Raw genomic sequence first — 144,179 nt, forward strand, 5'->3', positions numbered from 1 at the left:
GAAATCAGTTGGTACTTTGATTACAAGCTATTTTTTTACCTTTTGCATGTAATCATTTAAGCCCATCTCTGTTTTGGAAGACAGATCGTAATATTAAAGCACCACGCAAAAGAAGTAATAGATTGGTAAATGAGACATCTAAATATAAAGTTCGAATAAGATAACAAGCGACTAATTCGATAAAATTTCGTGCCCTTAAGAACTTTCATGTTAAAATACAGCCACATACTTCCATTTCGTTTCGTTATAAATATAGCCTTTCCACTATCATCCATAGTCAGTATACAGTTGATAAGAGAACTCATACTCCACTATTGGACCTGCTAATTACATTGGTTGTCTAATCTTAGGGACGAAAGTGACTTTCGCATTGCGTGCCACTGCCTGGTAACATACCTCAATGGAACTCTGGACCATAAATAGAAAGAACTGCTACAACTGACAGAAACACGCTATGAAACGAACAGAAATGACTCTTACGTTAAAAGACCATACTCACACTGGAACGTTAATAAAAACACCAAAACGACCATGTTCGACAATGCTGGACGTATCCCCATATGGCGACAGTGGGAACACATAATGCACCCAGGAACACTTTCGAACATGATAGTTTCAGTGGACCAGGTGCTATGATGTGGGGAGGCAATGTTACACGGGCGTACTGACATCCAAATTTTTAAACATGGTACACTGACCGGTGAACGTTATCGTGACACTGTACTCCGTTGCCTTGTGCGTCTTTTCAGCGATGCAATCTGCCCTGACTTCATTTTTATGCATGGCAGTGCCCGACCGCATCGGACAGCGCAGGTGCAGGAGCTCTTGTAATGAGAGGATGTTCGACGAATGGACTGGCAAGCCTATTACCCAGACGTAACTCCCATCAGGCACGGGTGGGATGCAGCGCGGCATTCGGAAGAAGTAGTGCAGCACGTCCTCATGCTCCAACGACTATTTATCAGTTGTCAGTCGCGCTGATGAGAGGATGGAACGCCCTACCACAAGAACTCCTTACGTACACTGGGACCAGCGTAGGAGCAATGCTGGGCACGCACTTCCGTCCGTGGTGATCACACACCCTACTCCACGAACTTGTCCCACCGTTTGTAATGTCCAGGGGACCATAATGAATAGCTGTGATTTTACTGTTGTTATTATCTTTGAGTAAAGTTCTTACACTGAAGAGCCACACCTGGCCAATATCGTGTAGCACGCAGAAATGCCGCAACACGACGTGACATGGACTTGACTAAGGTCTGAAGTAGTGTTGGAGGGAACTGACACCGTGAATGCTAAACGGCTGTCCATAAATCCGTAAGAGTACGAGGATGTAGAGATCTCTTCTGAACAGCACGTTGAAAGGCATTCAAGATATATAATGTCCACGTCTGGGGAGTTTAGTGGCCAGCGGAAATGTTTAAACTTAGAAGAGTGTTCCTCGAGCCACTCTATAGTAGCTTTAGACATGTCGGGTGTCGCATTGTCCTGCTGGAATTGCCCAAGTCCGTCGGAATGCACAATGGACATGAATGGATGCAGGTGATCAGACAGGATGCTTACGTAAATGTCACCTGTCATAGTCGTACCTACACGTATCGAAGTTTTCATATCACTCCAGCTGCACACGCCACACACCATTACAGAGCTTCCGCCAGCTGGAACAATCCCCTGATGATATGCAAGGTCCATAAATTCAAAAAAAGAGGTTGCTCCATACCCGTATACATCCATCCCCGCGATAAAATTTGAAACGAGACTCGCCTTAGCAGACAACATGTTTCCAGTCATCAACAGTCCAATGTCGGTGTTGACTGGCCCAGGCGAGGCGTAAAGCTTTGTGTCGTGCAGTTGTCAAGGGTACACGAATGGGTCTTCGGCTCCGAAAGCCCATATCGATGATGTTTCTTTGAACTGTTCGCACGCTGTCACCTGTTGATGTCCAACAGTGAATTCTGCATCAATTTTCGGAGGGGTTGCACTTCTGTCGCTTTGAAGGATTCTCATCAGTCGTCGTTGGTCCAGTTCTTGCAGGATCTTTTCCCGGCCGCAGCGATGTCGGAGATTTGATGTTTAACCGGATTCAAAATTTTAAACATGGCGGATTCGTGATATTCACGGTACACTCGTGAAATCGGCGAACGGGAAAATCCCCACTTCATCGCTACCTCGGAATGCTGCGTGCCATCGCTCGTGACTATAACACCACGATCAAACTCACATAAATCTTGATAATCAGCCATTGTAGCAACAGTAGCCGATCTAAAAAATGTGCCAGACACTTGTGGTCTTGCCGACCGCAGCGGCATGTTCTGCCTGTTTACATAACTCTGTATTTGAATATGCAAAAACAAAACAAAAAAATGGTTCAAATGGCTCTGAGCACTATGGGACTTAACATCTGTGGTCATCAGTCCCCTCTTAGAATACTTAAACCTAACTAACCTAAGGACATCACACACATCCATGCCCGAGGCAGGATTCGAACTTGCGACCGTAGCAGTCGCGTGGTTCCGGACTGAGCGCCTAGAACCGCGAGACCACCGCGGCCGGCTGAATATGCATTCCTGTACAAGTTTCTTTGGCGCTTCAGTGTATATCTGCTCGTCTCACTGCGTATTCCTTTCAGTTATCGTATGTACTATACAGAAGCAGTGCTTTCTATGTATACTCCAAATTTCATCGAACTGTTTCGTGCTTAAGTTTTGTAACCTAATGTAAACATAAGTCTACACGTCATAATTATCTGTAAATCTTAATAATAATTCCAGTTTTCTAGTGATAGGTACGTAAATTTCTGTCATTCATAATGTATAAATTCAATTTCCGATTACTTGAAACTTACTAGTGTGAGTAAGATTAGTGGACAGTGTTTGACGTGAAACTTTCGTCTAATGAGTACTGCCAGTAAAGGTACAATACGTCCCTCTACTGATAATATCTTGTAGATTGTGGGTAAAGAAAGTACAGGCAAGAATACAGAAGCACCAAATGCTTACAAAAACACAGAGAATCGGAAGAGAGATACATCCGTTTCGTCTGTCCTAAACTTACCATAGTAAGAGGAGCAGTACTCATGAGTGGAAATCATTTCCTCCCCCAATTCAATCTTTCCTAATTTGGGGCTATATTTGATTAGCAATATTCCATCTTCAACCACAACATTATTTTAATTTTTTAATTATTGTACAGCGCGTTTAGAAGCTGCACCTCTATTTTCGAGGTCTGCATAGAAATAATGGGCATTACACCTCCTTCAATTTTTCACCTAACAGTGGCAGATCTGAAGCCGCCGCAACCCTATTATGTCTGTAAAGCCCTTGAAAATGGAGTAGTGGCAAGGTAACGCACTGATGGTAATTAGAAAACAAAATTACTGTGAATGAAGACGAAATATTATTAGTCAGATATATCGCTAACCTAGTAGTTACAGGCACGGACGATAATTATTTTCAAAAATTGTAATTGGATCGCTGATATCTCCAATAACGTTATCAAAAGTAATCAAATGAAATACATCGAAAACTTTAATGCAAGTATTTTTTTAATCATTAAAAAAAGAAGTGACTGTGCAAGTGATGACATGTGATGCCGAGAAATTATGGGCGTTAACTTGAGATGAAAATAAAACTGCCTATGCTTCAGTCTCAAGGATCTAACAACGTTACGTAAAAATGGTAAAATAGATAACAAGAAGAAGCCAAACGAAGAAAAATTAAGACTGGTGTAAGTAATCTGCGATCGCTGTTGGAATAGTTGCCAGAGTTCATCGTAAGCAGGTATTATCATGAGGAAGAAAAGGATCACATACCATTATGTTTTTCAGTCAATTATCCTGACCATCTCCCAACCGAATGGTTAGCAGGCCGAGGTGGCCGAGCGGTTCTAGGCGCTACGGTCTGGAACCGCGCGACTGCTACGGTCGCAGGTTCGAATCCTGCCTCGGCCATGGATGTGTGTGATGTCCTTAGGTTAGTTAGGTTTAAATAGTTCTAAGTTCTAGGGGACTGATGACCTCAGAAGTTAAGTCCCATAGTGCTCAGAGCCATTTTAACCATTTTGGAACCGAATGGTTAGCGTAGCCTCCCGCTGAGAGAAAGGACAAGGGTTCCATTTCTGGTGCCTCCTCCGATTTTTTTCTAAAGTGTGAAACTCTGGAACGGGGTGTACTCAGCCTCGCGTGGCCAAGTGAGGAGCTGTAAATTTCGTGTGACCAGGGCCTCCCGTCGGGTAGATCGTTCGCTGGGTGCAAGTATTTCGATTTGACGCCACTTCAGCTGCTTACGCGTGATTGGCGATGAAATGATTATGATTAGGACAACACAACACCCAGACCCTGAGCCGACAAAATCTCCGACCCTGCCGGGGATCGAACCCGGGCCCTTAGGATTGACGTTCTGTCGAGCTGCTTGAATAAAGAAGCTATGGCATCTTCAGGATTCTTCCACTGGCAATGAAGCCTGTCGGCCAGTCAGTATACGTCTAAGGCCTAATCCTCGAGTGGTATTCAGGCTTTACTGACGAGTTAGATACTTGGTGCTGCTAACTGAAGACGGCTGTGCTGACACGGACCGCCTGGTGGTGTGTTGCAGAGTTCGCGGCCGGGCTCGCGACATGGAGGAGGAGTGCGGGCCGTGCGGGGGCCCGCCGCCCCCGCAGTTCTCGTTGCCACCGCCGCCGCGGCCGCCCTTCCTCGTCGACGGCGACTGCTCTGAGGACGGCCCGCTGCTCGCCTTCGAGGTCTGCGACGCCTTGCCCGTGAGTAGACGACCGGTGCTTGATGCAGTACACCTCGTCAGAGCACACAAGACAGTATACATGTCACTGAAAGGCACATTATAGCGACACCCATCCATTTTCAATACACAATAGAAACATTAAAAGAGAAACAGCACACGATACCTGGGAGTATATTGTAAAACGCAATTTTACCCAACACACATTCACAACCACAAATAAAGCAGAGAAAGCACTCCTCAGACTGGCACATATGAACACATCATAGTACAGTCTACCAATCACATACGTAAGAGAATACCATTGCGCTCTTTAAGAAACTGTGGTGGGCTTCGCAGGAAGGGTACGGGCACACAGAATTGCTGTAATAGCCAACAGGATAGCAGTGTGGCGTGGACGAAAGAGTATACTTTTGAGACTGTCTAGGGCTTTCCACACTATCTCAACAGAGGCACTGTGTGGGTTGGTTTTTTTTTCCTAATGGATATAACGATCAGATACCACTACGTTTGCTAGTGGCTTAAGGGTGAAAGACATAAACAATTCAGGAAAATAACATGGGGAACACATCGAACACAAACGTCACTTAAACATTTGGACACTTGTCTATTTATGTAAATTAAAGAGGGAGAGGAGAGATGTGGACGACTGAGTATACTTTGGAGACTGTCTCAGGCTTTTCCATACTACCCCAACAGAGGCGCTGTGTACGGATTGGTTGTCTTTCTCAAGGACATAACGATCAGATCCTGCTCCCCTTGCTACTGGCATAATAGGAGAAGGCATGATAAGTTCAGGGAAATAGCAGGGGAAGACATCGAATACGAACGTCAGCCAAATACATGGCTGTTTACGTATTTTAAGGGAGTAGAGAAGAGAAATGAGAAAGGAAAGCAATTAATGATATCAGCTGCATCGGGACTTCGTGTCGTATCAGCGGTGTCGACTGAAAATCTGCGCCGGCCCGGGACTTGACCCCGGGATCTCCTACTTACCAGGCAGCTACATTAACCACTGTGCCACCCAGACACAGTGTTTACCTTAAATCCACAGACTGTCTCTGCATGTTCTTGGCCGACTCGTCTGGCACCATCTTTCCACAGTCCCCGTCCGTATCCTCCATGATCGCTAATTTTAGATTTCCGCTAGAGGTCGGACGTAAATGTGCATCCGCACTGAAAATTGTACAATCACTGCCCATCGAGGCGAATCAGTTAGCTATATGAATGTGTTCTGTCGCTCCCGTAAGAGGTTCGAGTCCTACCTCGGTCATGGGTGTGTGTGTGTTGTTCTTGGCATGAGTTAGTTTAAGTAATGTGTAAGTCTAGGGACCACTGACATCAGCAGTGTCTGTTCTTTCGGACACGGAAAACACCAACACGAAGAAGGGGCACAATGACATGACGTATCTTAAGCCATCAGGGAATAAATTCCGTGGTACTAGAGGGAGCTGTACAGGGTACAAACTGTAGAGGAAACCGGAGCTTGGAATGCACCCAGCAAGTAGCTGAGGGCGCAGGTTACAAATGCCACTCTGAGATGAAGATATGAAGATGGCATCTGTTCTTTCGGACATGTCCGAAAGAACAGATGACATCTTCATGTCGTTTAAGGCTAACCGGCTGATGACCTTCTTCAGTGCGGATGCACACGATTTGACTGAACTCTTACGGGACTCGGTGGATTGCCTGCCGCGAGTAATGGATATAATGGCAGGGGCACTACGAATGTAGTGTGTGAACTATAAGTTGAGAATGTGAGTCTCACGCGGACCGTGCCGGTGATAAATCCCTGGAGTCGCACTATCCTCTGTGCCTTCAGTGGCTCAGATGGATAGAGCGTCTGCCATGTTAGCAGGAGACCCTGGGTTCGAGTCTCATTGATGTATGTGAACGAGTGGCTCACCGCATCAAACCAGTACGATGACTAACAAGGGAACCTCCCCATCGCACCCCCCTCAGATTTAGTTGTAAGTTGGCACAGTGGAAAGGCCTTGAAAAACTGAACACAGATCAATCGAGAAAATAGGAAGAAGTTTTGTGGAACTATGAAAAAATTAAGCAGAATATACAAACTGAGTATTCCATGGGCAAGATAGGCACATCAAAGACCGTGTGAGCTCAGGAGCGCCGTGGTCCCGTAGTTAGCGTGAGCAGCTTCGGAACGAGAGGTCCTTGGTTCAAGTCTTCCCTCGAGTGAAATGTTAACTTCCTTTATTTTCGCAAAGTTATGATCTGTCTGTTCGTTCACTGACGTCTCTGTTCACTGTAATAAGTTTGGTGTCTGTGTTTTGCGACCGCACCGCAAAACCGTGCGATTAGTAGACGAAAGGACGTGCCTCTCCAATGGGAACCGAAAACATTTGATCGCAAGGTCATAGGTCAACCGATTCCTCCGCAGGAAAACACGTCTGATATATTGTATACGACACTGGTGACGGCATGTGCGTCACATGACAGGAATATGTTGTCGACCCACCTAACTTGTACACTTGGCGAATGGGTAAAAAGATTCTTCTACCATGCCCGATTTGGGTTTTCTTGTGGATGTGATAATCACTCCCAAAAAAGTGATGAAAGCATAAGAGTTTGTCACATAAACTGTAACAAATGAATGCAACAGTTTCATAGTCGCACAGTTTTCTCTGTGCTGTGTCAAAACACATGTATTTAACATTTTCAGATTTTTCGGTGTGTAGACCGTCAAATCCTACATATGTCCAAGCAAATGTGAACATGTCCTGGAATTTTGGAGAGCGAAGTTGATTATGTGTGAGTGCCTGAACTTTGATAATTGACACACGATCACGTAAACAATACTGTTCTGTGTACCTGCGCAGCTTGGCAAAATAACTGTCTGAAAATAAAAAATTAAACTTTTCACTCGAGGGAAGACTTGAAACAAGGACGTCTCGTTCCGCAGCTGCTCACTCTAACCACGGGACCACGGCGCTGCTGAGCTCACATTATTCTTGATGTTGCCTGTCTTGCACATGGACTACTCAGTTTGTATGTTTTGCTTATTTTTTTCATACTTCCACACAACTTCTTCCTGTTTTCTCGAGTGATCTGTGTTCAATTTTTCGAGGCCTATCCACTGTGCCAACTGATAACTAAATCTGATGGGGGTGTTATGGGGAGGTTCCCTTGTAAGAAGTCCCTAAACTTAGTGTGAAGTTAGTGGTTAGTCTGATTTCCGCTATTCTTCTTTACCGTCGTCCTCCCAATTCATATCCTGTTCTTTCCGTTCTATGGGTCATGAAATGCCACTCGCCATTCACAAAGCTGTAGTATAGATCAGGGTAGCTGATTTATGTATAACTCATGGAGTGGAGTGCAGTGTGGCTGACGCGTGCTTTGTGGTGCCGGTAGGTGCTGGACGCCGAGCTGCACAGTAGCCCCGCCATCCCGTCCACGGCCGTCATAGTGGGCAGCTGCGTGCTGCTGCTCGCCACGCTCCTCATCGTCTCCGTGCTGCTCTTCAAGTGAGTAATGCAGCCAACACGTCTCACCCTGCCACAGTCCTCCTCACCTTCTTCCTGGAACCATCGCCAGCAATATTTAGAACAATTTTTATTTTATCCGTGTTGGATCTTGTGAACTCCACTGCTTTTAATGATAGCTGCTGAATGACGCAACCAGCCACAAATACTTTTTGAATGTTTTATTTTACTGCCATAACCGGTTTCGGGCTACCAAACTCATCTTCAGGTGACTAATATTTTTTCGTTACGTGGATATTTTTGTTAACAGCGTGTCGCCTGCTCCACACTGCACAAGAATATTTGAGCATTTAGTGCCACTTTATCAGTTGTTTCATTAACAAAAAATACGCTAAAGTGTTTGCGTTTTACGAACATATGATTCAAGGTAGTCGTGTTCACTTACATATGTTCCAGTAGACGGTGCTTCGTTTTGTTGTGATTGATTTGGTTTTCTACCTCGATGTATATGTTCTTAAATTTCAACACAACACATGCACTTTAAATGGGTTACTGTGGCACGCTACACAATATTCTTACAATGCTTGTTGAGCATCCCAAATGTGTTATACAGTTCAAGTTTTTCTTTAAAATGCAAAGATTATCATTAAGGAATGGTACAAATATACCATTCATTGAGTAACGACCGAGGATGTAAACAGAGCGAAGATGATGTGTGGGATGTGCAAAACACAACATGCTAATAAAAGAAATATATTTGCACCCTAAGCAAAAAGTTGTTATAAAAAGATAGTAGATTTTTTTATACTGTCAGCGGTAACATAGTAATTACCATTGACAGTATAAAAAATCCTAATAAAAACAATTAATTCTACAGTCTTTTAATAATAAGTTTATGGTTAGGGTGCAAATACTTTTCTGTATTGACATGTTACGTTTTGCACATCCCAAACATCATCTTTGGTCTGTTTACATCCTCGGTCCATATTTAATGAAGGATATATTTGCAGCTTTGCTTAGTGATAATCTTAGCATTGTTAAGAAAAACATTAAGTGTATAAAACATGTACGATGCTCAACAAGCATTGTAAGAATATTGTGAATCGTGCCACAGTAACCCATTTAAAGTACATGTGTTGTGTTGAAATTTAAGAACATATACATAGAGGTAGAAAACCACATGAAAACGAACCACGATCTACTGCAGCATATATAAGTGAACACAACTATTTTGTCTCATAAAACACATATACTTAAGCGTATTTTTGTTAATGAAATAATTGATAAAGTGGCACTAAATATTCAAATATTCTTGTGCAATGTGGAGCAGGCAATATACTGTTAACCAAAGCATCTACGTAACGAGAAAATATTAGCCAACTGAAGATGGGCATGGTAGCTCGAAATCGGCTATGGCAGTAAAACGAAACATTCGAAAAGTATTTGTGGCTGGTTGCGTCATTCAGGAACTTTAATACAATAATCTGCTCGTTTGAGAATGTGCTGTATCTTAGAATATAAATTCATTGTATTCTGATTACGCGCGTTGACAGTCGACACAGAGGGTAAAATTCCACAGCCATTGGTGTTGGTAATAATGATGAGGAAGATGGTACTTCTTGTATGACATTTTTGACACAACCACAGAAGGAGATTTTACTCTTCGCCACCCTCAACTATTTAAAGTGCGCTACGGGAAACACTATGAGAAGAGAACGAGGATGACACTGAAACGCTAATAATGATTAGTAACAAAAGCACACACGTTTACTGACAGATACTAAACTTTGTACAAATCGACTCAGTCCTGAAGTTCAACTACCATTCCAGAAGCTAAGAATGGATAGTAAACAGTTCCTTTAGAATGGTCGATGAAGACAACTAATGTGGAGTCGCTAGAAGCAAACGATGCGGCGCGAAGTACACAAGTAGAAGGCGGTCTTCTCGGTAGTCGAGTTGACTTATACCTGCCCTCTCTGCCGTACCGATGGCGCATTCACATGTCTGCCGGCGCAACCGCTGCAACGTCTTGGTGCGACAATTGCTGGGTTATACGCCGTTTCTGGAGTGGGTTGTCGACCTGTCGACGACTGTGGTGCTACCTGGTGGTGCGTGATTTGCTTCCGACACCACTACATTATCCGTCCATCCTTTTCCTATTACTGAGCATGAGTCCCGTCAACCACTCGGTCCGTTGTACTCTAGGATTTGGCAAATTTACTTTATCTATGGCCAGGTGCCCTCTCAGCTGTTTGCGTATCGTGGTTCATTCCGTAGAAATTAGGGACCACCATAGCAGTTGCTTAAGAGAGCGTGGGAAAAACTTAGATCACACAGAGGCTGGCCGGTGGACTAACATCGATCGTTTATCGATTCAATCCTAGTCTGCTTCATCTTTCCAGCGTGGAAGCTCTCGCGCTGCTCGTTACGCTATACGAGCTGTTGCTGATGATGGTGTGTTGTATGGGAAGGAGTCATCCCTGAATGACTGTAGCAAGATACAAGACGACTTAGAACAAATTTCTAGTGGGTATTACGAATAGCAGCTAGCTCTAAATAGTATAGTAAAAACGCAATTGGATACAGATATTAGCAAAAACAGTCCCTTAATGTTGAAGCATAGGATTAGCAGTATGCTGCTTGCTTGACACAGTCATATCTGGTAAATATCTAGACGTAACGCCGCAAAGCGATGTGAAATGGAACGAGCCCGTAAGGATGGTAGTAGGAGAACCAGTCTACTGAAAGAATTTTGGCAAGGAGTAGCTCATCTATAAAGGAGACGCCGTATAGAACACTAGTGCGACCCATTCTTCAGTACTTCTCGAGTGTTGTGGTCCACAATTGGGCTGATTTAAAGATCACATCGAAGCAATTGAAACATTTGCTGCTAGATTTGTAACTGGTAGGTTCGATCAACACTCAGGTGTTATGGAGATGCTTCGGGAACACACATGGGAATTCTTGAAGGGAAGACGACGTTATTTTCGCGGAATACTGTTCGGGAAATGTAGAGAATCGGCATTTGAAGCTGACTGCAGAACGATTCTACTGCCCCGACGTACATTTCGAGTAAGGATCGCGAGGACAATGCATGCAGACAATGGGTTTTGTCTCTATTTGCGAGTGGGAAAGGAATGGAAAATACTAGTAGTGGTACAAGGCATCCACTGCCATGCACCATATGGTGGTTTGAGGAGTATGTATGTGACGTAAATGTGGATGTACATGCGTTTCGTCCGTAGTACAGGTATGTCGCTGCAGGTTCAGAATTCTCCACTTCTTCCGGTTTGCCTCGACCCTTTTTTGCATATGACACATTTATCTTAATCCTGTCAAAGAGACTATTTTTCGTCCTCTGGTTCTCATCCCAGGCACAATTCTCCTAGTGCATTGTCAGTCAACCTGGTCCTTGCCGCCCACCAGTGAGTATCCGAGCTTTCGTGTTGGACAGTTGGCGATAGGGATTTTAATAACATTTTAATTAGTTATCATAAAATATTGACATAATATATATTATTTTATGGTATATTTTGCTATAACTCTGCTTTATAAATGTGATAAAGTAAAGTTATTTCGCTACCTTACAAATCACCAGAACTGTGGAACAGGGGAGGGGGGGGGGGGCGGTTAGAATACGAGTATTTCGCTGCTAACAGAGATAAAACTGTGGGCGGTAAGTAAAGAAGGTTGACTACCACTGTTTTAGTGGGTCCTCTATTACGCATTCTATGACCATGCAGTGGTACAGACATCTTTTTTCCCACTTTTAATGGTTCCCACTTTTTGTAATTTGTCATTCTCGCTCGATAAGTCTTGAAAATAGACGTTCCACAGCTATTATTTTATCTGTTTATTTTTTAACGTATGGTAAGCTTCAGACACGGAGCTTTTACTGTCTTGATCGCATATAGATAGACTGGATTACTAATTCTGGCATTACTAAGCTGTATCTAGAAGCGATGAAGGTAATAAAAACTTCATATCTGAAACCCTCTTTGCACTGATTTCATTATTGCCGTCCAGCTGACAGTGCCAGCTATATATAATATTTATATTTCGTTCTTGCTACTACTTTTGGGATTCCAGCCCAAATTTCAGGTAATCATTCGTTAAGTTAAGTCTTTAGGCTGGAGTCTGGCATCACCATCTGTCGTAACCAAACTGCTGAAATAGCTGTTCATGTTTCCGTTTCTTGATTACACGTCTTCCAATCTGTGGAAGGGTTGCACTTTGGTCACGTTGAACTAATCTCTTCAGTCGTCGTTCATTCCGTTCTTGCAAGATCTTTTTCGGGCCGCAGCGATGTCGAAGATTTGATATTTTACCGGATTCTTCATTTTTACGGTACTCTCGCGAAATGGAGAAATCCCCACTTTATTCCTAACTCTGAGATGGTGTGTCCCATCCCTAGTGCGCCGCTATAACACCCCGTTCAGACTTACTTAAATTTTGATAACCTGCCATTGTAGCAGTAGCAACCGTTCTAACAACTGCGCCAGACACTTTTTGTCTTGTATAGGCGTTGCCGACCTTAGCGTCGTATTCTGCCTATTTACGTATCTCTCTATTTGAATACGCATGCCTATACCAGTTTATTCAGCGCTTCGGTGTATAATATCAATAAATATACTAGTGCTAATTAACGTTCAAGTTGTATGATGCTGTAAATAGAACCTGGATTCATCCGAGAAAATGACGTTTTGCCATTCGTGCACCCAGTTCCGTCGTTGAGTACACCATCACAGGCGCTCCTGTCTGTGATGCAGCGTCAAGGTTAACCGCAGCCTTGGTCTCCGAGCTGTAGGTCCATGATGCTGCAAACTTCGTCGAACTGTTCGTGCAGATGGTTGTTATTTGCAAACGTCCCCATTTGTTGACTCAGGGATCGAGACGTGGCTGCACGATCCGCTACAGCCATGCGGATAAGATGCGTGTCATCTCGACTGCTAGTGATACGAGGCCGTTGGGATCCTGCACGGCGTTCCGTATTACCCTCCTGAACCCTACGATTCCATATTCTGCTAACAGTCATTGGATCTCGACCAACGCAAGCAGCAATGTCGCGATACGATAAACCGCAATCGCGATAGGCATTTCTCCTCCTTACACGAGGCATCACAACAACGTTTCACCAGGCAACGCCGGTTAACTGCTGTTTGTGTATGAGAAATCAGTTGGAAACTTTCCTCATGTCAGCATGTTGTAGGTGTCGCCACCGGCACCAACCTTGTGTGAATGCTCTGAAAAGCTAATCATTTGCGTATCACAGAATCTTTTCCTGTCGGTTAAATTTCGCGTCTGTAGCACGTCATCTTTGTGGTGTAGCAATTTTAATGGCCAGTAGTGTATTAGCACAGGTATTGTTTTCGGATAAAACTGTGTAAATTTCATTCCAAAGCCTTCCTGTAGTCTTGAGTTCATTCTAGAGAGCTAGCCATTCGGAGTACGCGGTGTGTGCAGCTGGCGCTCGGTTGCAGGTACAAGCGGAAGGCGCCGAACGCGGCGCCGAACAAGGCGGCGTCGGCGCCCGTGCACTGCGACACCGCGTCGTCTGCCGGCCTGGGCGGCGTCGGCGGCGCAGACCCCTCCTACGAGGACTCCGGCAGCGTCCGTCCGCGCACAGCGCCACCTGCTGAGTCGCCCAAACTGCAGGTACTGACACCCAGCCAGCAGAGAGCTACCGACCGAGTCGTTTTATCGTTGAAAGGATGGAACAAAAATGTTTATTGAAAGTGCAATTAGTTTGCTGACAATCATACGGTTGTAAAAGGTAATGTACTCTAAGCACATCGGTCAAAAAGTTAGTCACTTCTACATTTATCAGTTCAAGAGAGAATCCATAAATGTGTCCGCCATCATGTTTTGCAGTGTATCCATAATGTCACCTTCCATCGCAAGTAACTGCGTGATTCACAATGAGCGGTTTTGGGCTTACTGCCATCATCAGATCATTAAAAGTATCAACGTCCAATAACCTCTACATACTGGTACATAAAAGGTGTTACTTTCCTCACCCATTCTGCGCCATTGGTCAGACCACCAGATCTTCAACGTCCTTCTAAAACACTACGTCTCATATTCTACGATTACCTTACTTTACTGTTACTCTGTAGTCTGTGTTTCACTACTCATACAATTCTGTACAACAAAGAAACAATCTCGAAATTTCTTCCTCAAATTATGATTTATGTCTTCTGTACCAGAAGTATTTTTTTTTTTCAGGAATGTTCTCTTTGCCCGTGTTAGCCTGCTGTGGCATCCTGCTTCGTCTGCTGTGTGTTATTTTGCTATAGGCTAACAGAATTCCTTAGCTTCGTTTACTTTGAACATGGACCTTCCCTTTGGTGGGGAGGCTTGCGTTCCTCAGCGATACAGATAGCCGTACCGAAGGTGCACCCAAAACGGAGGGGTATCTGTTGAGAGGCCAGACAAACTTATGGTTCGTGAAGAGGGGCAGCAGCATTTTCAGTAGTTGCAGGAGAAACAGTCTGGATGATTGACTGATCTCACTTTGTAACATTAACGAATCGGCCTTGCTGTGCTGGTGTTGCGAACGGCTGAAAGCGAGGGGAAACTACAGCCGTAATTTTTCACGAGGGCATGCAGCTTTACTTTATGGTTAAATGATGATGCCATCTTCTTGGGTAAAAATTTAAAAGGGGAAAAGGATAGGTTAAAGTTAGATATAGTGGGAATTAGTGAAGTTCGGTGGCAGGAGGAACAAGACTTCTGTTCAGGTGAATATATTGTTATAAATACAAAATCAAATAAAGGTAATGCAGGAGTAGGTTTAAGAATGAATAAAAAATAGGAACGTGGATAAGCTACTACGAACAGCATAGTGAACACATTATTGTAGCCAAGATAGACACAAAGCCCACGCCTACCACAGTAGTACAAATTTATATGCCAACTAGCTCCGCAGATGATGGAGAGATTGAAGAAATGCATGATGCGACAAAAGAAATTATTCAAATAGTTAATGAAGAATAAAATTTAATAGTCATGGGGAACTGGAATTCCAGTGTAGGAAAAGGAACAGAAGGAAAAGCAGTTGATGAACATGGAATGGGGTTAAGGAATGAAAGAGAAAGCTGCCTGGTAGAATTTTGCACAGAGCATAACTTAATGATAGCTAACACCTGCTTTAAGAATCATGAAAGAAGGTTGTATACGTGGAAGACGCCTGGAGACACTGGAAGGTTTCAGACTGCTTATATAATGGTAAGACAGAGTGTTATGGGCCGGTTTTAAATTGTAAGACATTTCCAGGGGCAGATGTGGACTCTGACCACAATTTATTGGTTATGAACTGTAGATTGGAACTGAAGGAAAGGTAAGAAATTAAGGGCATGGGACCTGGATACCCTGAAAGAACCAGAGGTTGTAGAGAGTTTCAGAGAGAGCATTAAGGAGCGGTTGACAAAAACCGGGGAAACAAGTACATCAGAAGAAGAATGGGTAGCTTTGAGAGATGAAATAGTGAAGGCAGTAGAGGACCAAATAGGTAAAATGTAGGGCTAATAGAAATCCTTGGGCAACAGAAAAGAGATTGAATTTAATTGATGAAATGAGAAAATATAAAAATGTAGTAAATGAAGCAGGCGGAAAGGAACATAAACGTCTCAAATATAGGATCGACAGGAAGTGCAAAATGGCTAAGCAGGGATCACTAGAGGACAATATTACTAGGTGTAAGATAGATACTGCCTACGGCAAAACAAAAGAGATTTTTGGAGAAAAGAGAACTACCTGTACGAATATCAAGTGCTCATATGGAACACCATTCCTAAGCAAAGAAGGGAAAGCAGAAAGATGGAAGGAGTATGTTGAGGGTCTATACAAGGGCGATGTACTTGAGGACAATGTTATGAAAATGGAAAAGACATAGATGAAGGTGAAACTAGAGATAGTATACTGCGTGAAGAAACTGACTGAGAAATGAAAGACATAAATCGAAACAAGGCTCCTGGAGTAGACAACATTCCATTAGAACTACTGAAAGACATGGGAAAGCCAGCCATGACAAAACACTTCCATCTGGTGAGCAAGATGTTTGCGGTTGAAAACGGAGTGATCCAGGGTTGTAGCCTATCCCCCATGTTATTCAGTCTTTATATTGGCCAAGCTGTAAAGGAAACAAAAGAAAAATTGGGAGTAGGTACTAAAATCTATGGAGAAGAAATAAAAACTTTGAGGTTTATCAACGACATCGTAATTCTGTCAGAGACATCAAAGGACCTGGAAGAGCAACTCAACGTAATGGACAGTGTCTTGAATGGAGGATATGAGATGAACATCAAAAAAAGCAAAATCAGGATAATGGAATGAAGTCGAATTAAATAAAATGATGCTGAGGGAATTAGATTAGTAGTAAATGAGTTTTGCTACTAGGGGAGCAGAACAACTGATAACGGTCGAAGCAAAGATATGAAATGTAGACTGGCTATGGCAAGCATAGAGTCTCTGAATAAGAGAAATTTGTTAACATCGAGCATAGATTTAAGTGTCAGGAAGTCTTTTCTCAAAGTGTTTGTATGGAGTGTAACCACGTATGGACGTGAAATATCGACGATAAACAGTGTAGACAAGAAAAGAATAGAAGGTTTAGAAATGCAGTACTACAGGAGAATTCTGAAGATTAGACGAGTAGATCACGCAGTTAATGAGGAGGTACTGAATAGAATTGGGGAGAAGAGGAATTTGTGGCACAACTTGACTAGAAGAAAGGATCGTTTGGTAGGGCTTGTTGCGAGGCATCAAGGGATCACCAGTTTAGTACTGGAGGTAAGCGAGGAGGATAAAAATCGTAGAGGGAGACAAAGAGATAAATACACTACGGGCTGTTTCAGATGCATGTAGGTTGCAGCAGTTATTCGGAAATGAGGAGGCTTGCCCAGGATAACGTAGCATGAAGAGCTGCATCAAACCAGTCTCTGGACTGGAAACGACAACAACTAAACAAATTCTGCATTTTTTCTTGAGTTTACTGAGGTTAGCATAGCATAAGGGAATCTTATCATTGAAATTCACTCAGAATTTTAATCCCGTTCTTGAACCTATCTTTTATTTCCATCATACCTTCTTCAGTGTACAGATGGAACAATAGGAGCAAATTACTGCATCCCTACATCACACCCTTCTTAATCGGAGCATTTCATGTTTGGTCTCCCGTTCTTTCCCACTTCATTGTTGTAAATAGTGTATATTATCCGTCTTACCCTATAGCTCACTATTATTTTTCTCATAATTTGGAGCAAATTGCACCGTTCTTACGTCATAAAACCCTTTTCGCAAACCGACAAAAAATTGAAAAGGTGTCTTGATTTTTCGCAATTCCTGATTTGTACCCAGCAGAACTACCAAATTGTTAGGATGTTAATTGCTAGATGCCACCCGCTGTTCAAAATATTCCCAGACATCATCCTGTGTTCAAGATGGGATATGCCAGAGGAACAGTAGGGTCAGATAACATACCTTAGTGTTCGTTAAGCCACCACCGTGTGCGTGCTGTCCTGTGAACTCAACTTTTGTCTTCCAGCCTCACTTGCAGATTGCGCTGTTGTATTTGGCCATGAACGGCAACTGTGCAATGTCCTCAATACGTTGCAGCTGTTAGTCGTGGTCGGAAGAGTGTACTGTGTACTTGTAAGTGCATTATGTCGGCGCTAAGTGAATCAGAATGTAGCAAATTATTGGCGCTCGTATGGTGGATTCTTTCGTAAGTAAGGTACACAAAGTGTTTGATCCAAAAACGATGGAAGTGAGCAATCAGAAGTGACTCAATCTGTACTTTATCGCCGATCTAGATTTCAGCTACAGTATAGCTATCAGCAGTGCATCACATAGACTCAATAGGTTTGTAAGCGCAATTGTTACTATACGACCTTCGTGTAGTAAAATATTTATTATGTATTTTTGTTTTTTTGACGCGTTATACATCCTAGAGGATCCCCTCGTTATAGATCTATTCTAACAGAAAGTACACCTAATCTAACGTAATACAATCTCACAAATGGCAGAAAGGAGGCTTAACTTCCCGTCTAACAAGAAATCAGCCTCAACAGCGTCACATGCTCTTTGTTCCACGAGACGTTTCAGAAAGGTTTTAGATGTAGTCAAGTGAATTGGCACAAAGAGCGGAGAACACGAACTGTACGCCAACATATATCCTCTCCTCGCTGGTGAGACAGTAACGATGAAAGTCTCTTCCACCAACAGCAATCTGACTGGGTACCTCTGAGAGGAGAGCTGCTTAAGATGTTCGCTTCTGCGAACTCGGCTACATAAGCAAGTTTACGTGTCGTATACCTAGAGGTGGATCGCCTGTTTTTCGATGGAGGCGAGCTACGAATAGATTTATGTTTCACGGGCCCACACAGCTCTTCCACTATATTGACTTTGTTGCGAAGACAAAATCCGGGGAACTAGAACGCTGTATAGTATTACCAGTTTGTGTGTGTGTGTGTGTGTGTGTGTGTGTGTGTGTGTGTGTGTGTGTGTGTGTGCGTGTGCGCCCGTATGCCTACGTGCGTGCGTATGACCATCCAATGACTCCTCAGCTTCCGTGGAGTAACATATTTACTATCCAGAGACCAACTTCTTTGGCTAATCAAACGAGAAGATGACCAGTGAGCACCGCTAACTGGCACGTAACATCGGTATGGCTCTGAGCACTATGCGACTTAACTTCTGAGGTCATCAGTCGCCTAGAACTTAGTACTAATTAAACCTAACTAACCTAAGGACATCACACACATCCATACCCGGGGCAGGATTCGATCCTGCGACCGTAGCAGTCGCTCGGTTCCTGACTGTGGCGGCCAGAACCGCACGGCCACTCCGGGTAACATCGGTATCATTTGAGGAATAGGTTTCGCTCTAACTTGAACGACTCGAGAGAGGTCTCTTTCTGAAAAATATGTATTTTGAATTTATATAATTGATACAGAAAATATATCTTTTGTCACAAATATTGACAGTAAGTCATTACTGAGCATTTCATATTATTTATTACTCTTATAAAAGCTGCTGGGAAAAGCAGGTGTCACCATAACAACTCTTCTTGTATAAAGTAACTACGTACTGGAGGAAAGAGACGTTGCTTTAAGACATTGCTAGCAAATAATGAAGAAAAAGAAAGAGTGGTACTTAATTGTACTGTACACGCAAACGAGACACGTGAGCAGTAACAAGGAATTGGATATCTTACTTCAGAGGTCCATTATGTGCGTTTGCTGTGACTGTTACATTGCGGCATACTTCTTATGGAAATTCTCCAGTTCCTGGTTTTGTTCCGTAACACACAGCACGTTCGCGTGTCCAGCAGCGATAATGCTCCGAAAAAAGCGATAAACGTCCGCCACTTGGTGTTTATTTAGCCCCAAGCTGACACGGAGAAACGCAATAAAACACTCCTAATGAGACTGCCATTTGTTTCACCACGTGTGGGGAAATGTCGAAGCTCTCACGAAAGTTCGAAGAAAATACAGGTCGAACGGGACGTAACAGTCGTGTGTTGATAAAATCAGAGAATTATCGTCTTTAACGAATGTTCTACTTATTATCGCTCATGTGGAAAAATTATGATTATTGTGATTTCACGAGAGAGAGATGTGTCCTCTGAAAGCATTACCTTTTACAAAGAAAGTATATTCTTGCTCCTCTTTTCAGATGACTGACCTGAAATCCAACGGAGCTGGCTATCCGAATGGATTTCCTGTTCTGCGTGATCCATCGCTCTACATAGGATCGCATCCTTACATATCAGAAGATCTTTACAACCCAGTCTACGAAGAAATATCACACGGTAAGAAACGATAGTAAATTTGAAAACTAATGTAGACACTTACCTGTCACTAATTTCCTGCCAAAATAAAAAATAAATTCTTGCAAAATATCAGATTTGGATGGTAAGCTGTTACATACGCGAGAAATGGTTCCAGCCTCTAAGGCATGGAAAGTTCTGTCTTCATTGAAATTTGTCCTGTGAAGGGTGATATGTGACAACACACCTTTTAGTTACAATTTGTGAAGGAGCTACAGTTCCGTTTTCTTGACACCTTTTTATGGAAAGATATCAGGAGCGGTGCCGACTATTTCTGTCCGTCACTTAGAGATACGCTCTTAAAGCTGGTTGTGCGTCTTGTTGTTTTCCAAGAACATACTGCCTTTCCCAGAGGAAGCGGCTGAAGACCTCGACTACTCCTGCGTGTAATTTCATGCCATCTGAGTAAATTACAATAACCTTTCATAAAAGTACCCTTAGAAAAATATGCACTACACTAGTGAGACATATGTGGTACATGGAAGAAAGCCACATAGAGCAGAAGTCCTGCTTGGTCTACGGAGAGGTAATCCACTTCAGTCTACAGCTCTCTCTGACATGTTCTCTCTTTTTTCACTTTCGGCCTTATTTAAAACACAGTCGTAATGAATGAGAACTAATGCTTTGCTCAAAATAATTTTTGATTACTTTTTGAGTGAGTGTATTCCTTAAGCACGTAAGGCCTGATACACAGTGCAGTATACGTTACCACTGCTGACTGTTGACGTGGTAAACTGCAAATCGTTTTGATTTTGCTAAAGATAAACAATAATTATCATGCAAATAGCTGACGTGTGGACCAGTAACATATGGTCATCGTCGAAGTGACGTTTAAATGGAAGGTGTAAAGAGAGAAAGTGAAATTTCTTCAGTGTAACAAGATGCAAGATGCATAATAAAGGATATCTTACATTAAATTTGTTTATGTCTTTTATCGACGGAAATATTTTACACAAAAGAGATCACTTAAATGTATACCTAATACAACGTTGTTACATACCATAGTAACATAGGCATTAAAATTATTTCTCAATTAAGATTTCCACACATCTCCAAAATGTACATTTCTGTTCTGATAATTTCAGTTAACAGTAAAAAAAAAGGTATTGTTGTCGAAACAACGTCAAATGGAAGAAAATACCTACATAATTTTTTCTTGAAATTGTTAATTCATATGCAAGATAGTGGTTTATGTGAGACAATCGGAAGTCAGCGATAACGTAAATTTTCTAGAGAAATTCGGAAGCTGTTTCTGATTTATTCACGGAGAATGTGTGAAATACTTAAGTTAAACAATAAGGGAGAAGTCGTAGAAATTCTGCTGCACGTAAGCAACTTGTAGCTTCGTTCATACTCCGTGTTCCACACCTGCAAGCACAGCATCGAACGTTTATCAATTCATTACAGGTGATGCAGTAATAAAAGCGACGAGTCGCTAAATATCGATGATAAATCGCTGCAGCTATTAACTATTCAACTGTCATTTCATCATGGAGTCGTTGGTGAATTCCAATTAATTGCACCACGTGCGATAATAAACAAACGTAATAATTCACCACCAAATCAAATTGCTATCATTGTTACCTATTCTAACCGCGCTTCAGGGATAACTCAAACGTTGTACAGTTTTAATGTGCGGCGCTAACAACACAAGAACTCTAAGGCTACTGCTATACTGATCACTGACACCACGGCCAATTGAATTGAGGATGGTTGCTGCGTTGCGCTCCTGACGTCATGGCGATGTGGGAGCAGTTCGCCCCTTGGAGGTGTCTCCTCTAGTGGTTATAAGCTCCTCCGAGGGTCTCCGCACAGTTAAGTATACAATGTAAAGAGGTGTTTCAGATGGCTAAATAGAGCACCAACTTTGGAGGTAAAGTGAAACAACACAAAAACTTTAAATTAAAACAATGCAGTTATTTACCACTGCAGAGGTCATCTGACATCAATAGCAGGGAGAAATTCTGTAACGTTTGTTAGCGAAATGAGTAAGCATCAAATATTCGTTAATACACTCCTGGAAATGGAAAAAAGAACACATTGACACCGGTGTGTCAGACCCACCATACTTGCTCCGGACACTGCGAGAGGGCTGTACAAGCAATGATCACACGCACGGCACAGCGGACACACCAGGAACCGCGGTGTTGGCCGTCGAATGGCGCTAGCTGCGCAGCATTTGTGCACCGCCGCCGTCAGTGTCAGCCAGTTTGCCGTGGCGTACGGAGCTCCATCGCAGTCCTTAACACTGGTAGCATGCCGCGACAGCGTGGACGTGAACCGTATGTGCAGTTGACGGACTTTGAGCGAGGGCGTATAGTGGGCATGCGGGGGGCCGGGTGGACGTACCGCCGAATTGCTCAACACGTGGGGCGTGAGGTCTCCACAGTACATCGATGTTGTCGCCAGTGGTCGGCGGAAGGTGCACGTGCCCGTCGACCTGGGACCGGACCGCAGCGACGCACGGATGCACGCCAAGACCGTAGGATCCTACGCAGTGCCGTAGGGGACCGCACCGCCACTTCCCAGCAAATTAGGGACACTGTTGCTCCTGGGGTATCGGCGAGGACCATTCGCAACCGTCTCCATGAAGCTGGGCTACGGTCCCGCACACCGTTAGGCCGTCTTCCGCTCATGCCCCAACATCGTGCAGCCCGCCTCCAGTGGTGTCGCGACAGGCGTGAATGGAGGGACGAATGGAGACGTGTCGTCTTCAGCGATGAGAGTCGCTTCTGCCTTGGTGCCAATGATGGTCGTATGCGTGTTTGGCGCCGTGCAGGTGAGCGCCACAATCAGGACTGCATACGACCGAGGCACACAGGGCCAACACCCGGCATCATGGTGTGGGGAGCGATCTCCTACACTGGCCGTACACCACTGGTGATCGTCGAGGGGACACTGAATAGTGCACGGTACATCCAAACCGTCATCGAACCCATCGTTCTACCATTCCTTGACCGGCAAGGGAACTTGCTGTTGCAACAGGACAATGCACGTCCGCATGTATCCCGTGCCACCCAACGTGCTCTAGAAGGTGTAAGTCAACTACCCTGGCCAGCAAGATCTCCGGATCTGTCCCCCATTGAGCATCTTTGGGACTGGATGATGCGTCGTCTCACGCGGTCTGCACGTCCAGCACGAACGCTGGTCCAAATGAGGCGCCAGGTGGAAATGGCATGGCAAGCCGTTCCACAGGACTACATCCAGCATCTCTACGATCGTCTCCATGGGAGAATAGCAGCCTGCATTGCTGCGAAAGGTGGATATGCACTGTACTAGTGCCGACATTGTGCATGCTCTGTTGCCTGTGTCTATGTGCCTGTGGTTCTGTCAGTGTGATCATGTGATGTATCTAACCCCAGGAATGCGTCAATAAAGTTTCCCCTTCCTGGGACAATGAATTCACGGTGTTCTTATTTCAATTTCCAGGAGTGTAGATACAAGGAATCCTACGAACTTAAGATCCCGAACAAAAGCACCATATTATCTCAATTCGTGAAACACCTTGGAGATAATCCAGATTACTATTGAGTATCCAGTGATCATTACGAGGACCCCACGAAATATCTTTTGATGGTACAGTAAACCCTTGTAGTTCTTCCGTCATAGGAATTCTTTGGCTGTACCAGAAACACAACAGCTTGTGTGCTTTAACAACCTCGACTACAAAATGCGAGCGTGCGACGCTAAAATGGTACATGTTGCCATTGAATTAACGTATGTATTTGCTTAGCGTCTACCGTCAACCTGACAACATTAGCTCCTCACAGAATCTTTAATCTTAGTCTAAAAGGATTTTGTTTGTTCTGTAAGATAAGTATCAGACGTTGTTGTTGAAGTCTCTAACTCGAAGAATGGCTTAGTGATGATCTATACGAAAAATTTCCTTCACTTTACGTCTACAGTCACAAATTTTTTGTCAACAGATTACCGATTTCGGTCTATAATGACCACCTTCAGATCTGTTTTATAAAAATAATGTCCTAATATACTGCATTCATAGTGGTATCGTCAAATGTTAAACGTAAAATCAGCTCCAGTATCGTCAAATATATTTAAATAACAGCATATGAAGAGTCATCTTGTCAGCAGCACTACTGTTCAAAACATTCCGTAAGCTGTTGCTGTTGTGGTCTTCAGACCAGAGACTGGTTTGATGCAGCTCTCCATGCTACTCTATCCTGTGCAAGCTTCTTCATCTCCAAGTACATACTGCAACCTACTGTACTCATCTTTCGGTGTCTATCTACATGTTTTTGCCCCCACGCTTCCCTCCAACACTAAAGTGGTGATCCCTTAATGCCTCAAACCGTGTCCTACCAACTAATCCTTTCTTCTAGTCAAGTTGTGACACAAATTCCTCTTCTCCCCAGTTCTGTTCAACGCCTCATTAGTTACATGATCTACATATCTAATCTTCAGCATTCTTCTGTAGCGCCACAGTTCGAAAGCTTCTATTCTCTTCTTGTGTAAACGATTTATCGTCCATGTTTCACTTCCATACATGGCTACACTCCATACAAATACTTTCAGAAAAGACTTCCTGACACTTAAATCTATACTCGTTTATAAATTTCTCTTATTCAGAAACGCTTCCCTCGCCATAGCTAGTGTACGTTTTATGACCTCTCTACTTCGACCGTCATCAGTTATTTTGCTCCCCAAATAGCAAATCTCATCTACTGCTTTAAGTGTCTCATTTCCTAATCTAATCCACCCGGTATCGCCTAATTTCACTCAGCGACACTTCATTACCATTCATTTACTTTTATTGATGCTCATCTTACACTCTAATTTCAGGATATTGCCCATACCGTTTAACTGCTCTTCCAAGTCATTCACCGTCTCTCCCTGAGTTACAGTACTATCGGCGAACCACAAACTTTTTATTTATTCTTCCTGACTTTTAATACACTTTCTTCATTTGTCACTGATTTCCTTTGGTGCTTGCTCTGCGTGCCACAAGACTGCCTCACGCTATTCTCATATAGTATCTCTGTTTCGTGTCCTTCAGCCCTAAGAAATGCAGTCTAACTTCTGCGCCAGTGCAGATATCTTTAGGTTTCCTGTATTTTATCTTTTTATCTTTGATAACTTCAGAATTTCAAAGATTGTGTTCCATTCATAAGTGTTAAAAACTTTTTCTGTATCCACAGATAATACAGTTGTGGTTTGTTCTTTCATATATAGCAGAGTCAGTACTGCTTCGCAGGCTCATACTATCACTGGAACCCAACATTTGTTCCCGGAGTTCGGCCTCCGTCAGTCGTTCTATACTTCAGTTAGCAATTTGAAACCTTGAGTGATTAAACTGGCGATTCGGTAATATTAACAGCTGGCAGAACCCTTAAGAAAGGAGTAAAAACTATTACCACAGTCGGAAAGAGTTGCTGTCTCCGTGAGTTCGTCGCTGACATCCTACCTGACTTTGTAATTCCATTATGCTACTTAACAAGTCGACGATTATCTCGGTAGCTGTGGAAGACAGGGGGGCGCGATTCCACATATCATTTCCTTGCTGACAGTGGAAGAGCTGAAGAGTGGTCCTTTGGGAATGCAGTGCGCAGGAAATATAATTCCCCGCCATGACCTATGGCCCTGTTTTTGGAGCAGTGGCTTTAAAGATAGCCGGGTCAGGTGTGTGTGTGTGTGTGTGCCTTGTCGCCGTCACTGCGCTGTCCGCTGGTGCTTGTTCTCGTCAGGACGTTTCAAATGGTCGCCTTCGTTATCAGCGACAGGCACATCCACTGACCGGGCAGGACTGCGCACCTCAGCCGGACCCGTTCACTCAATTACCCGCGACACCATCTCTGCCGGTATTTGTCACAATTACCGGCCGGGCGTGTCACTGTCACTATTCGATAATCGAAAAATCGAGAATAAGTACAGCACTGTGAAGAAGATCAACTTTAAATTAAGCGTCGATAATGAAACAGTTCTACTAGCAAATAAATAATTTCTAGACGCACTTTGCTGCAGGTTGCTATACTTTTCTCTGAGGCCAAATCCACATTTCGCACTTATACATCGCTCTCCTTTTTTTAGACACTTAAGCAGCAAAGTAGTCATATGGGTATACTACAGGTCTCTCTCCCCCGACCAATAAATATTTTTCAAGAGGCTAAAATTCCTAAAACTTTTCCCATTCACTTCTTTTATTCTCGACCACACAGATAGGGTAATTATTTGAAGCACACCGTATTTTTCTCGACAATCAAAGATTTTACAGTTATATATTTTGGCATCTGTGCAGGATTCATACGGCCGTCATTAACTGACTGATGAGCAATGTACTCGTCCGACTGAATGCATTGCATACCATAATAAACATATATTGAGGTGACAGAAGTCATGGGATATCGATATGCACACGCACAGATGACCGGAGAATCGCGTACATAAGGTATAAAAGGGCAGTGCATTGGCATAGCTCTCATTTGTACTCACGTCATTTATGTGAAAAGCTTTCCGACGTGTTTATAGCCGTACGATGGGAATCAACAGACGTCGAATACGGAATCATAGTTGGAGCTAGAAGCATTGGACATACCATTTCGGAAATCGTTAGGAAATTCAATATTACTAGATGCACAGTGTCAAGAGTGTGCCGAGAATACCGAATTTTGGGCATTACCACTCACCACGGACAACGCAGAGGCCGACGGCCTTCATTTAACGACTGAGAGCAGCGGCGTTTACGTGGAGTTGACAGTGCTATCACACAAGTAACACTGAGTGACGTACGACGAACGTATCCGTTGGGACAGGCGACGAAATTTGGCGTCAATAGACTGCGGTAGCAGACGCTAGACGCGAGTGGCTTTGCTAACAGCACAACATCGCCTGCAGCGCCTCTCCTGGGCTCGTGACCATTTCGGTTAGATCCTAGACGACCGGAAAAAAGTGGCCTGCTCTGATGATTCCCGATTTCAGTTGGCAAGAGCTGATGGTAGGGTTCGGGTATCAGCGGGATGGCCATACCCAAGGATGAAAGTTTTCAACAAGCTAGTGGTGGCTCCATAACAATGTGGGCAATGTTTACGTGGAGTGGACTGCATCTTCTGGTCCAAGAGAACCGATTATTGACCGAAAATGATTATGGAGACAGTTTGCAGCCATTCATGGACTTCAGTTCCCAAACAATGATGGAGTTTTTATGGATGAGAAGGTGCCATGACACAGGGCGACTACTGTTCGCAACTGGTTTGGAGCTCATGCTGGACAATTCGTGGGAACTAACTGGTCACCCAGGGAGCCCGACATGTGTCCCCTCGAACACTTACGGGATACAATCGAGAGGTCAGTCCGTGCAAAAAATCTTGCACCAGCGAAACCTTCGCATTTATGGATGGCTATAGACTCGCCCTCATTCTGCCAACGGCCTCGTCAAAGAGAGCAGAGGCGCAGACAGAGAATCAGGGGACTCTCTTGTCCCGTGGTGGGAAACTGCCCATACAGGTGGAAGAATCAACAAAGTTCCACAGCATGAGGAAGTGGAAGGCAATGGAAACCACTGCATTAAAGACAAATAACGTGCACACACAGGACATGTGGACTGTAATTGAAAAGGTGTCATGTTGATCTCTCCGTTGGTAAAAGATTTCGGAATGGTTCCCCACTCGGACCTCCGGTAAGGGACTGGACAAAGGGGAGATGACCATGAGAAAAGGAATAACCAGCGAAAGGATAACGTTCTACGAGTCGTGGCGTAGAATGTCAGAAACATGAACGTGGTAGGGGAGCTAGAAAATCTGAAAAGAGAAATGAAAAGGCTCAGTCTAAGATAAAGTAGTGGTTATGAAGTGAAATGGAAAGAAGACAAGGATTTCTGGTCAGATGAGTACAGGTTAATATCAGCAGCAGCAGAGTATGGTATAACGGGAATAGGATTTGTCATCAATAGCAAGGTAGGGCAGACAGTGTGGTATTGTGAACAATTCAGTGACAGGGATGTTCTTATCAGAATCGATAGCAAACCGACACCAACCACGATAGTTTGGGTACACATTCCGATGTCGCAAGCTGAAGATGAAGAGATAGAGAAAGTACATGAGGATACTGAAAGGGTAATATAGTACGTAAAAGGAGAGGAAAATCTAATAGTCATGGGAGACTGGAATGGAGTTGTAGGGGAATGAGTAGAAGAAAAGGGTACAGTCGAATATGGGTTTGGAACCAGGAATGAGAGAGGGGAAAGACTAATTGAGTTCTGTAATATATTTCAGCTAGTAATAGCAAGTACTCTGTTCACGAATAACAAAAGGAGGAGGTATACGTGTAAAATGCGAGGAGATACGGGAAGATTTCCGTTAGATTACATCATGATCAGACAGGGACTCTGAGGTCAGATACTGGGTTGTAAGACGTACCCAGGAGCAGAAATAGATACAGATCGCAATGTAGTAGTGATGAAGAGTAGGCTGAAGTTTAAGAGATTAGTCAGGAAGAATCAAAAAGCAAAGAAGTGGCATACGGAATTACTGAGGAAGTTCTATAAGGCTACTGATGCAGCAGGAAGGACTAGCTCAGTAGGCAGTACAATGAAAGAGGAATGGACATACCTAAAAAGGGTGATCACAGAAGGTGGGAAGAAAAACATAGGTACAAAGAAAGTACCATGGGTAACAGAGAATTACTTCAGTTACTCGATGAAACAAGGAAGTACAAATATGTTCAGGGACATTTAGGAAGGTGTAAATACAAGTCGCTGAGGAATGAAATAAATAGGAAGTGCAGAGAAGCTAAGACGAAATGGCTGCATGAAGAATGTGAAGAAATCGATTGAAATTGTAGTCGGAAGAACTGACAGCCTACAGGAAAGACAAAGTAACGTTCACTGAAATTAAATGCAAGGGTGGTAACGTTAAGAGAGTAACGGAACTTCCACAGGTAAATGCAGAGGAGAGAGCGGATAGGTGGAAAGAATACATTTAAATCCTCTATGGAGGTGAAGATTTGTTTGATCTGATAGAAGAAGAAACATGAGCCGATTTAGAAAAGATAGGAGATCTAGTATTAGAATCAGAATGTAGGAGAGCTTTGGAAGACTTAAGATCAAATAAGGCAGAATGGGCAGATAACATTCCATCATAATTTCTAATATTATTGTGGGAAGTGGCAATAAAACGACTATTCATGTTGGTGTGTAGAAAGTAAGAGTCTGGCGAATACCATCTGACTTTCGGAAAAATATCGTGCACACAGTGCCGAAGACTGTAAGAGCTGAAAAGTGCGAGAATTATCATACAATCAGCTTCACAGCTCACGCATCCAAGTTGTTGACGAGAATAATATACAGGAGAAGGTAAAAAATTGAGGATGTGTTAGATGACGATCAGTTTGGCTTTAGGAAAGGTAAAGACACCAGAGAGTCAATTCTGACGTTGTGGTTGATAATGGCAGCAAGACTAAAGAAAAATCAAGACAAGTTTATAGGATTTGTCGACCTGGAGAAAGTGTTTGACAATGTAAAATGCTGCAAAATGTTCGAAATTCCGAGAAAAATAGGGGTAAGCTGTAGGGAGAGACGGGTATTATACAATATGTACAAGAAACAAGAGGGAGTAACAAGTGTGGACAACCAAGAACGACGTACTCGGATTAAAAAGGGTGTAAGACAGGGATGTAATATTTTGCCCTACTTTTCAATCTGTGTATCGAAGAAGCGATGATGGAAATAAAAGAAAATTCAAGAATGGAATTATAATTGGAGGTGAAAAAATATCAATGACAGGATTCGCTGATGAAACTGCTATCCTGCATGAATGTGAAGAAGAATTTCATGAGAAGCTGAAGGGAATGAACAATACAATAAGTACAGAATATGGATTGGAAGAAAATCGAATAAAGACTAAAGTAATGAGAAGTAGCCGCAATGAGAACAACGAGGAACTTAATATCAGGATTGATGGTCACGAAGTAGTTGAAGTTAAGAAATTCTACTACCTACGTAACAAAATAATCAACGACGTACGGAGCAAGGAGGACATCAAAAGCAGACCAGCACTGGCAAAAAGTCTATTCCCACCCGAGAGATGTCTACTATTGTGGCTTGTAGCATTGTATCTGTTCGTGCAGCCGAAAAGCTGACCTCCTTCGCTATATTACACTGTGAGGGTGCGACTAGACCAGTACGATGCATACTTATATGAATATGATGTCTGTTCTTTCGGACATGTCCAAAAGAATAGACACCATATCCATAAAAATATATAGTCTGGCAATACCGGCCATGACCTTCCTCTTCTGTGCGGATGCACACTATTACCTGAACTCTTACGGGACTTGGTAAGAATGTCTTCCACGAGTAATGAGTGTGTTGGGTAGGGAGACTACGGATGTACTGTGTGGACATTTAAGGTGAGAATGTGGGTCTGGTGGGAGGCGTGCGCGAGATAGTCCCTGCAGTCACACTGTCGTCTGTGCCCTCGATGTCTCCGATGGATAGAGCGTCTGCCATGTAAGCAGGAGATCCCGGGTTCGAGTCGCGGTCGGGGCATACATTTTCACCTGTCCCCGTTGATATATGTCGACGCCCGTCAGTAGCTGAAGGTATTAATATGTAATTCTCATTACAGTACGATACAGGCGATTCCTGTGACAGCCGTGGTTGAATATGAGGCGCCTTATAGTTTTCGCGAGTCATCCGAGGCATTGATTTTTCGCCTGCCAAAAGTTACGAATCAGTACCAGGTTCAATTTGGCATGCTCTTTACCTCTGTATCTGGATGTCTCTTGCTATTCTGTGTTCCACTTCTCTTTAGTTGGTGATTTAATAACGTTTAAGAGACACTTAGTGGGTAATTTCATGTGTTCCTCGTTGCGTCATAGACGACTGCTTTTGGCTAGCTAGTCTGCTGTTCCATTGCTAGATATGCCACAGTGTGCATTTACTTCGTACGTTGTTACTTCCTGAGACTTATATGCAATTTCTAATATCAGCTTCATGACATCAAATGCTGCTGAATGTATGGATCTTCCACTGCGCAGATGTCTTCATAGTTCTAGCGATGATTCGGAATCAGTAAGGATAACGAAACCAAAAGCGTCTCGTCATACTGAAGGATTTTAGAATAGCGAAGAGCTCGGCTGTCGCAGTTGTGAGTTCCTCAAGGTGCTTGAATTTCACTCTATTATGACGCCTGCTATCCCAGTAAGCAAACCTCATCAAACTTCATTCTTCGAAGATTCGATGTAGATGAATCTCGAGTTGTTCGTTTGGAGAGGTAGTGCGTCAAAATCACTTATTTGAATAACCACAGTGAAAGTCTATATGAAATACAACTTGTGATTCCAGCAGATTTCCACAGTAGTCTGCTTAAAAGTAGAGTAATCGCTGTGCAAACATGATTTATTTGAGAAATGGACAATTGCCCTTGTATGCACAAAGGAGACGAGTAATACTTTTAGTGAGTCAGTGTATAGACGTAGAGCACAACTTCGTTAAGGTATAGATTTCTTCTAATACTTGACGTTCTGCGAACTGCAAATAAAAAATTCGCTCTCAGGTATTCGCAACGTAAGTGTAGGGAAGGCTCATTTGCTTCAGATGAAAGAGCGTTACTCGGTGGAAACTGCATTGCCTCATACTCCAAGTGCTTTGTATTAACATTTGTCTAATCGTCTTAGACATACTTCGGAGTTGCCCCAAAACAAAGACAACAATAACCCATATATGGACGTACCAAAGCACGAAACAGTCTCAGTCAAATGTCTCATTTTTAACTTAGAGGTTAAATGTTGAAGTAACATTAGTAAAACGTAACCGAAGTTGATAAAACACCGCTTTTGAAACAGTGAGTCACAGCAACATTTTCATCGATGACCGCAACTCCGATAACAGAACAAAAGCCACACAGTGGACAAAATGAAATTCATATTATTTTCCCCGCGTAGGTGGCAATTACTTCAGCGAACAAATGGGCAGTATTAGTTGTAATGGCAGCACCAAATGCAGTCGTTAACAGTTATTGGTACTGATAGTAATTACCTGCTTAGGTTAAGAGTTAAATTTAAACTCTGCTTGTATGGTGTACCTCTTCAGCTTTCGGTATCCGATACGCATCTTAATTAAATAAAATACGTAAGACAATTTGTGTTATTGGTAGCTGTTAAGAGATTTAAAACGTTTCTTATGATATTCTCCCTCATTGCGGTTTCATATCTGATCCGAATACTGCAACGTACTGTGACGTCCATGTTCGTAGCCGGACTTACTGAGAATGGCTAATTCGTTTTGTCCATAAATGCCATTCTAGATGAGCACACGGGGCAAATTTCTTGCTATTCGCAAAGCTCGTTATTAGCACGCCATTTATCATATTGCTTTGATGGTGTTTGTGTGGAGCATAGCACACTGTAAGAAGGCGCTCGGAATCAGAAATAATTCACGCAAATAATCTTTAATAGCTCACATTCGATATACTTATAGGCTAACAGTCACTGCAATTATAAGGATTCAAGTCCCAGTGAGACGTAATGCTCTCGGGAAAAAAACCGAATAAGTGATAGTGCAAATGTACTGAAACGTTTTTGCCAATAAAAAAGTAATAGACGGACGTTGCATGATCTGTTGCAGTACGTGTCCGCTCATACCGTCGTTTGTCATGGATATTGCCTGTTGCCTTCACCCGCTCCAGTAAAAGACCAATAGTTGAATGATCGGTGTGGGGGGGGGGAGGCGGGGGGAGGAAGGGGGGAGAAGTGGGCGTGGTTGATCCGGATGCCGTCTGTGATACTCCTCCGCCGCTTCCCGTGGACTTATACCTGCAGCTTGGATGAGAACCGTTGCCACCGTTTCCTGCATCGTGTACTGGGTCATAGTTGTTGACTACTAGAAAAATTCTACATTAAGATCATGATTTAAAATGTAATTTTCAACAGTATTGTAGTTGATTACTGAAAAAATTCAACATGAAGGTCCTCATTTCAAAACTATGTCCTACAGTTTTGCACTCTGGTGGTGTTTCGGTTTCTGCACAAATAACACAGCTGTTCTATGTCGTGCGACTTTTGAACCACACTGGATATCCTTATGGTGGGATAAGCCACAGGCTTTCATTAATTCATTTTTCTTCATTGCTAGTACTCACATGGTGCTTGTGCAGAACCTCAGGCTGTAGTGTGTGGAAATCATAGAAGAGCATTAAAATTTTAGTCAGGCGCCGAGACATGCTCAGATAGTCCAATAGCTTAAGTCGCCGTTGGGGACGTATTTTTATTAGACATGATGTATTCATACCAAGTAGCTATAATTAAAATGCAAGTACTGACAGAGATCTGGTGCGGCTGTAATTATCGTATAGCAGCAGATATTCTAATACGTTAATACGGAACCGATTTATGCGCGAAAAAATTAGTTCCAACTTCGGCCACCAGGTGAAAATCTGATGGTATGAATGCAAGAAAGAAGTAAAGAATTTTTTCCGTGCGTAATGGATTGCGAATAGGACCGGAACAGAAAAGGTCAAATAAGTGAGGAAGGCATACTGTTCATTTTTATTCTAAACTGACACCTATGCAGTTTATTCAGTATGAGCACTGGAGACGTCGACAAGATGCTGTTCAGCACCAGATTTGCCCCTGTTGGCCAAAATTGGAACTAATTTTTTTCCAGGGTAAATCCGTTCCCCAGTAATTTATTAGCATATCTATCAAGTTCCCTTGTGATACGATGATTACCATTCCGTCTACAGGCCACAAGTGGCCCATCGGGACCATCCGACCGCCGTGTCTTCCTCTGGGGAGGATGCGGATAGAAGGGGCGTGAGGTCAGCCCACCACTCTCCCGGTCGTAATGATGGTATCTTTCACCGAAGCCGCTACTATTCGGTCAAGTAGCTCTTCAGTTGCCATCACGAGGCTGAGTGCACCCCGAAAAATGGCAACAGCGAATGGCGGCCTGGATGGTCACCCATCCAAGTGCCGACCACGCCCGACAGTGCTTAACTTCAGTGAACTCACGGCAATCCACTGCGGCAAGGCCGTTGCCTGATACGATGATTACAGTCTTTTAATTTATTTTTTAAATAAAATAATTTTTTTCGAATAAAATGAAAAAGTTACGCCTGGACGTCTGTGAATAGCCCTGGTACGCGGTATTTCCTGTGTTTCAATGCGGCCCCGTTCGTTTACAGGGTCCGGCGAGCGCGGCGAGACAGACAGCGAGCTGCCCGCGTCGGAAGATGAGTTCGCGGAGGACGAGCTCAGCCTGGCCGAAGCGCCTCGCCCGCAGCGGTCGCCACCCCCGCCGCTGCTGCACTCGCTGGCGGCCTCCGCCGGCTCGCTGGACGGCCGCAGCGGCCGCACGCGCCCTCCGCCTCCGGGCCTGGGGGCGGCCGTCTCCAGCGCCGCCTCCGAGTCGCCGTTCTACGAGCCGACGTCGCCGGACCTGCGGTACAGCAGGTGCACCGTGGCGCACCTGCCCAGCCCGCCGCCCCCGGCACCCGCCTCCGGAGGCCCCGGCGGCAGCGTGAGGCGGTCCCGCGGCCACCGCAGCAACGACAGCGAGTTCCACGAGGGGATGCTGTTGGACGCTCTGCTGCACCAGCTCTACTACCAGCAGCAGCAGCAGCAGCAGCACTCGCTGCCCTTCGCCAGCCCCCACGTCCCCGAGCTGTACGGCCCGCACCGGGCGTCGCCGCAGCTGCCCCACAGGACTCTTCCGCACTTCTACCACCACCCCGGCGCCGAGGTGTTCACCACCCTGCGGCACCACCACGCCGGTCCCGCCGCTTCGCCGGTGCAGCACCGACACCACCACCAACAACAGGCGCAGAGGCGAAGGCCGCCTGTCGCCCACTCCGGATCGGCGCTCGGCCTGTCGTAGTACCGCCTGCTGCTGCTGCCCTAGCGCAGTGGCGGCAGCCGAGGAGTGTGCGCGGCAAGGATCCGCTCATTTTGATACTGCCCAGTGAGTTGTTACTGTACACAACCGTCTAGTTGTCTGCACGTGGATGAAAAAGAAAAAAAAAGCAATAGGCATTCCAGTATTTTGACAGCAAAGCGCTTTCCAGACTTTCACCCTCACCAGAAACCTGCAAAGAGAAGCACATGAGCTAACAGTATGCTGTGTGTACGTTCAGTAACAGATGCTGGTCATTGCTGTTGTACAGGGTGTCCCAAAATTATCTTTACCACTTTACTTGATAATAACGACTACTTTTCAGCATGTTACAAGTTTTCTTTCCTTACTCATAAACGTCAATGTGTTGTCCACCTCAACTATATATTCTGCTTCCATCCACGTACACTCCAGTAAATTTATGGTGACAGGTCCAGATACATTGCAAATGCATGTGCTGTAGGTATGTATTCGTAGTTCAGTAAACCTGATTCTTTACAAAACTTCATAGGAAGACTAGTGGTCGAAAGTCGTGTCTGTGTGTAAAGAAACGTAGACTGCCCTCTTGGGTATTGGCGAATAAGCTGCGAGACTTTGAAGATATGCACTATGTAAATACTTTCTAATAGATCTGACCGAGAAATAAATAGGGAATAGTCATCCAGCACACACTTTCATAAATTCAGTAACAAAGAGATGTAAGGGCCTGCATATGTAATATGTGTGAGGACACATAGATGAATAGGTTTGGAAATACAGTAATTTCCTTTGAACGTGTGTTAGCTACCTGATTGCAGCGTCAGCTGTGCAACAAGGCTATCTTCCCTTTTCCTTTACATCTATATTTACATAGATACTCCGCAAGCCACCATATGATGCGCGGCAGAGGGTATCCTGTACCACTACTAATAATTTCCTTTGTGTATATAAGTTACGAAAGCACAACAAGTTTGGTTGTCAGAGTTATTAACGGCTAAGTTAATTCACTTCATACATAACATCATGTTAGCAGGTAACAAGATGTCTTATAGCAGCAGCCAGTAGCCGAGCACCCTATGACCTGCCTACTGCCAGCACCTAAGACACCATTAGTATGTAAGGAAATTCTACTTACCTGTTACATACACGAAGTGGAATGTGCATCTGTATGTGTGTGTGTCCAGGGTCTCTTCACAAATTCCTATATTGATTTCAACCAAATTTCGCACAGAAGAAGCAGGACACTTGAGCATTAGTACTGTGGGATCTTTAATGCCCTAGCTCAGAAGGAGAGGGGATAGGGGCAATAACCCTTTTTTCCAGTCTCTGGCGTGTAGGTTACCCTGTTGACAGACATTATAGGTTAACAATATCAATCTGCCAAACCAAACTGCTTCGCAAGGCAGCCTGTATGTCAGCAGTAAGAAACAATTTTCTTAGCTCCAACTTGTATGCTGCCCTGCATGACAGATATGTTGTGTTGGAGTAGTAGTTTCCTGCTTTATCGAACTGCCTTTGCATGGAGGTTTGTAAGTCAGGGGCAAATAAATGATTATGAAGCCCCTAATGTGTGGCCTATCTGCATGGTAGACACGTGGGAGTAGTATTGGCCTCCTTTATTCAACTGTATAGGGTGGAGAGCATAGAGAGGTAGTGGGCAGGTGGAGAAGGAACAGAGGAGACAGAGATCGACAGAGAAAGGGGAAGAGAATATATCAGAGGGAGTGGGAGGAGGATAAGCTCAAAGAGACAGGTGGAGAGAATGGGCAAAAACAAGAAGAGGAGGAGATGAAGAGAGAGAGAGAGAGGTTGGAAAGGAGGAGACAGACAGGTAGATGTGGGATGAGGAGAGGATAAAGAGGAAGAGTGGGACACAGAGAGGGGGATGTGGAAGTTGTAAAATCTTAGCGCTGAGGTTTCTCTGTGGGCTTCGATGTCTGAAACAGCTGCACCTTAAAGGTAAAAAGACATAAACTCTCATGCAAGACTTTATCCACTGTTGATCTGGACACCTGCAACTATCTGGTCACTGTACACACTGATTTGTCAGAGTCCCTGCAAACTCCTGTCAACCCTCGTCCATGTAGACGACTTAGATGGCCGACCCACTGTCTGTGAGGAACACTACCTGTTTTCCTAAATGACGTATGTCAAGTCCAAATAGTTGGTACGAACGGTGGTTCTCTACCACAGTATGTCCGAATAATTCGCTGCAATTGGCTGACGATCTTCGTCCCTATGAACCATTTTTCGTCAAATTGGCAGAGGCAGAACCTGGAAAATGAAAAACTTTTGTTTTCTTTGTTACATGTAGAAAACCAGTTGTTATTACCTGGCATAGTTTTGGTGTAAAGATTAACTATACATACCCTGTAGTACACCAGAATGCGTCACAGAAACAGTCGAGTCACTACGGACAAATTTACAGTGTTTCTGATCCGTCCAGGACGACACCGATATTGAAATATTTCACTCCTCTTTGTGGCCTTAAGAACGAGTTTTTGTAATCATGAAATGTTGTATTTCCTGTATTGTTCACGATTTTCTGAATCACACAGTTGACAGATATCGTTTGTGCATATAAAACTATCTGGTATATAAGAATTTGAGTAGTCATGTATCTTGCATAAGTATCAAACCTGCACTTTGCTGTTAAAACAAATTAAAAGTGGTTTTTACCAAGTGTTGTTAATATGTCACTTGGGAACATACTCATGAAATTTTTTACGTTCAACTTAAATGCGTAAGCTTTTATCACTGATTGAATCATAAGAAATGAACGAAATTGGAAAACTAAAGTAACCTCCCATATTAAATTAGCATTCCCGTTTTACAACTTGGTATTTTCCTTTTCCATTCCATTATGTAATTACCATATTGAATTAAATTTTCGTATCCAGCTGTACCAATCATTGAAGAACGGTGATATTTTCAAAAAATTAAAAAAATTCTTATTCAATATTAATAAGATCAGCTGGCAATTATGGATTGTTTTCAAGTTATGATGAACCAGTGATATCTTGCACACACATTCATATCTATTACTACTCTGAGATGCTATACATGTCACCTTTCTGATTCACTGTTTAAGTTCCTAATCGCTGATACAAATTTGTTGGTTTGGGTATGACGGACTTTTTTAAACATAAGTAAGGGTGAAAAAATTCAAGCAATGATGCAAGAGTTTATTTTTCTTTTTTAAACAAATTGTTGGTAGAATTCAGAAGTATTTAGTGCAAGGAGCATAAACGAGGTATCTCTGCTTTCATATCCATGATATTTGGAGGAAAAATCAGTGTACCTTAAAGTCATAACCTTTAAGAAAAATATCTACTTGCGATTTTCCAGAATACTGAATTCTTGTAACACTGCAGTGGCTCGTCCTGTTTCATCATTAGGTGAAATGAGTAATAAGCATGAGATTTTGAAGGTTAGTGAATTTTGGAAGTACATGAATTATTAAAGATAACTGAAAAATTGTCCATCTTTGTAAGACTAGATTTTTTACTTGTTATAGTCGCACAGTAAAATATACATTAAGAGATTGTAGTCAGTTAATAACTATGTAGTCCAGCCTATGGAAAAAGTTTACAATGTAGACTCCTTGAATTACAAAATTACGAAATAAATGGCACATTCTTAGAGCCACATATTCTCACAGGGAAAATGTAATATTTCCAAACCGAGTCTTTAACCATTGTTTTCACAGCCTTATAAAATTATTGTTTATGAAGTAACAATTTTGTTTCTCATTAAGTCATTTGAATATATAGCTGCATATGATGTAATACGCTTAGAGACATAAAACAGGACACTTTGATAATGAATTTTATGCCTGAGTTGTAAAAATGTAATTATGATGCACTGATTTTTATTATATGTTTATATCTATGAAATGAGTGAAGAGTATTTCACATAAAGAACTATTGTTCTCGAATTTTACAAAATCCTCGCAATACAGTTGCAACTTTGAGAGTGTATAGTGTTGAATCTAGTCACTAAATATTTCTTTCTACTGTTAGAGGGACGAAGAGGGAGACCTAAGTTGTACATTTGTAAAACGAACCTACATCTAATTGTAATTATAGTATTAGGGAAGATGATTGTGGTAACACAATGTTGTTTTCTAAATATTCCAAATGTTAACCCTCAACAAATTTTTAAGAGAAAAAATAAAAAGTTATTTGCTTGGACATTAGAAGAAGAAACTTTTTCTAAGTTCATAAAGGTTTACCGAAAGACTTCATAACCACAAGCAGCACCGAGAAAAGCTTAGAACTGTCAACATTTAACAGTGGTAGACAGATGTGTAAATACATGCATCTGATACAGTGCAGAGTGACTTATTTTTGTTTTACTGGACTGAATTGCGTGTTGTAATATATTACAATATTTTGTCTGACTGATTTTGTATATTCAATAAAACTTGAAATACACTATGTACAGAAACAAGAAGATGCAGTTTTCTCTCTTTAATATCTTGCACTTTTTTTTAATCTCATTTAAGTGGTAGACTTACTTCCTCGCACTTTTTCATCGAAACGAATCCACAGACTACTGCATACTGTCTACTTCCATAAATACTAGTGTTACGTTATAAGTTTTAGGATATGCATAGCAACTGATCAGCAGTAAGAGAGAACAAGTTTCTTACTAAAATTATTTCTTGTCCCATGTGTTTCGTAGCAAAGATAGATCCGTCATCCAAAATATTAAGTCCGTCACACTATGCTAAGGTAGAAGTGTAAAAGCTAACATAAAATTTACTGCAAGGTGCTTACAGTGTACACATAATGCTCCAATGTCCACGTCATTATGTTTCTAACTTTATATGTGTATCTTTATAGATAAGAAGAGAATTATGTACATCTAAGTATGTGAAGCGGTAAAATTTACGCAGTGACCTACATTCAAACATGCAGTACGACATAACAGTTTATAACAGTTGTAGCAATGAGGCTAGTAGAAATCAGCTAAGAGAGTACACTTTTGGAATCCTTAACTGTCCTGTACAAAATGGCTCTCGTGCTCGGCTTCGCCGCCATTGGAATAGAGACTCATAATGGTGAATGAGCTCAGTCACGTCCTTTTCAAAGGAAAGAATACATTTATCTTTCTGTTTCAAAAGGAGAAACCTACGATCAGAAACCGGAAACGCAATTGATCTTTTGTTCTCCTGAATGCGAGATCAGTATCTTGCCTACATCGCACCATCGCTCGACAGGAAACACTATTGCAGGCATGGAGGTTATGTTAGAATTAAAACATGTCTGAAAGGTACAAACTAAATGTTTCTGATATATGAATCAATATCTTTTCCAGTCATCAAAAAATTAAGTTTTTTACTCCCTTACCCACAACAATGATGCTGTCGAGTCGTTTTTCAGTACAGTCGTAACACACGTTTTCAACCGTCTTTTGAGTATTCCATTCTTTATTTTCATTTCATATATGTTATTTACGTTGGGCACATACGTATTACAATTAAAGTCTGTTGTCGGGGAAATTAAAAAGACCACGCAGTTCACACTTACATGCGTAACGAGAAGTGTGTATTATAATTCTTGCTATTTAACTAGTTGCAGTCACTACCAAAAAAAAAAAAATCTAACAGTCCTAGAGAGATGTCATCACTATAAGACATGTACACAGTCTCTGGCAGCAAAAGGTAATGATCAAGTATGCCGAACAATCGCAACCGTCAAAACCCACTAGACGATTAAGACAAATAAGCGGTTGCTGACAACGCAGGATTTTCTGGGAAGCAGATTTGATAAGACAAGTAAAGCTAGACTTTTTGTACGAGAACTAGTGTAGCTATACTGCTTTTGTGACCAGATCTGCTACACGTCTCCGTCGGTTCATTCATTGGGGTCATCCTTTCCTTGAAAAATTAAATTCTTCTTATACTGGAACCACTTTAAATATTCCCCATGAACAGCTATTATCTGCTGGATTTCTTTGCTCTTGTGCATCACGCCAGCAGCGTTACCATTGTCACAATCAACTGACTGTAATTTTTAGAATCCACAACCTTTTAATCACTAACACCGACGCAATGCAAAGTCTTGAAGACATTTCCTACCACTGGACATTGATGGGCCTCTGTTGTCTTCCGTCCTGTGTACTGTGGCTGTAGTAACGCTTTAAGATGTGCAGATTTACTCGTTCGGCAATGCTGATTTTGGATCCAAGGTCCATTATGCATAGAGCATTATCTAATACATCTTCGAGACTAAGGTAAGAAAGGATGCTTCTCCAGAGAATCGGAGATGAAAGAAATATGTGAAAAACACTGACATCAAATAAGGGCCCAGAGGAGAGGAAATGTGTTAACACATCAGGGAATAACCCTCATGGTACTAAAGGGAGTTGTAGAGGATAAAAAATGCATTAGCAGAGAAAGACTGAAACGTATCCACCAGAGCACTGAGGACTTGAGCCTAAGTACTACCTTGAGATAAAGAGATTTACAGAGGACTGAAATTTGTAGCCGGTCACATTCAACCATTCAGAAGACCGATGACAAAATAAATAAATAGGTCTGTCAACGCAGCTGAGCTATGATGCACGATATAAAACTGATGCCCAAAGGGAATTGCACGCCTCTGATTCACAACCGGACACAACTGTTACAATCCCTAGCGGATATTTTTTTTGTTTTTTTTTGTCTTTTTTTTGCACGGTTGGTGAGGGTTGCTCCCTTTCCTACTGTCCGTTTAGTCATTCAGTGACTACAGCAAGAGCGGACAGCAGTCTCACTCGAAACTTGGAAAAGTGAGCATCGAGTAAGACTGTGATTGTAGCAATTAATAATTTCCTCTTACAGAGGTAGTGTCTACGACCTCTACACACAAAGCCATCAGGTTGGTTGCAGCGAATTAAGATCACAGCAGAATTGCAACTGTTTATGGCGACTGTGTTGGCAAATCAGAGAGCATCGAACATTCAACAGCAGGTACAATCAAGGCATAATAAACTATCATCAACGGCGGAAGCAACATTATTCCTACCATTTGTACGAACAAGTTCATTTGCCAAAGCAACAGAAGGTATCAAATAAACGGCCTATTGCTAAATGTAAAGATACTGGACGTCACGTCGTGTGTCTGAAGAAGTTCTTAGACATACAACAGCAAGAAATTCCACAGGTCACAGTGTTTTAAATGGTATGGCAAAAACAACACGAGAGCTCGTCTGTAGTCAGTAAATGGCTAACATCGGAAGAATCCACCAAATATCATTAGGCAATAATTTGAGGGTAGAAACAAACCTGAAGATAAAAATTATTTAGAAAGTTTCTAGAGCAGTCGGTAACAACGTAGAACAGAAGGTACAAACAAGGGCAAAAGTAAACCAGTTAGTAAGAAGTAATATCTTCGCTACTAGTGACACTCTGAAGGAGAACTGGATATTATGTTGACGCAAAACAACAGAAGGTGAAATTTCATTTCCATTCAAGAAGAAAGATGAAAAAAATGTAAAATAACGACTATAATACAACTAACAGGCTTCAACTACAGCTACATCTACATCTACGTGACTACTCTACCATTCAAAATAAAGTGCTTGGCATAGGGTTCAGTGAACCACCTTCAAGCTGTCTCTCTGCCTATCCATTCTCCAATGCCGCGCGGGAGAAACGAGCACTGAAATTTTTTCTGTGCGAGCCCTGGTTTCTCTTATTTTATCATGATGATCCTTTCTCCCTACGTAGGTGGGTGCCAACAGAATGTTTTCTCAATCGGAGGAGAAAATTAGTGATTGAAATTTCATAAGAAGTCCCGTCGCAACGAGAAGCGCCCTTGTTTTAATGATTGCCACTCCCACTCACATATCACATCTGTGGCACTGTCTCCCCTATTTCGCGATAATAGAAAACGAGCTGCGCTTCTTTGAACTTTTTCGATGTAATCAGTCAGTCCCATCGGAAGCGAATCCCACACAGCACAGAAATACTCCAGCGTGGTGGAAGCAGTAGACCTGGTGCACTTTCTAAGTGTTAAGTCAATGAATAGCAGTCTTTTGTTTGCTCTGCACACAACATTATCGATGTGATCGTTCTTACCGTAATCCATAAGTATTTTGTTGAATATACAACCTTCAAACTTGTGTGACCTATCGCGTAATTGAAATTTAGCGGATATCTTTTAATAGTCATGAGAATAACTTCACACTTTTCTTTGCTCACGATCAATTGTCAGTTTTCGCACCATACGGATATCATATCCAAATCATTTTGCAATTCGTTTTGATCATCTGATGACTTTACAAGACGGTAAATGACAGCATCATCTGCAAACAATCAAAAAGGGCTACTCAGATTGTCTCCTATGTCGTTAACATAGATCAGGAACAAATGAGAGCCTATAAAACTTCCTTGCGGAACGCAGGATACTACTTCTGTTTTATTCGATGACTTTGCGTCTGTTATTACGAACTGTGACCTTTCTGATAGAAAATCCCGAATCCAGTCGCCCAGCTGAGGCGATATTCCATAGACACGCAATTTGGTCGAAGACGCTTGTGAGGAACGGTGTCGAAGGCCTTCTGGAAATCTAAAAATATGGAATCAATTTGACATCCCCTGTCGATAGCACTCCTTACTTCATGAGTATAAAGAGCTGGTTGTGTATCAGAAGAACGATGTTTTCTGAATCCGTGCCGATTATGTGTCAATAAATCGTTTCCTTCGAGGTAATTCACAATGTTCGAACTCTGTATACGTTCCAAAACATTACTGGAAATCGACGTTACTGATATGGGCCTGTAATTCAGCGTATTACTTCTCTTTCCCTTTCTGGGTATTGGTGTGACTTGAGCTACTTTCCAGTCTTTAGGTACGGATCTTCTAAGAACGAGAGGTTGCATATAATTGCTAGATATGGAGTATTGTTTCAGCATACTCTGAATGGAACCTGACTGGTATACAATCTGGACCGGAGGGCTTGCCTTTCTTAAGTGATTTAAGCTGCTTTGCTACATTGAGGATATTTATTTCTATGTTTCCCAACTGGCAGTTGTTCTTGATTGAAATTCATGAATATTTACTTCGTCTTCTTTGGTGAAAGAGTTTCGAGAAACCGTGTTTAATAACACTTCTTTAGTGGCACTGTCATCAGTAACTTCGCCGTTTTTATTACGCAGCGAAGGAATTGACTGCGCCTTGCCACTTGTGTGGTTTATGTATGACCAGAATCTCTCTGAGTTTTCTGCCAGATTGCGAGACAGACTCTCGTTGTGGAATTTATTAAAAACATTTAGCATTGAAGTACGCACTAAATTTCGATCTTCTTCAAAACTTTGCCAATGTTGGGGATTTTATGTTCTTTTAAATTTAGCATGTTTTTTTCGGTGCTTCTGCAACAGCGATCTGACCCGTTTTGTGTACCATGGGGGATCAGTACCATCACTTATTAATTTATATCTCTAGCTAGGTCACCCCTGTATAAGGACTTCTAAATACCATGGAGAAGTACAGCGAGCCTGAAATGAAATGACGAATATTCCCCCCTTTACCTCTCAACAAATGCTGCTTCCTTTACTGTTGTATATTAATGTAACACTGCCATCGTTAATTCTTTACATTCTTTTTTCCTAGAAATATCTGATGATTATCAATTTAAACTAAACCTGGTAAAAAATAAAAGAAAGAAATACTGCCAACCGGTACTAAACATTGGATACCTGTGTCATTCAGTGCGATTGTGTCACATTTAAAACAAGGGGTGAAGTAAAACATCTTGTCAACCACAAACCAACTACAGAAGAAGACTTAATTGATAGGTTCATTCTGATTTTTTTAACTCGCACTGCTGTTTTTTCATCAGTCTTCTGACATGTTTGATGCGATCTAACACGAATGTGACTAACTCTTCGTCTCACGGTAGCACTTGAACTTCAATAATTTTTAAATGTGTTCCAGTCTCTATCTTACCTTACAGTTTTTACCCTCTGCAGCTCCCTCGAACACCATGGAAGTTATTTCCTCGTCTCTTAGCACCTCTGCTATAATCCTGTCCCTTCTTCTTGTCATTGGTTTCCATACGCCCCGTCATTTCGCCTATTCTATGGAGGATAACCTTCTCATCCTTTTGCCACTGTAATTCCTTGCTTCGTTCGTCATGGATTATTTTCCTTCCAAGGTAACAGAATTCCTTAACTTCGTCTGCTTCGTGATCACTAACTTTACTTAACCAAACTAAGCAATAAATTGCAGAGAACCGTCAACGTTGAAATATAATATCCTTAATTACTTGATGACTAATTTCTAGCCTAAGCTGATTGCCAAATCATCCAGTAAGCTCTGTGATAGCGTACATTACGGCAGCCCCATGAGTTTTCAATATAGTTAAACGCATCATTAGTATAAAGCAGTAGAAGGCTGAACTTAATGTGCAGCATGAAGTGATGTGTATCACAACAATGAAGGCTTTCGTGGCCGGTCTCACTGAAGTTAAAATCGTCTGGGTTCTGTTCTAGCAGTAGTGGACACCAAACGATCCTGACGAAGATCCCAGCAGAGGGGTCGAAATGTCGAACATTTTAGAAGAAACATGACGGGGCCTAATAACGCAGAAGATTTTAACTTCAATGAATATTCATGTGTCTGTCTTAATGTACGGTACTGCATAACTAATTCGATGATTTTTAATTAACTTAGACTGGAAACTAGTCACAAAGGAAAGTAAAATTGCAACGTTTATTGGACTCTGCAGTTGAAAGAAAGTAATATTGCCACGTTGATGGTACTCTACAATTTCCTGCATAATTCGGTTAACCAGAATAGTTGCTGTAGCCAAGCCTTCCAGAATTCTGGGAATTGGTAAATACCAAGTTTGATGTTAAACTAACTTCTATTAGTTCTCATAACTTCCGCCTTTCCTTGATTTATTCTCAGTCCATAGTCTGCACTTACTAGACTGTTCATTCATTGCAGCAGATCAAATACTTCTTTTTCACTTTCATCAAGGATATTAATGTCACCAAGGAATGCTATACTAATATCCTTGCGCATTGAATTTTAACCCCACTCTTGAATCTTTCTTCTATCTCCGTCATTACTTGTTCAATATACACAAAGCATCCCCGGATCACTGGTCGGTATTCAGGGTAATGATAAGAACGATCATTCAAAGCAGAAAAGTCTAATAAACGTGAACTCTGAATTGCATACCTTAGGACATACACGCTCTCATTCACTAGAAGAGATGAATTTCACAGTAACTAAGATGAACAAGTGGTCATAGCTCTTAGGGTAATCTCTTTGTAGATTGCAAGAAAAGAGTTTGCAGTAGATTTTTTTCTCAGTATCGAAGATGAAAAAGTGCTGACAGCTCTTAAGCTATGCATTTTAGAAGCCATGTGTGCTAGACATTTTTTATTCAAAAATTTGTTTGTGCCATAGCCCTGAATACTGGTCGTTCCTCCTGGGAAACCCTGTAAATTTAACAGTAGGGGCGAAAGTCTACAGCCGGCCGCTGTGACAGAGCGGTTCTAGGCGCTTCAGTCTGGAACCGCGCGACCGCTACGATCGCAGGTTCGAATCCTGCCTCGGGCATGGACTTGTGTAATGTCCTTAGGTTAGTTAGGTTTAAGTATGATGACCTCAGATGTTAAGTCCCATAGTGCTCAGAGCTGTTTGAACCATTTGAAAGACTACATTCCCGTCTTACACCATTCGTGGTCTCGCATTCTGATTATCAGCTTCTAATTCTTGTACGTTTTATATACTGATCCAGTGGATTGATAAGAGATTGTGTAGTAGTTCGCATTAAAGGATAAACTTTAAAATATAAGAGGTAAAAAAACTGTATTGAAAACACATTCTAATTGTTTACAATACGTCTTAAAGTATAAGAAGTAAAAAAAATATTGGAAACATATTCTAACTACTTACAATAATAAACAAAATTTTTCATTTTGTTATCCGGAGTATGTATGTGCAAATTTTCCCAGTTTGCTTCTTGAGAGCACACTACTTATAGTTGACCGGGAGAGAAGCAGCAGTCTTTAAGGTTGATGCCACGATATTATAAAAGTTTGTAGTTGCACTTTGTTAATTGTAAAGCTGTAGGCTAATTTGATTGGGAGTTGCAGTCTTTTAAATTGGAATTGCAGTTCAGTAACGATCAGTGGTATTCTGGAGATAAACAGTGTGTGTCCGTTGAACTTTCCAGCCATAAGTTCTGCTTCGATGATGTTATTCGACAGCTGTTTGATGATCATCCTCGTTCCATTACATAGTTTTGGTGAGTTGAGATTTCTGATTAGTATGATCGGAGATCCAATTTTAAGTTGAAGGCATTGTAACGGCATTCCTGGTACCTACTAAGAGTTTAGAAATTCTGTGGGGAAGTTCACAGTTTCTTCAACATTTGTCATCTTGTCGATCGATCTGAATATTCTCTCTTCATCTGGAATTTCCGTTTGAATACTAAAGTTGATATCGCCGACAATATTATTTTTAATTGTCATAATTGCTCATTCAAATAGACAGTCCGGATTGGTGTGGTTGTGAACAATGTGTAGATAAATTTGGTCGTTGAGTTCGTTTTCATCAGTGACTATGTTGCAAAAACCACTGTTGAGTTTAATGAGGCCAGTCGTCTGGACTGCCCGTTATAAAAATTGTTGAGCAAAATGAGCTGTTGTTTCGCCTTGCGATAGTTCAACTCTCATATTTTTTGTTAGTCGCAGTATTTGTATGTGTGGTCAGAGATATGATATTTAAAAAGCAGGCATTGATTTCCACTGCTTATGTTGACTTGGGGATAAGTGGAAGTGTTTGTGGAAAATATCAGTTGAGATCCTCCGGTAACTTCAGAGTTTCCACGCAAGTCTTGTAATGTTCTGTCCATGACTTCGAGAGATTTTTTATGTGCCATTGTGCATTCCTCCCAGAAGATAATTTTAGCTTGCTTTAGAAGTTCACCCCGTCCAGATGCGCTTGAGATTTTACATACCGGGAATTGTTCTTGGGCTGCATTCAACGGTAGTTTTAGGACGGAATGGGCAGTTTGTCCTCCTTCCATAAGTGTGTCTGTAATGCCGGATAACGTCAGCACAAGTGCGATGTGTTGCTTAGAACGTATTTCCGCCAGCAATAGATTTATTAGAAACATTTTCTCGGTGCCGCCTGGTGTTTCCAAGTAAATAATTTCACCAGTGTCGTTGTCGATCTGGTCCATGATACCGTTGTCAATTTCGTTTTGGTTTTTATTGAGAAGTGGTTTATTGTGATCAGTGTCTTGATGTAGTTCGTTGATGCTGTAGCTTTTTTCCTTTGTAATTTCGAAGTTTAGCACACTCATAGCACCTTTTCGTGGTGCTTGCATTCTAAGTTTTACTAACGTCTGGTTGTTTATTTCTCAACATTTATCATCTAGACGAGTGAAATTTTCATTGAAGATGTCGTCGTTGAATTCAATGATCAGTTGAGGATGAGCTTGTCGGATCTGGTATAATATACCATCAGTCATACTCTTTTTGAAGAGTCTCGTAGCTGTTTTGGGTTCGATGGGTTATATGTTGTTAGAATTATGGCGAATAAGTCTCTGATTTGTTCAGCTGAGGCTGTCAGTGAGTCTTCTCGTAGTGTTATCTCCCAGTGGTTGTCGTCTTCCAGTAGTCTTAAGCGGTGGCATGCTTCTCTGTACGTGTGGCATAGGTAACCGTCAACAGTCTTGAAATCTGTGAAACTTGTTGGTCCCCGTATTCCGAGTAGCAACATCCGGAGATAGAAACATTCAGTGTATACTCGGACTAGTGTAACAGGTTTCATGATTCCTGGATGATCTTCTACTGGAATTCCTTTTTTCAGTCCGTGAAGATTTTTCTTGGTGTGTTCCTCGTGTAATACGTAGGGACGTCGAAATATACTAATGTTTTCGCGAATGGATCCATTTGGCACAGTCGATAAAAAGCTGTTAATGTTGTGTTCTGTGGTGGTTCGCTTGTAATTCTTCTGGTGGCGTCTTTTGTGACGAAAACCCTCTGTCCATTCTCCAAATATACTGCCAGATGTTCCACACATGATTTGTGTTCATGCATGGGAAAACCGACAATCCGCCACGCTGCTTCAATACTGTTGATGCAATTTCCCATCTGGGACATGAGGATCTCGTTGTTTCTGTTTGTTGTTCGCTGTCTTTGCTGTTTAAAATACTGCCATGTCACTGTCTTTGTTCACAACTTACATACATATTTGACACATTTGATGGATTCCACTGAATTTCAGTATTCTCCGTTTATGTGTACTTGGAATATTTTTTGGAAGTAATGTGTCATATGGTACTACCCATTGATTATCTGTTTCCAGTTCGTCACTTCCGCTCATTCGTATTTTTGCCGTGAAGTTTCAGTTTTCGGGGTAGCCATCAACTCCTGTCTGTCTGTCATCCAAGTACGGGTTTGGGTATTCTTTTGTACATTTTCCATCACTCATATATGGCGAATTGGCTTTTAATGTTCCGCATAGTGCGTGAATCATATTTTTCACTAATATGTCGTACAGTTCCGGATCTTCTTGTGGATTGCGAAATTCAGCTGAATGATTTTTGTCGTTATCCGAGGATCGAATTCTGTTGAGAAACCATATAAGATTCTTTGAGTGATGCAATCCTCATTTTTTCCATTCGATTGGATGCATCCAGAATCTAACGGTTCTTTTTGTAGGGCTATTATGTCGTGTCGATGCTTGGGGGCTTGTCCGTATCTAAGTTCTTTGATTTCTGGCCATGAAAAATTGCTTGTGAATGTTATGAAGAGAATCGTCCATATTTTCATATGTAGGTCTTGGCATCTTCAGTGTGTTCGTGCATGTGCCTCGGACTTCCTGTGTATGATGATGGCAAGACTACCTTTGTTCCAACGTCGTCAATGTTTCCGTCATTTATGATTGCGTCTCAAATATGAATGTATTCTTCCGTGCGTAGCGTCTGATTCAGTCTTATGTAAAGCAAACATTCCGCTCCTAATTTTGCATACATGTCTACCAGGAATTGTTGGAACAAACGGCGAGTGTTTAGAATGTGACTATGCTTCATTGCCTCTGATCATTAAGCGGTAAGCATAGAATTCATTGGAAATGACTTTTTTGTTTGTTTTTACGCCAGTTTCAGGTGATATTTGTTTCACATTAAAATTATATCCGTACTTTCTGTGCAGAAATGTTAATTGATATTGGAGGGCGCCATATGAACGGTGTGTCTCTGAATGTGTTGTAGTGCTTCTCTTCTTCGTTACACAATTGTGTCACGGCTTGTGTTTTCATTTTCTACAATTACGATGGCGACCTCGCCTATCTGAGCTGCATTGAATCGACGTTCTGTAGATGGTATTTTGTAGGCTCAAACTTTATAGTCATAAGAATTCATTAGACCTAGTGCTATTTTGAATATGTGAATTCAGTGACTGTATTTGTTTAAGATCCTCTGTACATCCTGGACTACTTCTCGTCTCAATCCACTGATATTTGTGCACCGTTGATCTGTTTCTGTTTATTCACTTCCGATGAAATATACTTGCAGAAATTTGTGGCCGTAATGATAACATGTTGTGATAGATTTGTCACTGGATGGAAAAAACAATCGATTTCATCTCTGTTATTGTTGATCGAAGTGACACCGATAGAGGTCATTTGGAAGCAGGCGTTGCAAGCTTTCGTATTTTCATGTTGCAAAACTGGCAGATGTTATCCATTTTTCCGATTCAGACGTGTTTGTGTCTGTTATATTCTTTCGTCGGGTCGTATCTGAATGATTTGTCAGGTTGTACAGTTTACTTCTCTTCTTACTGGTTTCTGATTGGGTGAAGTTTTCATGGCTTGCTTGAGTTCGTAGTCTTTTATCGAAAGATTGTGTCGCCATCCTTGATTCTTCAGTCCGTTCATTTCGATGTTCTGCAGTTTTGCTGCTTCTCATAGTGTTCATTCTTGTTCGTTGCGAACTTAAACGTGCTTTGTGCTCTTCGTCTGTTCCGTCTTTTCGCTGTTATATTTTCGCCGTTTTCCTTCAGAGCTGGCAAGATCTCATCCTCTTTTGCGTTTCGACATTGTCGAAAATATAATTGAAATCAACTTTTTATTAACGAATATAATAACACATCTTACACACTTTCCACATTGCGTTTCCGATTTATATCCAGTCACTGTGGCACGTTGGGTGCCCACACTTCACTCTTTGTTTTTACCCACTCACTGCCCTACTTTTTTGGTTGGTCCCTTTGTCACTGATAAGGAACTGACGTTCGAACCCATGACGGGTTTTGCTTTATATACCCTCACCAATGGGTAACCCCCCCCCTCCCCCCCCCTCCCCACAGTGGCGAATTCCATAAAATACCAAAAAGGCTTCGAATGGTCCACAATGTTGCAAAACATTTCACAATATTCGAGATTGTTCTGGAACGCCACACAATGATATGGGACGTTCCAGGATGTTCCCGAACTTTCTGGAATCTTCTCGAAAGTTCCAGACTATTCCCGAACATTCCAGAACATCATGGATCATTGTGGAACATTCCGGAACATTCTGGAATGTTGTGGATGCTCTCGAGTCTCTCGAATGTTCTGGAATATTTTCGAATACTCTCCAAGGTTTTGGAATGTTTTAGAAATCTCTAGAGTGCGAAACTTCCCAGCCCTTTTGTCTTCAAAAGCACGCATTTCAGGTAAAATCGGGAACCTTTTTCATGGATGAGGGATAGAGCGGTACCACACCATATAACTCTCTTGATCGTACCGGGATTGTTTCTGAATGTTAGCGGCATGCACGTTGTACACTTAATTTTATAATATGTATTGATTTCCGGTCTTTTCCTACGCCTTACCCGTAATTTTATCAGTATTTCGAACATCTTGCACCATTCTACATTGTCGGACGTTTTCCTAGATCGACAAATCCTATGAACATCTCTTGAATTTACTTAAGTCTTGCTTCTATTATCAAACGCATCGTCACAACTGCATTTGCAGTTACTTTACCTCTCAAAAATAGAAACTGATCTCGTCTAACAGATCCTCGCGGTCCTTTCTCTTTTTTCTGTGTATTATTATAACTATATGCATGATTAAGCTGTTAGGCAGAATGTGGGATATTTCTTACATATATCCACCCTTGCTATTTTCTGGCTTGTGAGGATGAGTGGAACTCGTTCTTCACTTATAATGTTGACACCCTTGCTTTTAATTTCACCGAAAGTTATTTGACGTTTCGATATGCTGAATCGCTTCTTCTGACGAAAAACCTATTTTCTATTAATCACTCTTTCAATATAGCCAATTCATTTTGGTGTCCTTGCACTTATTCTTCATTTCATTCGTAACCGACGTGTATTGCTGTATTCCTGTCTCTTTCTGAATATTTTTGTACTTCCTTCTTTCATCGACCAGTTAAAGTATTTCTTTCGTTACTTAAGGCTCCTTCGCTCTATCTTCCTTAATTCATTTTTTTCCATCCAACTTCTGTGATTGCCTTTTTAAGAGATGTCTACTGGAGTATACGTTGTCGCAGTATCTGCAGCCACCTCTGAGCATTCTTCAGTATCTCATTATTTCATCTTTTTCCACGTTTATTCTTCTGGACGAATTTATTAAATTTCATTACACTGGTCATCATTACTAAATTGTGATATGAGCCCATATCTGCACCTGTGTACGTCTTACAATCTAGTACCTGATTCGCAACTGTAAGTAGGCTGTTTAGGTTTTTATGATGATAACGCCACGTAGCGCTCTGTAAGAAAACCACTGGCTGTGCTGTGTGCAGTCTGTGGTTGGTTGGCATTGTTGTAATATTCGCTATTGAAGCGTTGCGCAGTTGGAGGTGAGCCGCCAGCAGTGGTGGATGTGGGGAGCGAGATGGCGGAGTTTTGAGAGCGGATGATCTGGACGTGTGTCCATCAGAGAGAGTAAATTTGTAAGACTGGATGTCAGGAACTGATATCTATCTATATATATATATATATATATATATATATATATATATATATATATATATATATATATATATATAAATAATGACTTTTGAACACTATCAAGGTAAATGCATTGTTTGTTCTCTATCAACATCTTTCATTTGCTAACTATGCCTATCAGTAGTTAGTGCCTTCAGTAGTTAGAACCTTTTATTTAGCTGGGAGTATTGGGGCTCGCTGTATTGCAGTAGTTCGAGTAACGAAGATTTTTGTGAGTTAAGTGATTCATGAAGGGTATAGGTTACTGTTAGTCAGGGCCATTATTTTGTAGGGATTATTGAAAATCAGATTGCGTTGCGGTAAAAATATTGTGTGTCAGTTTCGTGATGATCAGAATAAGTAAAGAGAGAAATGTCTGAATACGTTCAGTTTTGCTCAGCTGTTTGAAAATCTAATAACGTAAGCGGTTTACCAGCACAGTAATTCATTAAATTTTCTAATGGGACGTGTCACAACCACTGAGAGCGATGTAAACCATATGGTATCTTACGTCTCTCTGCGGCTTTTGCAAGTACACTTCTCTTACTGTGATTTTTGAACAGTATATTCGCTATTACAAACTGAAATATAGTGCAAAAATCCATTACTTTCTGCTCTCTGTTTCCTACTACAAAGCCCACATTCTTCCGTAAATTTTGCTTTTATTTCTTCGCCTACTACAAGTTTCAACCCCTGTCATTGTTAGATTATATACTCCCTCTACATAGAGCTCAACAGCCTCATATACTGTAAGGAAATAAATAAATAAATACACGAACCACGAAGGGATTATCCAAATGGAATGGAAATGGAAAATATATGTATAGACAAAAGAATGATAACAATTTCAGAAAAATTAAGTGGTTTGTTGAAGAGAAAGAGGAAAGAGCTTCACAAACAACATTAATGAAATTGTCTCACAAATGTCTGCTGTTCGGGCATAAAAAAAAGTCAAGGCTTCAAAATAGAATGCAATTCGCATTATGGTAAACCATTCACCCTTGAATTTATACAATTACTTCCATCTTGTACTTGTGCTTTAATCGGTGTACATTTTTCATGTTGTTCGTGCGTATTAGTAAATAAGAGAGAACGGTACACCTGTTCAATGCACATAATTTTATAAAAAGATTACTGTACCATTCATACGCCCGAGTTTAAACAGACATCTGAAAAAGGGGCGTCAATTTATTAGAAGCTTACTCGCAGGGATTGCTATTGTGTTAGCAATTTTATTTGTTTCTCTTTTTTACTTCAAAGACAGAACTAATACATCATGACCTGAAGTAGTAGTCAAGTTTCTCTGTATTATGGATGACAGTTAAAATACACTCCTGGAAATTGAAATAAGAACACCGTGAATTCATTGTCCCAGGAAGGGGAAACTTTATTGACACATTCCTGGGGTCAGATACATCACATGATCACACTGACAGAACCACAGGCACATAGACACAGGCAACAGAGCATGCACAATGTCGGCACTAGTACAGTGTATATCCACCTATCGCAGCAATGCAGGCTGCTATTCTCCCATGGAGACGATCGTAGAGATGCTGGATGTAGTCCTGTGGAACGGCTTGCCATGCCATTTCCACCTGGCGCCTCAGTTGGACCAGCGTTCGTGCTGGACGTGCAGACCGCGTGAGACGACGCTTCATCCAGTCCCAAACATGCTCAATGGGGGACAGATCCGGAGATCTTGCTGGCCAGGGTAGTTGACTTACACCTTCTAGAGCACGTTGGGTGGCACGGGATACATGCGGACGTGCATTGTCCTGTTGGAACAGCAAGTTCCCTTGCCGGTCTAGTAATGGTAGAACGATGGGTTCGATGACGGTTTGGATGTACCGTGCACTATTCAGTGTCCCCTCGACGATCACCAGTGGTGTACGGCCAGTGTAGGAGATCGCTCCCCACACCATGATGCAGGGTGGTGGCCCTGTGTGCCTCGGTCGTATGCAGTCCTGATTGTGGCGCTCACCTGCACGGCGCCAAACACGCATACGACCATCATTGGCACCAAGGCAGAAGCGACTCTCATCGCTGAAGACGACACGTCTCCATTCGTCCCTCCATTCACGCCTGTCGCGACACCACTGGAGGCGGGCTGCACGATGTTGGGGCGTGAGCGGAAGACGGCCTAACGGTGTGCGGGACCGTAGCCCAGCTTCATGGAGACGGTTGCGAATGGTCCTCGCCGATACCCCAGGAGCAACAGTGTCCCTAATTGGCTGGGAAGTGGCGGTGCGGTCCCCTACGGCATTGCGTAGGATCCTATGGTCTTGGCGTGCATCCGTGCGTCACTGCGGTCCGGTCCCAGGTCGACGGGCACGTGCACCTTCCGCCGACCACTGGCGACAACATCGATGTACTGTGGACACCTCACGCCCCACGTGTTGAGCAATTCGGCGGTACGTCCACCCGGCCTCCCGCATGCCCACTATACGCCCTCGCTCAAAGTCCGTCAACTGCACATACGGTTCACGTCCACGCTGTCGCGGCATGCTACCAGTGTTAAAGACTGCGATGGAGCTCCGTATGCCACGGCAAACTGGCTGACACTGACGGCGGCGGTGCACAAATGCTGCGCAGCTAGCGCCGTTCGACGGCCAACACCGCGGTTTCTGGTGTGTCCGCTGTGCCGTGCGTGTGATCATTGCTTGTACAGCCCTCTCGCAGTGTCCGGAGCAAGTATGGTGGGTCTGATACACCGGTGTCAATGTGTTCTTTTTTCCATTTCCAGGAGTGTATAAATATGTCTCTGGACCTATTAAGTTATCTCGGCGCAATTCATGCTTTATCTCAGAATAAATTTTCAGCCATCAGAGGAACACTCGACCAAATGTTGCAGATCACAAACATGATCCATACTGTTCAAGTAACTTACTGGATTGCAGCCGGGTGACTCATTGATACCCGCCGATAATTCGACGGGAGCACACCCTGTAAGCTGGGCAGTGCTTTCTTGTTGCAATTTTGTTCTGAAAAAGGCAAGGCGTGCTTCTGTCGAAATATCAGTGGTTGTCGACGAGTCACCCGGCTGCATTCTCGTTAAGATATTTGATCATTGTATCCGCCGGGAGAAACTCAGGTCTCCTAATGTAGATTATTGGTCAGTAGCTTTACACAGAATGAGTGTAATTGTTGTGATCGCCAAGATGGTTTAGACGTACTATCTAGTATTCAAATGAGACAGTCTGCTTAGTTAATGTGTAACGGTCCCATGTAACTTTAGTACTGCGACGTATTCCAAGTTAAATTTTAAAAATCGGCTGCATTCGTTCTCCTATATATTTCGTTCACCTGTTGTACGCTCTATCCATAATGTAAACGTAATTTCATTTTCTTTACAACCGACCTGCTCTTGAATGACATTGTTCACTTTGATTATCAGATTTTCGTAGTGTCAGTTGCTGCGGAGGCTGCTTCATCACATTGGTATTAAGAAAGCTAAATAACCTCGGCCAACTTCACTGTTATTTTCAGGCAGATTCACGTGAAACACGAGAATTCACGTCACGCGACGCCGTAGACATGTGTCAGATCGGAATACTTAATACCGTGCAAGCAGACAGAGTGCACGTCCCGTGCCGAAGCTGCGGAAAAAGCACAGCGACCAGAACGTGAGCTCCAAAAAAAAAAAAAAAGAAAAAGAGGCTCGAGTGATACACGGAGCAGGAAGCGAGATCGATGGCTGTTGTTGGTGGCTGCTGTCGATGGAAAATGGGGTGGGGGAGGCGTCGGAAGCTAGAGCGACGCCGGCGTCGGCGCCACTGCCGTCAAATTGCCGCGCGTTGCCTTTGTCGCAACAGAGCCGCAATAATGACGCGCGGCGTCGTTACACGGGCGCTGATTAAAAATTTACATGCCGCCAGAAATTAGGCCGTCGCCGTGGGGTTCCACGTTGAACGCTCCCCCCCCCCCCCCCCCCCCTATCCGGCCCTTCCTGTCCCAACCTCTCACCCACCACCTCTCCCAGTGCGCCATCGTATGTCCACTTTTATCATTCCGGAAGCGGCGCAGCCGTCCGCGCCGGTGGAGCAAATTGCAGGTTGACTTCTTTCCGCCATATTTTGTTTTCTGAGAGCAGCTGGCAGTACAGTCCTGTGTACTGCTCGTTTCGTCCTGTTCGCTCTTGGTGTGCAGAAGTAATACTGCACCATGGTGTACAGCGCAGTGCTTTCGTGTTTGGTTGTTCTTCCTGGCATTCTCAGCAACGTAGCATTGTTTGTCCGATATTTTTGTTTCTGTAGCGTATTGTGCTTCAGTGTGAGTCTCATGCGCTTTTGTTGTTGTTGTCTTCAGTTCGAACACGCGTTCGACGAACAACTACTGCAACCTACATCCTCCTGAATCTGCTCGCTGTATTCGCCGCTCGGTTCCCCCCACCCCCTTCTACGATTTTTACTCCCCACACTTCCCTCTAGCATTAATTTGTGACCCCTTACTGTCTTGTGTCCTATCAACTGATGCCTTCTTTTCTCAAATTGTGACAGACATTTCTTGTCTCTCCAAAGTCCGTTCATTACCCACTTATTAGTTACGTGATCGACCCAATCTTGAACATCCTTCTGTAGCACCACATTTCGAAAGCCTCTGTTCTCTTCTTTGTCTAAACTGGTTACCGTCCATGTTTCACTCCCCGGTTACACTCCACACAAAAAACTTTCACAAATGACTTCCAAGCGGTTAAATCTATATGTTATGTTAACATATTTCTGTCTTTGAGAAATTCTTTTCTTGCCATTGCCAGTTTACATTTTTTACTCTCACTGTTTTGACCATCATTACTTATTATCCTGCCTAAATATCAAAACTCATCTATTAGTTTAAGTGTCTCGTTTCCTTACCTAATCTCATTAGCATCACCTGCTTTACTTCGACTACGTTCCATTATCCTTGTTCTGCTTTAGTTGATGTTCATGTTGTATCCTGCTTTCAAGACACTGTTCATATCTTTTAACTGCTCTTCCGTCCTTTGCCGTCTCTGATAGAATTACAATGCCATAGACAAACCTCAAAGGTTTTGTTTCTTCTTCCTCAACTATATTTCCTATTCCAAATTTTTCTTTTGTTTCTTTTACTGCTTGTTCAATGTACAGACTGAATAATGTCGTGGATAGGCTACAAACCTGTCTCGTCCCCTTCTCAACCGCTGCTTCCCTTTCCAGCCCCTCGACTCTTATAATTGCCGTCTGATTTCTGTACAAGTTGTAAATAGCATTTCGCTTCCTTTACTTTACCCCTTCTACGTTGAGGATTTAAAAGGCCGTATTCCAATCAAGAATGAAAAAGCTTCCTCTAATTAACAAATGGTATGAAGATAGGTTTGTCTTTCATTAATCTATCTTCTAATATAAATCGTCAGTATCACCTCGCGTGTTACTACATATCTCCTGAATCCAAACTGATGTTGCCAGAGGTGGGCTTCTACTAGTATCCGTTCTTCTGTAAAGATTTCGTGTTAATCTTTTGCAACAGTGACTTATTAAACATATTATTCGGTAATTTTTGCATCTGTCAGAAGTTGCTTTCATTAGAATTGGAACTGCTAAATTCTACTTGAAGTCATTTCATCTGTCTCATATATCTTGCATACCAGATGGAAGAGTTTTGTTAAGAACAGCTCTCCAAATGCTATCAGTAGATTTGACGGAATATTGTCTACCCCTGGTGTTTTGTTTCGAATTAGATCTTTCAGAGCTCTACCAAACTCTTCTCGTAGTATCACAGCTCTCATTCAGCTTCATCTACGTGCATTTTCCGCCCATTCTCATTCTTTCAACTCATCTATGTCCCATCTCCTTAATTTCACAGTTTTCTCAATTTCTTCAGTTTTAATCTACAGTTCATAACCAATAAATTGTTTTCAAAGCCCATAATATTTCAAATGGCTCTGAGCACTATTGGCCTTAACTGCTGAGGTCATCAGTCCCCTGCCGGCCGGTGTGGCCGAGCGGTTCTAGTCGCTTCTGTCTGGAAACGCGCGACCGCTACGGTCGCAAGTTCGAATCCTGCCTCGCGAATGGTTGTGTGTGATGTCCTGAGGTTAGTTACGTTAAAACAGTTCTAAGTTCTAGGGGACTGATGACCTCAGATCTTAAGTCCCATAGTGCTCAGAGCTATTTGAAGCATTTCATCAGTCCTCTAGAACTTAGAACGCGCGGTTCCATACTGTAGCGCCTAGATCCCCTCGGCCACTCCGGCCGGCTCAGAGCCCATACCTGTCCCGGGAAATGCCTAACAATTTAGAATTTCCGTCTAACCATTATATAATCAGTTTGAAACCTTCCGTGTCTCCGCGTTATTGCCACGTACGCGACCGTCTTTTGTGATTCTTTTACCAAGTGTTAGCGAATGAAAACTGGTAATTGGAGCTAGGCGCATGGGACACTCTGTTTGGGAAATCGTTAGGGAATTCAATTTTCCGAGACCGATAGAGTCAAGAGTGTGCCGTCAATACCAAATTTCGGTAATGCAGTACGTAAAGGGGGACGAAAATCTAATAGTCATGGGCGACTGGAATGCAGTTGTAGGGGAAGGAGTAGAAGAAAAGGTTACAGGAGAATATGGGCTTGGGACAAGGAATGAAAGAGGAGAAAGACTAATTGAGTTTTGTAACAAGTTTCAGCTAGTAATAGCGAATACCTTGTTCAAGAATCACAAGAGGAGGAGGTATACTTGGAAAAGGCCGGGAGATACGGGAAGATTTCAATTAGATTACATCATGGTCACACAGAGATTCCGAAATCAGATACTGGACTGTAAGGCGTACCCAGGAACAGATATAGACTCAGATCACAATATAATAGTGATGAAGAGTAGGCTGAAGTTCAAGACATTAGTCAGGAAGAATCAATACGCAAAGAAATGGGATACGGAAGTACTAAGGAATGACGAGATACGTTTGAAGTTCTCTAACGCTATAGATACAGCAATAAGGAATAGCGCAGTAGGCAGTACAGTTGAAGGGGAACGGACATCTCTAAAAAGGGCCATCACAGAAGTTGAGAAGGAAAACATAGGTACAAAGAAGGTAGCTGTGAAGAAACCATGGGTAACAGAAGAAGTACTTCAGTTGATTGATGAAAGGAGGAAGTACAAACATGTTACGGGACGAAGTTCAAAACCGTCGTACATTATGCGTTAGATGAGTATGTGCCAAGCAAGATCGTAAGAGATGGGAAAGAGCCACCGTGGTACAACAACCGAGTTAGAAAACTGCTGCGGAAGCAAAGGGAACTTCACAGCAAACATAAACATAGCCAAAGCCTTGCAGACAAACAAAAATTACACGAAGCGAAATGTAGTGTGAGGAGGGCTATGCGAGAGGAGTTCAATAAATTCGAAAGTAAAGTTCTATGTACTGACTTGGCAGAAAATCCTAAGAAATTTTGGTCTTATGTCAAAGCGGTAGGTGGATCAAAACAAAATGTCCAGACACTCTGTGACCAAAATGGTACTGAAACAGAGGATGACAGACTAAAGGCCGAAATACTAAATGTCTTTTTCCAAAGTTGTTTCACAGAGGAAGATTGCACTGTAGTTCCTTCTCTATATTGTCGCACAGATGACAAAATGGTAGATATCGAAATAGACGACAGAGGGATAGAGAAACAATTAAAATCGCTCAAAAGAGGAAAGGCCTCTGGACCTGATGGGATACCAGTTCAATTTTACACAGAGTACGCGAAGGAACTTGCCCCCCTTCTTGCAGCGGTGTACCGTAGATCTCTAGAAGAGCGTAGCGTTCCAAAGGATTGGAAAAGGGCACAGGTCATCCCCGTTTTCAAGAAGGGACGTCGAACAGATGTGCAGAACTATAGACCTATATCTCTAACGTCGATCAGTTGCAGAATTTTGGAACACGTATTGTGTTCGAGTATAATGACTTTTCTGGAGACTAGAAATCTACTCTGTAGGAATCAGCATGGGTTTCGAAAAAGACGGTCATGTGAAACCCAGCTCACGCTATTCGTCCACGAGACTCAGAGGGCCATAGACACGGGTTCACAGGTAGATGCCGTGTTTCTTGACTTCCGCAAGGCGTTCGATACAGTTCCCCACAGTCGTTTAATGAACAAAGTAAGAGCATATGGACTATCAGACCAATTGTGTGATTGGATTGAGGAGTTCCTAGATAACAGGACGCAGCATGTTATTCTCAATGGAGAGAAGTCTTCCGAAGTAAGAGTGATTTCAGGTGTGCCGCAGAGGAGTGTCATAGGACCGTTGCTATTCACAATATACATAAGTGACCTGGTGGATGACATCGGAAGTTCACTGAGGCTTTTTGCAGATGATGCTGTGGTGTACCGAGAGGTTGTAACAATGGAAAATTGTACTGAAATGCAGGAGGATCTGCAGCGAATTGACGCATGGTGCAGGGAATGGCAATTGAATCTCAACGTAGACAAGTGTAATGTGCTGCGAATATACAGAAAGATAGATCCTTTATCATTTAGCTACAAAATAGCAGGTCAGCAACTGGAAGCAGTTAATACCATAAATTATCTGGGAGTACGCATTAGGAGTGATTTAAAATGGAATGATCATATAATGTTGATCGTCGGTAAAGCAGATGCCAGACTGAGATTCATTGGAAGAATCCTAAGGAAATGCAATCCGAAAACAAAGGAAGTAGGTTACAGTACGCTTGTTCGCCCACTGCTTGAATACTGCTCAGCAGTGTGGGATCCGTACCAGATAGGGTTGATAGAAGAGATAGAGAAGATCCAACGGAGAGCAGCGCGCTTCGTTACAGGATCATTTAGTAATCGCGAAAGCGTTACGGAGATGATAGATAAACTCCAGTGGAAGACTCTGCAGGAGAGACGCTCAGTAGCTCGGTACGGGCTTTTATTGAAGTTTCGAGAACATACCTTCACCGAAGAGTCAAGCAGTATATTGCTCCCTCCTACGTATATCTCGCGAAGAGACCATGAGGATAAAACCAGAGAGATTAGAGCCCACACAGAGGCATACCGACAGTCCATCTTTCCACGAACAATACGAGACTGGAATAGAAGGGAGAACCGATAGAGGTACTGAAGGTACCCTCCGCCACACACCGTCAGGTGGTTTGCGGAGTATGGACGTAGATGTAGAAAATAAGGGATACAGAAATACAAGTCGCTGAGGAATGAAATAAATAGGAAGTGAGGGAAGCTAAGACGAAATGGCTGCAGGAAAAATGTGAAGACATCGAAAAAGATATGATTGTCGGAAGGACAGACTCAGCATACAGGAAAGTCAAAACAACCTTTGGTGACATTAAAAGCAACGATGGTAACATTAAGAGTGCAACGGGAATTCCACTGTTAAATGGAAAGGAGAGAGCAGATAGGTGGAAAGAATATATTGAGAGCCTCTATGAAGGTGAAGATTTGTCTGATGTGATAGAATTAGAAACAGGAGTCGATTTAGAAGAGATAGGGGATCCAGTATTAGAATCGAAATTTAAAACAGCTTTGGAGGACTTACGGTCAAATAAGGCAGAAGGGATAGATAACATTCCATCACAATTTCTAAAATCATGGGGGGAAGTGGCAACAAAACGACTATTCACGTTGGTGTGTAGATTATATGAGTCTGGCGATATACCATCTGACTTTCGGAAAAGCATCATCCACACAATTCCGAAGATGGCAAGAGCTGACAAGTGCGAGAATTATCGCACAATCAGCTTAATAGCTCATGCATCGAAGCTGCTTACAAGAATAATATACAGAAGAATGGAAAAGAAAATTGAGAATGCGCTAGGTGACGATCAGTTTGGCTTTAGGAAAAGCAAAGGGACGAGAGAGGCAATTCTGACGTTACGGCTAATAATGGAAGCAAGGCTAAAGAAAAATCAAGACACTTTCATAGGATTTGTTGACCTGGAAAAAGTGTTCGACAATATAAAATGGTGCAAGCTGTTCGAGATTCTGAAAAAAGTAGGGGTAAGCTATAGGGAGAGACGGGTCATATACAACATGTACAACAACCAAGAGGGAATAATAAGAGGGGACGATCAAGAACGAAGTGCTCCTATTAAGAAGTGTGTAAGACAAGGCTGCAGCCTTTCGCCCCTACTCTTCAATCTGTACAACGAGGAAGCAATGATGGAAATAAAAGAAAGGTTCAGGAGTAGAATTAAAATACAAGGTGAAAGGATATCAATGATACGATTCGCTGATGACATTGCTATCCTGAGTGAAAGTGAAGAAGAATTAAATGATCTGCTGAACGGAATGAACAGTCTAATGAGTCCACAGTATGGTTTGAGAGTAAATCGGAGAAAGACGAAGGTAGTGAGAAGTAGTAGAAATGAGATCAGCGAGAAACTTAACATCAGGATTGATGGTCACGAAGTCAATGAAGTTAAGGAATTCTGCTACCTAGGCAGTAAAATAACCAATGACGGACGGAGCAAGGAGGACATCAAAAGCAGACTCGCTATGGCGAAAAAGGCATTTCTGGCCAAGAGAAGTCTACTAATATCAAATACCGGCCTTAATTTGAGGAAGAAATTTCTGAGGATGTACGTCTGGAGTACAGCATTGTATTGTAGTGAAACATGGACTGTGGGAAAACCGGAACAGAAGAGAATCGAAGCATTTAAGATGTGGTGCTATAGATGAATGTTGAAAATTAGGTGGACTGATAAGGTAAGGAACGAGGAGGTTCTACGCAGAATCGGAGAGGAAAGGAATATGTGGAAAACACTGATAAGGAGAAGGGACAGGATGATAGAACATCTGCTAAGACATGAGGGAATGACTTCCATGGTACTAGAGGGAACTGTAGAGGGCAAAAACTGTAGAGGAAGACAGAGATTGGAATATGTCAAGCAAATAATTGAGCACGTAGGTTGCAAGTGCTACTCTGAGATGAAGAGGCTAGCACAGGAAAGGAATTCGTGGCGGGCCGCATCAAACCAGTCAGTAGACTGATGACCAAAAAAACCCATCACCACGGAAAATGCACTGCCGACAGATGTCACTTAACGGCCGAGAGCGTCGGCGTTTGCTTAGAGTGGTCAGTGTTAACAAACCAGCAATTGATTGAGACAACAGCAAAGATCGATGTGGGATGTATGGCGAACATATATGTTAGGACTATGCTACGAAATCTGCAAGTTATTGGGCTATGGAAGCTGATGGCTGGCGCAAGTGCATCACAACAGGACATCACCTGCAGCTCCTCTGCTGGACGAATTAACTTATCAGTTGGGACCTGGACGACTGAAAACCTGTGGCCACGTCAGATGATTCCCGATTTGAGATGATAAGATCTGATGGTAGGGATGGAGTACTGCGCAGATCCCACGAAGCCTTGGATCGAAGTTGTCAACAAGGCACTGTGCAACCTGGTGGTGCTCCATGGTGGAGTGGGCTGTGTTTACATAGAACGCACTGTGTCCTCTGGCCCAACTGAACCTATAAGTGACTGGGAATGGTTACGTTTGCCTACTTGGAGACCATCTACAGGCAATCAAGGACTTCATGTTCCCAAAGAACAACGGAAATTTTTGGATGACAAAGCGCATGTCACGAGGCCACAATTGTTCGCGATTGGTTTGAAGAACATTCAGGACAGTTCGAGCGAACTATTTGGCCGCACAGATCGCCCCACGTGTATTCCATCGAACATTTATGGAACATAATTAAGAGGTCGGTTCGTGCAAAAGATGCTGCACGGACAAGTTTCGCAATTATGAACGGCTATAGAGATAGCTTAGCTCAGTATTTCTGCAGGGAATTTCCAACGACTTGTTGAATCCATGCCAGGCCGAGCTTCTGCACTAAGCTGGGCAAAAGGAGGTCCCACACGATATTAGGAGGCTTCCCATGACGTTTTTCATCCCAGTATATATTACGTTGAACTGTGCAGTGATTTTAGAACTTCGTAGTGAACAACTAACTACAGTTTCTTTAAGAATTCTAAAAAAGTCATGTTTTATGTCAAGGATATTTAAAGTTGTCTGTGCTCAAAATTACGTTTCTGATTTTGTCCAAATATGTGACTAATTAACAGGCTAGAATCGTTCTTGTGCAAAACCAGAATTAAATATATAATCTTAAACCAAAGCAGGCTGTTCCAAAAGTTTCACGTGTTACGACTGTGCTAAATATAATTATCACCGACCGAGGTGGTGTACTAGGTACTGGTGATTTAACATGCGTTTTTGCTAATTGCTGAACAAGAAATTTTGGCCGTGATCAAGTGCACCTTATAGAAACAATCAAGTTTGATAACACAGTCGTTTCCGAAAAAAAATTGCCGGTTAGTCGGGAGAAGTGGACAACAAATTATCCTACGTATAACTTTCTCTACTGTCTGCTTACTTGAATTTTGATTAAAAGTACTTAAAATAGTGCAGTCACGCAGGTAAAATACGAAAAGAAAAACTGTACCATGCAACTCGAACAATCCACAATAATCTCAAATAATCTTAAATAATATCGTCGCCACACCAACATTACTATGTCTGATCACCACCTGAACAATAATAAGAACAGCAATGTTTATGTATCTGATGAACAGCCCGTATGACAACACAAGGTTCGCACACACGTTTCCAACTAAACAACTTGGTACCGTAATTATGAGAATGTTAATATAAGGAAAAACTACACTGATTAAATGGAGGCAAGTTTTGTTACAGGAATAATTTCGTAACATCACAGTAACGTTTATTTACACGCATGTTGTTTCTGGAATTTGCTAACGAAACACGCCAAACTAATATAACTAATTTGAAACTTACTCACATGAATAAAATAGAATTGTCCCTCAACGTAAAGCCAACGCACTACACCACTTTGACAATTAACATAACATGAATGAAATGTGCCAAATTTGTAGTTAATAACAGAATATTGATATTTAAATCAACTGTAGTTTTACCTCAATTTGGCTTTCATGAATGAATTTTGCCTCTGGTCATTAATATAGGACAGAACAGCTGACCTAGTGAACTTTTTTTAATAACTACCTTTAGTTACAGTTTAAAAGTAGGTCAGCTGTTCTGTCGTATATCAATGAGCAGAGGCAGCATTCATTCTTTTAGTCACAGTTTAACAGTGTGTTAAGTCAGTTTGCCACCCTGTACCCAATTCTCAACACCGGCCTGTGGTGTGCCAAGTTACTGCAGTGTCCCAACAGAGAACCATTCCATGCCGCAGAAGATACAACTTCCGTAAGGCTAACTGGGAGCTTTTTAGTACCAACCTGGATAAAATTGTAACTGATCTCCAGGCAACAACAGAAAACTACGATAAGTTTGTGGATGGAGTGAAGAAAGTATCACGGTCACCTATGCCACGGGGCTCCAGAACACAACACCTCTACGGATTAACAACCACGTCGGCAGCCCTAATGAATAAATACCTGTTGCTGTTAGAACAAGATCCATTCAATGAGGAAACCATCTTGGCTGGTCAAGAAGTAATATCTTCCATAGCAGAAAACAAAAGAGAAAGATGGATTAAACTTATTGAGGAAGCAGATGGTTCAATTAGCTGCCAGAAGGCCTGGAAACAGCTGGGAAAACTAAATAACGATCCAACCAAACATGCCAATCACGCTAACATCACTCCAAATGAAATTGCTACACAGATTCTTGAGAATGCTAAACCAAGATCTCATATCCAAAAATCGGACTTTAAATTAGAGTTTAAGGAACAATCTCAGAATGATAACCTGACTAAACCATTCGACCTAGGTGAACTAGAAGAAGCCATTCACAAATGCAAAAATGTCAAGGCAGCAGGGTTAGACGATATTTGAGTAGAGCAAATTAAACATTTTGGCGCCGCAACCAAAGACTGGCTCTTAAACCTGTATAACCACTGTCTGGCTTTTTTCAAGATCCCGAAATTATGGCGCAAAGCACGCGTGATTGCGATACTAAAACCTGGAAAGTCACCAACGGACTCGAAGAACTACAGGCCAATATGTCTCCTTTGCCATCTCTATAAGATCCTAGAGAGAATGATTCTTCACCGCTTAACTGCGGTAGTTGATCCACTTCTTATATCGCAGCAAGCTGTCTTTAGACCAGGCAAGAATTGCACCTCACAAATCCTTTATCTTTCTCCATAGAAGATGGGTTTGGGCAGAGGGAGATAACAGGTGTAGCTTTTGTTGACCTTTCGGGGGCATTTGACACCGTAAATCACAGAGTGTTTGTTACTGCACGAAGTCTACAACCTAACTAACGACTACGCGCTGACGAGGATAATTGCAACACTCCTACAGAATCGACGTTTCTTCGTGGACTTCCAAGGAAAACATAGCCGATAGAGGACTCAAACGAACGGTCACCCCCAAGGAAGTGCACTGTCGTCTATTTTATTTAATGTGTACACTAACGACCAACCACAGCCTCAAGGATGCAAAAGTTTCATATATGCTGATGACCCTGCTCTTGCTGCCCAGGGCAATCGGTTTGAAGATGTAGAGATAATGCTTACACACGGTCTACAACAGCTTGGTACTTACTATGAAAAAATCAACTCGCACCTAATCCTAAGAAAACGCAAGTGTGTTCATTCCATCTGAAACATAAACAGCTGACGGGAAACTTGACATATTCTGGAATGGAGTTACACTAGAATATTGTTACCACTCCAGGGGTTTGGGTGTCACTCTCGACCGTACACTGACCTACAAGGAACATTGTCTGAAGCTGAAGCAGCAAGTATCCTCCTGAAAGTGCCTTCTTCGGAAACTGGCAGGCTCGAACTGGGGTACACATCCAGAAGAATTAAGAACAACAACTCTTGCCTTATGCTATTCTGCAGGAGAGTATGCTAGCCCAGTGTGGTAGAATTCAGTACATGCAAAGCAGGTTGATGTAGCATTAATGACAGCTGTAGGATTGTTACAGGCTGCCTAAGGCCAACCTCCATGGACAAAGTTCAATGTCTCGCTGGGTTTGCTCCATGTGACATCAGAAGAGAATTCGCCGCTAACATCGAGAGGCATAAATCAAATACAGTGACCTCACATCCACTCTTTGGATATCAACCTGCCAAGCCAAGACTGAAGTCCAGGAAGAGTTTCCTAACAACTTCACAGCCCTTAGAAGGGTCAGCTGCGGCTACCCGACTCACCAAGTGGAAAGAAAGATCCCAACACCCGTCAAACTGGATGACTCCACAATAATCCCTGCCACCTGGACACACAGAGAAGTGGGTCATCTGGAAGTCCTTGAACAGACTACGGGCCGAAGTCGCAAGATCGAGGGACAATCTCTTTAAATGGAACTTCCAACTGCCAAATGCCAACACAACACTGTGCGATTGCGGTAAATTGCAGACAACCCGGCATCTCTTCAAATGTAACACATGCCCAACCAGCTGCAGCATGAAGGACTTAAAGTCTGCAGAAACCAAAGCTATCAAAGTTGCCCAATTCTGGGTGAATACTGTATAGTTTTCTTTGTATGTATTGTGAATGTGTTCATTTTAGTGTACCACTGACACGAATAAAGAAGAAAGAGTTACAGTTTGAAATCAGTAACAAACAAGCTGGCATAATTATTATTTTTTATTATTATATTTTTAATTTTGGTCAAAGATATTTAATAGCAGGAAAGGATTGGGACCCTCTGTAGGTGCCAGTGACTGGATAATAAATAGGTTGGCAATCTAAAGTTTTACACACAACAACTATTATTGACATGAAATTCACTTAAGGCCATTGAGTAATGCCGCACAACGTTTCAAAAGGTGAACGGAAATAAAACGATCTTTCAGTTCGTTGTAGATCTTGACATTCTGACTGCGCTGTCATCGATAATTATCCTGTTGCTCCATATTTAGTGGGCACACTTAAATTAGCAGAGACCAATTATGCGTTAGGATGCTGACGTTACTGAAGTCTTGCGCTTCGGAGCACAATCGTCATGGTCTTGTTCCTCGCGATTAGAACTTCACCTTGCATGGGCCCGATTTTCCACTCTACACACAACTCGCGCGACCAGTCGTTATTGCGTCTCAGACTGCAATCCTGCCGCGCGCTGGCTCTGACGCCGCATAGTCACACCCAGAGACGTCGTAGCATTTTAACTTCACTTGCTGACCAATGATATTACGAGAGGGAGTCAAATGTAAATCTGAAATACTTTTTAATTTTTTTATTGAACAAAATGGATCATAAGTCCATTAATTTTCTACGTATTCTTCCTGTCACTCAACACAGTTCCTCCAGCGCATATGAGGTCTGCGGATTCCTCCGGAAAAAAAAAATATTTTGTTCGTGTGGCCAGCCACTCGTGCACCATTTGCTGCGCCTCTTCATAGGAAAGAAATTTATTTCCTCCCATTGTCCCTCTGAGTGGTCCATACATGTGATAATCACTCGATGCGGGATGTGGTGAGTATAGAGAATGTGGCAGGGTACCAAAGTGCAGGTCATCGATGGTTGCAAGTACTGCACGGACAGTATGAGGCTGAGCATTGTCATGTTTAAAAGTGATCTCTGTAGCCAGAAGCGCAAGTCACATTGATCTTATTGCAGGCCTAAGCTGATTTTTTTAATGGATCATGACGCACTGGTGATGGTGTTTACCCTAGTCGTGTACTGTTCCAAGACCGCGTCTCGCTCGTCCCAAAATAGAGTCAGCAAAACCGCTCCTCAGGATGTCTGCCCCGGAAATTCTTGTTTGTGGTGACAACAGATGGGGAAATTTCTTAATTGCTCTCTTTGATTCTGGATAGTGGTAGCTTACGCAGGTTTCGTCTCCTGCAAAAATTCTCACGAGGAAGCCATCGCCTTCTGCTTCGAAGCGCCGCAAAAGTTCTTCACTTACGTCCACACGTCGCTCTTTCAGTTCTGGAGTGAGCTGCTGTGGTACCCATCTTGCAGACACTGTTGCGAACCTTAAGCACCTCGTGAATGAAGCGATGTGCTGAGACACTAGTTATGTTCAGATCTGTGGCTATTTCGTCAACCACCACACGGCAATTTTCCATCACAGTTGTTTCAACTGATCCCGTAGACCCTGATGTGACAACGCAATGTTTGACCCGGGCCCTAAACGTCCCTTACAGAAGTCACAACGTTTCCTAACTGTCTAGTCCACTGATACACTCACTGTTATGCATCACCAAATAGGACATTCATTTGCCGATGGATTTCAATAGGTTTAGAAATTTTGCTGTTCAGAACACATGTGACAGAACGTTGTTCGTCGTTGGTACACCGGCAAGCGGACAACCATTTTTAACTGGTATTGTGGTTGCCTTCTGCTTTTCTGCAGTATACCGCCTCTTTTAGGACATTCCTTATATCGTTGGTAGCAATACTGCCAACATACACAACAATGGCGCGAAATGTAGATTTTGAATTACAATTAAGATTTCCATTTCACTACTTCTCGTACATTTCCCTTAAGTTCCCTACCGCCATTAACCTACCAAAATTACATCATATTATAGAAATAATTTACATAAGTGTTGCGGTATTTACATAGATTATAAAAATGCATTCCTTTTTCAATTTACAAATGACAGTGTAAGTTTCATAGAAATGGTAACTAAAGAATATTGATAGTAGACAAATTTCATTAAAAATTTAGGTAGAACATCTATATTACCGAGTCACCGTAGTTCATATCCCAGTTCGGCCATGAAGACTTGCAAGGAGAGGTCGCCAGCGGTGCGATCGAGTTTTTGAAACCATCTACACGGTGGTCTACGTTAATATCCCAGGTATTACACACTGCAGCCATTCACCCTCGTGGTCCCCCACTTTCGAGTAAATGACGAAAGAACATACATAATTTTGGTGTAATCCTCTTTCGAGGTGTAAAGAACACTTTTTTGTGTTTAAATATATATCGAAATGACTTTGATCATTATATTAATCTGATTAATTGATTTAAACGTAATTTTTTATTTCTGTGCCTTCGTCACCGTATCAATTTTTCGTTTGTTCCGACCTACCAGTTGAAAAACAAAATACGAAATAATCTATTTATATCTGTGCAATTGTGACAAAAATGTATTTTTGTTAGCAGATGAGCATCTTTTTTGCACTATAATCGTCATACAAACATTTAAAACATAACCTAAAAACATGCTGGTCTGTGGACAAAATAAAGCAAGTGAAAATTTAAATGAAAGACGGGTTTATAAATAAAACACAATTCAAGCAAAATGATAAGTGGGTATAGTGAACGCAACAATGTGGAGGAAAGAGAAAGAAAAACAGGGTAATAAAATAAAAGAAATTAAATAAAAATTAGTACATAAAATTAATTAAAAACGCATGAACAAAGATTTAAAGTGGAGGAAGTATGATGGGCAGAAAAGTTTGAGCAAATGAAGAAGTTTGTAATTATGATTAAAATTATACGACAAAGGAATGAAATCGAAAAATTACGTTTAAATCAATTAATTGAATAAAAATGACGATCAAGTTCACTTCGATAAAGATTTAAAAATAAAAAAATACTTTGTGTCTCTCAAAATTTTAACCCACAACTTCCAGCATCTGAAGCTGTTACATTATCCACCACAGCACACAGCCACACAACACGTAATGCACCTTCTCTAGCGCAATTTACTGTCACACAAAACTCGAAATTTTTTGCGTCAGTTACTCGTAAATGAGGGTCCATCAGGATCAATGGCTGCAGTTTGTGATACATGGGATTTTAACGTATATTATCACATAGATAGTTTAAAAAACCCTGTTGCACCGCTGGGAACCTCGCCTTGTTACTTACGTAGAACAACCGGCTTATCTCGTACAAGATTTCCACTCAACTGGATTTATTGTTCTAAGTTATTCCTTACTGTTATCAAATCAAAGGACGGCCTTACCTTCAACCAATTTAGTACTGTACTGAAGCGCCAAAGAAACTGGTATAAGCATGCGTATTCAAATACAGAGATACGTAAACAGGCAGAATACGACGCTGCGGTCGGCAACGCCAATATAAGACATCAAGTGTCTGGCGCAGATATTAGATAAGTTACTGCTGTTACAGCCGTATTTTTTCAAGATTTAAGTGAGTCTGAACATGGCGTTACAGTCGGCGCACGAGTGATGGGAAACAGCATTCCGAGGTAGCGATGAAATGGGGATCTTCCCGTGAGAGCGTTTCACGAGTGTGCCATGAATATCAAGAATCCGATAAAACATCAAATCTCCGATATCGCTGGGGCCGGAAAAAAGTCCTGCAAGAACCGCATTAACAACGACTGAAGAGAGTCGTTCAACGTGACAGAAGTGCAATCCGTCCACAAACGGCTGCCGATTTTCATGCTGGGCCATCAACAAGTGTCAGCGTGCGAACCATTCAATCAAACATCATTGATATTGGGCGATTGGGTGATTTGGGCTCTCGCAGCCGAAGGCCCAGTCGTGCACACAAAGATTTACGTCTCGCATTGGCCCGTCAACACCGACACTGGACCGTTGATGCCTGGAAACATGATGCCTGGTCTGACGAGTCTCGTTTCAAATTGTACCGAGTGGATGGACGTGTAAGGGTATGGAGAGTACCTCATGAATTCATGGCCCCTGCTTGTCAGCACAGGACTGTTTAGTTTGGTGGAGGCTCTGTATGGGGTCTCTGATGCATGTAGATACGGCTCTGACAGGTGGCACGTACGTATAAGCATCCTGTCCGATCATCTGCATCCATTCATGTCCACTGTGCATTCCGACGGACTTGGGCAATTCGAGCAGGACAATGTGACACCCCACATGTCCATAATTGCTACATAGTGGTTCCAGGAACACTCTTCTGAGTTTAAACACTTACACTGGCCATCAAACTCACCAGACACGAACAATATTGAGCGTATCTGAGATACCTTGCCCCGACGTGGTGTTCAGAGGAGAATGCCAGCCTCTCCTAACCTCACGGATTTATGGACAGTCCTGCAGGATTCATGGTCTCAATTTCCTCTAGCATTACTTCAGACATTAGTCGTCCATGCTACTTCTGCGTGTTTGCGGCGGCCCACACGATATTAGGCAAGTGTACCAGCTTCTTTGGCTCTACGGTGTATTATCGATGTAATATACCGCTACATGTGGTGTAAATAAAGGTCGATATCCTCTTGTACGACATTTACCAGGAGACTTCAAAAAATACGTTTCACATTATTATAGCAGACCAAGTAAGTTTCACTGAATAATGAACTAAACTTCTAAGTGACACCAAAACATGACACTATTTTTCAACATAGACAGCAAGTCTCTGTAAACGTAGGTCGGAACGTTCTACGACCCGTTAAGTTCCTCAACGGTAGAAATCTGCTTCTTAGCCACGCAACCATTGAAGAACCACTGAGCGAACATAATCCTCGTTAGAAAATCTCTTTTCCTCACATGATCTTTCAGCTTGCCGAAAATATGGAACTTCCGTGTTTTAAAATCTAAACTTCCCAATCAGCATCGCGCACCTCCGTTTGGCTTTGGTCAAATTGTTGTCACCATTTCACTATTGCTGGACGTGACAGCACATTTGGCTCTTATACCACTAGCATTTCACGGCGAATCTGTGTGCATTAGGCGTTTTACCCACATGAATCGCACCTTCTAGCGTGCCTCAGCTTTGGTGTAAGTTTCCAATAGCCACACCACTTTAACATCACTCTGTCACTCTCCTGCCATCCGCACCGCAGCAGAGAAGCGTCTGCAGCAAGCTCGGAACATGCACTCCCTTCTTACAATGTGCCACTCCTGTTGCGCATTGGTCTTTAGCGTGGGAAGATACACGTAACTTGTTTTCTGAAGTTCCTATACATAAGCTTATACGAGAAAGTCGCAGTACAGTAACACAATATTCTTGCGGCGATATATCACAGCGACAACATTACTAAAGTCTCTGAAGATGAAGACGTAGTTCCTTTCAAAATCTGTGATATTGCTAGATTCAAAGAGAGTCATTACCTCGCCTACATAGCCGTTTTTGTTAAGTATGACCACGATATTACCACTATCAGCTTTTAATGTTATCACTTAATAGCAGCTTATAATTTATATTATTCAGAACTTTATGTTCTGTTTTGGGCTGGTATTTGTACGTATTCTGTTTACATAGTGACTAATCTATAATAATTGCTATATTAACTGTAATTTCATTCTGTCCTGTAAGAAAATTCGCAACATTATAGCAACTTAAGCAGTGGCTATCAATTGCTTTACAGAACTTCTTTGTAGTGTTGCGGCTGTGCTGTATTTCAGGCCTTTTGTGAGGAAATATGTTTCGTTACCTGTAAATCCTACATTTGCGAAATTTTCTAATCCTGGCTAAAATTGGAAATCAGTTTCAAATTCATGTGTAGGTTATCGTAAGTGGTGCTGAATGTGTAAAAGCATTGTGAATCTCTTATTATGAGTACGGCGGATATGTCTGCTTGTGTTCCACATTATATATATATATATATATATATATATATATATATATATATATATATATATATAAGGCGGTAATATACCGTTAATCGAAAGTTAAAGGTGTTACACCGTCACTTAACTGCATAGAATTCTTGATTCAGTTTCTTTTCAATATAATTTGTCTTGTATTTATTGTCTTATTCACAATCTTGCTCCAAATTTCTTGGTTTGATGTACAAGATCTGGTCTTGCAGTCCCTTTTATGTCGGCATAAATAGGAAAGACATTATATAGAAGACAACGCTTATTATATTTGATGCCTTCCTTTATATTCACCAGTCTGACTTTTAAGCGTATAAAACACAGAATGTTCCCCTCTATTCCATAAGACAATGTCGTCAACAATTTTTCTTCTTTAGGGTCAGCATAGCCCAAGCACTACAGGAAAGTTGTGCAAAGAACTTGATAGCACTGCTAAAGTGTCAGTAGATGTTGCGAATCTCTTATACAGAAAACGGAATAAAATTACAGCTAACGTACAAACATTTTAGACAAGGCACTATGTAAACAGAATGCATACAAATACTAGCCCAAAGCAGAACACAAAATTATGAATAATATAAACTATAAACTGCTATTAAATGATGCTATTGGGTTAAAAGATGATATTGGGAAAAGCGTGGTCATACGTAACAAAAACGACTGTATATATATATATATATATATATATATATATATATATATATATATATATATATATATATATATATATATATATTTATATATATGGCAAGTATTTCTTTGAATTTAACAATATCATAGTATTGCTTCACAACCCTACTAATGATCTGAAGCTAAAACAAAAAAGCCATCGAATATAGTAATACCATTCTCACCGATCATGAAAAGAGAACATATATAGTAATGAATCCACCTACAACGAAACTACGTGCCCGATTCGGCCCATAGTTGTTGTTGTTGTTGTTGTTGTGGTCTTCAGTCCTGAGACTGGTTTGATGCAGCTCTCCATGCTACTCTATCCCGTGCAAGTTTCTTCATCTCCCAGTACCTACTGCAACCTACATCCTTCTGAACCTGCTTAGTGTATTCATCTCTTGGTCTCCCTCTACGATTTTTACCCTCCATGCTGCCCTCCAATGCTAAATTTGTGATCCCTTGATGCCTCAAAACATGCCCTACCAACCGATCCCTTCTTCTAGTCAAGTTGTGCCACAAACGTCTCTTCTCCCCAATCCTATTCAATACCTCCTCATTAGTTACGTGATCTACCCACCTTATCTTCAGCATTCTTCTGTAGCACCACATTTCGAAAGCTTCTATTCTCTTCTTGTCCAAACTAGTTATCGTCCATGTTTCACTTCCATACATGGCTACACTCCATACAAATACTTTCGGCCCATAGTTAACTGCATTAATAGCCCAAGTAGAAAATGAAACACCCTAATAACAGAACTTTATGCTTCCAACAAGAAGTACACAATCAAAAATTCGTGCAATCTGGCGAGAGCTATAAAAGACATACAACTAAAACTTAATCGTAAATCTTTCAAAATCGATAGCAAATAAACTAACAACAATAAAGAGAGCTCATTAGAAACATTGTGAGAGAGTAGCCTTTGTTCTGCGTAAAAAAATGTTTCACAGCTCACAGTTTCAAGCACCATGAAGCAACAAGATCCGGATTTAGTTTTCCAGTGACTCCCAAAAATCGATTAAGGCGAATTTCGAAATAGAACCTTTGAAAGGGTACGTAGATTTCCTTTTGTATCCTTCCCCACTTTGAGACCGTGCTCCGTCTACGAAGTTCTGGCCATCGACCGGATATTACGCTCTAACCTTCCTTCCTTTTTTAAATACTTCCAACTAAAATTGCAGTATTCAGTATCATTCTTCCGAATATTTTTTCATCTTAACTCGAGATTTTATAATTCATTTTCTGCTAAAAATATGCTAAAACGCAACAAAAACAGCAATCTTCACATATTATGTACCTACTGCATCGTTAAATCAGGTTGCCTAAATCACAGAATACCAAAATCTAAGGACAATAAAATCTTGATGCTTTAGTAAAGCTGTCAGCTGCGCTCGCTCTGTGATATCCGAAACCCTCATGTGGGCTAGTGTTACCCAAGGATATGTGCACATTAAAAAGATGTAATGATCATCGTTTTACACAACACACACGCATGTAAATTTATTCATGTTGGCTAGAAGTTCACAGTTTCACTGAGAAACATGAAAACGTTGAGCGAAAAGATTTTTTTTTCTCATCAGTTTTGTGCATCTTCATCTGCGTCCACCTGATTACTGAGAGTTTTATGGACTATGTAGAAATATCGAATGAGTTTCAGATCCCCTGCTGACTGCACTTCGCGTGAATAAAAACCCAGTTGTGTTCCACAATAACGATATTTTCTATACCAGCGTTGGTTATACATTTTCTTCGAGGTGTCTGAGAATGTTGGAACACTGTATAACGTATGTCCCAGAAATCTTTCCTTGATTACAAATATTCTTAGAATACACGATATGACACCTAAACAAATACTTCTTATCAAGAACTGTATGAGACACATTCAGTATTTTGTGCACATGCATACTTAATGTTACTTTGTTTGTTACAGGTCTCGCTGACGTAAAAGCAGCGGAATGAAACACCATTTGCAAACTTTTGCTCAGACCAGGAGAAATCCCATTGTCTCCTCTGGTATCACGAGACACGGGTCACCAATAACAGGCCAGATAAAATTGCAGATGGGATACCATAGACGTTACCAGATGTTAAAGGAATCGAGATGTGGATTGCGAAGTATAAAGAAACAGGAACTAGGGCGCATACAATTCAGTGAGAGATGCCTTCTTGAGAAGACTCGAGAGGTCAGTGTACAATTTTCTGAGGACTGTTTTTGGTGACCATGTCTCGTGATAGCAAAAGACGCATAGGGCTTTCCTGTTGTTTGGGTTCATGTTGTTTGCAAATTGTGTAGGATATCGCTGTTGTTACTTCACTGGATCCTGTAGCAAACAAAGTAAAAGTAAGTATGTATGTACATAAAACATGAATATGTCACTTGCAATTCACAATAAAATGTATTTTATATCCGGCATATTTAATGTCTTATGAATGTCTGTATTCTACGAAATACTTGTGGGAAACCCGTTTTGTTCCAAAATCCTACTCTGAATCGATGTCAGCGATATAGATCTACAATTTAGCGAATTACTTCTATCTCGATTGTATATTGCCGCTAAGAATGGAACTATTTCATCGGCATACTGAGCGAATAACCTAACTGTCATACATCGTGGACTGAAAGAAACTTTAAGTAGCTCCGATACACCGAGGGTATCTGTTTCCAAATTACTCATGTTGGAAGGTGGTCTTGATACGGTCTCTGGCGTATTAACTGCATTTTCTTCCTTTAAATAATTTCGGGAAACGGTTATTACGCGATTGTACAGGCTTTTTGAATAAAATTGTTCTCTTCCACGAAATGTGGCAAAAAATACGTTAAGTGAATTCAATGTCTAATATTTTCCGTCAAAACCTCAATCATGCTCAAATGAGGAAATACTTTGATGCAAACTGTGTCTGATAGCCGGCGAGAGGCGCTGACGGTTGTAGAACCATCAAGTGGACACACTCCTCCTGAATGTGAGCGAGTTTCTTTTTCCAACCAAAGATTGCTTTAGCAGCATGGCTCACTGTATACAGATGCATTCGGCTTTAGGTGGTTGATAATTATCTTGTAGATTCGCAAGCAGTATCACTACTGGCGTGAATACAAAGAGGTCATAAACATATTCTCAATTCTTCTCATAGCGTAGATTACTGCACACGAGACTGCTCAGCCTTTAGCTCGGGTTCCGTCCTTACTAAGGTACCGTGTCCAATTTTTATTGGCTCTCTTGTTTGGTTTTAGGAAACTAAACGGAGTACACGTTTGGCGACACCACCTGTGGCAGGCCACTTGAGCTTTCGTGCTTAAATGCCTGACTGAGTAACTTCAATGGCAATCAACTACGAAACAGGGCAAGGTATAGAACTTTTTTCTTCATAGTGGTTTCTCATAACAACCTACCCTGCAACACCGTTACAAGCATTTCAGACCGTTCCTGACCACACCGTGTAATAGCTGTTCGAGACTATTATGTTTAAAATAATCAGAAATTGTTACAAGAATTTCTGCATTAAATTTTCGTACTTATCACACAACTTATCACATCAATCCTAAGACTATTTTGACCACCACTGTACTTGATTAGGCATGCTATATCATTGTCCTCTTCTGAGCTTTGAACTGAATTATCCAGCCAATTATATGGGGACCTACAGTTTAACGTGGATTCCAAAATGTGGCGCAACTCAGTATTTTTCACGACACAGACTACCAGACTTGAAAAAAGTGGTAAATGACAGATGAAAATTCTAAAATGGACGTGGGAGCGAACCCGAGATGTTGGGATTTGTATACTAGCTCTTTACCACTGAGCGACCGAGCCATGCACTAAACGTAAGAAATTTCAAAGAGTGAAAAAAGCAGTCGTGGCTAATCAGTTATTAGGTCAACCGTGGTCTTGAAAAGGCTAAAGTGAGAAATGGCTTAGCCTGAAGGCTGTAAATCTCGTACAGTTGTTTTAGTGAAAGTCTATACCCGATTCAGTATTAAAATAAAACGGACATTTTCAAATTAAAAGTGGGGTTTACGAAAGTACGAACACCTGCAGAATTCGAGGTACGTCGATATTTCTTGCGAAGGGTACTGAACCTTGTATTCATTGAGGCTGTAAGTAGCCCTGTTACCCAATTTGGGCTCTGTAAGTATTATTCGCTATAGTTTGACAGCGTTAACACAGCAAATGTCGGAGGCGTATCGGGACAAGAGAAACTATTAAAGACAATAGTAGCGCACCATGTGGTATGAAGGTACTAGACGATTGCAGGAAAGACGCTACTTGGCCAAAGCGTAAGGTGGGAAAAGCACAGCATCTTCAACGAGTGAAGTAGCTATTGTTGTTATTATTATTATTATCATTATCATTGTTCATTTTGTAACGTGAGCAGTCACCGGCAGGCGGCCTTTTTGGCAAATTAAAATTGTTTCACGCAAATTAAAATTGTGTACAAATAATTATGACATATGACGAACTTCAACGAATAATTTGGTTTTGGCATGATCGTACTCTTGGAGACTGGACAGTCTGTGTTGTCTCGTGTCCGTATGAAGAGTGTTACGATAGTTTAATTCGATTATTAAGATATTCATAACGTACATAAACGGTAGCATTGATATGATTCCTCAAGCTCTCCCGACGTAATGAGATTTCCTTGAAGTTTTGGTCCTGCTTCTGGGTAACATCTACATGTTACCATTCTACTTCGCCAAGATGATGACTTTATCTGGCTGCAGGCTCGAAACCTCGTGGAATACGAAGCACTGACGTTTGATTTTGCTATGCATTTGCTTGAACTAATCTATTAAAGACGACCTTGAGTTAGTAAGGGAAAAAGCGTTTAGTGAAATGAAACCTCGAGTATTAGTTGTTACGAGGTTTCGTTCCTCCATACAATCTTATTTACAAGCACGACTAAATTGTACCAGCTCATACACAGTAAGAATATATGCTAAACCGTCTCTGGACAATCTATTGAAGCTTGCACGAAATCAGTTTGTCCAAGTATACAAACAGATAGAGCCGATATAATTTTTGGAAACAATATTGGTAAAAGTAGTTATTTGAGTAGATAATTTGAAATAATAATCAGACTTACTCGTAAATTTGTTATTAAAAATTAAGAATCATATGTCGCTAGTAACCGATTTCGCTCATATCTGTATCATCGTGAGACCAAGTCTCTGGAATACGATAAATATTTCTGTTTAGATGGATGTCTTTATAAGCAGAGTTGAACATGATATCCATGGGAGACAAGAAAATAGCATACAAATTAATGAAACACCTCAAAGAAGAAAAATAAATATAAATGTAAATGTAATTCTTTAAACTGACTGGTTTTCACAATATAAAGAAGTATGATTCAATATACAAATCAAAGAAGCAGGTAAAAAAGAAGAACTGCTAGAAGAGACGACACTGAACTAACGGAATTGAAGAGAGTTTAAAAAAAATGAAAAACCGAAAATCACCAGACATAGATGGAATACATATAGAAAAGATAAAATACGGAGGAATTATCTTAGATTTAAGATTGCTACATCTCTTTGACATGTTATGGGTGAAAGATGAGATACCTTAGTAATGGAAAATACCAATAGTAATTTCTGTATATAACAAAGGCAAAAAATGTTATACATCTAACAACAGGAACATAAGTATTCTGAATATTACTTATAAAATCTACAGCTAAATAATAAATGAAAGATTGCGAAATATCCCGGAAGTCATTTTAGTGGAGGAACAAGCACGTTTCCGAAAGGGAGCATAATGCATAGATGATCTTTTTGCACTGAAAGAAACAACTCCAAAGGGACTTTATTTTAATCTGGAAACTCACATAGTGTGTGTCGATATTTGACGGAATTCACTGCGCCAAGCTATGAGCAATAATGGAAGAAAGAGGAATCCCTAAACATCTGATTCGATTCGAAAGAAGGCTATATATGAAACATGAATAGACCTAACACGGGTAACGAGATAACACCCGAAATATAAAACTAAATCACGGAGTGAAGCAAGGATGTAGCTAGTCAATAACATCATTCAGTATCTATGTAGATGACATGATCAGAGAAAGGGATAGGATACCATCAGATTAGTCCGCCCCTGGTAGCTGAGGCGTCAGCGCGACGGAATGTCATACCTATCGGCCCGGGTTCGATTCCTGGCTGGATCGGGGATTTCCTCCGCTCAGGGACTGATGTTGTGTTGCCTTATCATCATCATTTCATTCCCATCGACACGCAAGTCGCCGAAGTGGCGTCAACTCTAAAGACTTGCACCAGGCGAACAGTCTATCCTGCGGGAGGCCCTAGCCACACGGTATTTCCATACCATCAGGTATAAATATTGGGAGAGCTAAAAATATTAACACAATGTTACTCGCGGATGATCAAGTTATCAGACAAAATAGCATCAATGAATTACCAATGCCATTACATGAACTAGATGCGGTAAGTGGAAGCTACAATGTGACTACATCTATAAATAAAACGAATACAGAGTCCTTTTAGATATTCACACAGTACGATCAAAAATAGACCTCAATAATTAACCGACAGAACATTTAGCTCATTTCAAGTATTTCTGATGTGACATATCATATGATTAAGATCTGGATATACAGGAAAAAAATACTTACCAGCTTATATGTAGCACAAAAAGAACACTTAAGGGTAAAGCAAGGAAAAAGAAACAACTGAAATTTGATAAAGTCATGGCAAATCCTACTTTATTATATGGAGCAGCAATCAGGATGCCCAGAAACAAATATTTACGGCAGCTAGAAGCATCAGGAATGAAATTTCTTAGATTGGTGAAAGGCTGCACTAGAGAAGACAGAATTAGAGACAAAGTGATAAGGAAAGAATTGACAATCGAACCAGTAAACCAAAAGGGAATCCAGTACAAATAAAACTGGAGAGAACACGTAATTCGTATGTGACCACAAAGACTTCCAAAGAAGCAATGGATTAAAAAACTTAGGGCAACAGAAGTGTGGGAAAACCGAGGATGAGACGGTGAGACCGTAACAGGCCCTAGGACTAACCCTAGAATGGCAGAGGAAGAAGAAGAAGAAGAAGAAGGTAACAGGTATAACATTATACAGTTTGTCTACACACGGATACACAACAGTAACAAAACAGAAAAGTTTTCTTTATCACTGGATCGTGAGCAAAGACGTCGATCGAAAACATTGACAAGTGTGAAGTGACTATTCCAGAAACTACTAAATAGCTTCCAGCCGCTACGCTACGCCCCTAGCCTGCTGTAAGACCTCATTGGAAGCATATAGGGCTTAACATATAATGATATGGAAGCATATAGGGCTTAACATATGATGATATGGTATGTGGAAAAATATCAACATAGATACAAATAAAATATGATGCGAAAGATTGATTGAAGAAATGTAAGCTGGCCGCAGTAGTAATTACATTTGCAAAAAATTACAAGCTATCATAAGCAATCAATAAAATTAGTTTAAAATCGCTAAACTGACATCTACGGGCACTGCGTGAAAGTTCAGACTGAAACATTAGTTTTCTGGTAAATACAATTTTCTCTTACCCGTCTACACCCTGCTGTCTACTACAAACCGCTGACAAGTAGTGGGAAAACTCACTATCAAGGGAACATTCCAGAAGTGTAAATAAACGATCTTGATGGAACTTGGCAGCTGTGTGGAGGGAGCATAATAATGCAGTATGTATTCTTTTGTTTGTGCCAAGTTTCCACTTTTAAGAGGTGAAGCACGCCCCTAAAAATAATTTGGCACATGACGTTGAGAGGGAATATCTTTGCAATAACGATATGTAAAAAATGATTTTCGTATTAAATTTGATATCTTCATCTAGGTGGATACTCTGCTAATCACATTCAAATGCCTGGCAGAGGTTCTTGAAAACTGTACAACCAACTTTTGTAATAATTTGTAATCACCCAAAACACCCTAGCATCTTTAATTAATTTTGAAAAATAAAAACTTTTCTTACAAAAAAATTAAAGAAAAATTTCAACCCACTTACATCCATCTGTAATAAAACTGCTTGCTCAAATAGAATTTTTTGAAAGTAAGCTGTACAGAATGAGCTGTCGGAGCATTTACGCCATGCCAATTAAAATATCCAAAAATTGTTATTCTAATTATTTATTTAACTTATATTTGTTTAATATTTTAAATTGTTATTTTACGTTTTACGATCATGTTTTCTTTCTTTTTTAGTTTACCATTTTAAATGTGTGTAACTCGTTTGCTGAAAATAATACGTAACTTATTATTCTGCTGTATCATTACATTGATAATATGTAAATAAATGCTTAAAACATAAAGTTTTTTTACGCCATGAACGAAATTTCTTCACATAATATACACGACGGAGAATACAATGTAAACCAAATTCAGCAGGATTTCAAACTGTCACATGTGATCCTCTAAGTATCCAGATTTGTATCAGGTTTATTTCAGTGCATTGGCAAATCTTGGGGAAGATAACTAATTATGTACCATGGACTGCAGCCTGATTATATTGTTTCTCCAAAAGAAATGCCAACATAATCATTCAACAGAACTGGATCTTACAACATCAAAAGCTGTACACGTCCCATGGCTGTACCTGTGTTTTTGATCCCTTTGGGAATGTCTATGAACAACTTTTTGGTCCTCGGCTATGACGCTCAAAACGGTTTTACCACACTGCACAACCACTTTTCACAGCGTTAAAAGAAACAAACGGTGAATTTGGATCGAGGATTTCGAAATTTTTGCATCCCAGGTGACCTTGTAACAGCATCAAAATTACTAAACTGATGTGCGACCATGTCAAAAGGTATTTAAAGATGTTTCCCTCTGCAGTGAGGGCGCAAAGTTTGTGTTATTGTCAGATTCTTGAGGTGGTGAGTGCGAAATAACCGTTTAGAGCATTGTACCTGAGGCCAAGGAACTTGACCCCAAAGGGCTCAATGGCACAAAAATAAGTTATGTTTTAGGCATTTATTAACGTATTGTCATTACTATAATGATTTTGCACCATGATAATAAGTTACTTATTACTTTAAACTAACAAAACACACGTATTTAAAAAGACAAAATAAAAACCAAAAGAACTACATAGAATGTAAAACGTAAATAACACTTCGAAACATTAAACAAACATCAGTAAAACAAATAATGAACGTAATAATAAATGTTTAGATACTTTAATGAGAAATGCTGAAAATATTGCGCTAATATGTTGTGTATACTTATATCGCAAAAATGGTATTTCAGAAAGTTACTTCATTACACATGGATGTTTGTGCTTGGAAGGTTGTTTAATTTATGTTGTAACAATGGTTTCCTTCTTCAGAATCAACTAATGGTGCGGATGTATTTTGCTAAATTTCAAATTATTATGGAAGTTGATTATGTAGTTTTCAACAACATTAATTACTTACCAACTTCTATATGAAAAACATTTTTGCATGTCACAGTTTCCAAAATATTCGCTATAAGCCTAATATGCTAAACTAGCTTTCGGTTTATGTTTTACCCCCTAAAAGTAAAACCTCTGCACATCCGCCAAGATCGTTTATTTAATTATAGGACTGTTCTACTGCAGGCATGAAACAAGTCAATATAAGAAAAATTTCAAAAAAAACCATTATGCAAATATGAAGGAAAACCCTTTTAAATATCGAACGAATACGAACTTGCACTTTAGAAGCGTAACACTGAACGTTCTCCCAAAACGAAGCCTTTTATGGAATTAAGACTCCCACAGACAATATTGGGTAAAAACGTAAATGCTGACTACCTGGAGCCGTTTCCTCGCGAACATTAAGTACACAAAAGCCCGTACGACCAGAATCATTGAGGCGAGAAGTCGCTCTCACTTTTATTAACCGTTAGCAATCCTTCCTGGCGTCCCGAAGAAATGGCGTCACGGGAGACTCTGTCGCTCTTTTAACGCCAGGAAGACAATCAGTCCACTGAAAGCTTCGAAGTCGGCTCGACTCCGTGCCGCATTGCATCCCGGCTTATCTGCAGCTGAAATTAATGAGAATCTTAATTATTCAAGAAAATTAATTTGATAACTTTCTCAGAAGTTCTGTAGCTCACAGAGATCCGAATTCTAACACGGAAATGAAGTTATGTAATTAACTTCAATTTAATGAATTTCACCCATAGAAATATTGCTGGGAGCAAAGAACATTATACACAGGTCTGAAAGCCAAACTCTCATTACTGTTAATAACTTTTGCCTAATAAGCGTAATTACAGAAGCAGTTCCTGCCCGAGAGCCGGTAATTCTCAAGTTCATCGGAAAGCTCTCCAGCGTTGTTACGAGTTGCTGTCGTTCTCATGTGTCGCTGAGAATTCCCTGTCGGTCGGGAGCAGCTATTACCATTGTCAAGTAAAGGGAAGTGGCATGTCGAAATACCCGCTGACAATATGTAGCACCCACTCTACAATAAGCGTTCAAAGCAATTACTGTACAAAGCCTTCCTGCTATCTGTTAATTATCTCAGGTAACTAACACCAAGGGTTGGAAATCGTCGGAAACAAAGGAAGGTAAATGGTTTTTACTGTATCGTGCATGCTGATTAGCATTAATGTTGACATTTTATTCATAACAGATGTTTTCAAGGATTTATTCAAGTCTCAAATTACGCAATGTTAAGTAAGATTTCATGTCATTTCACACCAGTAACGATGCTTACTCAGCATCACAGTTATTCCATAAATACAGTCGCCATTTATAAAGTCTTTTTTAAGTTGGGCTTCATAGTTTTTATAAAAGATATTTGATATAATAAGGCCATAAAGGTGCTAAAAGTTTTACCCTACTACAACTGGTTGCAACGTTATTTTCGACCTCAGGCACACCAGATTTTGACATTGTTTTCCTTTTTTGTATTCCAATGTCCACAGTTTTAAAATATTTTGAATATCTAATATATCTTAAAACTGTAGACGTTTAGAAACAACTTTGTGATTAACTAAAAAATTGGTACCTTTGTGGTGGTTTTGAATAAAAAATAAAAACAAAGCACCCGTGTTTGTATCCTCGTGCTAAGTAAGTACATTTGATTAATTCACTGTGTTTTGATACGACATCTTATCTGCACCTTTAGCGGCCAATCTATGGTGGTTCCGTGGAACCCTGTGATGGAGCTGTAAGAGAAGAATGTGTAAGAAATTATAATTCATGAGGAAATTGTTCCATTTCTAAATGTATGGTAGTAAACACATAGCTGATAAACGATCTAAGGTGGTTCTAACTAAATGCACTCGTCAAAATAGAAGCAGAAAAGTTTAATATGCTCTCTAAGTTTTAGATTTTCAATGTATTCGAATGTAATTGATATTTGACATTACCTGAGATGAAAGATTCCCGTAAAGAATAAACATTATCAAATAATAGTCTAGGTAGTTTATGGACAGTTGCAGCATATACAATCACGAAAAACTTGGGATACAAGATGTTCTCAGAAATAATTCAGCATACAGGCTACGAAGCTTTCTTCTGGCATAGGTATGTAGATGACATAATTTGCATAAAAGACAGACGGAATAAAACAGCCTACACACAAAAGTAAATAGCATACCAAAAACACACTTTTCAAAATTGAAGTATAAACAAATCTACTTTATATTTCCAAGACACGACCCTTACACGCAACAATAACAAGCACGCAAAAAGTGAAACAGCAAGAAAATTCATAATTCGTAACCAGTACAACTATCCATTGAATGAGATAAAGGAGCTGTCGCATGAGTACTACACTCACTGTTCATATAAATTTTTGCAGAAGAAATATATCACAAGAAATGAATACTATATACATAATAGAAAAGAATACTGACTATAATACAAATATAGAACACCCTCAGCGATGAAAGAGCCGAAATAGTATTTAAAAAGCGAGAGACACTCTATAATATACATGCTGACGAACACAAGAACAGCACAAAATGATTGCAATGTATCATAACACCAACAAAAGAACGTCCGCAGAATTACTAATATATCTAAACTTCAAAGGATTAAAATAGTCTTCCAAAAAAACACAACACAAGAAGAATGTATGACGATAACACAACAAGAAGAAACGTTACTTTCCAACCCCTGAGTATACCCACAACAATGCAACGCAGTAAGCGTTAACCATCTTTTGCAGCTAACAGTTTATTTCGGTAACAAGCAAACATATTTCACTCATTCGTGTTATACCACATCATTGATCTATAAAATAAAATAAAAAAATAATTGTTCAATTGTAACCATTTTTTCAAGGCAGGAAATTTGAGTTACGTCACTATGGTACTTGCAGCTACGATTTATCACTTGTTTCTTGTTTCCTATTCTTTGCACGTGTCCCTTGTCCTTGTTTAGGCACTAAATGGTCACAATAAAGATTTCTAATTGATTAAGTACTAAAATTTAAGAGCATCATGCGGAAGAATCAATGGGAAAAAGTGGGTTACTGTACTACTCAGGGTTGATGAGATGAGTTCGAAGTTTTTCAAGGATGTCGGTACTGCAATTATGAACACTGCAACAGGTAGTTAAGTTGGATAGGACTGGGCATCCCTAAGAACGGAAATCATTGAAAATGGCAGACAAACATAGGTACAAGAAAGGTATCGATGAAGAAAACTTGAGTAATAGAAGAAATAACTCAAATGCATGACGAAAGATGAAAATCAAAAAATGTTCAAGGAAAGATAAGTATACAGCAATAAAAGTCACTTAGGAATTAAATAAACAGGAAGTGCCAAAAAGTCATATACAGTGAAATAAATTCTGACATAGGCGGCAACGAACATCGAAATGAATTCAATGGCAACAAGTGAATATTTGTGCCGGACAGGGATTCAAAATAACCACTGCCAAGCACTTCACACTCATTTGCAGAGTGTGGATGTAAACGTAGAACTACATTTATAAAATTTTGGTGATAATTTAATTTTGCTGCAATACTCATAACTTTAACTTCACCTGCTAATTAATGCAAAGAAAACATATCGTTCATTAGTAGCAGACGTACGATGTATTGAAATTAGCTCCAAGATTGTAACTACGGCACCCACAGAGGAACTCTCCGGCCTTGCATAAACAAACGAATCACGTTTGGATCTCGCGAACGCCGCCAGTGGTGGTGAAGGGTCGATGGCGACGCGTTCCCCTGGGAGCACCGTGCGCTCGGAGCTCCGATAAGCCGTCGACGTCGTCGCTTGGGGGAGCCACGGCTGGACGGGGGATGCATCAGGCCGGGGGCCGACTGCTGACAGCAGTCCCTCTGACGAACATCTGCCTCTCTGACGGTCTCCTAGGTTACTCGGTTCTGCAATGTTGTTCTTAGAACCAGGACGTCAGATCTCAGTCCACCAGAGAGGTAGTGTTGAACTCATTTACACTTATCCTTCATTATGTGCGTACATGTTGCAAAATGGCGTACAACAAGTCGTAGTATAACGCTACAAACACGGTCAGACACACACACACACACACACACACGCACACACACACACATACACACACACACACACACACACACACACGTGTTCGAACATTATGAACTACCTCGAAGAAAACGGTCTATTGACACACAGTCAACATGGGTTTAGAAAACATCGTTCCTGTGAAACACAACTAGCTCTTTATTCACTTGACGTGTTGAGTGCTATTGACAAGGGATTTCAGATCGATTCCGTATTTCTGGATTTCCGCAAGGCATTTGACACTGTACAACACAAGCGGCTCGTAGTGAAATTGCGTGCTTATGGAATGCCGTCTCAGTTATGTGACTTTATTTGTGATTTCCTATCGGTGAGGTCGCAGTTCACAGTAATTGACGGAAAGTCATCGAGTAAAACAGAAGTGATTTCTGGCGTTCCCCAAGGTAGTGTTATAGGCCCTTTGCTGTTCCTTATCTTTATAAACGATTTTGGAGACAATCTGAGCAGCCGTCTTCGGTGGCAGATCACGCTGTCGTTTATAGACTAGTAAAGTCATCAGAAGATCAAAATAAACTGCAAAAAGATTGAGAAAAGATACCTGAATGGTGCGAAAAGTGGTAGTTGACCCTAAATAACGAAAAGTGTGAGCTCATCTACATGAATGCTAAAAGGAACTCGTTAAAATTCGGTTACATGATAAATCAGTCTAATCTAAAAGCTGTAAATTCAACTAAATACCTAGGTATTACAATTACGAACAACTTAAATTGGAAGGAACACATAGAAAATGTTGTGGGGGCCTAACAACGCTCGTCCATCCTCTTTTAGAATACTGCTGCGTGATGTGGAATCCTTACCAGATAGGACTGACATAGTACATCGAAAAAGTTCAAAGAAAGGCAACACGTTTTGTATTATCGCGAAATATGGGAGAGTGGGTGACGGAAATGATACAGGATTTGGGCTGGACGTCATTAAAAGAAAGGCGTTTTTCGTTGCGACGGAAACTTCTCACGAAATTTTGTTGACACCAACCTGCATAGGGAGGAACGATCACCACGATAAAATAAGGGAAATCAGAGTTCGTACGGAAAGATGTAGGTGTTCATTCTTTCTGTGCACTATAAGAGATTGGAATCATAGAGAATTGTGAAGGTGTTTCGATGAACCCATTGCCAGGTACTTGAATGTGATTTGCAAAGTATCCATATAGATGTTGATGTAGATGTACGCACACTCACACGCACAAACAAAAAAAAGACGTGCAAATGGTTATTTGTAGTTATGTGTTGTTTAAAGAAACTGAATCAGATTTCTGAGTATTATTGGACTACATAGATTTGAAATCCTGAAGGCACCAGGCATAAAATACAACTTGTAGATATACTAGATTTCGCCTATAGGAGTAGGAGGCCATAAAAGGTAAATACAGTGGTCAAAATTAATGTTGCATGTTCGTTTTTCTTTCAATACTGCACGTAACAGAAAACAAAACTCTTTTTTCTGCATGGAAAAACAAAAATAAAGAAGATAAACGCATTTCCACTTGATAAACACAAACAAAATAATAAAACTTCACAAAAGATTCCATTACGAACACTACAGTTTCTTCTCGCTGTCGTCTTACGTAACGTCATGTTTATAGATTATCTGATCCTTCTCTTAATTGTATCTTTACAGATATATGACAAAGGTGAATGACCTGAGGACTTCCTTGCAAAAGTTATGATACCAATAGAGAAAAAGAGAAACACTAAAAAATGTGAAGAGCACCGGACCATCAGTCTAATTTCTCAAGCAGCTGAAGTCTTGCTGAGAGTGTTGAACAGAAGGCTATATGGCAAACTGGATGGAGGGATTGCAGAGGAGCAGTTCGAATTCAGAAGAGTAAAAGGAACAACAAGAGATGCTATTGGCCTGTTAAGAACAATAGGGGAAAGATATATGGAAAAAGGTAGAGAAATCTTTGCTGTTTTTATAGATTTAGAAAACGCTTTTGACAGAGTTCAGTGGAACAAGCCGATGCATATATTGAAGAGGAAAGGAGTAGATTGGAAAGAGAGACGACTGATACAGAATCTATGTTTACACCGGAAAGTAAGAATAAGGATAGGAAATGATATGTCAGAAGGAAGCAGCATTGGACGAGGTGTTAGACAAGGTTGTTGCCTTTCCTTGCTGTTGTTTAACGTATACCTCGAAGAGATTATTGCGAAAAGCTTAGATGGGAAAAGAGGAATACGTATTGGTGGAAAGAGAATAGAATGTATAAGATTTGCTGATGACATGGTATTAGTGGCAGAAAATGACCGGACAGTGAATATCATCCAGATATATCCGAATGAAGCTTGTGTGGAATATGGGATGCAAATAAACACAGCAAAAACAAAGAGTATGGTCATCAGTACAAGACGCAGACTGTCCAATATTGAGATACGGCAGTCTACCATTATCCATGTAAGTGCGTTTAAATATCTTTGAAGCACAAGAACTGAGGACTTGAGATGTCACCAGGAGGTGAAAACTCGAATTACTCGAATTACCATAGCGAAGGAGGCTTTCAGTAGAAAGAGGAGATTCTTATGTGGCAAATTAGATAAAGGACTAAGGAAAAGGCTTGGCAAATGTTTTGTCTGGAGTGTGGCACTATATGGGGCAGAAACGTGGACGCTGAGACGAGAGGATGAAAAAAGGCTAGAAGCGTTTGAGATGTGGAGTAGAATGGATAGAATAAGCTGGATGGAAAGAGTGAGTAATGAAAGAGTATTGGAAAGGGTCGGCTGAAGGTTGTAAGAGAAAGTAAAAAGAACTAGTTGAGACATTCATTGAGAAGGGAATGCTTGCTAGCAGATGCTTTGGAAGGATTGGTTTGTGGGAGAAGACTGAGAGGAAGAAGGAGATACAAGATAATAGACGACATAAAGGGAAGAGGAAATTTCGCAGACCTGGACAGCAGAAGACCAGACAGCCTGGAGAACTACCATGTGAAAACCTGCCTTTTGGCAGAACACTGATGATGATCTCTTAATTGGAGACACATTTTAATGCAGTTAGAGAAGCTCCTTATCAAATAGTCCGGATGAGCCTTGTGAAATTGTCTCATCCATCCTAGCAGTCTCGATGATTACCTGTGAGGTCTCTGGTGGGACAGGACGACTGCAAACCGCCCTTTTTAGCATGGCCCATTTTCGATGACGTTGAGATCTGAAGTACATTCATGCCACTAAATCCGACTGATTCTACTCTCCAACGGGAAAGTGTTCACAAGACTGTGACGTGCGGTGTACATTGACGTCCATCAGCGTGAATCCCACTCCAGTACGTTTGTCAAATGGAGCCTCAATATATGCAAGGATGTCGTCTCGCTGCTTCACAATAGTCATCTTCTCATGCGTTGGCACAACGGATGTCCTGCGGCCGTACATGGCTGCACCGCCTTGATAAGAATAGTGGTCTATGCTACAGTATGTAAACGTTATCCTCGTTGCTTCCACACACGAGTAACGATATTGCCGTGTTGGGGGCTGATACTGGTCTCCTCCGTTGACTGAACATATCAGTCCTGGAATAAAATTTACTCCCACACATATTTGGTAGTGGGCGGGGTTGTAATTGGCGGAGCTGTCTTGTTTGTCGCTTGGCTTTTTCATGTCAACGGCATTCTCCTTCATACAAGTCGACAGTAGTGGAAGTGGCGCTGCTCCACAGTAAGCTGCCCACAGCACATTCTTCCCATGTCTGGATATACCAGTCGTCTTCACGATGTGTTTCAGGTGGGCTTTCAAGAGTTTAAGAGGGCCTCCATGATGTCCACTGCCAGAGCAGTGTTGGCCATAAGGGATTTGGCAGGGAAGTGTGATATCACTCTGCTTTTCACGAGTACGATCAATAGATACTAGAGGAAAGGACATACTTAGTCGTCTTCGTTGTTACTGTTCATAGCAGTGCCACCAACATAACCACTGCGCTTGCCATACACATACTGCAAGTGTAATGATGACCAGCATAAATAGTAGGTGCTGAGATATGGACAAGAAACTGAATGGATATCGAATAAACGACTCACAATAATTTACTCTCAAAACACATGACGAGCCGGCAGCGGTGGCCGAGCGGTTCTAGGCACTACAACCGGAACCGCGTGACTGCTACGGTCGCAGGTTCGAATCCTGCCTCGGGCACGGATGTGTGTGATGTCCTTAGGTTAGTTAGGTATAAGTAGTTTTAAGTTCAAGGGGACTGATGACCTCAGATTAATCCGAATCTGCAATAAAATAATGGGGGTTTCCATTTAAGATTTAAAAGATGTCCCCCGCCCCACCCACGGGGGCTGGGGGTCACGTGTAGTATCATTTGATGCCCACCTTTGAGCTTACGAACTTGTCCTTCCCATTGTATTTACCCGATGTATAGTTTTCGAGATAATTTCATCCGAAACTTCAGATGGACCACCCTGTACCTTTGGCAACCATCGATCTGCCATAACTGCCCATGCGTGTGCATGCTCCCTATATTTTTTTTGAAAATTCCCCATCTGTTAGTCCAAGATATTTCGTTTCACACTATGAACGTTGTATTGCACGTTGTGTCAGCTACCGATAGTTAAGAGGAGGGAAGTGGTCATTGCCCTGTAGGTAAGGAGAAAGAGAGCAAAAGTGTAAGAAGCTGTTGACAAGTTTATGGGAAGAGGTACAACTGAGAAAGGAAGAGAACCCGCGGTATTCTTCTGAAGCGGAAGAAATATGTATCTTTGTCCGAAATTTTCACGCGAGGCATTCTACTGTAGTTTCCTAATACGGTTAAATGTTTTTTCACAGTGGATGTGTTACTATAGAAATGTGTATTCCTTCTATACTGTTCAGACAGAAATATGGAGATTACGAGCAGGGAAATAAGTTGTGCAGATGTTTAGGCAAAAAAGAAATAATGGTTGTTTCAACGTCTTTGCACACGTAACCAAGACTATTGTAGTTAGAATGACAGGAAGAGGTCGGAAAGATGAACACCACAAAATCATAATACGAGTACTGTTAAGCGTTCTTCCTTAGGTATATTCAATATCTTTCATGTTTAAGTCTCTGCAGAATAATGTCATCATAACTCAAAACTCGTAGTAAAAGTCGCTGTAAAATCTCATGATCAAGCTGGGAGGTTTAATTTCCTGCATTAAAGCAGTCGGTATTCAATGGGAATGGATTAAAGTTTTACGTCTTGTCTCGTTATCGTCGCTTTTTTCTTATAAGAAAAACCCAGTCAGACTCTGCTCCCTGCTAGTGCGAAAACTTTAAGATCAGAGAAATTAATTCGGTTCTTGACAAGTGCAATTTGTAATTAATAAAAGTTTTATCGGTCACCTTGTTTATTTGAAGCACAATAATTGCTTTTTCAAAATATAGGATTGTCACCTAATGCTAGATTATACACATACGTCCAACAATCAGAACACCAGAGAGATACGTACAATGGTGAGAACGTAACTTGGCATGCCGACTCCCCAGTTCTGATGAGTAGCAGCCGGGAGGCTTCGTGCCGCAGAGAGTTCCAGACGGGCGTTGCCAGATGTGAAGCGTACTACTAGCCGATATTGACTGCATCGTCGTCTGCATCGTCGTCTGCTTTGTCGCTAAGCTATGCTTTCGCTGTCAGTGTTGTGATAGTTTAGAAAAAGAGCGATTATGCCGTGGCTGACCAGCGGGGTTACCTTCTGTTCTAGTTCTGAAAAAGAACTCGATTATTAGGACCTCGTGAAAACTCTGCGTATTTACAATAATGTAGGCGGAGCTTGTCACCTCCTGCACCACACTTCTCCCCTCAGCAAATAATACCCTTTTCCTCCGTTACCAGCGTCTCCCCGTAGCGAGACGCCAAGCTATAGCTCGCGAATAATATTAATCTGTAAGCAACTTCCTTTGTTCACGAACCAGCTAAGTGAAAAATTTACTTTTACATTTATCTTTATTGTTGGTCCATCACCTAGGCAATTAAATGAACCGTTTTTCTGTATTACATTTATTTACAAGTGGAAGAAGCCATAGTTTCGTTGTGTCCTAGCACAAACTTATTATTTTACTTTTTAAAAAAACTCTTAAAAAGACAGATTGAGAAATTACGAGAATTTAACTTGAGATTATTTGGTTACGAACCAAAGAAAGGGAATAGGGTATAGTGTTTAAGATCTCACCAGTTCCGTTCCAGAAGCGAAGACCTTGGTAGAAACGGGGTGAGTGACAATATGTGATACTGAAACACAATGGCGGAAAATTCATTTAATAACGATAATACATGGTGTCCTAGGAGAAATGGTCAGTATTCAAGAACAGCAAAAAAGACTCGTAAGTGTCGGCTTTAAACACATACCTTAAGAACTGTGAACACTGCTCCTGTTAAGAACATCTCTTCTACCCAAATAGTGCTCATAGCTCCTAAGTTACATGTTTCAGAAAACATGTTTACTAGCCTTTTTTTTGCTTTGAATGGCCGTTTCTGTCATATCCCTGAGAACTGACCATTCCTCCTGGGGCACCTTGTATTATTATTATTATCATTATTATTATTATTATTAACTACATTTTCCGCCATAGTTTTTGACATCACTTAATGAAGCACGCCCAGTGTCTTTCTAATGATTTAAATTTTTATTTCACGTAACTATAATATGTATTTCATTAACTTTATTACTGCAACATCTTACAACATATTTTAGTTACTGAATAGATTTTTTTCTTTTTGTACATTTTTACATAATTTTAAATACATATTTCTCAAAAACGTGTACAGTAGTGACACCTGATAGGTCTACGTCCCAAATGTTATTTTGTGTCACAACTGCACTCCACATTGGTATGAGCAACGACGTCGTTCATATTATGATTCTCCCCGTGCTCTGGCCTGCGTTGCACTGTGTTCATATAAATGTTTGACGACGCGAAGCTCACTTTCGTTATATTTTACAACAACATCACTATGGTATAATCATATTAGGGCTCTTCTGTTTCCATCAAGTACTTTTTATCACATGCTGAAGCTCGTGTTTTCAATATACATGGTTCCCCACATGTCCATTAACATTTGAAACGACCTAATTACGGAATAATGTAGGTAGAGGGATAAAAATTGACAAACATGCCTGAAATGTCATAGGCTTTTATTGATATCATGTCCATTATAATTATCCGGGCTGTTATGCCGTGGTCGGTTGATGAATTCTGTGGTGATTCCCAACGTTTCGTCTCCGACTGCGGGAGACATCTTCAAGGGGGTCCGTAGCTCGATGGAAGGTCCAACACACACACTGGCTCGCTACTGACTGCCGCTAAATTCCGTGTCCGCGCGCCCCCGCGCCGCGGCGTGACGTCACGTGTTTTGAAAACGTCAGTGGAATTGGCCGCTGTCCGTCGCCGTCGTTCGCCGTTGCCATCACCCAGTAGTGGACGAGTGGTACACGTCTTCTTTAACACCGGCATCCATATACCGTTTAATTTGACGCCCTCCTCCTTTCGGCTGAAATTATTTGGGTGTTTAGCGATTTCGATTGCCTCCCTGTAGAGCCTTTCGTAGTATCCGCTCGTGGCCGCTAGTACTTGCGTCTCCTCGAAACGAATATTATGGTTCCCTGGCTGGAAAGCATGCTCCGCAACAGCTGATCGTTCCGTTTCTCCTCTTCTACAATTTTCCTTGTGCTCTTCCAAACGTTTAGAAACAGTTCTTTTGGTGAGACGAAACGTTGGGAATCACCACAGAATTCATCAACCGACCACGGCATAACAGCCCGGATAATTATAATGGACATGATATTTCCGCCCGTGAAAGTCTACATTTTAGTATCAGACGCCTCTACGGGGAGGAGATGTCAACAGTAGTGCGACGCCTGGAAGGACTCCAGAAGAAGAGAGTGCAGCTTTTGTGTTCCCTCACATTCCTGTCTCGTTGCAGAGCCGTCGGCGTTATACCGAAGTTTCTGAAGATAAAGCGACTGTTCTATTCGGGAAAGGCACAACGCATTTTCAAACGGACTAAGGAGGCCTTACTACGAGAGCGCATTCAGCAGACCCGACGGGACTTGGCAAGCACAAACTGTAAGTTAATGTCTCTCCATATTACGATCAGTAATAAACTGTGCAGCGGTGACTGGGATAAAATTGATAGACTACTGCATGATACCATGGGGAAGCGTATGTTGACGACGTCTAGTAGACAGAAGAAGAAGTTTGATAATTTGCTACCTAATCAGACTGTTCGGCATTTAGACGTTTCCCGGACCGTTATAAATTTGTCCAAGCGTTCGTTATCTGACGATGAGACATCTGTGCTTGCCAAGGGAGGAAATTTTGCTGTTAGTCCGCGTTTTGTGCCCACGGAAGAAATTATAGCCAATGTAGAAGCAGGAATTCGCAGTGTAGATTCTGTAACAGCTGAAGAAATACGTATAGAAACAGTGAGAATATTAGCCAATGCAAAACCACCGAAAAGTAATATAACTGTGGGTGAGAGAAGAGCTTTAAAACTCCTGAATGACGACGATAGTATTTTGGTTCTCCCAGCTGACAAAGGAAGCGCAACGGTGGTTATCGATGTGGCCGACTATCAGAGAAAAATTACTGATCTACTGGATCCGCAAGCATATAGGAAGCTGAATAAGGACACCACTAACAACGTTCTCAGAACTGTGACGCGGTTAATAAAAAAGTCCTCCATTGAAGAGAGTGTACAGGAAGGTCTCTGCTATTCGGTTTTGCTACCACCGAGGCTTTATGGTTTGCCCAAAATTCATAAAGAAAATGTGCCGTTAAGACCGATACTAAGTGCCATTGGTTCGCCCACCTACTCGTTAGCCAAGTTTTTGACTACGCTGTTAAAACCACATGTGGGCCGTTCGGACTCTTATATAAAGAATTCGACACATTTCATCAGCAGATTGAATGGCATAGTGGTCCAGCCGGAGGACATACTGGTCAGCTTCGATGTGGTATCGCTGTTTACCACGGTTCCACTTGATGATGTATTGGAACAGCTGGATCGAATTTTTCCTGCCGATATTTTAGAACTGTTTAAGTGTTGTTTGACGACCACATACTTCAAGTGGAATGAACAGTTTTATGAGCAAATGGATGGCGTGGCTATGGGAAGCCCCCTAAGTCCCGTAATTGCAACCTTCTTTATGGAGAAATTCGAAGAACAGGCCTTAGGTACTGCCAGCAAGAAACCAAATGTATGGTTCCGATACGTGGATGACACGTTTGTGTTGTGGAGACATGGTAGGGAGGAACTAAGCCGGTTCCACGAACATCTGAACAGTATAAACTCGAGAATTCAGTTTACAATGGAGGAGGAGGTAGACGGCAAACTACTCGATGTGCTTGTGTTTAGAAGCGAAAATGGTAGTTTGGGCCACTCAGTGTACCGCAAACCCACGCACACGGACCGTTATTTGCACCGGGATTCGAACCACCACCCACAACAGAAGCGGGGTGCTATCAAGACGTTAGCGGACAGAGCTAGAAATACTTGTGAACCTGAGTTGCTCGACGCTGAGATGGAACATCTCCACAATGCACTAACGAAGAACGGATATTCGTCCGCCGAAATAAAACGTGCGTTGAGTCAGCCACGCAGAAATCATACTGACGTACAGGCTACTGCAAAATCTAAGGTTTTCCTGCCGTTTGTTAAAAATGTAACGGAAAGAATAGGGAGGATCTTGACGAAGCGGAATATTACCGTAATTTACAAGCCCACCAGGAAGATACAGGAATACCTTAGGCCTGCCAAGGACGCTCGCAAACCATTGGAAAAATCTGGAGTGTATAGGATCCCATGCAGCTGTGGTGATGTTTATGTGGGTACCACTAAAAGAACTGTTTCTAAACGTTTGGAAGAGCACAAGGGAAATTGTAGAAGAGGAGAAACGGAACGATCAGCTGTTGCAGGATCATGCTTTCCAGCCAGGGAACCATAATATTCGTTTCGAGGAGACGCAAGTACTAGCGGCCACGAGCGGATATTACGAAAGGCTCTACAGGGAGGCAATCGAAATCGCTAAACACCCAAATAATTTCAACCGAAAGGAGGAGGGCGTCAAATTAAACGGTATATGGATGCCGGTGTTAAAGAAGATGTGTACCACTCGTCCACTACTGGGCGATGGCAACGGCGAACGACGGCGACGGACAGCGGCCAATTGCACTGACGTTTTCAAAACACGTGACGTCACGCCGCGGCGCGGGGTCTCGCGGACACGGAATTTAGCGGCAGTCAGTAGCGAGCCAGTGTGTGTGTTGGACCTTCCATCGAGCTACGGACCCCCTTGCAGATGTCTCCCGCAGTCGGAGACGAAACGTTGGGAATCACCACAGAATTCATCAACCGACCACGGCATAACAGCCCGGATAATTATAATGGACATGATATTTCCGGCCGTGAAAGTCTACATTTTATTGAAATCAAAAAGAGCGCAAATACTGACCAACAGACAGCTTGTATAGGATGAGCTGCATTGAGAGAGGGAGCCAGATCATCTTTAGCCTGGCTGGTAGACACCTGCTGGAACTTACGACTTTTGTGCATGATGGCGCTCCAACCATATTGCTGCACGTGTGAAAGATCTCTTGTGCACATCGTTTAGTGGTGATCGCGTGCTGAAGGGCCACTTTCGTCATGCTTGGTCTCCATGGTCCGAAGACCTCCACCCACGAGATTATTTTTTGCGTGTTACCTGATGTCTCTCAAATTCGGCAACTTTTATTAAGAACAAGAAGGGTATTGGAAAATTGTCAGTTAATCTCTCACTCGAATTCAGTAACTCTGCACTCAGGTAACACGGCCAGACCCTCTGAATGGGCCAACGGGGATTAATTTTCTTGCTGTAAACATACATCGTCACTTCCGTGGTTTCCAACAACTGGCTGGTACCTTTGCGGTCTTATATGGAAGTGAGAAATAGGGCAATGAGATATATTTTATGACTTGTTTTGTAGTAATCGTGATAATATACATTTAGGAAACCACAGAAAAGGCGTCTGTTTAAAAGGGGGATGTAAAACACAGTAAAGTAGTAGTAGAAAGTATCGGTATTGTAGCTGTAAACTGTCGTAGCTGTGTTGGGAAGGAACCAGAGCTCCAAGCCCTAATAGAAAGCACTGAAGCTCTAATAGTTATAGGTACGGAAATCTGGCTAAAGCCGGAAATAAGTTCAGCCGAAATTTTTTCAAACGACCTAACAGTGTTCAGAAAGGACAGATTAAATACAGTTGGTGGCGAAGTATTTATTGCTGTCAGAAATGGTTTACCTTGTAGTGAAATGGAAGTAGATAGTTCCTGCGAAATAGTGTGGGTAGAGGTTATACTTGACAATCTGACCAAACTATTAACCGAGCCCCGACTCAGAAGACATAGTTGCTGAACAGTTTAAAGGAAATTTGACTCTCATTTGAAACAGGTACCCCACTATTACAATTATGGTGACTGCAATCTACCCTCGATATGATGGAAAAATTATACGTTTAATGCCGGCGGCAGGCATAAAACGTCATCCAAAATTTTACTGAATGCTTTCTCAGAAAATTATTTTGAACAATTAGTTCACGAACTCACTCAAAGCGTAAATGCTTGTGAAAGCATACTTGACCTCTCAGTAAGAAAGAACCGTGGACAAATAGGGAGTATCATAATGAATACAGTGATTAGCGACCACAAGGATGTTGCAGCTAGGCTGAATACCGTGACACCTACAACCACCAAAAAGGAACGCAAAGTACATCTACTTAAAAAAAGCTGATAAAAATGCTCTTAACACCTTTTTAAGAAACAGTCTCAACTCCTTCCGATCTGATCATGTAAGCGTAGAAAAGATGTAGAATGAATTCAGAGAGATACTATCGACGGTAATTGAGAGATATAGACCACATAAATCAGTAAGATATGGCAATGGCCCCCCACGGTACACAAAACGGGTCAGATCGCTGTTGCAGAAGCAACGAAAAAGTATGCCAAATGTAAAAGAACGCAAAATCCCCATGATTGGCCAAGTGTTTCAGATGTTCGAAATATAGCGCGCGCTTCAATGCGAGATGCTTTTAGTTATTTGCACAGCGAAGATCTGTCTCGGAGTCTGACAGAAAACCCAAAGAGATACTGGTCACACATAAAGCACACGAGTGGCTAGATCCAATCAATACTTTCACTGCACCATAACAACGCTTAAGTCAATGATGACAGTGCCACTAAGGCAGAGTTATTAAACACGGATTTCCGAAACTCCTTCACCAAAGAAGACGAAGTAAATATTCCTGAATTCCAATCAAGGACAACTGCAAAAATGGGGAACATAGAAGTAGATAGAGTGCTAGTTCTGCAAGGTCCGCAGGAGAGCTTCTGTAAAGTTTGGAAGGTAGGAGACCAGGTACTGGCAGAAGTAAAGCTGTGAGGATGGTGCGTGAGTCGTGCTTGGGTACCTCAGATGGTAGAGAATTTTCCTGCGAAAGGCAAAGATTCCGAGTTCGAGTCTCGGTCAGGCACACAGTTTTAATCTGCCAGGAAGTTCCATAGAAGTAGTAATTCTCGGTGTAGCGATGAGTCACACAAATCTTAAGGCAGTAAGTTCAGCTAAATATTAAGAGATTACAATTACAAATAACCTAAACTGGAACGATCACATAGATGATGTTGTGGCTAGAGCAAGCCAAAGACTGCGATTCATTGGCAGAACACTTAGAAAGTGCAACAGGTCTAACAAAGAGACTGCTTACACTACGCTTGTCCGCCCTAATCTGGAGTATTGCTGTGCGGTGTGGGATCCGCATCAGGTGGGACTGATGGATGACATCGAAAAAGTTCACAGAAGGGTGGCTCGTTTTGTACTATCGCGAAACAGGGTAAATAGTGCCACAGACAGAATACGTGAATTGGAGTGGCAATCATTAAAACAAAGGTGCTTCTCGTTGCGACGGGATCTACTCGTGACATTTCGATCACCAATTTTCTCCTCCGATTGCGAAATTATTCTGTTAGCATCATCCTATTTAGGGAGAAACGATCATCATGATAAAATAAGAGAAATCAGGGCTCACACAGAAAACTTTTAAGTGCTCGTTTTTCCCGCCCGCCGTTCGACAGTGGAGCGGTAGACATAGAGCTTGAAAGTTGTTCATTGAACCCTCTGCCAGGCACTTTATTGTGAATAGCACAGTAACCATGCAGATGTAGATGAGTTTACTTTTACTATAAATTCAAACATTATAGAAGTGTTTTAGGATCCGAAGAACGTGGATGGCGACGCTGCGGTAACAATTCGCGGTACTCTGTGAAACTGTTCACTGCAGACAGCGAAAACTTATTTTTGTGTTTGGAAGGCCAACATAATCACACAGAAGTTCCGGAACACTTAATAAACTGAAAAAAGTCATCAAATTCTATTAAAAGAAAATCCGAAACTTTGGATGAAAGACCATCAACTTATTGTGTGAAATAAGTGACAAACCATCAACTGTAAACACTTTAACTAGAAAGGATATAGAATACATACGCAGGACTTTTACTCACGCTCATTTGAAAAGTATGCCAAAACTGCCAAAATATGCAGGGGAAATTCAGATTTCTTTTACCACATGGAGCTAATAACTGCAAAATGATAAACTTTTATCCTCACAAATGACGTAGAAAAGGGCCATGTTATTTTTTTTATCGACTCAAATATCGGATTTCTATATCAGCAGGAAATTATGTTGATGCATGGTATTTTTCAATGTTCAGCAAAACGTTTTCCATCTACTTCCGGTACACTGTTACTCTGGAGGTACTTCCGTACCACTAATATTTAACCTTACGAAAAATAAGAAGAAGAAAATCTTTCTGAAGATTCTGAAGCGTGTTCATGATGAATGCGGGAGGAGACAACCGTCTTTTAAACAAAAAACGTTGGTCATTGACTTCAAACAATCCGTCCATGAGAACGAGAAGATTGCTTTCCCGTCAGTCAAGATTGTTGGTTTAATCTAGATGAAGCTTGGCAAAAACAATTATGAATATTGTGTTAGGAAGATATACTTTTGTTGAACAATAAACGGCCACAAACTATACTAGATGGTGTTTATGCAACCTTCTGTTGCTACTTAAAAGACTACATACATATTATGAATTGAAATACACAGTGCCGGCTGCGATGGCTGAGCAGTTCTAGGCGCTCAGTCCGGCACCGCGCGACTGCTACGGTCGCAGGTTCGAATCCTGCCTCGGGCATGTATGTGTGTGATGCCCTTAGGTTTAAGTGGTTCTAAGTTCTAGGGGACTGATGACCTCAGATGTTAAGTCCCATAGTGCTGAGAGCCATTTGAACCATTTTTTGAAATACACAGTACTGATGTTTGTGGAAAATTAGTACCGTGTATTTAATTCATAATGTACAATGTTATTCGCCCTTTTTAACTCCCGATGTAAAACGAAGGTATGTTGCAATTTCGTGGAGTCTGTGTGTGTGTCTGGAATCAGAACTCACAATCGAATGGAGCGATTTTAGTAGAGTTTGGAGACTGGTTTAATCTGGATGGCTTTAAGCTATATTATATGACAATCTGTTAAGCCATTTAATGATCATCAGCTACGTAAAATAAAAAAGAGTGCTGGCTGTACGTTCTCCTGCATTACCCTCTCTAAATAAAAGGAGATTGACCAAACTGTTACCGTCGAGTTATAGATGTGAAATACCCTGCCTCAATAAAGGGAGATTCACCGAACTGTTACCGTCGATTTATACATGTGAAAATTATCCAAACAAAAGTAAGGAAGTCCATATATCTATTATGACTGAGTCACAAGCATCATTTTCCTGTTTTATAGTTGCGCACTAGGCAACTTGAAAAGACAAAAATAGGCACTGTGGGCCAACGTCAATATAGTTGTGTAGATCTTTTCAAGCTCTACAATCAGATAGTACATAATCTAAGTTCTAAGTTCTAGGGGACTGATGACCACAGATGTTAAGTCCCATAGTGCTCAGAGCCATTTGAACCAAGGAAGCAATTGCAAAAGGGAGCACTGGCGACAGACTTCCAGACTTGATTCACTATTATCGTATGCACATTCCTAATTTTGCGAAACTGGGAAAACACGAATAGCAACATTCAATAAGAGAATGTATCTACGAAATAAAAAGAAGCGAAATACATAAAACGGACAAATGATTTTCGAGTACAAAGAAAGTTTGTATACCCGGTTCTGCAGTATCTCATCGCATCTGTTCTTCCACCACAAAGAAACCCACTTCAAGCTGGTGTCGCCGTTATACTTCAGTCAGCTTGTGTAGGTTTCCTTTTTTAAATTTTGAACACAGTTCTCTTTTTATTCCGAAAATTATTCAAGAGAACGCAGCTTCGGCGTCCTTCCCACTTAACGCTACGAGGAATTTCGAATATTGCTTACGTCATAGACTTTACCTTAAGCAAACTTTCCTCTTTTAAATTTGCAGAAATAATAATTTAGTCAATACGCTGCAGGTGGCGAGAAATACAAAAACTTGATTTTTCGCTGTTTTAAAGAGACCAGAACAGCGAAACTCTGCAATACACATTTGAACTTAGTTACTTAAAGTCGCAAGATTTGTCTGATGTTTTTGAAGACCTGGTCAGCATACAGCCATAACGTGAAAAACTCACGAAGTTTGCAGATTACTTTACGGAAAATTACATCAACGAGGAAGAACATGTATTGCTTCTTCCACACATTTGGGCATCGGCTTCTGCATCCTTGTGGCGGACTACTAACGCTTGTGAAAGATTCTGTACTTCTTCGCGTGGGTTCCCTCACCCAAATATCTTTAAATTTTTGAAAAGTTTGGAACGTAGAGAAACTGATAGGCAAATAAAAATAAATTCTGCCAAAAATGCCAGCATCAGCACAACGGACACAAACATCAAAGAGAGGCAAGTTTCATACAGTAAAATTCGGCTTACTAAAAGGTGGTGAATTTAGCAAAGCAAATTTCGTAAAGTGCATATCATTCAAATCAGCTGCAATTTGAATATGAACACATCAAATAAATTCAATTTTGTCTTGAAATATTTTAGTATGTGTAATGTTAAAAAAAATCTTTGTTTTTATATAATTTTGTTTTCATTTATATCTCAGTCATCATATTACTGTTTTCAACGGTTTTTTGAAACCATTGTAAATGATGGCAGCAGGTAGAAATTGCCGAATTCGTGTGTTCCATTCGAGGACTGGTTTAGGAGGGTTGCCAAATTCGATTGTTTGGTTTTCAACCAGCAGGTAGAAGTTGCCGAACTCGTGTGAACCGAAAGTCGCTACTTTACAGTCATCGTCCGACCTCATTAGGGATGCTAAAGTTACGTTGTGCAAGACGCGACAGTTGGCTGCGACTGCGACGCTGCCCCCTCCTCTTTCCCCACCATGGCAGACGGCGACACGGCCGCAACACGACTGGAGTCGTCGCCGTTTCCCAAGCTCCGGTCGGCGGCGGCGGATTCAAATACATAAGAAAAATAAGAATTTCGATTTTCTTGCTGTAAAAAATACTGTATGTTAATGCAACAAAGTTACATCGGCTCCCAGAGTTAGTTTTTCGATACAGATTCTCCTTCTACTTCAAAAAATTGAAAAGTATCTCTTCCGGTTTTGCGTGTTTTTTTCGCTGTATATTACTTCTCAATCAATTGTGAGGAAAGTAAAAGGCACAAAAAATTGATGTTTGCGTATCTTACAGTTTCACATCACAGCTTGATAATGAGGTGTCTATTTTTCCGATATTCGTCACAGTTATCCCGATACTTAATTTACAAGTAACCTACTGCATAAAATTTGAATTGTGTACAGGGAAAAATGTGGTCGCTGGCTACTTTACGTATGGTTCACGTTAGGTCATACATCGTTGCCGATGAAAAGAAGCTAACATATCAAAATTATTTTTTAAGTTGAGATCAGATTGATATCGATCTCCGTTTCCGAGATTTGGGCTCATATATCTCCGGGAGCGTCGCGACTAGCCGGCAGTTCTGTCGACGCGCAACGAGAATCGTGTGGTCATCACACGATAGAGAATGCATTTGTTTTGTTTCGCTGACACATTTGGACCTAATGAAACCATTTTATGTCATATTCCTCCGGTATGAGTTACTCATATTTCTCCATATGCTCTTGACAATTTCATTTAAAATGCCACGAAACGTAGGTTTCTTAAAGCCAAGTGGCTGAGGCATCTGAACCTGTTCCAAGCTTTCTTTCTCGTTTATTTCTCTGATACGAGTCCCGAATATTCCTCCATCTGTTTTTGCACATTTCACCTAAAATTCCAATGAAACATAAGTTTATTAACAATAAGCGCACGCTAGCTTCATTGCATTGTTTCAAGTTCTTGACAACAAGATAGGGTTACACCTTAAACATCTCTAGAATTTTGATTCTGAACGTCTACAGTATACACTGGCAGAAATGTGGAAGAAATAATGTCCATGCTTGTTCACAAAATTTCCCCAGATTATACTTGTCAGTTTCTCCTATGCAGAAACTTTTGGAACAAGCTAAGGCAACTTTCATAGCCGACTGAATCTTTATTTCCATCGAAATGATCTTCCATATTCTTGTATTCTGACAGCATACATCGTTATGGATGACATCAACATTTAATCTTGCCAAGCTGCACTCAAAAGATGACTCCAGGATTTACAAAAGACGAATTTCAATTGTGAACTGTGTCAGACCAGAAGGGCCTTGTAAAACAGTAGTGCACTTTTGGCACAAGTTTTTTGAGCACCATCTTCTACCAATGAATTGAAGTGAATGTGACAAATTACTTATTGCAGCATACTGTTTGCGCAATCTGTTGAGAAACGCCTTCCTCAAAAACGAACATCTATTGATTACAGAAAGCTGTACAACAATCTGGTGGTGGTTTTTTACAACTAGAAGGTATCATCAAGACACCAATCTACCGTTTACTTTCAAAGTGAAGGCATTGTAAAATGTAACTTTCTCGTTGTACTTTAGATTGTTCATTTTATAATGTATTTGCCGTTTTCAATTTTTATCGTCACAAAAAAGAGTAATGCGAAAATTGACCTTCAAGTTCATTTTCATCATTCTAATTCTACATCTGCATGGATTATACTGATTTTCATAACAGGCCTGAAAAATTGGCATTAATGGGAAAATATTATATATTTCACTCACCTGCCAGTTTCAACTGTGCACCAATTTCTTCCCAAATTCTGTCTCTGAACATAGTGTCTCTATATTTAGGGATCTTCAAATCGAAAAGGCAAGGATGTTGCGAGACCAGCTCACAGAGCATCACATCCTGTGAGTGGCTCATTTCAGTTTTCCTTGACTGGCTCGACATCTTTCTCGCAGCCGTACGTCTTTGTGTCGTGCGACTTCCGTCGCAACACTGCTCACTGGTGCAGTGCTGCGACAGCTGCCGCAACAGTCGCGCGACGCATCCCAAACTCGAACTGCGCATGCGCCAGCGGACAACTTCTGACGTCACGTAGCGACCCGTCGCAGTCGCTAGTGTGCGTCGCGTCTTGGACAACGTACCTTAAAAGAGAGCATTGATGGCAGTTCCTCACCACATCTACTGTTCACAACGTTGTCCCTCGACTACAGGTGTTGTCGATGACTGACGCCCGACATGTTGTTATTATGAAAATCGTCTTACTAAAAACCAGTTGCTATGCTAAATATTGTTTTTGTGTGATATGAAGCACAGTCTGGTGGTTATTTTGTGCAAACTATTTTGTTTCAGTAAAACTTCTTGTCATTTAAAGCATGTGTGTCTATTTTGTCTCTCTACTTACACATTCCTGGAAGTATTGAATTTTCAAAAGCTGACGGCTTCTAGGTAACCCTGTAAGTAAAATTAGCCACTGTTATTGCCTTGCCGGCCGGTGTGGCCGAGCGGTTCTAGGCGCTTCAGTCTGGAACCGCGTGACCGGTACGGTCGCAGGTTCGAATCCTGCCTCGGGCATGGATGTGTGTGATGTGCTTAAGTTGGTTAGGTTTAAGTAGTTCTAAGTTCTAGGGGACTGATGACCACAGATGTTAAGTCCCATAGTGCTCAGAGCCATTTGAACCATCTTTTTATTGCCTTATAATTTATTATATTCCTGGCAAATCTGAAGTTAGTCACTGTGGGCCGAAATCAATAATCTAGCGACAATTTGTTTGTGATCATTAATTGGAATTAAAGAAAGAATTTTTGTTGTTGTTGTCGCTATTTTCCGTATCGCGCTGAATAACGTAGCAAAGCTACGGAAGGAAAAAGTGGAGGAGGAAAATCGCTAAGAAGAGCTTAATATCAGACCACGCGCACCACTTTTTGCGAAAGATTTGCGCTAATAATTTTAGCATCGCGCCGCTGTGCAAGGAGACAGTCAGAGGGCGTCGCTTTGGTTGATGGCAGCGAGGCGAGACGCACAGTGGCTGGAGGGGCTGCATACTCGCCAGGCGCCGCTGCGCCCGTCCCGGACATCAAAGAGCGCTGCCATGTGTGGGGGGATTTGTTCTCACAAAGGGCACTGCCGTACCCGCATAATTGTCCCTGCCTTCAGCTCCGCCGAGATAAAAAGTACGTAATGGCTGAATACCGGGCCCCGCCGCGCTGCCTGCCACCGGCCAACATTCAAAACCTTTTGGCGCGCCATGTCGAGCCTAAAAACGTAGTTATGCCTTGCGCGTTGTTTCCATAGACTATGCGGGCACAAAAAGATTCTTTCTATCTAAGTTTGCTTTTTCTCAGCGGCTTAAAACGCCCCAGTGTAAAGCTAACAGACACTGTGAATAGTGACCGAGGAAGGAACACTTATTTAATATTAATTTGCAGTCTGCTGCCTTAATTTGCTCATTTTATGGAGACAGAAATCCTCTGTTTCTGTTACATCTGTGAGTGTGAGGGTTTCAGCACAGAGCGTCTATGAATACATCTAAAACTCAGGATTTTTTGTTTCACATGCCAAAGACACCCTGAATAAGGCCTGAAACGAAGCGGTCTGCTACGCTCCTCGCCCAGAGATTCATATTCACAAGAATGGAAATATGTGTAAATTGGATGTGAGTGCAGTACTGACTTTCATATTGAGGCAAGAAACATGCTCGACGTTACGCTCTAAAAAAGAACTCGAGGGTGTTAACTACTTGAAGTTACTTCAATGCACGTTATCATCAGACTAAATAGCTTGATCCGCTATCAATCATTTCTTTGCCCCTCCAAAGTACACTACAGGCACCGAAATGGGCTTTTAACCTAGCTCTCGAATGAAGATGACGATAGGTATACGTATTATAGATGTTATAGTTGCGTTGAACACCCTTCTATCTATTCAGATTCTCATTTCCTTGTTTCTTCCTACGCAATAGAAACATAGGCTCCACTATCATGCTATACCTGAAATTTGCACTTTCATATTAAGATTGTCATTAATATTTATCCTATAAATGCGAAAGCAACTCTCTCAGTTTCGCAACAAAACCTCTGAACGGATCACAATGAAATTTGGTATGGAGGCTACTTTCTAAAGTGTGTAGTACAAGATACATATTTATTTAAAGAATGTTGTTGTTGTTGTTGTCCTGAGACTGGTTTGATGCAGCTCTCCATGCTACTCTATCCTGTGCAAGCTTCTTCATCCCCAGTACTTACTGAAAACTACATCCTTCTGAATCTGTTTAGTGTATTCATCTTTTGGTCTCCCTCTACGGTTTTTACCCTCCACGCTGCTCTCCAATGCTAAATTTGTGATCCCTTGATGCCTCAGAACATGTCCTACCAACTGGCCCCTTCTTCTCGTCAAGTTGTGCCACAAATTCCTCTTCTCCCCAATTCTATTCAATACCTCCTCATTAGTTATGTGATCTACCCATCTAATCTTCAGCATTCTTCTGTAGCACCACATTTCGAAAGCTTCTATTCTCTTCTTGTCCAAACTATTTATCGTCCATGTTTCACTTCCATACATGGCTACACTCCATACAATTACTTTCGGAAAAGACTTCCTGACACTTAAATCTATACTCGATGTTAACAAATTTCTCTTCTTCAGAAACGCTTTCCTTGCCATTGCCAGTCTACATTTTATATCCTCTCTACTTCGACCATCATCAGTTATTTTGCTCCCGAAATAGCAAAACTCTTTTACTACTTTGTCTCATTTCCTAATCTAATTCCCTCAGCACCACCCGACTTAATTCGACTACATTCCATTATCCTCGTTTTGCTTTTGTTGATGTTCATCTTATATCCTCGTTTCAAGACACTGTCCATTCCGTTCAACTGCTCTTCCAAGTCCTTTTCTGTCTTTGACAGAATTACAATGTCATCGGCGAACCTCAACGTTTTTATTTCTTCTCCATGGACTTTAATAACTACTCCGAATTTTCCTATGTTTCCTTTACTGCTTCCTCAATATACAGATTGAATAACATCGGGGAGAGGCTACAACCCTGTCTCACTCCCTTCCCTACCGCTGCTTCCCTTTCGTGCCCCTCGACTCTTATAACTGCCATTTGGTTTCTATACAAATTGTAAATAGCCTTTGGCTCCCTGTATTTTACCCCTGCCACGTTTATAATTTGAAAGAGAGTATTCCAGTCATCATTGTCAGAGGTTTCTCTGTCTACAAATGCTGGAAATGTAGATTTGCCTTTCCTTAATCTATTTTCTAAGATAAGTCGTAGGGTCAGTATTGCCTCACGTGTTCCAACATTTCTGCGGAATCCAAACCGATCTTCGCCGAGGTCGGCTTCTACCAGTTTTTCCATTTGTCTGTAAAGAATTCGCGTTATTATTTTGCAACTGTGACTTATTAAACTGATAGTTCGGTAATTTTCACATCTGTCAACACCTGCTTTATTTGGGATTGGAATTATTATATTCTTCTTGAAGTCTGAGGGTATTTCGCCTGTCTCATACATCTTGCTCACCAGATGGTAGAGTTTTGTCAGCACTGGCTCTCCCAAGGCCATCAGTAGTTCCAATGGAATGTTGTCTACTCCCGGAGCCTTGTTTCGACTCAGGTCTTTCAGTGCTCTGTCAAATTCTTCACGCAGTATCGTATCTCCCATTTCATCTTCATCTACATCTTCTTCCATTACCATAATATTGTCCTCAAGTACATAGCCCTTGTATATACCCTCTATATACTCCTTCCACCTTTCTGCTTTCTGGGTTTCCATCTGAGCTCTTGATATTCATACAAGTGGCTCTCTTTTCTCCAAAGGTCTCTCTAATTTTCCTGTAGGCAGTATCTACCTCAGCACTAGTGAGATAAGCCTCTACATCTTTACATTTGTCCTCTAGCCATCCCTGATTAGCCATTTTGCACTTCTAGTCAGTTTATCCAGGTCCCATCTCCTTAAATTCCCACTTCTTTGCAGTTTTTTCAGTTTTAATCTACAGTTCATAACCAATAAATTGTGGTTAGAGTCCACATCTGCCCCTGGAAATGTCTTACAATTTAAAAGCTGCTTCCTAAATCTCTGTCTTACCATTATATAATCTGATACCCTCTAGTATCTCCAGGATTCTTCCATGTATACAACCTTCTTTTATGATTCTTGAACCAACTGTTAGCTATGATTAAGTTGTGCTCTGTGCAAAATTCTACCAGACGGCTTCCTCTTTAATTTCTCTCCCCAAATCCATATTCACCCACTATGTTTCCTTCTCTCCCTTTTCCTACTACCGAATTCCAGTCACCCATGACTACTAAATTTTCGTCTCCCTTCACTACCTGAATAATATCTTTTATCTCATCATACATTTCATGAATTTCTTCATCATCTGCAGAGCTAGTTGGCATATAAACTTGTACCACTGTAGAAGGCATGGGCTTCGTGTCTATCTTGGCCACAATAATGCTTTCACTATGCTGTTGGTAGTAGCTTACCCGCACTCCTATTTTTTTATTCATTATTAAACCTACTCCTGCATTACCCCTATTTGATTTTGTATTTATAACCCTGTATTCACCTGACCAGAAGTCTTGTTCCTCCTGCCACCGAACTTCACTAATTCCCACTATATCTAACTGTAACCTATCCATTCCCCTTTTTAAATTTTCTAACCTACCTGCCCGATTAATGGATCTGACATTCCACGCTCCGATCCGTAGAACGCCAGTTTTCTTTCTCCTGATAATGACGTCCTCCTGATTAGTCCCCGCCCGGAGATCCGAATGGGGGACTATTCTACCTCCGGAATATTTTACCCAAGAGGACGCCATCATCATTTAACCATACAGTAAAGCTGCATGCCCTCGGGAAAAATTACAGCTGTAGTTTCCCCTTGCTTTCAGCAGTTCGCAGTACCTGCACAGCAAGGCCGTTTGGTTAGTGTTGCAAGGCCAGATCAGTCAATCATCCAGACTGTTGCCCCTGCAACTACTGAAAAGGTTGCTGCCCCTCTTCAAGAACCACACGTTTGTCTGGCCTCTCAACAGATACCCCTCCGTTGTGGTTGCACCTACGGTATGGCCATCTATATCGTTGAGGCACGCAAGCCTCCCCACCAACGGCAAGGTCCATGGTTCATGGGGGTAGGTTTAAAGCATATTACTCGAATTATGAAAAATTACGCGCTCTTTGAAAAAACCTATTTAGTCTTAACCTTTTGAACTTCATCATATTTGTGAAAAAGAATCTATTGATTGGTCTTCCCTATTCAGTACAATGAAAGGTGATGAATACAATGCTTATACAATCCTCAATGTGTTTAATCTACGCGAAAATTTGGTAAGAAAGTAGCTTGAAACTTGAGGAAGAATGTAGCCTACTTTAGTAAGTTTTAGAAAGAATCGATCCCTAATAGGGTATAGTAGAAAACGGAACACGTTTCTTTTTTTACGTTAGTGAACATAAACCACGATAAAAAGGTATTGAAATATTTCTTGCATTATTTACATGTTGAACGCTGTAGCTACGTGTGTGGTAAATCACGAGCAAAACTTATTCGAACAGCCAGACATGTCAAGGGAGCTGGCGTTATTGCACTTACAGTAGACACTTACTCAGCATTAAACGAAGGGCTTATTTCTATAGTGGTACAAGTCCATTACTTCCATTTTTTTGTCTATAATGCTTCTGAAATTAATGGCCGTAACAAACATAAAGAAAGGTTCATCTCTAGCAAGAAGCCATATGCTTGAATATTACTGGTATCTCAACTGCAGATTTTTCAGCGCTCGGTTAAATTTAGGACTCTGTATTTCAGAATTAACAAAAATGGACTTGTACCACTATTGAAATAAGCCCTTCACATATCCTAATACAACTACTTATAAGTGATGACAGCCGCAGATAACGGCTAGTTTACTACACATTTTGATAACAGGCTCAGCCCTTTGGTAACGGAACAAGCACTTTTACCTATATTTACCTATATTTAATGGGCCGGCCGGCGTGGCCGTGCGGTTCTAGGTGCTTCAGTCTGGAACCGCGTGACCGCTAGGTCGCAGGTTCGAATCCTGCCTCGGGCATGGATGTGTGTGATGTCCTTAGGTTAGTTTGGTTTAAGTAGTTCTAAGTTCTATGGAACTGATGACCACAGATGTTAAGTCCCATAGTGCTCAGAGCAATTTGAACCATTTTTAGTATTTAATGTTTCACTTTCTTTTCTGAGAGCTACCATGCGAATATGTATTTCTCTTACAAGATTATTGTTTAAATGACAATTTGTGAAAACCCTCACTTTCTTGAAGAACTGTTACTGCACTGCCGGACACTAGTCGTTTCCATGTTCAGGATATGCATTTTATGTCTCCCTCATAATGAATTTGGTACATGCAGCGGCTGCCCCGTTGCCACAATGCCTTCTTATTCTAAGAACAGAAATGTAACCATCGTTATTTCTACGAATTCTGTGAAACCTGCATTTCGTGTTTAACTCTCACTGTCTTTTATTCTGAAACAGAGATGTGTGACAGTCTCCAGTATTTACTTTATCGATGCAAGTAAACAAGTAAATGCTTTCAGTGCATGGATACTACCCGAACAAATCTGTAGCGAACTTAGTAACTCTCTCTGATATAGTAAGTGGCACTAAATGTTCCACTGATTTGGCGATACGCCTCTTGTTGCATCACAAAAGTAAGTACGTGGCTAAAATTCGAAGATAAAGGGGAAAATTATTAAATAAACCCATCTCTGCAAACATTGACAATGTAGTTTCGACCGGGTCCATGTCGTCTTCTGTCATGTGGTGTCATCCACATTCGGTTCGGAAGGACATAGGATCGGCACACTGCCCTTCCGGCCGTTGTCGGCTCTCCAGGCCTAGAAACCGCTACTTCCCTACCAAGTAGTTTCTAAATTGACATTCCGGAGCCAATTCGAATCCGTTCCAGCCCTCTCACCATGGAAAATCCCTGGAAGTAGAGAACTGAATCCGATTCTTCCGTATGGCAGTCGGAGACGTAGACCATTCACCTACATTTTCTTTTCTTACGCCCAAATGCTCTACCGACACGACTACCCTCGTATTTTTTTACAGTGCCATGTCTACCACTTTTGGTAATCATCTGTTTGGATGTTGATATTCTTCTTTCTTTCCGCGCTTGCTGAGAACAATTGAATATTCCTCCTCATGCAAGACGCTTTTTCCTTGACTTACTTTCCAAAACATATTTCAGCAATTACTTGCCGGCTTCAGTGGATTATTTTTTATTTTTCAGTCTGAAAATGATTATGATGTGGAAACATTTTTATTTCAGCTACATGTTATTTATATACATGTAAAGAAATATTAATTAAGCTTCAGATTTCGCATTGGCTTATATATGCAGTGAATGGCACATGTCACCTGATGTATGGAGTACAGCATGTTTTTTTGTAGGGCGAAAATTAGGCCTAGAATACCGGTTTCGGGAACAAATGTTTATATCGTTTTCTACAAATTAAGCTAATAATTTGTTGTAATCACATACAAAAATCAATACCCTAAGGAAGAAACGTACTAAATAAATATACACCACACTGCAACAAAACACTATTTACAACAACAGAATGACTGGCATGCTCCATCCCCTGCTCAACACTCACAAGACACACACACACACACACACACACATACAGATGTACAAGTTGTTTCAGAATGACGTTTTAAACGTTTTGGGACATGTTCGTTACACAAAAACAAGAAAATAACGTCCAGTAGACATGGGCTCTAAAATGCATACCTTAAGAGTTAAGAGCACTTACTCATCTTCGCTACAATGAAACATACCTTTTTTATTGAGCATGTGATCATAGCTCTTAAGGTGTGCATTTTAGAGTGCATGTTTAATGGATATTTCTCTCCTGTTCTTATGTAAGGTACTTCCCACCAAATTTTTAAAACATCATTTTGAAACATTGTGTTTTGCAATAAAATGAATAAAAATGTATGTGAAACCATGAGAACTACTATTATGAAGTGGGTTTTCACACCGGTGCCTTAGGGGTTGCGTCTTTGACTAGTAATAGAAACGTCCTGGGTCCCGGGTTTGAACCCTACCGCTACTTGCATTCTGAATAAGAATCATCAACAATGATGGCCGAAGACTTCCGGCACAAGAAGTCGCCCTCTTTCTGCCAGTGACTTAGTCAAAGACAGGAGGAGCTGACAGAAGTTCAGGGTACTTCTTGCACCTGTAGTGAGGAACAGACACTAGAAGGTGGAAGAACCAGCAGCGGCCAATGGCATGAGGATGCAGAAGGCAATGAAAACCACTGCATTAAAAGACATGTAAGATGGATGCTGAGGTCATGTGACCCAAAACATTTCATCATGTTACCTCTATTGGCAAAAGATTGCGAGTTAGTTCCCCATTTCGTGCTTCAGGAGGATTCTGGTAAGGGGCAGGTGTCCATCATAAAAAGGTGGAATAACCAACGTCGTGTTAATATTTTACGATTCGGGGCTTGGAATATTAGAAATTCGAATGTTTTTTAAGTATACGTACCAACGTCGTAAATAGAAGGTACAGACACGTTTATGAGGATATTGAACGGTTAATGTAGTATTTAATGGGAGATGAAAATCTAATAGTCTTGGGGGACTGGATCACTGTTGTAGGGGAAAAAATAAAAGAAAGAGTTACAAGAGAATACGACCTTGACTGTACCAATGAGAGAGGAGAAGAATTAACTGAATTCTGCAATGAATGTCAGCTGGTAATAGAGATTAGTCTGTTCAAAAATCACAAGAGAAAGGAGTTATACTTCGAAAAGACCCGGAGACACGGGAATGTTCCAGCTATATTTCGTCATGATCAGACAGAGATTCCGATGTCAGTTATGGAATCGTAAGGCGTACCCAGGTGCAGGTATAGATTCAGAAGAAGATGAAGAATAGACTAAAGTTTAAGAGAATCGTTCGGAAGAATAAGTGACGCAAGAAATGGGATACTAAAGTACTGAGGAATGATGAAACGCTTTTGAAGTTTTCTAAGAAATTTCATACTGGTACAAGCAATACCGTACTAGGGTACTAGGCACTTCAGCTGAAGAGGAGTGGATATCACTGTCACAGATGTTGACAGACAAACACAGGTACAAGGAAGGCAACTGCGAAGATACCCTGGGTAACATAAGAAATACTTCAATTGACCGACGAAAGAAGTAGAAAAACGTTCAGGGAAGGACATGGATACAGCAATATAAATCTCTTAGGAACGAAATCAAATATGGAGTGCAGTGCAGCCAAGGTGAAATGGTTCAGCGTTTGAGAATATCAAATAGTGCTGAGAAAAACAGGCTTAAGATATGAGGCATGACGGATAATATGCAATATTTACAAATCCCGAGTGCGATCTATAAGTTCAGAAAACCAAGAACAGAGTGTTCGGATAAAAAATACTGCAAGACATGGATGGTGTCTTACACACCTACTATTCAATATATACATCGCAGAAGCAATGCCGGATATAAAAGAAACTTTCAGAAGTTGGATTAAATTTACGGCTGAGAGGATGTCAATGACAGTAGACACAACAGATATTGCTCTACTCAGTGAAAGTGAAGAAGAATTATAGGAGGTGTTGAGTGGAATGGGTAATCTAATAAGTACAGAACATGGATTGAGAGTAAATCGCAAAAAGACAAAAACAATGAGAAGTAGAAAAAATAAGAATAGCGTGAAAAAAGACACGTTCATGGAATCTGTAGACCTGGAAAACGATTTCGACAATGTAAAATGGGCAAGATGTTAGAAATTTTGGGAAAAATTGGGGTAAGCTATAATGAAACACGGGTGCGATACAATACGTACAAGAACCAAGATGGAACAATAAGGGCGGTAAAGCAACAAAGAAGAATACGGATTAAAATGAATGTAGTCTTTCGCCCTTATTGTTCAGTCTGTACATCGAAGAACTAATGACGGAAGTAAAAGATCGGGTTGAAATTCAACGTGAAAGGATATCAACAATAAAATTTGCTTATGAAATTGCTATCCTCAGTGTAAGTGAACAAGAATTACAGGACGTGTCGAATGGAATGATCATTCTAATTAGTACCGAATATGGATTGAGAGTAAATCGAAGAAAGAAGAAAATAATGAGAAGCTGCATAGATGAGAGCAGCGAAAAACTTAATACGAGACTTGGTCACCACGAGGTACACGAAGTTAAGTAATTCTGATACCTTGGAAACGAAAGAACTCACTACGGACGAAACAAGGAGGACGTCAAAAGCAGACTACCACTGGAAAAAGGACATTCATCACCAAGAGATGTCTATTAGTATCAAACGCAGACCTAAATATGAGAAAGAAATTTCCGAGAATGTACACGTCGAGCACAGCATCGTATGGTAGTGAATCATGAACAGTGGGATAACCGGAGTATAAGAGAATCGAAGCGTTTGAGATGTGGTGCTAGAGAAGACCGTTGGAAATGAACAGGTGTGATAAGATAAGGAATGAGTAAGTCCTCCGCAGAATAGGATAAGGAAGGAACGTATGGAAGACACTGAAAAGAAGAATGGAATGAATGAAAGTATTAAGACATCAGGAAGTGACCTACATGATACCAGTGGGAGCTGTAAAGGGTAAAAACTGTAGGGGAAGTCAGAGATTGGAATACATCCGGTAAATAAGCGAGGATGTAGGGTGCAAGTGCCACTCTGGAATGAAAATAAAATGACGAGAAAAAATAATTGAAACTGTCTTATTTCTTTTGTAGATGACAGGCTGTCCGATAATGTTAGTTGTAAATCTACAAAATAAAAAAAATAAAAAAAATAATTATTTCCATAATGTTGCGTATGTGCAAATCTGTACAACTCGTTCTCCAAACAAGTATCGTACTCCTAATTCTCACCTTAGCAAACACATGCACAGTTTCGTGTATTAGGTGACAAGTGTCATAAACTACCTACGTAAATCAATGTAAAATAAGACGATTATTATCATTCCTTTACGTATTTATAAGTACCCTGACACTGAGATTAAAATATAGTACATTATAATAATTTTCAGACCGAAAAAAACACTCAAGGCAGCAAAAAAAATGCTGAAATATGTTTTGGAGAGGTAACACTCCAGCAATGTCTTGCATAAGGCGCAATAATCCTCCAGTCTTTCTTGTTTCTTGTAAACTGAACGGTTACTCATTTGTTAAATTTAAATACCTTAATTAGTCTCGAAATTTAAATTCTTCACGGTTAAAAATTTAGAAAAAGTTCCATTCTTCCCGATTAAAATATGCTTCAGGGTCCTGTGAAGACCACTAGCACTCGAAAAGTGTCTTCACATCTCGTCAAATTCCGACGTGCTTTCCTCGTTAATGTAAACCAAAAGCGGTGACTAAACTTTTTTGAAAGCACTCAACGTATTTTCTGCTATACCTTTGTCGTCTGATCCAGTATTGCTGTTGCGGGTAAGGTTGCAAGTCGTGTATGTCAGGAGTGACTGTGGTTATCGAGAAGACAGTGAAATATGCCAGGTACGAAGTATAGGATCGTATTTGTTTCCTAGAAGATGTGTCAGTCCGGCTGGAGAGTTATATTATAGTCTATGGTAGTGGACGTGTTCTGGTAATTAAGGTCAGTTTTTTTGTTGATCCACGACATAACTGCCTTTTGATGAGAACAAATGAATGTATGGGTCTGGAACCGACACTTTCTGCAGATTGAGTCTTGTGTTAAACTGAAGATGTGTAACTCTTCTCTAGTTGCCACATACCTAAAAGCGATTTTGACATCTGACGACAAAAAAAAAATTTTGATTAACATTCCGTCAAACCTTGAACTAGTCTGTCGATGGGTAGCTCCTGAGTAAAGTGATTGTGGCAGTGAGTGCTAAAATGCTTTTTGACATAAAAAGGCTACGAAACTTTGGAAGCGATTCCGTTCCTCTCTTCACATAACCTGTCGTGATGAAATTGGCAGAGACATCCCGTCTGACTTACAGGCATTGAGTAAGATTTAGTTTCAGAATTTCTAGTAGTTGATCTAAAGATAAAATAGTGTAGGCTCAGATAATGTTTAAATGCACTAGAGAATTGCGGAAAGCTTCTTACACAGCTTACTACTGACCACCAGGTGGTGAATGATGACCTGGTAAAAAGTCCTTTGTTAACCTAGATTTCAGTGTTACAGTAATACTGCGTCTGGATTTATAGAGTAAATTATGCTCGATGGCCATTTCGACTATACATGGACGCGAGCACGTTGCTTGAAGTCCATGTCTGTGAAGTGGAGTTGTTGCGTCGTCTCCAGGACCTACTGATCACATAACATCAGATACAGACGTGTGACACATTTAAATTGTTTTAGAGCTGTAATTTATGATGCACACTGTCTCTTTAAGAACGTACAAATGTTTGTATAAAAATTTCTGTTTTACAAATTACAAATCTTCACGCCTCTCTCGTAATCAATTTTCTTGTTTATTTTTGAGGCTTTCGGGCTATCAGACTCAAGTACGCAAGCTTTACAAAGAGACCACGCTTCGTTACGAAGTAAATATGCATGTGTGCCTAAAACGAATACAAGTCTTTTATACATTTCAAATATTAATATTACCCGTTTAAATGATGAAAAATGTCGCTTTGAAATAGGAACAGAACAAGTCAGATTGTTTCGGTTTATAGTTTCTGTGGTGTCACCGCCAGACACCACACTTGCTAGGTGGTAGCCTTTAAATCGGCCGCGGTCCGTTAGTATACGTCGACCCGCGTGTCGCCACTATCAGTGATTGCAGACCGAGCGCCACCACACGGCAGGTCTAGTCTAGAGAGACTCCCTAGCACTCGCCCCAGTTGTACAGCCGACTTTGCTAGCGATGGTTCACTGTCTACATACGCTCTCATTTACAGCCTTCAGCTACGTCATTTGCTACGACCTAGCAAGGCGCCATATTCAGTTACTATAATTACTTCAAGAATGTATTCTGAACAGATAATATTGTGAATCATGTACCGTCAAGAGCGACGTTTATCATTAATGGATTAAAGTTAAGTATCAAACTAATTACGTTCGCTTTCTGGATTTTCATTCCTTGTCATGTTCCAGACCTCACGTCAGTATGGTTCTTCCCTCCTCAAGATAGCCTGCTTGAGCTAAAACGCGTGCATTTCGGCCTCCACGGTGTTGGCTCTTCTGATAACAGAAAAGTTTCTTTTGCGCGTAACACACTTCTCTAACAGTGCCTGCACTTCGCGGTCTTGTCTAACAATTATGTTTGTTTTGAATTCACACTGAGGCTACCACTGCTACATTGCTTTCCACGATGATCACGGAAGCCTTTTCATTTAAGCTCCACTACTAACATGTTTCTCAACGACAATTACTGATTCTCAAACAAGACACTGTATTCACCATAAATGTCTTAATTAATGCCGGATGCCTTTCTCCGAAACAGCAATATCATTTTCTTCTACGAATGACGTAAAACTTTTAAAAATTAATTCCACTTTTGACCAAATTCTGTCATTATTTATAAGCGGCGCTGCAGCGTGCGACGGTTGCAAACGGGAGCTCAACACCGATTCTACTTCCCACGCCAAAACAGCGCGTGACCACTGGCACTGGGGCGTTGTTATCATTGTACAGCAAGACAATGCCCCCTCTTAGAAAAAGCATGCACGTCTTCGAAAGTTGCAGGAGAGAGTTATAAGTAACGAGTACAATATCGCTACATTATGACATCAAAGAGAGCCTCATTACAAAATTCAGAGCATAAAAGTGCGTATTAATCTATACAAATGTGGCACAATCATAAAGCAAAGAGTGGAGTGTTCAAATGGTTCAAATGGCTCTGAGCACTATGGGACTTAACATCTTTGGTCATCAGTCACCTATAACTTAGAACTACTTAAACCTAACTAACCTAAGGACAGCACACAACACCCAACCATCACGAGACAGAGAAAATCCCTGACCCCGCCGGGAATCGAACCCGGGAACCCGGGCGTGGGAAGCGAGAACGCTACCGCACGACCACGAGATGCGGGCAAAGAGTTGAGTGTCGCACCGTGGCTCAAAGCCTACATAAAGCTGTAGCCCCCTTACAACTACATTGATCGATAATAAATCACGACACCAGAAAATAGTTAACGCATAGTTATGAAATTATGGGAATACACCATACGAGTAAGTAACAGATTAACACCTGTTGTATCTAAACTGGGTCTTTTCATTTCGCTTTGTGGATTTTCTAGCTACACTACAAAAACGTCAAGCCCTGACTCGTAGAACGTTATCCTTCCATTAGTTATGAAATCTTTTTCTCATGGTCATGGTCACCTCCCCCTTGGCAGTCCCCTCCCGGGCATCCAGTGGAGGACTATTCCGGAATCTTTTGTCAATGGAGACATCATCATGACAACTTTTCAATTACAGGCCAAGTGTCCTGTGGATAAACGTTGTGTGTCTTTAATGCAGTGGTTTCCATTGCCTTCTGCATCATTATGTCGTTGACTATTGCTGATTCTTCCGCCTTTGGGAACAGTTTCCCACTCCATGCAGAAGAGAGTGCCCTGCACCTCTGTCCGCTCCTCCGCCCTCTATGACAAGGCCGTTGGCACAATGAGGGTAACTTTTTATACCGGAAGTATTAAGCTGCCAATGCTGATATTAATCAGAATTTAAGTGGTGACACGTTTCGAACCCGGGACTCAGGACGTCTTGATTAGTAATCAAAGACGCTACCCTTAGAGCAAAAACATAAGTGTAGGTAATGGAAGCAAGGCTACAGAAAAATCAAGAACGTTCATAGGATTTGTCGACCTGGAAATAGCGTACGGCAATGTAAAATGGAGCAAGATTTCGAAATTCTGAGAAAAATATGGCTAAGCTACTGGTAGCGGCGGGTAATACACAATATGTACAAGAGCCAAGAGGGAATAATAAGCGTGGACGACCAAGAACGAAGCGCTCGGATTAAAAAGGATGTAAGTCAGGGATGCAGTCTTTCGCCCCTACTGTCCATTTCTGATCAGATAAGTATAGGGTAATATGAAAAGCAGCAGAGAATAGTATAACAGGAGTAGAATTCGTTATGAATAAGAAGGCAGGGCAGAGTGTGTGTTACTGGAACAATTCAGTGATAGGGATAGATAATCCTATCAGAATCGATAGCAAACCAACGTCGACAACAACAGTTCATGTGTATATGACCACGTCGCAAGCTGAAGATGAGGAGATACAAAAGTGTATGAGGGTATAGAATGAGTAATTTAATATGTAGAGGAAGATGAAAATCTAATAGCCATGTGGGACTGGAATGCACTTGTAGTGGAAGGTTCAAATGGCTCTGAGCGCTATGGGACTTAACATCTGAGGTCATAAGTCCCCTAGAACTTAGATCTACTTAAACCTAACTAACCTAAGGACACCACACACACCCATGCCCGAAGCAGCATTCTAGGCTGCGACCGTAGCAGTCGCGCGGTTCCGAACTGAAGAGCCTAGAATCGCTCGTCCACCGTGGCCGGCGTAGTGGAAGGAATAGAAGCAAATGCTACAGAAGAATAAGGGCTTAGGACGGGGAATGGGAGAGGAGAAAGACTAATTGACTTCTGTAATAAATTTCAAATAGTAATAGCGAATACTCTGCTCAAGAATCACCAGAGGAAGAGGTATACTTGGAAAAGGCCGGGTGATACGGTAAGATTTCAGTTAGATTACATTATGGTCAGACAGGGATTCCGAAACCGGATAATGGATTGTACCCAGGAGCAGAAATAGACTCAGATCACAATGTAGTAGTGATGAAGAGTAAGTAGGCTGATTAGTCAGGAAGAACCAATAAGCGAAGAAGTGGGATACGGAAGTGCTAAGGAATGAGGAGATACGCTTGAAGTTCTGTAAGGCTATAGATACAGCAGTAAGGAAAAGCTCAGTAGGCATTACAGTTGGAGATGAATGGATATCTCTAAAAAGGGCAGTCACAGTTGTTGGAAAGAAAAACGTAGGCACAAAGGAGATAACTGCGGAGAAACCATTGGTAACTGAAGGACAGTTGATCGATGAAAGAAAGAAGTACAAAAACGTTCAGGAAAATTCCAGAATACAGAAATACAAGTCGCTGAGGAATGAATTAATCCGGAAGTGTAATGTAGCTAAAACGAAATGTGCAGGAAAGCTAAGACTAAATGGCTGCATGAAAAATTTGAAGAAATCGAAAAGAATTGATCGTCGGAAGGACTGACTCAGCATATTGGAAAATCAAAACAACGTCAATGATATTGAATGCAATGTTGCTAGTATTAAGAGTGCATCGAGAGTTTCACGTTAAATGCAGAGAAGAGAGTGGATAGGTAGAAAGAGTACATTGAAGGCCTATATGAGGGCGAAGATTTGTCTGATGTAATAGAAGAAGAAACAGGAGTCGATTTAGAGGAAATAGGGAATCCAATATTAGAATCAGAATTTAAGTGAGCTTTGGAGAATTTAATAACAAATGAGGCATAAGGGAAAGATAACGTTCCATCAGAATTTCTAAAGTCATTTTGGAAAGCGGCAACTATTCACATTGGTGTGTAGAATGTATGAGTCTGGCGACATACCATTTGATTTTCGGAAAAGTATCATCCACACAATTCCGAAGGCTGCAAGAGTTGACAGGCACGAGAATTATCTCACAGCGATCTTAACAACTCATGAATTCAAGATGTTGACAAGAATAATGTATAGAAGTATGGAAAAGAAAATCGAAGATGTGTTAGATGACGATCATTTTGGGTTTAGGAAGAGTAAATGCACAAGAGAATCAATTCTGACGTTGCGGTTGATGATGGAAGCAAGGCTACAGAAAAATCTAGAACGTTCATAGGATTTGTCGACCTGGAAACAGCGTACGGCAATGTAAAATGGTGCAAGATTTCGAAATTCTGAGAAAAATATGGGTAAGCTACAGGTAGCGGCGGATAATACACAATATGTACAAGAGCCAAGAGGGAATAATAAGCGTGGACGACCAAGAACGAAGCGCTCGGATTAAAAAGGATGTAAGTCAGGGATGCAGTCTTTCGCCCTACTGTCCAGTCTGTACATCGAAGAAGCAATGATGGAAATAAAATGGTTCATATGGCTCTGAGCACTATGGGACTTAACATCTGAGATCATCAGTCCCCTAGAACTTAGAACTACTTAAACCTAACTTAACCTAAGGATGTCACACACATCCATGCCTGAGGCAGGATTCGAACCTGCGACCGTAGCGGTCGCGCGGAACCAGACTGAAGCCCCTACAAGCGCTCGTCCACTCTAGCCGGCTTGAAATAAAAGATAGTGCTATCCGGAGTGAAAGTGAAGAAGAATTACATGCTCAGCTGAGTGGAATGAGCAGTCTAATGAGTACAGAATATGGACTGAGAGTAAACCGAAGAAAGATGAAAGCGGTCGCGCGGAACCAGACTGAAGCCCCTACAAGCGCTCGTCCACTCTAGCCAGCTTGAAATAAAAGATAGTGCTATCCGGAGTGAAAGTGAAGAAGAATTACATGCTCAGCTGAGTGGAATGAGCAGTCTAATGAGTACAGAATATGGACTGAGAGTAAACCGAAGAAAGATGAAAGAACGGGAAGTAGCAGAAATGATTACAGTGAGAAACTTAACATCAGGATTGATGGTCACGAACTACACGAATTCGAGAAATTCTGCTACCTAGGCCGCGAAATAACCAATGACGGACGGAGAAAGGAGGACATCAAAAGCAGAATAGCACTGTAAAAAAGGGCATTCCTGCCCGAGAGAAGTTTACTAGTATCAAGCATGGGTCCTAATTTGAGGAAGAAATTTCTGAGAATGTACGTCTGGAGCACAGCATTAGGTGGTAGTAAAACATGGACTGTGGGAAAACCGGAACAGAAGAGAATGCGTGGCATAACTACCAGAGTGCTATTGCTGTCGTATGAAATAGCATCCCACACCATAGCTCCTGATGTAGGTCCAGCGTGTGTAGGCCGTAGATAGGTGGATTGTAGGCGCTCACCTGGCCACCTCCGAACAAACACAAGGCCATCACTGGCACCGAGGCAGAACTAGCTTCCATGAGAAAACACAGCGGACCTCCACCCTGCCCCAATGGACTCTCACTGGACACTGCTGAATTCACAAGCGATGGTAATTTGGGGTCAGTGGAATTCACGTTACATGGCATCTGGTTCGGAGCTGTCCTTAAGGCAATCGATTTGTAACAGTTCTTCGTGTCACTATGATACCAACTGCTGGTCAAATTGCCGCTGCAGATTCAGTACGATGCGCCAGAGCTTACACCGAACGCGATGGTCTTCCCTCTCGGTAGTGCCACGTAGAAATCAGGTGCCCAGTCTTCCTGCGATCGTATATTCCCGCGACCACATCTGCCAGCAGTCATGTACAGTGGCTACATTCCTGCGAAGTCTTTCTACAGCATCGCGGCAGGAACATTCGGCTTCTCAAAGCCCTGTTACACGACCTAGTACGAACTCCGTGAGTTGTTGATAATGGCATCTTGGTCGGTGTTACGAATTTTCTTCCGTCGGTGTGTAAAGACCTGAGGAAGACAAGAGCGTACCAGTCGCAAACTACCTTCCAGACTGGATATATGATGAAGGTATTCTACGATCTATTTCAAATTATTTCATTTGAATCAAGCTTTCCCTGTATGCTACATAGTTTCAACATCTATGGATTACTGAACTACACTTCACCCCCCCCCCCCCCACCCCCCCACCCCAACCCCTTTGAAATGTCAGTCACAGATTGTGCACCTCACCCATCTTAGGAGACATTACACGGATGTTGCACATAGAAACCGAAGCATTCACTTAAAAGAGTGATTTCAAGCGTTGAAGGCGACTACTGCTGTGAACTTCACAGTTCTCGCTGGGCGCTGACAAAGTGGTTTCGTTACGAAAGAACAAAACTACTTGTTGCAAAGAGAGCGTAAGTGTTTTAATTGAACAATATTATCAGACGCAAGATTAAAGTTAGTCGCAACACGAGGAAACATGATACGTCACTAAACGAAATGTGCTTCATGTGAAAAGAGTATAAGCCGCAGGCAACAGTAACCGAGATTAAAGAAAAATGAAAGCTCTGCTTTTAGAGTACAGCCGAGAAACACATTTTATTCAGATATCGAAGAGAAGTGATGTTGACAGTTGGGATGCTTATGTACCAAAAATACAGTTTTTTGTGGGATTTCGATTCACCAGTTACATGAAACCTTAGATTTTCCTACACATTCAAGGGAGAAGAACTCATTTTCTGATTACAGTGCTCTGTTCCGCTAATTTCTGAAGAACAATATCCATTTGGGTTGAATAATATTGTCCTCTCCGATCCTCAATTTAGAAACGAGTACTAGTCCTCTAAAGGAAATTATTTTCGAATAAATGTCAAGCTTCCCCTCTTCTCCCGTCTTCCCTCACTCCTTTATAACGGCGGTGTTCACGGCCGCAGCGTATAATGCAGCGACCGCAGAGAAGACAATAACTGATGATAAAATCTGACCCAAAAGGATGTGAAATACTCCTCTCCAGGCTTCTTAACTACTCGGTGTTCCTATCCCTCTCCTCTGCTGGCGTTCTCTTCAGGATTCTGATGGTGTCCATGGACAGCTGAACACAATCCATGGATTGTCTCAGAGCGATCGAAACACTGAGCAGTGGAGAAGTTTGAAGCTGAATATGACGCAGCCTAACGACTCAGATTTTATCGCCCGTTACAACGATCACAAAATCCTGAACATTGACACAAAGCAAGAATTCCTAATTTCCTTTTAGCACTCGGCGCCATTATAGCTTGTGTCCTCGGAGTCCTTAGCGGTGGCATGATTCCGTAAAATATTCTCCGTTTGGAAGCCGCGTCACTTCGAATAAAACACTCTAGCTTTCTATAGCTGTCTTCGCCTAAAACACTCTAGCTTTCTATAGCTGTCTTCGCCATCATCATCAGTTGTAACGAAACTTTCTCTACCTTATAGGGCGCCAATGGGAAACGAGTGATCGTAAGGCAATGAAACTTTATCGAATCATTTGTAAGGGCTTGTGGTTGCACATAAGAGCGTAACATTTGTTAACTGCGTACTATATTTACGTTCCGGGTTACAAAAGCCGCTCAGTGTGACGGCCATCTGCATGCTCGATAGCCGGAACAACACTAAAGATACGCCTTCACAATTGTTCGCAGCACTTTTCTACCGGTGGGTCATGGAATGCTGAAGTGACGCGACACAGATTGTGCTCATTGCGTCTAGCATTCTCAGTCTTGGCAACAGCTACCCCCGGTGCAGAAGAGATTCTTACATCGCCACTTCATTCGAAATTCCTGTTCAACCCCGGTGCAGCAAGAGGTCATCACCGTATCCCTTTGTTTCGTCAACACTCTCGAAGAGCAGCACCACTATTGGTTTTGTTTTGGTAAAACAGCTTTACTAGTAAAGCCTTCTTCACCTTGTTCAGACCCAGGGGTTAACTGTCTGCAACTGTAATGCACGCTGAGACTTGTGTTCCAAACCTACATCACCGTACCAGTAACGGCGCCTAACAGCAGTTCCTGTAGCGCACAATCATAACATTATTCCCATAAAGTTGGGTACCCATCAGGTAAATAGATTTCCGACTACACTGGCTCAAGCCAGCGGCTGTGGCCGAGCGGTTCTAGGCTCTTCAGTCCGGAACCGCGCTGCTGCCACGGTCATACCTTCGAATCCTGCCTCGGGCTTGGATGTGTGTGATGTCCTTAGGTTAGTTAGATTTAAGTAGTTCTAAGTCTAGGGGACTGATGACCTCAGATGATAAAGCTTGGAGCCACATTTTTTTACACAGGCTCAGGTAGAAAAGTTTAATATAAACACCTTGCAGATGTAATGGCAGCCTCTGGAAACCTTCCAGAGAGGGCGCATGCGCTGTAGGTTATTTGGGCAGCTTATAGCAGCTCCGTCCCGCCGCCAGACCGAGCGACGTCAGATGGAGCGATGGGCCGGTTCCACCTTTGAAACTGCCGCTCCCGCGTCCCTGCAAGTGTGAGCCTCCGTCTTCGTTTTCGTTCAATTTCCAAATCCTGCCCCCATGACGTACTAGGAATGTACCCCTGGTTCCTGTAGGGACGCGGGAACGGGAGTTTCTAACGTGGCATCTGACGTCACTCAGTCTCGTGGCGGATCGAAACTGCTATGAGCTGCCCAACTTGCCTTCCGCGAGTGGAATGTAGCAGACGCTGCCACTGCATCTATATAAACAAAATACCGTGCCACTCTCGGCAGTCACTGATTTTAACTCCCAATGATGGCAGTAGCTCGGCTTGTAAACCGAGACTTTATTGAACCGATATAGCTAGCTTTCTGCCCGTGCGGTATTGATGAGCACTTTGTTGCATGTCAAATCACTTGCGGCTTTCCCCGCTCACCCCAGCGCGCTTTGTTGCGTACTACCTGTCTTTGCGTGTCCTGCCTTCTGAAGTGACGCGTGCTATAGTTTTCTGTCGCGTCGCACGATCAAAGCATTGCAGCTTGTCGGTCTCGGAGCTGCCAGGAGGGACCGTACAGCTGTCAACCGGTGTGGTGGGCACCGCAGCTGGCTAACCAGCGGGGCAGGCGGGCTAGGCCCGACTTGGGGGAGGCTGCATATTCATGAGGGCGGGCAGCCAGGCGTCCCAGGCAGCACTCTGCCGCCACCGCAGCGCCACCCACACTGCGCCCACAGCATAGTGCTGCTCCGGGCGCCATACGCCGTACTCGATACACGATACGAGCAAAGTTCTGCACCGGGAAAAATCTGAGTGCAACGTATAAAAATTCTGCAAAGTTCGGCCTCTCGTATCAACAGATAGTGGATGGAAGTGGCTGGAGGCGAACGAACAAAGAGCATATGGACTATGAGACCAATTGTGTGATTGGATTGAAGAGTTCCTAGATAACGGAACGCAGCATGTCATTCTCATTGGAGAGAAGTCTTCCGAAGTAAGAGTGATTTCAGGTGTGCCGCAGGGGAGTGTCGTAGGACCGTTGCTATTCACCCTATACGTAAATGACCTTGTGGATAACATCGGAAGTTCACTGAGGCTTTTTGCGGATGATGCTGTAGTATGTCGAGAGGTTGTAACAATGGAAAATTGTACTGAAATGCGGGAGGATCTGCTACGAATTGACGCACGGTGCAGGGAATGGCAACTGAATCTGAATGTAGACAAGTGTAATGTGCTGCGAATACATAGAAAGAAAGATCCCATATCATTTAGATACAATATAGCAGGTCAGCAACTGGAAGCAGTTAATTCGATAAATTATCTGGGAGTCCGCATTAGGAGTGCTTTAAAATGGAATGATCAAATAAAGTTGATCGTCGGTAAAGCAGATTCCAGACTGACGTTCATTGCAAGAATCCTAGGGAAATGCAATCCGAAAACAAAAGGAAGTTGGTTACAGTACACTTATTCGCCCACTGCTTGAATATTGCTCACCAGTGTGGGATCTGTGCCAGATAGGGTTGATAGAGAAGATCCAACAGAGAGCAGCGCGCTTCGTTACAGGATAATTTAGTAATCGCGAAAGCGTTACGGAGATGATAGACAAACTCCAGTGGAAGACTCTGCAGAAGAGACGCTCAGTAGCTCGGTACGGACTGTTGTGGAAGTTTGGAGAACGTACCTTCACCGAGGAGTCAAGCAGTATATTGCTCCCTCCTACGTATGTCTCGCGAAGAGACCATGACGATAACAGCAGAGATATTAGAGCCCACACAGACGCATACCGACAATCTATCTTTCCGCGAACAATACGAGACTGGAATAGAAGGGAGAACCGATAGAGGTAATCAAAGTACCCTCCGCCACACACCGTCGGGTGGCTTGCGGAGTATGGATGTAAATGTAGAACGTGTGTGGCGCTCCCTAAAGCCCCGGAAGACGAAAAAAAAAGAAACGCTAATCGAAAGAAAAGTCCACCTCTAAAACGTTAGTCCACATATATATAAAGAATCTGAAATGAATCTCCAGATCACATCGCAGAAAGAGCTCTGTCTGAATTGTTTATTAAATGCGTAGGTTACTACTGTATATATGCCTTCCAAGGTAGCGAGTAACCAGACGGCTGAAAGCGATAAACCTTTGATTCGGTACCCAACTTTCTGTCACTTATACCTTCGGCCTACGGTGAACCACTGTCTGTTTTTGAGTAATTTCAGAGGCAGTCATTGCAACCCCATCAGATTATACTATGGAGCAAGCAATGTCTCCCCTAGGAGAACGTGGATACTTCTTATTCTCTTTCTTCTATAGCCCCCAATATGAAAGCTTTTCCTCGAATCTCCCAGTAAACAGATGCTTTAAACCCACAATCATTTCATCGTACACACACACACACACACACACACACACACACACACACACACATACACACACACACCCACACACACACCCACACACCCACCCACACACACACACACACACACACACACACACACACACACACACACAGTCGTAGAACATAAGATAAAAGTAATCCCACATCCCGTACTCACGGAATGCGAGTAGGGTAGCAGATACAGAAATCTTGCATCGCCGTTCTAACATGCTGAAATCTCCATCGTACACCCATCAGATTTAGTAACAAGATAGCCCAGTGGATAGCGTGTCTAAAAATGAACACAAATGAAGCATGAAAACAGGGAGAATGTGTACTGAAATTTGGAAAAAGAAGCGAAACAGAAACGGCGAACGGTCCAAGCTCAGGATGTGCAACATCGAATGAATTGCAAGAATGATGGCATCGTGGTTGGGTGATCACAATGTGGGAATGTAAAACGGGAGATCCATTTTCGGTGTTGTCCATCTTGAGCTTGGACCGTTCACCTTTTCTGTTTTGCTTCTTTTTTCACAGTTCAGTAGACATTCTTCCTGTTTTCATGCTTGATCTATTTTTAGTTTTTTACGGGCTATCCACTGGGTGACTTTACCATTGAAACTGAAGGGGACGTGATGGCGATTTTCTCTTGTAAGCAAAGACTAAAATAGAAGTGGTTTCCCGTTGCGTTACTGTGGCCTGTTACGAAGTGTACGTCGACGTTGTGAGGACGACTGTGATGAGTACTTGTAAGCTGTGATACTGGGTTTGTCTTGTTATCGACAAAGGGAAAGGGGAGGATGAAACCCGGTGCCGGAACATAGCCTATTTCTCGCGAATAGCTCCAAGGAGGCCAACTAGCGTCAAGTACGCATTCGACGGACTGATCTCCACCAACAGTGTCACAAACCCTCACTTCTTGAGACACTGTAAAGTGGACTGGAATTTAATCCTGGATATCGGTGCAAAGACTGCTGATCAGGAACTTTACACCACCAAGTCTCGCCCCCTTGCCGACCACATACTTGTAGTGAAAATTTTCAACCACCAGAATTCGAACAGGCTGACCGAGTCAGCGCTATCTCTGCTACGAAGGCGCGTACGTTATATTACATTGTTTACTACTTTTCACTCAGTTAGTTTCATTACTACATAAGACAAGCAAAACTGAATGTTCTGCATCGAACTTCAACTCTATTGTTAATTAATAGATAATACTCTAGTGTTCGTAAAAGAAAACAGAGCATCTAGAGCGACTAGAGAAAGGACGTTCATATTCACAGGACTTGTACATTAGTATGTTCTGCAGAAATGATTAGCATTTCCGTCACCTTGGTTCGGCATGTGTCCTGCTGCCTAGCAGGCACAGGGTCCGCTATGGGCCCTGATAACTTGTTCCATCGTGATGGCATCGACGCGTATAAGGTGCGAATAGGGTCCTGTGGTACAGCCATCCATGCTGCATTCGCCTGGTTCCAAAGCTCATCTGTGGTGGTTGGCGTTGGTTCGTAGTGCTGCACCCGTCGTTTCACCGTATCCCACACATTTTCAACTGGCAACACGTCTGGTGACCTGGTGGGCCAGGGCAAAAGGCTGACATCCTGTGACACCAAGAACGTACGTGTTCGTGCAGCAACATGAGGTTGTGCATTGTCTTGCTGAAAAATAGCGTGTGGGGTATTGTTGTAAAATTGGTATGTCTGCGGTTAGCAGCCGGCCGGTGTGGCCGTGCGGTTATAGGCGCTTCAGTCTGGAACCGCGTGACCGCTACGGTCGCAGGTTCGAATCCTGCCTCGGGCATGGATGTGTGCGATGTGCTTAGGTTAGTTAGGTTTAATTAGTTCTAAGTTCTAGGCGACTGATGACCTCAGAAGTTAAGTCGCATAGTGCTCAGAGCCATCTGCGGGTAGCAGAACGTCGTTCACGTAGATCATACTGGCCACAGTGCCCTGGACAAGCATCAACTGTAATTTTTGGTTGTACCCAACAGCAACAAACAACATAAGGCGCTGTATGTTTTGTACGAATGCAGTCACTCGGAGGAGGCTTCTCCCCCAGCCCGCGGCGAACGAAAATGCGGTCATCATTTTCAAATAAGCAGAACCTGGATTCGCCCGAAAACACTATCTAATGCCATTCGTGTCCCCAGTGACGTCGTTCCATACATCATTGCCGTCTAGCGTGTTTCTGCACATTCTTCAAAGATAGGCGAAGAAGTGGGCGACGTGAACGTAACCGATGCCGTAATAAACGGCGACGAACTGTCCCCCCTGATAGTATACGATGTGAAACACCGCTCCTCTGAGCGCCAGAGCCGAGGAAGGCGCAGGTCTGCCCTACAATGCCACTCGGGAGAGATGTCGATCTTCTCGGGAGGCGGTCCTGGTGGTGCGACCTTACCCATCTCGTCATCTCGTCGTGTTCTACGTCCTTCCATGAACCATTCTGCACACACCCGTTACACTGCCGAAACACTTTTTCCCACACGAGCAGCATTTTCCAGGATGGATGCAACACATTTTGTCATTGCTATAATGCGCCCTCTTTCAAAGTAATTGATTTGATGGTATGGTTCGCGCATACGTGTGCGGGGCATCCTGCACGTCCGCTCAAGTCACTCTGAACCTTACCTTTGGTTTAGAGCGACGACGAAAGCTGGAGGCGATATTTGCCAGTGGGCGGTGTTGCGCCGCGGTGTCAGTGTTGGCCTTGAATGCGTAGACCGATGTGGTTCAAACGCTAATCATTTATACAGAAGATACTAATATACAGGTCTCGTGAATTTGACCGTCCCATCTCTAGTCGTTCAAGGTGTCCTGTCTTTTTATATGACCACGAGTGTATATTAATCCTTAAAATTCAACATGCCTGGAAATCAAGTGTTCTTGGGGCAGTTAGTAGTCCGCAATACAGCCTCACAGTGAACTGACAATTTTTAATCCTCAAACCAGACATCATTCATATTTTCTTCCCTATAAGAGCAATTTGCCATATGTACCTCACTGGAAACGTACGGTCGAGACGATGTCTTCCATAGTTAATGATCCAGCCACCAATTTCGTTGCTCCCAAGTAGCAATGAGGCCGAAATTGCTGAACGTCTCTTCTGCCAAGACAGAAGCATTTCTGATATTAAATATATGTTATACTTATTTTAGTCTTACGATATAGCTCCTCGTTAATACGTTTCAACAACTGATCCATTCTTGTGTGACTTGGTTAACTACTTCAGTCTGAATGTAACCAACAACGGTATAATTTCAGTCACCCACTCATAGATGAATGCAGCATAGTATTAAGCAGCTCTTGGTAATACTGAAAAAAAGAAGAAACACTCTCTCCTGTGCACATTTATATCAGTTTAATCACTGAGGACACACATATAAAACAATGATCTATTAATTGCAAGTATGAAAGCACTGGCGGTTTTATAAAGTACACTCGACGATGAGTCACCGGCAATAACTGGTCACAAATTACAGAAACCTGATCTGCACAAGACAGGAAGGGTTTTCAGTTCTTTTAACCTAGATTCTTATTGCTTTAGCAAATTCGTACTGTTCCAATTAAACATTAATATTTCATAATTTTAAGATTTTATAAGTACTAGTAGGTGTTACCGCCGTGCGCTATCAGTTCGGTCTTCGTCGGCTCCTGTTCTTTATAGCTGTATGGGTTCAATCAGGCTTTTTGTTGTACGTTTGCTTGCAGCCCCAAATTCTCATTACAGTCTGATATCAGCGAGCGCTAAGAAACCGGTGGTAGGGACTGCACTACCCTGTGTTTCATACACCACTCCTGCAGCTGCGCGTTAATATTGTCTTTTGCGGAGTTCCTGCTCTACTTTACTCCAGTGCAGCGACGTATAGTTTTAAAAAAATGAATTTTTCAGTTCAAGACTTTTTCCAAAACAAAACAAAATACAACAATATCAATTGTAGATATATCCAACGTGCACACGGTGATATATCCAAAAGTGACTTGTTAGCTTCGATGTGACATCGTTATTTACTAACATCTCAGTATCACATAAAATTGAGATCATAGGGGATAAAGTTGCTACAGATGTCTGTGACTTAAGTGAATTATGTCATCGATCCACATATTTTAAATACAGTGGTGAATTCTGTGAATCGTGATGACTGGGTGTTGTGTGTTGTCCTTAGGTTAGTTAGGTTTAAGTAGCCATAAGTTCTAGGGGACTGATGACCATAAATGTTAAGTCCCATAAAAAAAAAATCTGTGAATAATTTGACGGTCTTGTTATGGGCTCAAGTTTCTGGTCAACAGCAGCTGACATTTTTATGGAACATTTTGAGCAACAGGCTTTACGTTGTGCCCCTTTGTAGCCTTCCTGTTGGCTCTGCAGACATTTGTTATATGACCACACGACGATGATGAGCTTCGTGGGTTTCACAATTTCTTAAATGGTACTCACCCCAAAATCAACTTTACCCTGGGGGTTGAGAGTGAGGCCGGTCTCCCGTTTCTAGATGTGTTGCTACATAGAAGATCTGACAACACACTTGGACAAAGAGCGTATAGAAATCCTACTAACACAAATACGTGTATAGATGACACTTCGCACCACCACCCCGACCAGAAGCAAGCAGTACTCACCACGCTGTATTCACGTGCCTTGCGTACTAGTGATAGCAACATCTTGGAACTGCTTTTGAAAGAAGAGATTTAAGACTAGTGGCTATGACAGTATGTCCACAGACAGGGCTTTTAAGTGCAATATTAATTACGCTAATAGGAAGGACGAGGAACCGCCTTTTCACTCTGCTAATTACCGTTTGTTTCTGGGGTCAACTACAGTATAAGCAGAATTCGAAGGAAAAATGGTATTCAGACCACTTTCTTCACTTAAAATAAAGACTTTTTCCGACGGAAAACGGTTGTACCTAATTCCCTCCACACTGCAGGCGTCTATAAAATGACATGTGGCTGTGACAAAGTGTATGTAGGCGAAATGGGGAGGACTGTTGAAGAACGTATTAGGGAGTTAGCTAAGGAATCCAACGTTTATCTAAGGAAAGTCCGAGAAGCTATTGAAATTTCTAAGAATGCTTGTGACTTCATTGGAGATGATGGCTATAGGCTTCCAGCATCGTGGCTCCCTGCCATCAGGGAAGCGGAGAAAATGGCTCTTAGCACTATGGGACTTAACATCTGAGGTCATCGGTCCCCTAGACTTAGAACAACTTAAACCTAACTAACCTAAGGACATCACACACATCCATGCCCGAGGCAGGATTCGAACCTGAGACCGTAGAAGCAGTGCGGTTTCGGACTGAAACGCCTAGAACCGCTGGGCCACAGCGGCCGGCTCAGGGAGAAAATGGCTCTTAGCACTATGGGACTTAACATCTGAGGTCATCGGTCCCCTAGACTTAGAACTACTTAAACCTAACTAACCTAAGGACATCACACACATCCATGCCCGAGGCAGGATTCGAACCTGAGACCGTAGAAGCAGTGCGGTTTCGGACTGAAACGCCTAGAACCGCTGGGCCACAGCGGCCGGCTCAGAGAAGCGAATATGCGGTGTGACGTGCGGGCAATATAATCAGCGCCCTGGAAACCACCTCTGCGGACAATAATATTTTGGATAAACATTCCCCCCTCTCATACTCTGCCCGTTTCTCTTCTAGCCAATGGTGGGGACCCACCAATAGCAACAAAATGTTCAAATGTATGCGAATTCCTATGGGGCCAAACTGCTGAGGTCATCGGTCCCGAGACATACACACTACTTGAACTAACTTATGCTAAGAACAACACACACACCCATGCCCAAGGGAGGACTTGAACCTCCGGCAGAAGGGGGCGTGCAATCAGTGACATGGCGCCTCTAACCGCACGGCCACTCCTCGCGGCCCAATAGCAACAGGACGAATTTTAACCAATAATTCTCCAACATAAGTGGCGCACCAATGGTAGCCACAGGAGTTTTAGCCAATAGCCACATTCTTCAGCATTAGCGCAGGAATACTTCTCTTACTATCCATTGAGAATATTTTTTACCGAGTAATCCCACTTCTCCAGCAGATTCACGGAAAACTCCCTTTTATAAGTAAATACGACACTGGTCTCTGACAGTGCTCAATCTACAGTGGACACTACATGATCCTGAAGAAGACCCCAGCAGAGGGGTCGAAAAGTCTATTGTTTGAAGAAATGTAATGCAGCCTAACAATCCAGAAGGTTTTAATTTCTATGACAACGACCACGATGACCTGCACACTTACGTAATTAACCTGCAATAGTACTTTTGCAAGTGTTAAATTTCTCGAAGTAGTACATGATTCAGCTTGAAGAGCATTCAGAACAAACGTTGCTGGATTGGACGTGATATAACTTACAATCGATGGTGTAACTTTGGGTGGTGAGCTAACCATAGAGTCAGACTGTGTGTTTGAAGAAATGGAAGACGCACATAATAAGGAAGATACCGACGTTTCCTTCTCGATTTTATCCAACTGTTCATCCAGAAGTAGCTGTTAATGCAGAAGAAACAGGAATTTAGCTTCTGTTTTACGTTCGTCACAAAATTTCCTGAAATCAGAGAGCGTAGACTGATAAAAGAAACATTCAGTCAGAATCATCACCTTATGACTCCCGGTATGTTTTCGTTTCAGTAAGTTTTTTATTTCCAGGTTTGGCAGTTCTGTACTCCGCATAGCAGACCGTAGCAGACGATAGTAGCCCAGTAGGAGACAACCTCCAGTATGTCTTCTCTGTTGATCCGGTGTATAGCTGCCAACCTCGTAGCAGACAACCTCCAATACCTCGACTCTGTTGATCCATTGTCGGCGTGGGACAGGGGCTGCTTAAATATTTAACAAAGAGACAAATGGCTGTTTGGCGAATTTCTTTGTGAAACCTCCAATATATCTCACGTAGACTGCAGAGAATGGAAAGAGGAATCGTTCTCCTTCCACTGTTAAAAACGGTTTCGACACGTTCGCTATATTTCGTATGCAGAAATGTATGGCCTAAAACTTACTAAACGTAAACTGATCAGGAGTTCTGATTCACACAATTTTAAACGCAGTTTTGATGACTCGAAATTTATATCGTATGTTGTAGATACACGGAGCAACCATCATTCCCTGTTGCGCCGGGCAATATGGTAGAGATGCCTGTCAGTCTCGTACCACTTATGTCTCAGTGTGAACCAGTTAAATTGCTTCAACTACTTTTCCAGGCACTCCACCAACGCGGGTTGCTTCTGCGTCATATAGCGAGTTGCTTCGCCCATCATATTACACCAAATTGCATCAACTCAGTGAGAACACGCCTTATGGGGCTTCGTTTAGAGTACTTCGAGAGGAGTTAAGAGGCTGGGATCGGTTCTTATATGGGCAAAAGACCTCGACCTAGTAACTGCACTGTCTAGATGGCGGCTTCACAGCAAACGTGCTCCCGGAGCAGACATGAACACAGGCTTGCAAGCAGCGAGTACAGTATCTCGTCCATCGACACAGGGAAAACGGTGGGGAGTAAACGTGTTTAAATGAGGAAATCGATCCTCAGGGAGGTGCTTGACGAAATTTAGACTGTCTTTATAATCCTTGTGGGATCCTGCCCATTCGTCTCTTATAGGGTGCCGAGGAAGGTGTTTTCTCGGACAGCTAGACAACATACTAGCAAATCATATTAATGGAGTTTATTATAATAAACTGAATTGACAATACATAACTTAGAACAGTTGACGAGATGCAAATAATCAATGTCCTTCACTATATACAATTTCCATGAAAGCTACTCACTCAAGTTCAAAAGTCACTGCTGTCGTTTATATCACTGCTCGCCTTCTAGTGCGACTCTTCTAGTGCTGCTAATCTAGTGCGGCCGGGGCTAGGCGGCGCGAAGCTTTTATTCTCTTCTTGCAGAGGCCGCTCCTGTTTTGGTGACGTTGTAGTCATCGTACTGTTGGCTGTCGTCGTCTCACAGCCCTCTCTGCAGTATCGCTCTTGAACTTCGTCCCGGTGCTTGTAGTTACGCAGTAACATTCCCTGTCGCATTACAGAACAATTGTTTCAAGCTGTGGGTCAGCGCAAATTGGGTACTGGAAACTTTTTCACTAACCCATTCGCCACAAATTACGATTCTTTTCCCGAATCACTGGCGCTCCTTCTGTAGACACAAAAACTAATAAATTCCATCATAAACCTACATTCAATGCACTTCTCAAACGCTGATGAGAATGCTAGATCTCACATCCAGCAGTGTGCCTGCGTTACTTACACTCTCACAGAGCGCTAAAGAAAACGCAACCAACTCTTTACAAAGATTTCTCGAGCTGGCTCTGAACGTCATAGGGCATAACTTGTTTCGGAAGCACCAATGTGATGTTTGATAATGCACCACGTGAAACTTTCCTACCTAAAGCGGACATGAATCTTCAGCTTGCCACTGTTAAATATTACTTTATGAAATCGGCATCTGTGAGCGGACGCAAGTACTTTGCTGAAAGTATTGCCGTTTTATAGCTCATTCGAACGGTAGATTCACTTGATCACTTTCTCTTCAGAGAGGTTCCTTGTATACTCTCAGGTCTTTCACATTTTTCATTTTCTTATTATTTCACAGGTAGTGGCTTTTTAAACTGAACATCTGATAGTATTCACCGTGTTATATGATACACTAAACATTTTGCGCACTCATCTTTTTGCGTAAAAATTCCTCGCAGTGCGAACTGAAGCTCCAAGACAACGTCAGTGTTACACAATGCTGACTAGCCACTGCTGCTGTTAGTCAAAACTGACTCTCCCCTATTTCTCAGTTGCGGCTTCTTTTGGTTGTCGCTACCACATGGCGACAGTCTGGTTTCTGTTCGCAAGAGATATAAAAATCACACCCATCGACAGTATGATGTCCGATCGCAACACTTCGGAAAAGACGCACAACACTTAAGAATCACTGGAAACAGTGCGCTAAAATTCGGCACGAAGATGACACACCACAGACAAGGGCAGATTGAGGGGCTGGGGACTTGGACATATAAGATAGAAAAAAAAGGGGGAAGGAGAGGAGAAACGAAAGAGGGGTAACCGACGCAGGAAGATGATTCAGAAAGGGGGGTGGGGAGCAGGGCAGGCGCGAGAGGGAATGGGGAAAAGCAGACGAAGGAAACGCAAAAGGACTCGGGGGAGAGAAGGGAAGCAGAGAGCGGGTAGGCAGAGAAAAAACAGCGTGCGAGGGGGGTGGGGGGTGGGGGAAAAGGGATCCCAGGAAACGGACAGAGGAAATGAGGGGGGAGGTGAGGAGGTGAGGATCAGAGTTGATAGGAGGGATAAATGGAGGGAGAGAGGGCATCATCCGGGAGGGGGAGCTGACAGAAACCACATTGGGAAAGTAGATGAAGTGTGTAGAGATGGAGGGTAGGGAGGAAACAACAGTGAAGGCGCAGCAGAGGGTGGGGATGGAGAGGAGAGGGGCAATCAGGGATGAGGGGCGATAAAGGCGGGGGGAGGTGTAGAGCATGCGGATATGTTCGAGGAATAGGAGTAGATGGGAGATGGGGGAAAGGAATTAGGTAGTAGAGGATCCACATGGGGGAAGGGAGGCGTATATGGAAGGCGAGGCGGAGTGCAAGGCTCTCGAGGATCTGGAGGGACATAAAATTTGGAGGGAGGGATGCGGTTATCCAGGTGGGACTGGCATAACAGAGGATGGGACGGATTAAAGATTTGTAGGTGTGGAGGATGGTAGAGGGGTTCAACCCCCATGTCTGGCCAGAGAGCAGTTTGAGGAATCGGAGGCAGTTGTGGGCTTTCGATGGGCTAGAGCGGAGATGAGGGATCCAGGTGAGGTGACGGTCAATGGTGTGGCAAAGGTAGGTTAGGGTGGAGGATCGAATGAGTGTTCGCACATTCCAGTATTTATAGAGTCACAGCTGTGTGCGGCCGAGGTGTGAGGAAGATCACAAGGGTTTGAGTGACTGTGGTGCTATAGAATATGTTGAAAATTAGATGGGATGATAGGGAATGAGGAGGTTCTGCACAGAACTGATGAAGAAAGGAACATTCCGAAAAGACCGACAAGAGGAAGGGACAGGATTAAAGGATATTTATTATGCCATCAGTGAATACCTTCCATTACACTAGAGGGAGCTGTATATGGAAAAAAATTGTAGAGGACTCTGAAACTGGAATACATTCAACAAATGACTATGGACTTAAGGTGCAAGATCTACTCTGAGACGAAGTGGTTAAGAATAAAAGAAGAGAAATTTAAATTGTGATTTTTGTCTGTGAGCATTAAACATGAAACGTTGAAGTTGGGCGAATATTACTTGAATGTTAAGTTAAATATTCACGTGCTTCACAAATAATATTTTTTCCCTTAATTAAGAGTGCCTTTAAATGGATCTAAGCTATCAGGACTGTTCAGCTATGCCTGTGTTTAATATGCTTGCTTGTATTGGGTCGGTTCGTACAGTCGCCATAATGGTCAAGTGGTAGCGATACGCAGCTGTAGCCTCCGCAGAACGCACCGCTGTCGTTGCACGCCACTCTCCTGAAACGCTTATTTCAGTTTGTTTCATCACGTTAGACATGCGTTTCCACCTACACTCGTAGCACACTATGGGATATATGAATGTGGTCGTCTCAGTTTCTGGGAAGAGCACATTAGTGAATTACAGTTGCAATGCAAAGAAGGACTACTGCGAAGGAATCGGACCGCTTGCAGGCTCCAATGAACTCCCATAAAGCTGCAGAGACGAACGTCTAATTGTGCCTATATGTAAACTTGAAGCAAAAATTTCCCATGTTTCTAAAATGATGAAATTGCTAACCTTTGAACAAATATTTATTTACACGACAGTTCTCCTAAAGGAAACAACCACTTTCTTATTCCTATTCACAAGATATTGCCCCTAAGCGTGAAAATAAACTTAATTCTCTAACTAATTCCGTAATGGCAGCCGTGTAACAATACAATCAATACAATTACACTACTGGCCATTAAAATTGCTCACCAAGAAGAAATGCAGATGATAAACGGGTATTCAGTGGACAAATACATTATACTAGAACTGGCATGTGATTACATTTTCACGCAATTTGAGTGCATAGATCCTGAGCAATCAGTAGCCAGAACAACCACCTCTGGCCGTAATAACGGTCTTGATATGCCTGGGCATTGAGTCAAACAGAGCTTGGATGGCGTGTACAGGTACAGCTGCCCATGCAGCTTCAACACGGTACCACAGTTCATCAAGAGTAGTGACTGGCGTATTGTCACGAGCCAGTTGCTTGGCCACCATTGACCAGACGTTTTCAGTTGGTGAGAGATCTGGAGAATGTGCTGGCCAGCGCTTCAGTCGAACATTTTCTGTATCCAAAAAGGCCCGTACAGGACCTGCAAAAGGCAATCATGCATTGTCCTGCTGAAATGTAGGGTTTCGCAGGGATCGAATAAAGGGTAGAGCCACGGGTCGTAACACATCTGAAATGTAACGTCCACTGTTCAGAGTGCCGTGAATGCAAATAAGACGTGACCGAGACGTGTAACCAATGGCACCCCATACCATCACGTCGGGTGATACGCCAGTATGGCGATGACGAATACACGCTTCCAACGTGTGTTCACCGCGATGTCGCCCAACACACACGCGACCATCATGATGCTGTGCCGGCCGGTGTGGCCGTGCGGTTAAAGGCGCTTCAGTCTGGATCCGCGTGACCGCCACGGTCGCAGGTTCGAATCCTGCCTCGGGCATGGATGTATGTGATGTCCTTCGGTTAGTTAGGTTTAATTAGTTCTAAGTTCTAGGCGACTGATGACCTCAGAAGTTAAGTCGCATAGTGCTCAGAGCCATTTGAACCATTTGAACCATGATGCTGTAAACATAACCTCGATTCATCCGAAAAATGACGTTTTTACATTCGTGCACCCAGGTTCGTCGTTGAGTACACCATCGCAGGCGCTCCTGTCTGTGACGCAGCGTCAAGGGTCACCGCAGCCATTGTCTCCGAGCTGATAGTCCATACTGCTGCAAACTTCGTCGAACTGTTCTTGCAGATGGTTGTTGTCTCGCAAACGTCCCCATCTGTTGACTCAGGGATCGAGACGTGGCTGCACGATCCGTTACAGCCACGCGGATAAGATGCCTGTCATCTCGACTGCTAGTGATTCGAGGCCGTTGGGATCCAGCACGGCGTTACATATTACCCTCCTGAACCCACCGATTCCATATTCTGCTAACAATCATTGGAACTCAACCAACGCGAGCAGCAATGTCACGATACGATAAACCTCAATCGCGATAGGCTACAATCCGACATTTATCAAAGTCGGAAACGTGATGGTACGCATTTCTCCTCCTTACACGAGGCATCACAACAGCGTTTCACCAGGCAACGTTGGTCAACTGCTGTTTGTGTATGAGAAACCGGTAGGAAACTTTCCTCATGTCAGCACCTTGTAGGTGTCGCCACCGGCGCCAACCTTGTGTGAATGCTCTGAAAAGCTAATCATTTGCATATCGCAGCATCTTCTTCCTGTCGGTTAAATTTCGCGTCTGTAGCACGTCATCTTCGTGGTGTAGCAATTTTAGTGGCCAGTAGAGTAGATCAGCTCTGACAACTGGTCTTTCTATTTTAGTATCTCGAGCCATAGTAAAAAGTATTATTCATCCAGTATCAGCCAGTCGGTGTGGCCGACCGGTTCTAGGCGCTTCAATCGGAAACCGCGCTGCTGCTACGGTCGCATGTTCGAATCCTGCCTCGGGCATGGATGTGTGTGATGGCCTTAGGTTAGTTAGGTTTAGGTAGTTCTACGTCTATGGAACTGATGACCTCAGATGTTAAGTCCCATAGTGCTCAGAGCCATTTGAACCAATCCAGTATCAAGGATGCTATATCTGCAAAGACTAGCATATCCTACACAGAGTTTTTTTTCGCAGTCACTTTATTTAGCTGCCACAGATACGTTAATCTTCAAGAGCACATAACGCGGAGATTGATGAACTATTGCCTGTTCCTTAAATCACTTTAAACACAGTTGATGTACACAATCCAACTCAAAATTGGCACATTTCTCATGTCTTAAGTCGATTTCACTACAAGTGCTAGAAAAGAATTCGTTGGGGACCGAATAAACCTAGTCAGCGAACTGATGAGTAAAAGAATGCTCGGAAAGGAACGTGTCCTCTTTGTCGACAACGTCACAGTGTAGATAACGATTATATTCTCTCATGGACATCCACTTTCTCGTATTCGACAGACTTTCTCGGTGGAGTACCTGCTAATGCCAACTGCAGCCGTTCTGCTTACCGAAGATGGAGCGACACACTAATAGGTGCCTGATTATACTATCGAAACAGATCGATGTTTTCTCGTTCCATCGATATGTGTAGTGATACCTAGTGCACACGTATTCCTAGTTGTATTAAACAGTAACCAGAGCAAACAGCGCTCGCTGCATCAGCTGCGCTCACAACTGCGGAACTGCCGAGTGGAGACAGGAGTCGGAGTTATCGCATGGAAAATACACCCAAGGCTCTTGGAACGAGGCGTGCACGCCCCCCTCGGGGCGGGGGTGCCGGCTCTGCAACCTGGTGGGGCGCGGAAAGTGCAGTCCTGGGGCGGTAATCCGGCCCAGCCGCAGCTGCGAGCGCCGCCGTCTCTTTAAGCTGGCAGGACGCGTTTCATTAATTAGACGATAACTGCGAGGGATTATGAAATTACAACGGGCGCAGCCCGGGGACGGGTGCTGCGGGAGACCGGTGCGGTGTATTCTGTGCCGGGGGTCGTCACGCTATTTGCGAAGCGCACAGTCAGTCTGCAAACAGCGGACCCGGGCCGCGCGCGCCGCCTCGGGCAACAAATTTTAATAAATCACTGGCTTCCGGCCGTCTGGCGCCCAATGAGCATCGCCGGTGGACGCTGCATGTAGCATTAACTGCTGAGCACTGCGCAGGTTGCGAATCGTGGCATAGCGTGTTTGTTAGTGGAGCTTCGAACAGCAGTGACCCGTGAACGAAGTGGTTCAATACCAGTATAGGCCTCGAGCTGATGCGATTAGCTGAGTTGAGAATGACTAGAAATAAATCTTTGACTGAATAAAAATGGAAGTTACGGTTGAACGTCATGTGGACGTAGAGGTCATTAGGAACGAGTACGAGGTAGACT

Source organism: Schistocerca piceifrons, chromosome 4 (genome assembly GCF_021461385.2).
Source record: "Schistocerca piceifrons isolate TAMUIC-IGC-003096 chromosome 4, iqSchPice1.1, whole genome shotgun sequence".
NCBI lineage: Eukaryota > Metazoa > Arthropoda > Insecta > Orthoptera > Acrididae > Schistocerca > Schistocerca piceifrons.